The sequence below is a fragment of the Setaria italica genome, chromosome V (assembly GCF_000263155.2).
Source record: "Setaria italica strain Yugu1 chromosome V, Setaria_italica_v2.0, whole genome shotgun sequence".
NCBI lineage: Eukaryota > Viridiplantae > Streptophyta > Magnoliopsida > Poales > Poaceae > Setaria > Setaria italica.
The window spans coordinates 34,860,383-35,001,673 of record NC_028454.1 but is presented as its reverse complement, the minus strand read 5'-3'; the positions used below and the strand labels follow the sequence as shown (position 1 = coordinate 35,001,673).

At 45.7% G+C, this 141,291-nt stretch overlaps 11 protein-coding genes, 5 long non-coding RNA genes and 1 pseudogene across 20 annotated transcripts; 5 read left to right on the top strand and 12 right to left on the bottom strand.

The window, feature by feature from the left end:
• Nucleotides 1-34,735: 34,735 nt before the first annotated feature.
• On the bottom strand, nt 34,736-35,447 carry LOC111257202. Its single transcript, XR_002677585.1, has 3 exons — nt 35,259-35,447; nt 35,069-35,137; nt 34,736-34,933 (listed from the first exon to the last, which is right to left on the bottom strand). It is a non-coding gene; the product is annotated as an uncharacterized LOC111257202 (long non-coding RNA).
• Nucleotides 35,448-43,418: 7,971 nt separating this feature from the next.
• LOC101752871 (wall-associated receptor kinase 3) lies at nt 43,419-45,883 on the bottom strand. Its single transcript, XM_004969674.2, has 3 exons — nt 45,196-45,883; nt 44,949-45,116; nt 43,419-44,810 (listed from the first exon to the last, which is right to left on the bottom strand). The coding sequence occupies exons 1-3, from the start codon at nt 45,761-45,763 to the stop codon at nt 43,732-43,734; spliced, it is 1,815 nt and encodes a 604-aa protein (XP_004969731.2). The 5' UTR covers nt 45,764-45,883; the 3' UTR covers nt 43,419-43,731.
• Nucleotides 45,884-51,537: 5,654 nt separating this feature from the next.
• On the bottom strand, nt 51,538-56,574 carry LOC101786744. 2 transcript variants are annotated; one of them, XM_022827146.1, is made up of 10 exons: nt 56,427-56,574; nt 56,268-56,307; nt 56,146-56,189; nt 54,205-56,033; nt 53,794-53,895; nt 53,481-53,709; nt 53,236-53,379; nt 52,440-52,583; nt 52,166-52,289; nt 51,538-52,017 (listed from the first exon to the last, which is right to left on the bottom strand). In XM_022827146.1, exons 4-9 carry the CDS (start codon nt 54,360-54,362, stop codon nt 52,179-52,181), a joined length of 888 nt encoding a protein of 295 aa, XP_022682881.1. In that variant the 5' UTR covers nt 54,363-56,033; nt 56,146-56,189; nt 56,268-56,307; nt 56,427-56,574; the 3' UTR covers nt 51,538-52,017; nt 52,166-52,178. The 2 variants fall into 2 exon arrangements, with proteins under 2 accessions (XP_022682881.1, XP_004969730.1); XM_004969673.3 differs by having other exon boundaries at nt 56,268-56,548.
• Nucleotides 56,575-58,619: 2,045 nt separating this feature from the next.
• On the bottom strand, nt 58,620-62,681 carry LOC101786071 (nucleosome assembly protein 1;2-like). Its single transcript, XM_004969671.2, has 10 exons — nt 62,293-62,681; nt 62,135-62,178; nt 61,931-62,026; nt 60,598-60,690; nt 60,245-60,323; nt 60,062-60,123; nt 59,734-59,918; nt 59,375-59,549; nt 59,240-59,283; nt 58,620-59,103 (listed from the first exon to the last, which is right to left on the bottom strand). Exons 1-10 carry the CDS (start codon nt 62,342-62,344, stop codon nt 58,953-58,955), a joined length of 981 nt encoding a protein of 326 aa, XP_004969728.1. The 5' UTR covers nt 62,345-62,681; the 3' UTR covers nt 58,620-58,952.
• Nucleotides 62,682-66,298: 3,617 nt separating this feature from the next.
• On the bottom strand, nt 66,299-69,270 carry LOC101785669 (protein REVERSION-TO-ETHYLENE SENSITIVITY1). Its single transcript, XM_004969670.4, has 3 exons — nt 69,087-69,270; nt 67,670-68,037; nt 66,299-66,793 (listed from the first exon to the last, which is right to left on the bottom strand). The coding sequence occupies exons 2-3, from the start codon at nt 67,973-67,975 to the stop codon at nt 66,374-66,376; spliced, it is 726 nt and encodes a 241-aa protein (XP_004969727.1). The 5' UTR covers nt 67,976-68,037; nt 69,087-69,270; the 3' UTR covers nt 66,299-66,373.
• A 487-nt stretch (nt 69,271-69,757) lies between these two features.
• On the bottom strand, nt 69,758-74,465 carry LOC101785267 (annotated as a pseudogene).
• A 6,437-nt stretch (nt 74,466-80,902) lies between these two features.
• On the bottom strand, nt 80,903-87,943 carry LOC101783792 (glycine dehydrogenase (decarboxylating), mitochondrial-like). Its single transcript, XM_004969665.4, is given in 16 exon segments — nt 80,903-81,432; nt 81,517-81,634; nt 81,913-82,011; nt 82,108-82,233; nt 82,314-82,391; nt 82,488-82,676; nt 83,659-83,811; nt 84,266-84,379; nt 84,832-85,017; nt 85,101-85,226; nt 85,318-85,513; nt 85,594-85,694; nt 85,786-85,863; nt 85,955-86,200; nt 86,373-86,887; nt 86,890-87,943. Coding segments are annotated over 16 exon segments (3,099 nt in total). The 5' UTR covers nt 87,569-87,943; the 3' UTR covers nt 80,903-81,337.
• Nucleotides 87,944-91,900: 3,957 nt separating this feature from the next.
• Nucleotides 91,901-93,281, top strand: LOC105914491. 3 transcript variants are annotated; one of them, XR_001393216.2, is made up of 3 exons: nt 91,901-92,043; nt 92,159-92,999; nt 93,141-93,281. It is a non-coding gene; the product is annotated as an uncharacterized LOC105914491 (long non-coding RNA). The 3 variants fall into 3 exon arrangements; XR_002677698.1 differs by lacking the exon at nt 93,141-93,281 and having other exon boundaries at nt 92,159-92,216; nt 92,351-92,942; XR_002677699.1 differs by lacking the exon at nt 93,141-93,281 and having other exon boundaries at nt 92,120-92,216; nt 92,351-92,942.
• Nucleotides 92,899-95,595, bottom strand: LOC101784204 (probable leucine-rich repeat receptor-like protein kinase At1g68400). Its single transcript, XM_004969666.2, has 2 exons — nt 93,846-95,595; nt 92,899-93,758 (listed from the first exon to the last, which is right to left on the bottom strand). Exons 1-2 carry the CDS (start codon nt 95,200-95,202, stop codon nt 93,124-93,126), a joined length of 1,992 nt encoding a protein of 663 aa, XP_004969723.1. The 5' UTR covers nt 95,203-95,595; the 3' UTR covers nt 92,899-93,123.
• Nucleotides 93,552-98,453, top strand: LOC111257276. Its single transcript, XR_002677700.1, has 2 exons — nt 93,552-93,790; nt 98,244-98,453. It is a non-coding gene; the product is annotated as an uncharacterized LOC111257276 (long non-coding RNA).
• LOC111257277 lies at nt 93,975-95,718 on the top strand. Its single transcript, XR_002677701.1, has 2 exons — nt 93,975-94,107; nt 95,593-95,718. It is a non-coding gene; the product is annotated as an uncharacterized LOC111257277 (long non-coding RNA).
• On the bottom strand, nt 96,408-100,886 carry LOC101784602 (probable mitochondrial-processing peptidase subunit beta, mitochondrial). Its single transcript, XM_004969667.3, has 9 exons — nt 100,194-100,886; nt 99,332-99,496; nt 99,099-99,236; nt 98,838-98,989; nt 98,617-98,725; nt 98,268-98,366; nt 97,021-97,086; nt 96,832-96,939; nt 96,408-96,718 (listed from the first exon to the last, which is right to left on the bottom strand). The coding sequence occupies exons 1-9, from the start codon at nt 100,761-100,763 to the stop codon at nt 96,593-96,595; spliced, it is 1,533 nt and encodes a 510-aa protein (XP_004969724.1). The 5' UTR covers nt 100,764-100,886; the 3' UTR covers nt 96,408-96,592.
• Nucleotides 100,887-103,435: 2,549 nt separating this feature from the next.
• On the top strand, nt 103,436-105,220 carry LOC101783392 (phospholipase A1-II 5). The gene has a single exon (XM_004969664.3). The coding sequence runs from the start codon at nt 103,650-103,652 to the stop codon at nt 105,027-105,029; it is 1,380 nt and encodes a 459-aa protein (XP_004969721.1). The 5' UTR covers nt 103,436-103,649; the 3' UTR covers nt 105,030-105,220.
• A 4,240-nt stretch (nt 105,221-109,460) lies between these two features.
• Nucleotides 109,461-111,284, top strand: LOC101782987 (probable polyamine oxidase 5). The gene has a single exon (XM_004969663.3). It carries the CDS (start codon nt 109,572-109,574, stop codon nt 111,108-111,110), a length of 1,539 nt encoding a protein of 512 aa, XP_004969720.1. The 5' UTR covers nt 109,461-109,571; the 3' UTR covers nt 111,111-111,284.
• Nucleotides 111,285-122,007: 10,723 nt separating this feature from the next.
• Nucleotides 122,008-123,447, bottom strand: LOC101782049. The gene has a single exon (XM_004972077.2). It carries the CDS (start codon nt 122,969-122,971, stop codon nt 122,249-122,251), a length of 723 nt encoding a protein of 240 aa, XP_004972134.1. The 5' UTR covers nt 122,972-123,447; the 3' UTR covers nt 122,008-122,248.
• A 1,333-nt stretch (nt 123,448-124,780) lies between these two features.
• On the bottom strand, nt 124,781-127,272 carry LOC101782715. Of its 2 annotated transcripts, none has more exons than XR_215271.3 (5): nt 127,158-127,272; nt 126,646-126,896; nt 125,717-126,136; nt 124,989-125,039; nt 124,781-124,908 (listed from the first exon to the last, which is right to left on the bottom strand). It is a non-coding gene; the product is annotated as an uncharacterized LOC101782715 (long non-coding RNA). The 2 variants fall into 2 exon arrangements; XR_002677908.1 differs by having other exon boundaries at nt 127,001-127,266.
• A 4,296-nt stretch (nt 127,273-131,568) lies between these two features.
• LOC101782310 (WD-40 repeat-containing protein MSI4) lies at nt 131,569-139,584 on the bottom strand. Its single transcript, XM_004969662.4, has 15 exons — nt 139,318-139,584; nt 138,546-138,609; nt 138,279-138,365; nt 137,411-137,473; nt 137,143-137,208; nt 136,949-137,023; nt 136,790-136,865; nt 135,875-136,073; nt 134,716-134,797; nt 133,675-133,748; nt 133,460-133,571; nt 133,286-133,360; nt 133,071-133,132; nt 132,109-132,208; nt 131,569-131,956 (listed from the first exon to the last, which is right to left on the bottom strand). Exons 1-15 carry the CDS (start codon nt 139,440-139,442, stop codon nt 131,855-131,857), a joined length of 1,362 nt encoding a protein of 453 aa, XP_004969719.1. The 5' UTR covers nt 139,443-139,584; the 3' UTR covers nt 131,569-131,854.
• Nucleotides 139,585-141,291: the final 1,707 nt, after the last annotated feature.

Sequence of the window (141,291 nt, the reverse complement as noted above, 5' to 3'; positions counted from 1 at the left end):
TAGGTCGTTTTGGCTTTTCTAGATGTATAGATACTATACATCTAGACATAAGGTATATCTATGCATCTAGATATAAGGTATATCTAAGTGCATAACGAAGTCTATGAATCTAAAAAAGTCAAAATAACCTATAATTTGGGACGGAGTAAGTATATGCCAGTTTAGTTCTTAGAATTTAGATCGAGTAATCCCTGCACGGTTTGTACTAGGTACTCCTCCGAATTGAAATTATAGAGAATTGTCCATCAAGATAGATCTGGATGGCTAGAAGAAGGTGATAATGATACAAATGTTTGGTTGGCTCAAATGTAACATAATCTGATTACTGAAGGTAACGAATCCCGTTACAGATGTTTGGTTGCAGTGGTTTGTAATTAATTGACACTGTAATCGAATCCCTTACCTATACAATACCTATACAAGCTTGTTACCCCTCCTTCTCCACTGTAATCAGATACAACACCCACACCGTAATCTGATTACATTACCAGAGTGCCACCAAACAAAGAGGGTAATCACACATTCTGCCGCCAAATACACTGTAATCTGATTCCCTTTGCATTTACGTTACCTTAGTACGAACCAAACACTATCCAATACTTCCAGCTGGTAGCAAATGGAAAACATAGAGATACTAGAATTTTTCAGCTAGAGCATGGGGATCAGATCATTAAGGGAGATTACAACTAAAATCATACATAACACAATACTATCAAGGACTTTTTGTGCCATCTTATTAGTAATAAGTTTAGTATGATTGAAGAACAGCGAGATGGTATTCCCCCAAGTATTCGGTGCTGTTAATGAAATGATAATTTTTCTTTAACAATAAAGTGAGATGGAACACAGCGAAGCACTTTCCATCAGAGTTTTATCAGGTTTTCTAGGAAACTATCAAAGAGGACCTTATAGCTTTATTCCATGAGTTTTACAAGGGACTACTACCTCTTTTTAGATTTAATTTTGGAATCATAACTTTGTAACAAAAATAAAAGGACCCAATGCAAATAAAGCAGTTCTATCCCATTTGACTTTTAAATGTGAGTTTTAAGATTTTCACTAAAGTGGGGCTTAATAAGATTACCAAGGTGACTCAAGTGGTAGTTAGACTATCCCAAATGACTTTCATGCTAGGAAGGAATAATTTGAAAGGAGCTGTTTTTCTATGCGAAACGCAGCATGAGATATACATAGGCGGAAAATAAATAGATAGAGTAATTCTAAAGTTAGACTTTGAAAAGACCTCGGACAAAGTTAAACGGTCTTTTTCTTACAACAAACTTTAAGAATAAAAGGTTTTTCACCTAAATGGTGCTCATGGATAGGACAATTTGTCACCAAAGGTATCATTGGGGTTAAAGTAAATGATGATATTAGTCAATTTTTTAGACAAAAAGGGGTAAGACAAGGCGACCACTTTCTAATCTTGTTCAATATTGTAGTAGATATGCTAGCCATTATCATTGAACGAGCTGAGGATGACCAAATAAGAGTGTGTTCCTCCTCTAATAAATGATGGATTGTCTAATTTGTAATATGCAGATGACGCTATAATATTTATGAAACATGATATAAAACAGGCAATGAATATGAAGCTATTATTATGTGCTTTTGAGCAATTGTTTGGTCTAAAAACAAAATACCATAAAAGTGAATTATTTTGCTAGGTGAGGCAAAGGATTATGAAGACCAATACACTTAACTTTTGGTTGTAATGTAGGGAGTTACCCTTTCCGATATTTAGGAATCCTGATGAACTTTAGAAAGCTTCATAATAAACATTGGAAAGTTTTAGTTGGAAAAGGTAAACACTTGTCGTACAGAGGGAGGTTGGTTTTAATTAATTCAATTTGAGTAGCTGTTTATATTTTTGCTATCGTTTCTTGAGATCCCGAAGAGAGTTCTTAAGAAATTGGATTACTACGGATCTAGATTCTTTTGGCAAGGAGATGGACACAAAAAGAAGTACAGACTTGCCAAATGGACCATACTTTGCATACCAAGAAAGAGCAAGGTAGTTTGGGAATCCATGATCTTGCTCTACGAAATAAATGTTTACTGAGAAAGTGTCTCTGTAAAAATATTAATGAAGATGGGATATGTCAAAGATTTTTTTTGCGAAACACAGACCCAAACACTCCCATATACGCATGCGCACTCAACACTATGAATACATGCAAGCAACCCTACATCTATGAGCGCTTCCGAGAGACTAAACCATCATATCCTCGTGATTGATGAAGTCATCACTGGCGCCTCCCTGTAGACGACAGGTTACCTACCACTGAAAGAATAGTTCAGTTAAATCCTTGAAATAATAATATGAGCACCCATACTGAGTTGAGCACTCAAAACCTTAGTAATAGAACTATTGCTCAAGTAAAAAAGAAACCTAGTGATTCTCAATTCTGGAAATGTCTGATGGGAGTTTAGGAGCAATTCCTAGAGTTTGGTATTTCAAGTTGACGAACGGATCCCAAATAAGATTTTGGGAGGACAAATAGCTAGGACATAGCACTTTAAAAGAGCACTTTCCTATTTTATATAATAACATTGCCCATAGGAAATAAGCTATAGTGGCCGAGGTTATCTCTTGTGACCCTCCTTAATTACATTGATTTAGAAGATCTTTGGTATGTGACAAATTGGCGGCATGGGACATTTTGTCAACCAGAGTCCGTTCCATTTTGTTAAATGATGAAAATGATTTTTTTTGTATGGTCTCTTCATGATAATATATATGGAACCTTTTCTGTTAACTCCATGTACAGAGCTGCAATGAATTTTATTCATATGACTGATAATCGCTTCTTGTGGAAATAAAAACTTCCACTAAAGATCAAGTTTTTTACTAGGTTTATGTGCCAAGGTGTTATACTCACCAAAGATAACTTAGTTAATAGAAATTGGCTTGGAGATAAAACATGTCATTTTGTAGCTCTAGCAAAACTATACAACACCTTTTGTTCGAGTGCAATTATGCTAAGTTAAATTTATATGGCGTGTATAGTACAAATTTATGTTGGGTTACATTCTCCAACAAGTGTCCAAAATATGTTTGGGACTTTGTTACATAGATACAATATTACTCTTAAGAAATCAATTTTGGTTGCAGCTATTATCATGTGTTGGGCTTTATGGCAAAGTCGTAAACTCGTAATGATGTGTTTTTTGGATAAAACACCATTGCATTCTGCAATGCAGGTTATATACATGGGAACCTAGTATTGACCATTACTAAATTTTTTAGCCTTTTACAAATTTTCCAACAAATCCAATTTAATTTCTTTATATTCTTTAACTAGGAATACTAAAACTATTTTCCAAATTCAAATTTAAACGTTGCATAAAATATATCATGTTTGCTGCCATTGTGTGTTCCTAAAACCTTAGTTCTGCAAATCTCAAATCCATTCGAATTTAAAATCTATTTAAATTGAGTAAACCAAGATCCTTTCAAAAATCCCATTTAAACAAATATATATATGAAGGTCCTAAACTTCAGCTTTGCTTTCGTTGTTCAGGTATAGTCTCTCGGAGTGTTCTAAGTAGCGAATGTGACTTATAAGGGATCATATCGTCTCCTTACGTGTGGAATAACTTGTTGTAAAGGTGAGATTCTACGAAGGGGTCCTACTAGGACTCAACTTGGGTGGACAAGTTCGACCATGTAGATAACCAAGTATTCTATTCTTAGTTGACCACACGTTTGTGGATTAGAAAATCACACACTAGTCTAGGGCTGGTGGCACTAGCTAGGAAGTATCATGCATATTAATTAGATGCTACAAGATCATATAGCTTTTTTTAATATTTGGCCAAATATCTAATATGCTAGGTCAACTTTCATAGGTAAGCGCCACAACAATTAATTATTTAGAGAGCTCGAAATGGGAAAGAACAACATATGCCTTACATTGATGGATGAAGGAATTACTGCTCATTGGGGGCGTTAACGTTGTCTCTTCGCATCAATTTAATAACATTTCTAAGACATGGCAATCTTGATACGATATCATGATACAACACATTTGAGAGTGGCCTAGGTTAAACAAAGAAGAAGCATTTACCCACAATAATTGAAAATATTTTTTACCCAAACAATTTCCCCCTATACCTATCACGTTGAACCCACTGCGCAGGTCAAAGGGGTGTGACAGGAAGGGGGGAGACAGAAAAAATGACCAAAGGACCGTGCGCCATATCTATTAGTATAAAGGAGTTTACAAGCAGGCGATCCGAGCGGGCTGCCGATCAGGGTAGATCTTAAAAAAATTACACTCCAGTTACAAGTTGCGCCAAAAATTTTGCACCAGCCAACATCCATATTAATATATGAAATACATACTCCATCTTAAACAGCACGATATAGAACTATAAATTGCATTTACAAGTGTTGATAGACAAGTAAACAAATACTAGTCACACAATCCTCATCAGAAAATCGAGGTACAGGTGTACCGCGCAACGCGTACAGAGCAGCTATAAGTTATAACACATTGATTTCGATCTCACGAGTGTCTCCTAGCATAAGTTCATGCCAAATTGATAACGTACCGGAACGAGACATCATAGGGAGAAAAGGACAATTGGGGTAGTAATGCAACTTCATGTCTACGTCTACCTTAGCTGTTCCAGTATGCCACTCCCTCGTTAGACGTTTGCGCAGATCATCGGACAAGTACACTTTCTGACCCCATGTCACCACCGTGAAGTTGGCCGCCGACCTCCTGCGCAAGCAAAAGCCCGGGACACGCCCCCATGCAAGGGCGACACCCGAGTAGGAAATCACCACCTCCCCCTGGTTGTGGCACCATGCTTCAAAAAATCGACGGTTCTCCACGTGCACCGTGAGATCAAAAGCAGGAGAAACCGTATGACCAAGCGTAGCGTTGTTCAGCCCCTCGAAGGCCGCGAGATCGATGGTGTATTCGGGCACGTAGACACGTAGTGGATGCTGGGTATAAAAGACACGAGGACCACCACTGGCAGCATTGCAGCTATCATCAGGGTGTACAAGAGCACCGTGTGTGATTTGTAAAGAAACCTTGTCAAGGGGTCGCCTGAGAAGCGCATAGGTTCCGGAGCGTCGTTGTCGACGGCTGTTCTGTCCATCATCTGCCTAGCTACTAATTAGTTTCTCTGGATATTTAGCCTTGGCCAACAAGAAGAGAACAAAGAGGTCGTGAGAGAGAACTATGGAGAACCTTTTAAACTTCGGATAAAAAGTATGTCGTGCAGGCCTTATATTCTTGTGGCGCAATATATAGTGCCAATCCTGCTTGGTGTCCAGCTTCTGTTCGCACCAGACAACGGAAGAAGATTGATTCAGGAACGAGATCGAATCGTGATCCGGATCACTTAGTTAAACGCCAAGTTAAATAACAAATCAAAGCATCTCAAATAAACGTGCACAGACATATATTATAGGCGCATAATCGAAAACAAAGCTTGGCTTTGTCATCTAATCTGTTCCGGCGGCAGAGAGGTAGTCGCCATCAACCTTCAGTATGAACCCTGAACTTCTTCCCGTCCTCCGCGACGACGGCGTCCGCGAGAAGTCGAGGAAGGCCGTTCGAAATGAAATACGGGCAATACTGTACGTGATGCTCGATTTGGCTTTGTCGCCGGTTGTGTACTACCTCTCTGCTTTGACATCACCCAACATCCAAGAAGGACTGCATGCGACGTGAAAAGAATCGTGCTTGTAGTCGAAGAGGAGTGGGTGGATTAGACAGATTTAAAAATCTCAGCTTCTGCTACTTACATCAAAATATAAACTAGATCATGCTATCTAGATGTTTATCTATGGTTGATCTAGTGAAACTTCCTACCTACAAAGAATTTTACAACCTAGAGCCAATCCTAACAAGAAACTATCCTAGAAAGTAAAGGCACTCAAGTTGCAAATATGAAATACGGAAATGTAAATGAGCGTATTAGAAAGGATGCAAACTCGGCACGACGATTTATTCCGTGGTATCGGTAGAAAAATGCCACCCCTATTCTGTTGGAGCTCCACCAAGAATATGCTCCCGGGCACCAAGTCTCTCCCGGTCAAGATTTTGGGCTCGCCACTAAGACTCTCGCCAAGCCGGATGAGATATTTGCCATAAAGGCAAGTCTCACCACTCCATCTCTTCCTATCACCTTGACGCCATCTCCACTATGGAGCTTCTCCACTAAGGAAGGGGTCTCCTTGTCCCCCGCACACGGTCGTCGTCGCCACTCCACTACACCAAGTCGGAGAGTTGAAGACTTGCCGGTGAGCCACTAAAGCTCCAAGGTGCCAGCACACCAAGTTTACAATAGTGGTTCACTCCTTAGACCAATTACAAGGTAGCAACACCTTGCGCTCACTCACTCTAAGGCTTATCCTAGCACCAATCACTCTTTTTAAGCTTGATTTAGGCTCACCAATCAATTTTGATTTCTTCGCAAGAAAAAGAATTGATTTAGGTGTACTTCTTCATCAAGCACATTGAGTAACATTCTGCAATGACTTATTTGGGTCCCGTTTGGTACGGCTTCTCAAAGTGCTTCTCCACCGGCTTTTGGTGAAGCCCTACAAAAGGGTCAATTTCAAAACGGCTTCACCACCAAAGCCGGGGAGAAGCCGCAAAACGGCTTACACTAGAGAGGAGAAGCCGAAAAAAGTGGCTTCACCAGCTTCTCCTGTCTCTCCAAACATTAAGTGATCATAAAATTACATATATTACCATTGAGAAGCCGTTTTACCAAACGTTTTGCAAAACGGCTTCAACTTCACTAAAAAAGCCACTCCATCGAAGAAACCGAAGCCGAAGCCATTTTACGAGAAGCCAAAGCTCTACCAAACGGGGCCTTGGAGTTGTAATCCCTCGAGCTGCCGCCGGATCCCGTGAGACCTCTAACAGCAAATTTTGCATGTCGACCCGCAAGCGCAGATAATCTCTATACGTTGCCGCGCCATCGTTTGGCTCACCTATTTTAGTTTAATTTGCAGTATAGTTGAATTTGTCCGTGATTAATAAGTTTCAAAAGAGAAGATCGTTAATCCGTCACCTTAAACATGTTCCATTACAATCACAATTTCCATTTGATTAATGTACCACCTTGGATGACTACCACAGGTAATCAGGATAGTAAAAAGGACAAGCAAGAGGTTTTTTAGCCTTCAACTCTATGGTATAACTGTAGCATTTGAATGTACAACACAACACACTCAACATCACACACACGCCAACTCACACCCCTAAGAAATTAGTTGTTTTTCCATAATTTTTGGAAAGTATTTTGGTACCACAAAAATTCAAATATGCTTCAAAAGTAGTCTGATTTGGTGAATTTTAATTTGAAATGGCAAAGGTACATGTGTGATTTTAAGCAAAATGGACTTATCTTCATTTGTTCTACTATAAAAAAAGTTTAATGAATTTTGAAGGTGATTTAATGATTGTTTTGTTCGACTTACGTGACAAAAGTGATGAAAATTTCAAATAAGGAATAAAAGATAGAACTCGGTGTCATATAAGGGATGGAAAATTTTCAGTGGTAAGAAAGGAATTTAATCATCTTCTAGTGTCAAACAAGGAATTTTTGCAATGCTAAATGCATATTGAAATGTGTTACATAGCCTAAGTCAAATTTTATGTCTTATATTGAATATAATTTGTGTCACGTGGAAAGAAATATGATGTAATAACCAAACCTATAGCAAGATAACGCGTCACGACGTTGTCTTTTCAAAATATATACTTTTTACTATACATCTAGAATTTTAGATATAGATCATGTCTCGAGCTTCTTGGTTGAGAGGAGGGTACTGGTGGCCAACTTCACAGTAGTGCCTCCAATGATTTGCGTTTGCGCCGTCTTATATCGGAGTGGAATATGGGCACATACAGGCGAGTTGCACTACTATCCTAGTTTTATGTCCGTTCCCATTCCCACTTCCCATTAAAGGCCATTCCGGCCGCTACATCATCAAATTCAGAAGAACTTTTGTTAGGAAATACAAGTGGATGGGTCCAAATCAATCTATTCGTCAAGGGGTCGCCGTCCGAAAGGAAGCTCGCCGGGTCCGAAGATGTTCCCTCCATGCCTTTCCTTGCTTAGCTTCTCGGGTCATTGGGCAGGTATTGTGGAAGGCCTCATGTCTTTTGGCATAATTTATCTTCTATCATATTATACCTGGCGCCAGGATAATCCCGATCGGTCTGGGTGTCTGCAATCCTCATCCTCCGCACGATGTGCTTATTTCATCAGGACTCGCTGCACGCGGCAATCCTACTACAGTTTTACGGTGCGTAATCTGTACGGAGTCTCCCATGGCAGGTTCAGAATACATGAGTCCCAAACGGAATAATATACTAATTCAGGTATGTTCCGGTGAGGTCGTTGTTATCAAGGAGGCAAGGAGAACATATAGCTATAGGTTCACGTCGACGCACGTATCCTCCGCTGCGGCACAGAGGTCGCCGCCATCAAGAACTCACTTTCACTATGAAGATGTCCCGTAGTGAAATACGGGCAATACTATACGTGCTGCTCGCTCTGGCTTTGTCACCGCTTGTATGCTACCTCTTCGTCCTGGACCTGCCTCCCAAGTTCTCCGTGCAGCTCACCGGCATCCAAGGGCTGGATACGGCGGCTCCGGCGTCGCCCCTCTCCACCGTCTTCAACATAACCCTGCACGCCAGCAACAAGCGCGGCAGGACCGCGTGCTACCGGCACGGCGAGGCGGTGGTGCGTTACTCCGTGTTCACCCTGGCGTGGGGCCGGACACGGACCTTCTGCGTCGGCGCCAAGGATACCCGGGACGTGCCGGTCGTGGCATGGGCGGACGGCGTCGGGTTGCCCAAGCCGATCCGCGACCGGATGGCGGAAGAGCGGCGTGCGGGCACCGTGGAACTCGAGGTCAATGTCAAGCTGTTCGCGGAAGACGATGCCTCCGGCGCTGAACCAACGTGGATGTGGTGCAAGGTGGTGACGGGCAGAGCCGCAGAGCCCTCGGACGCGACGCCGTGCTCAGTGTTCAGGTCCAGGATTTGGGCAGCGGACTTTGCTCCGAACTGGATGCTATTATGATTCGGGCGGCGACTTTGCTCCGAACTGGATGCTAGTATGATTCGGGCGGCGATGTAGTAGTTACTTGTGAATTGTGATATAGATGGCCACGCAGGATCGTTAGTTATTGTCAATAAACACTAATGTATGACAAAAATTTTGTTTAGATCAGAGATCCAGTTTAATTTGCAGTTGGATATATATGCCATTTGTTTCATTTTAGGGACCGGTTCCATGATGAGCTCTTTTACGCTCACCAATCAATTTTGATGTTCCATGCTGCCGCCGGCTCCGTGAAGACCTCTAACAGCAAATTTTGCATGTCATTGCATTGGTAGTGACTAGTGAGTAGTGACCAAGGCGGCAAGGCCATCTTCATGGGCGCCGACAAAAATATCAAAATATAAGTCTTTCTAATCATCAATAGCTTTTTTTTTCTAAAAAGCTCATGTTCCAAGTAATCTTGAAAATGAAGTGGTCTACAAATAGTTTAGCTTGCCCACGCAAAATTTCAAGTTTTTTGCATAAATAAATTCAACTCGCATGAATCAGGAAACTTTCACATGTTTCAAATATGACTTCATGTTGAGTTTGTCAACAAGCGTAATTCTTTTGCCTAGATTCCGTACAGTGAAACCAGTTCATCCAAGTTCTAGCATCCAATGCGAACTGAGTGTTAGCTCAATTGATCGCTCAGCCGATAAGGTTTCTTGTGGTGGAACCTGCTTATCACGGTTCGAATCTTTGACTCGATGCTGGTGCTCACATTTTCTAGATTTATTTCAGAATTTAACCGACGTTGTGTTTTCAGTGGTAGGTGACGTGCCCCTTGATAGCGAGGTGCCAGTAGTGACTTCGTCATTCTCAAGGATCTGTCGGCTCAGTCTCTTGAAGATGCTCATATTGGTAGGGTTGAGTGTGTAGGTTCGTAGGGACGAGCGTACATGCATGTTGTGAGCATCTGCGTCTATACTGTATTTCGAAAAAAATTCTACCGTCCAACTTTCAAATGTCGTGTTTTGAAGAATTAATGTGCTTATTATAAGCATCATATTTTTTATGTAAAATTTGTTTAGATCACGACAAAAGAACGAGAAAAAGAGGGAGTAAACTATTGGAGCAAGATATGAATCATGCTTTGGAGCAATTCCAAGAGTCTCTCAAAACATTCTTCCTCAATACTATGTATTGGAGGCTCTACTAAATTTTTTTTCCCAAAATCATATCATCCAATGTAGATCTCCAGTAATAAACTCCTCAATACTTCAAAACTTGCCATGTCAGCACGGTTGGCCAGCAATCCCACGGGTGGTTGCTCGCCACGGGCACCCGGCTCGGTGGCCAGCTCGCGGCGGCAGCGTGAGCGAGCAGCTCGGTGGCGAACGAGCAGCACTCCGCGGGCAGCCGGCTTTGTGCGGTGGCTGGTGCAAGTGAGCAGCTCGACGCCCGGCCAACGGCGCTGCGCGGGCAGGCAGCTCCCCACGGTCCCATGGAGGATGCTGCCGCCGCCGCAGACTCTTGGCCGATCTGGCCGGTCGAATGACGGATCGATGCCTCGGATTCCTCGACATCCTTCGCCGCCACGCCCTCGTTGTCGTCGCGCCTCCTCCGCAGCCGTGGATGACTCTGCCTCCTCCCCTGCAGGCAAAGGTGGCACCCACGGCACGACAGCCAGGGCGAGGCCGTCGGAGCCCTGTTCCTGGGCGGCGCCGGCGAGCAGCTCCCGCACCGTCCTGCTGTTGGCCTCGCGGAGCATGGCGCGGACCCATTCCGCGGCGCCGCGCAGGGCGAGGCGCGGCGCGTCCCTCGCGCGCGGCGTCGGACCTGCCGCCGCCGTGTATATAGCACCAGCGCGCCCTCCTCCTCGCCCCCGCCGCTGACCTGCGCGAGCTCTCGTCGTCGCACATGGGCACGTCATCCTGCCCGTTCGCCGCCACCCCTGCCTGCCGGTGGAGAGCTGGGGCGCTGATACTCTCCCGCTATTGGGGGTGGAGACGTTTTTTTTCATTTTTCCCTCTAATTAAGCTATTATTAGGGGTAATTTAGATCTTTTGGAGTTGCTCTTAGAGAGTTGGAGTCCGACAAGACTCGCAGCTTCTGCTTTGAAATGTCTGTTTTTTTTAAGTTCTATTCCAACTCAGGAAGTTAATCATATATCGACTTCCGTTTGCTACACTAGATCTTTCAAACTGGAAAGGGCGAGAGGAAGAGGTGCACGATTTTGCATGTAACAATGGACATCGATGAATCGACATCGGTGTACAACCGCAAGCGGGCTCGTGAATATCTCCTCGTGTCGATCCTGCGCGATTTCTGCGCTATCGTTTTCGGCATCCTGCTGCCCATGTACTTCTTGCTGTACGACATGCCTCCCGAGTTCTCCGTTCAGCTGCCGGCTATTTCCCTGGGAGAAAGGCTTGCTCATAACCAAAGCTGTGCTCGGTATGTTTACCATGCCGTCTATAATGGTGCTGATGATGGTTTCCGCCTATGGCTCCAATAACGCAAGAGACGCGACCGAGTTCTCCATGCACCTCGCCAGCTACGAGGGGCTAAATGCTACGCTCGGCCACACGGTTTCGCCCGTGTTCAGTCTCATGGTCCGTGTCGAGAACCCTCGTGTCGTCCTGCAACCGTGGTGCTACAGCGGCGGGGAGGTAACCGCGTGTCCTACTCCGACGTTGCCCTTGAGGGGGCTAAACGCCACGATTGGCAACACAATTTCTCCCGTGTTCAATCTCAAGGTGCACACCGATAATCCTAGCATATTGCAACCATGGTAATACTATGGCAGCGAGGTGGCTATCTCCTACTCGAGTATTACCCTGCATGGGGCCATGTGTTGCACTTCTCCATAAGGGGGTGCTGATTTGTGCCGATGTCTTGCCCTGGACTGGCACATTGGCATGGGTTAAATAATGGTAGACATGAAGCTGTTTTGTGATGATATAAAGGCATGTCATCTACCACATGCCATTGTTCCATAAGTTCCAACTGCAATTGCGGACTGAATCTATCCAATCTTTATATTTTTTTTCTCAAATAATGAATGAAACCCGGCCCCTTGCTGAAGCCCTTGATGATAAGCTTCCTTGGATCTGGGAACTTTCTCTATCAAGTTATTGGAATGTTTGATCAATTTCCCTGACCGCTACTTATGGTGGAGACAGCAAGCACGTAGTTAATCATGGATATGACATCGAGATGGTATTTTGAACACCATCAATGCAGTAGATCCACAAAATGGAACAGAACTACAAATTACAATACATTTCTTTCAGGGCAGCATATATGTATGGCATTTTTTCTATTTTTGGTAACATATCCTTGGTCTAGAGAATGGTAAATTCAAATTAGGGAGTTAATTTTTTATTAAGGAAATAATATCCGACCTTAACACTCACATGTGAGTGATTACAGCCAATGGAACTACAAGCAGGTCTAGGACCACCACAAGCCATCAGGCTACACTAACTTAATTCATAAACTTTCAAAGCAACAAAATTAGGCACTGATCCTATTCTTGGAGCTCCACCCAAACTTGTTGAAGATTTCCTTGACTGTTATCTCCAACCTTCGATAACCCTCCTTCAGTGCAGATTGCGCTTCCTCTTTAGACAACAGTGGCCAACATCTTGTCCAGTATGTCCCCTGAAGATTACCTGCATGAGAGAGTTAGGTATAGATCTTTGAAATGCCACTTCATTTCTACTTAGCCAAATAACCCAACAGAGAGCCACAACTTCGACAAGAATTTGATTTCTAATCTTAACTGAAAAGCTCTTGAGCCAAGGACAAAAAAAATCCTCAACACTAGAAGGTGGCTGAATACCAAAAGTTATATATGTTGGAGGTATGCCCTAGAGGCAATCATAGAGATGATGATATTCCATTTGTATCCATGATTTGTGTTCATTGAATATCCATTAAAGGCTACTTGAATTGATTTGCAATTATGTGAATTGTATGTGAAACTCTTTACTTGTATGGTTATTCTAAAGTTGTCCCTAGTCGGAGTTCATGTGAGGACACACATGAATAATAGACTAGCACATGTATTAGTTGATGACTATGTTTCACAAGTCATGGACATGGAGATGTTGAACTAATAATGTGGACACATGTGGAGACATGTGCTAGGACTGACCCAACACGAGAAGTAGTTCTCTCTTTAAACAACATATACGCTTTGTCCTTAGACCTGAGATTGTCGCATGTATTCTAGATGTGGATCGACCTACTTAGGGGCTATCAAACGCTACGCCGTAATAGGGTAGTTATAAAGGTAGCTTTCGGGTTTGTCAAGAAGCATGCTATGAGACATGGTCAATCAAGATGGGATTTGCCCCTCTCTGATTGAGAGTGATATCTCTGGGCCCCTCGAGTGATCGGATCCGAAAATGCATGGCCATGCTACGTACGGTTAAGAGTTAACCTACAAAGGGATTCCGAATCACAGGATCGAGAAAGAGCGGTCGGCTTGAAGCTAGACCAAATATCGTGAGGCAAAGGGAATAGCATGTATATTATGTTGTGATGGTTCGTCTGATATGATCTTCGTGTGCGTATAGGAGTTGGCACGTCTTGCTAGAGGCCGCTACCGACTATTGGGCCGAGTAGGAGTACTCGGGCCATGACTATACGTATCCGAACCCATAGGGTCACACACTTAAGGGGCTGGAAGCCCAATTCGGATCTGATCCGAGTTGGATTAGGTTTAGGAGTACTAATGGGCCTCGGATCCAGAGGCCCATCAGGAACCTCTATAAATAGAGGGGTGGGGGCGCCCTAGGGTTTACACCTTTTGGCGAAACACACCTGCCGCGCCTCCCACGCCCTCGCCTGTTGCAACTCGCGGATCTAGCAATCCGGCTTGCGACGCTTCCTCCCTGCACGTGTGGATACCTTGGAGGTGTTGCGCCTGCAGCACTTGGACGAGCCGCCGACGAGCCACGACGAGCCGACGACGAGCCGCGGTACCGGAGGCGATCTTGCTGTGCACGTGGACGAGCTGCTGGACGTGATCGACTACGTACGACTACGTTGATCGACTACGTACGACTACGTGATCGTCTTCACTGCATCGACGCATATCTACATCTTCCGCACCAGTAGTGCGTCGAGTGGTAATCCCGTGATCCTTATACGGCAGTTCTTCCTGGTTATACGCGGTAGAAATTTTGATTTGCGCTAGTGTAGCCTACCTCGTATCCCTACAATATATACTGCATTCCAAACAGACCTAGCCACACAACATTCAAAGAATAAATGTTGAATCGTCTCTTCCGAACTACAAAAGTAGCATTTGGTATACCCTTGCCATTTTCTTTTAGCCAAGTTATATTTAGTTAAAATAACTCCTTTTGAAGTACCAAAGAAATATTTTTATCTTAAGCGGGATTTTTAACTTCGAGGAAGCATATTTTGAAGATATACCACCATTTATCATTAAATCAGCATACATAGAATTAACTGTAAAGCCTCTACTTTTATGCAAATTCCAAACGAAAGTATCCTCTTGTCGCTCAAATGAACAGGTACTACCCTCGCCACCAAATTGAGCCATTGAATCATCTTATCACCCCTCAGAGCTCGTCTATGATATGTTCAAAGGGGCTATGCTTAGCACCTTAGCTACTATGACATTTTTCTTTCTAACCAAATTGTACAAAGAAGGATATGTATCCATCAATGGCTCATTCCCAACCCAACAATCCTCCCAAAGCCTAGTCTGTTTCCCATTATTTACTTCAAATTTTGCTTTTGCAAGGAACTGTTCATTAACATCCATAAGGCCTGCCCAGAACTGAGAGTCTCCAGGCTTCCTTACCACTTGTGTTAAGGTTTTGTTGCTCAGGTTTTTTTTACTTTATAAAATTCTGCCATATACCATCTTCATTGAGAAGTCTAAAAAGCTACTTGCTTAGCAAGCATTGATTCTGTACTTCTAAATTTAAGACCCCCATACCACCCAAACACTTTGGTAAACAAAGAATGCTCCATTTAGCAAGCCTGTACTTTTTTTTTGTGTTCATCAGATTGCCAAAATAACCTGGATCTAATAGTCCAACTTCTTTAGAATTCCTTTAGGAATCTAAAAAAAGACATCATAAACGTTGGCAAGCACTGAATTTATTAGCAGTAGTTTTCCCCCAACTGATAGAACCTTACCCTTCCAACTACTCAACTTTTTTTGAAACCTCTCTTCAATCCTACCCCAATCCCTATTCGAGATTCTATGATAGTTCATAGGGACCCCTAAATAAATAAAAGGAAAAGATCCCTTCCTGCACCCAAAGAGTGCCACATAATCCCTTGCTAACTCTTTTGCCTCTCCAAAGCAAAACAATTCACTTTTATGAAAATTAATCCTAAGGCCAGAAAGCTTCTCAAAAGCACACAATACTAACTTTAGGTTTCTTGCTTGTTCTAAATCATTTTCAAAGAAAATGATTGTATCATCTGCATATTGAAGAATTGAGAGTCCACCCTCAACCAAGTGGGGTACTAGACCCATAAATTGTCCATTCTCTTTTGCTCTTGATATGAGAACCGCTAGCATGTCAGCTACCACATTAAAAAGAATGGGTGACAATGGATCACCTTGCCTCAACCCTTTACTGGTGTGGAAAAAGCTGCCCATATCATTGTTAACCTTGACCCCCACGCTACCCCCGCTCACAATACTCTGGATCCAGCTACACCATTGAGGGGAAAAGCCCTTCATTCTTAACGCTTGTTGTAAGAACGACCAATTAACTTTATCATAAGCATTCTTAAAGTTCAAAGTCTAGCTAGAGAATAAGGCCACTTTATTTTTTCTTATGCAACTCATGAATCGTTTCATGAAGAATGATCACCCCCTCCATAATGTATCTATCTAGCATAAATGCCGTTTGTGAAGGTTTGATAACTTTACTTGCTACCATGGCAAGCCTGTTAGCCACAACTTACAAAAATTTTAAAGCTAACATTCAGCATGCGTATTGACCTATATTGTTGGATCATCTTGACCTCATCTTGTTTCGGTATCAAAGTTACAGTTCCAAAGTTTAAACTAAAAAGTGGAAGGTTGCCTTTATGGAAGTCATTAAACACGGCCATAAAGTCATCTTTTAAAACTCCAAAAAACTTGATAAACTCAGCCGGGAAACCATCCGGTCCTGGAACTTTGTTACGCTTCATTTTGAAAAATGGCTTCCCTAACCTTTTTTTCAGTAAAAAGTTCAGCCAAAATAATCTTTTCTATATCCAAAACCTGAGGAATTTAATTCGTCAAAGCCTCATTCAAGGAGAAATTATTTCTCTTTGAGGGACCGAAAAGGCCCTTGTAGTACTTTGTGATGTATTTCTTAAGTCTCTCTTCCCCTTCAATTATCCCATCAATCTTGTTCAAATCTAAAAATTCTAGTTTTTCGCCTTTTACCATTCGCCACCAGCTAGAAATATTTTGTGTTATTATCTCCCTTTAAAAGGTCAATAGCATTGGCTCGTTGAAACCATTTAATTTCCTCTTCTCTTAGGAAGTGAGCCAACCTATCTTTTATGCTTTGTTTTAAATCAATTTCCTGCTGACTTAGCAATTGTGTTTCAACCTTTTTATCCAATTCATCTGCTTTCCTCAAAAGCTCTTATTTTTCTTTTTCATATGCACCTTTCATATTCTTACCCCAACCCCTCAAAAATTAACGCAGCTTTCTAATGTTATTCTTCCACTTTTGCATTGGTGTGGACCTTTTCTTTTCTTTGTTCCAAATCTTTGACACTAAGTCAAAAAAATCATCTCTTAACAACCAGCCAAGTTCGAATTTAAACATTGGTTGTTTTTTCATATTTGCCCCCTCACCCATGCTTAGCAACAAAGGGGTGTGATCAGAAATCTCCCTACCCAAAGCATGAACTGTGGCTAAAGGGAAGCTATATTCCCACTCCGTATTGACTAGCACTCTGTCTAATCTCTCATATGTTGGAATATCCAACGAGTTAGCCCATGTGTATTTACGTCCTGACATCTCAATTTCCTTTAAATTAAGAGCATCTATAATTGCATTAAAAAGAAAGGGCCATCAATCATCATATCTATCATTATTCTTCTTCCTAGGATTTCTGATGATATTAAAATCTCCTCCACTTAACAGAGGCAGATTTTCTTTACTACAAGCATGAACTAATTCTGTGAGGAAAACCTGTTTGTATTCAGGTTGTGCAGCCCTATAAACCACAACTAAAACCTATTGAAAACCATTACTTCTATTTCTTAATCGGAATTTCACATAAAATCCCCTTCATCAATGCTTTCTATGTCCAAAACATACCAAGCAAGATACCCCCTGACCTCCCATGAGGTTCAGTCCAATGCCAAAGAAAATTTCTGTCATCACAAAAAATATTAAGTGTTGTTTGTGAGAAATCCCTTTTCCCTGTTTCTAGAAGAGCTATGAAATCTAAGTTCTGCTCTCTAGTAGTATCAGCAATAAAACTTGATTTAGCCAAGTCACTAAGACCTGTGCTATTCCAAAAAATTCCTTTCATTTGGAACCTCTTTTATTATATTTTGCTAAGCTCACTTTACAAGTCTTTTTCATGAATGACTTAGCACTCGACTTGTTCCTTTGAGAGATAGCCCTAGAATCATGACTTAGGTGATAGTTGTCCTCATCGAAAACCTCCTCTAACAAATCCCCACTCAATTGTTTTACTGACTCCTTTTCATAAACCTCTATACTCTCATCTTCACTTTCACTTTCACAAGAACAAACATCATTATTATCACAGCCTATTGTGTTGGAAAATCTAGTGCTTTCAACCTGAAAAGGTTGATATACAGATTTAACCATCTCATCATTATTAGATCCAAAATTAACTCCCAAACTTTTTATGTTTAAAACAACATTATTGATAGGTAACGAACATAAATAATTCGACAAAGGATTACCTTCCGCGCACATCAAATTCTTTTTTGCTGCCCTCCTCCCCGCACAGGACAGCATGTGCTCATCCGTAGAATGCACCAACCTCAGGCTAGACCTCACAAGAGAGATTAGAGCCTCCCGCACTGCCGCAGCCGCCTGAACCACTTCATCAAAAGCCGATGCAATGTCCTTTTAGAACCATCGGAGTCACCCCACCCATTTGCTCATCCTGAATGTGCTCCTCAGGCTCTAGAATAGGAAGAGATGATACAGCCCCACCCTGCTTAACCCTTTTTTTTCCCTGCCAGACTAACCTCATCTCCTCCTTCATTTTAAGAGAAGGGTACCTCATCATTTTCAGCCATCACCTTGTCCACCAGAAAGTCTAGATTTTTGTCAACAGATGTATCCATAATTTTTTCCACCTCTTCCTTTATTAGGAAGATCACGAATTCCAACTCTGTCATATTTTGCACCCTCTCTTTTAGGAGTCTAGATTTGCCATATTATTCCTACCTTGTTTTCCATTTGCACTCCCACTTTTTCCTTCACTTGTTTTGTCATTACCTTACTGCCTTTTTGGAGAAGGATCATCATTTAAATGTCTCTCCTCCTCTCCTTCACCCTCCTCCTCTCGTTTTTCATCCCCATTCCAATCCACTACCATTTCTTCCCCATTCTCATCCACATCTAATTTCTCCACTTAAAAGTCTAACTCAAAATAGTGATCGTCAATCACAACATCAAGATGCGGGGGTATGAGCAAAGGATTAAGCATGGCTACAAAAACACACCCAAACTCGCTCCTTTTTGTTGTCTCCATGTTCACAATTTGTGTGGAGCCAAGCATAGACCCAACAGCTCATAAATTCAAAAATTCACGCAGCTCCTTTCTAATTCCAAAAAACCCTCACCCAAACCTTTGGCAACAGATACCCCTCCTTCTTCTCATGCCACACCTCAAATTGCAGCCTAATTCCTAGCGGGACAGCTGCATCCTTGACGTCTGCCCCAGCAAATGTAATTGCTCTGTGCAACTCAAATTTTGATGGAAATGTAGTTATGAAACCCACATCCTCATGATCTATTAACTCCTACCTCCACTTCCCTGGGAAAATCCTCCGAAGTTGCACATCCACTTGTTCATTGGTGAGATCTCCCCCTACCACTCTAATTAGCACCATTTTTGAATCCTTCTTGGTCTTAGTCAGAGGAGGATACGAGATACGGTAAAACCCCAAACTGCACCGCATATCCCACAGCATGTGCCACCGGTCTAGGATGTTTGAAAATTGGGCATCATAAATCACACAATATAGCTCATCCATACACCTTGCTGCCACATGACCCTTCCTCGCACATCTTGAACATTTGATAGCTAACTTCACCTCCTCCCCATCCTCATCGCCTCCTCCCATGGCCTCCTCCATTACTGCATCCCCATCTTCATAGCACCCAGTACCACTCAATATCTTCTTTTGGTCAGTATCTTCTCCATGAAACTTGTCTTCACTTGAACCTCTAGCCTCTGTCTCTAGCTCCATCTTCATGTTTCCTTTGCCAGCCACTCAATTGGCCATGAAAACCACCACAAGCACCTTGTCCATAGGAACTTGTATTGACACCTTCGTCGTACAGCGGGTAGCCACGGCCTCGGCCAACGCCTAGGGAAGGATCCGTGGTTAGCCTCCCCCCAAACCTTTACCACCAGAGTGATCCATTCCTCTTTACACCTTCTCCTCAAAAGAACTGAAGTTGTGGCCACGACCACCAGCATGCCTACCACAAGCACCTGCCGCCACAGCCCGAACCGTGAGGAAACCTCGACCACTGCGGCTACCATGTGTAGGGATGGGCACAAAACTCGAAACCCGAAGTCCGAATCCGAAAAACCTGAGCCTAAACCCGTATTACTCGAAACCCGATGCTCGAAGTTTTATCTCGGGTTGGACATTAGGAAACCCAAATTAAACTAGGGCAGTTCGGGTTCTAGTGCCCGTACCCGAACAACCCGTTTTACCTAAACTAACAAAAAGGCCCACCTGCAGTAGCAGCCTATTACAAATAATTGTACATTCAGTCCAGCCCAACTAACTCAAAAAAATTTTAACCCTAACCCTATCTCCCAACTCCTGTCTTCCTCGCGCCGCCGCTCCCATCCTCCTCGCGCCGCTACCCCCATCTTGCCTAGTCTTCATCGGCTTGCCCACCTTGGCACCCACCTTCGCAGCCTTGGTCGGCTTTTTCGGTGGCCTTCCCCGCCGCTGCGGCGGCATTCTTGGCCGGCTTGGTTGCCGACGCGTCCTCCCTGTCATCGCTCGCGGAGGACGATGCCAGCAGTGCCTTGCAGCCACCAGAGGAGGCCTTGGGCTTCCCCGCCTCCCGGCTCGGTAGTGACTTGATATCAGGCAGATCGGGAGTACCCAAACCCGAACCCAAATTTTCAGGCACCCGACATGTTGGGTTCTAATTATTTTGGGGACATCTTGGGTTGCAGTTTTTAGAACCCGAAAAACCCGATCCGAACTTTTCGGGTTACCCGAATGCCCACCCCTAATCATGTGGCCTACCAGCCCCCTGCCATCCATTCCCATGCTACATCTCTCTCTCAGGTCTCCCCTCAGCCGCTATCGCCGACGACATCACCTTCTCGCAATACAGCACGTGCTCTGGTTGGGCAGTGGATGGGCGGCAAGAAATGAAACCATTCGACCTTCCGCCGGCGCCTTCGAACTCGTGATGGCCCCCAACCTTGACCGAAATGAGAGAACCGGCACATGATATCGGCCCATGAAGCTGAACCGTTCCCTGTTTTTGAATTTTGGGACTTGGATCCGCTACGAGCCCCGCCGGCACCTCCGGCAAGGACCTGCCAGCTTCTGTGAGCTCCGCCCCACCGGCAACCATGAAGTCCGAACCTCCTAATCGGCCGATTCCTTATTGGCAAAAGGTAACCGATCGGGAACCCGGCATGTCCGATCCGAACCCCAAGGGTTAAGCGAGGCAGAAGTCATCAGCCGGTCCCGTACTGTAGTGCCATTCGGCCGATTCCCAACTGTACTTTTCCAATTTCCTCTTTTCTCGGAGCTGATTCCACTGGTGACGAAATCTGGCGTCAACAACTACCTATACTATACTCATGTATACTACCCATACCACATATGATGTTTTCAGTAGTATGCAATTAATCTTCACTATCGGATGTTTTTATACTAATCCTTTTCGAACACTAGTATATCCTAGTATTGTGTACAGAGCTCTCCTTTTAACCATTATTGTCAGAGAGTAACACTTGATTTAACATCTTAAGATAAATGGTGACGTTCAATCTGGAATTAGGAATTGCACCATTGGTTTGCTGATTGTTCGGTCAGTTGCGATTGTTCCTGGTCAATTGCACCATTATTGTTGGTTTGCGATGTATAGGCACGACGGACGAATCAGCAAAGGAAAATGTGACTTTGTGTCCAAAGGAATTGGATTTATCAGTAACCGGTAGCCATACAGCAAAATCAATGCAACATTATTTGACATGTGAACAAATTAAAGTTGTTTTTTTTGAGAATCCAGGAGGGGTTGAGAACCCCTACTGATTAATTATATATATAGGTAAAAAAAGGTTCGAAACCAAGGAATACAATTAAGAAACAAAAGAGCAGGAGAAAAAAGACTGAAGACGAAAAAGAAGGAAAGAAGATACAAGCGGAAAGAAGAAAAAATTAAAGAGAGTGAATCCAATCTTCGAGCCGAGAACGATGTCTTGAATTGATCCGGAGCAAGAGATCCTTGAGTTCAGAGATAAATTTGCGCTTACAATCCAAGATGGGAGGATCAATATTGTTGAACATCCAGTTGTTTCTTGTTGTCCAGATGCTCCACTCCATCAGAATTATAATCTCCATCGAAAATTTGTGGAACAACAGCAATCGAAATTTTTCGAAATTACTAACCCAGCTGCACTACCTGGCATACAAATCCTTCGAGAACCAATTCTGCAAACCCAACACCGTGCACGGGGTCACGTTCGGCGGCTGCGTCGTTCCATCCATCCTCAGCCCGCACCATATCCACATCGGCCTGTCCGACCCGTCATCGCGGCGGAACAGCTTCACCTCGACGTCGAGCTGCGTAGCGCCGACACGCCGCTCCAGGGCCATGCGGTCCAGCACGTGCTCCGGCAGACCCACGCCGTCGGCCGACACCAGGAACCGTATCTCCCGGGCGCCCTTGCCGGGAACGCAGAACCCCGGGACTCGACCCGCCGCGATAGTAAAGCCGTCGTAAATCACCAGAGCCTCGCTGTTGTGGTAACATCTCCCCGTGGCGCGTCGGTTGCCGGCGTGCAGGGTGACGTTGAAGGCGGTGGAGATGGACGCGCCACCGGGATCGGGCATGGCGAGGCCTCTGATAGCCGCGAGCTGGACGGAGAATTCGGGAGGCATGTCGTAGAGGAAGTAGATGGGCAGCAGTATGACGAAAACGATAAAAGAGAGATCACCCAAGCAGTCGATGAGGAGCGCGTCGTGCCGACGCTTGCTTGTATGCAGTGCTCGCGGTTTCTGCTTGTTGCCGGCGGCTTCTTGTTGAGGCCGGGGCTCCATGGTTGAGGCTGGGTGTCTCTTCCTCTTGATACTTTGCCGGTGCACTAGTTTGGGATTGGACAGGTCGGTGGTACTACCATACATATTGTGGACCGTGAGAGACTGCATAGTACAGATTATTACGCACCGTGTGCGACAAGGACTTTTACTAGCTATTTGATCTGCTGTATTATTCTACATATATCGGGTACCGTACACGTGAGAGACTCTGGATTAGGCTAAAAAGACACCCAGGTCTTGACGGTATATACTCCCCGCGGTTCCAACTTCCAACGCAACTTGTCCTTGTTGGCCAACGCCAAAAACCCAGCGACCCTATCTAAGCTAGTCGCAGAGCCATGGAGAAAGCAGCCGTCGTCGATGACGACGCCCCGTACCCGATTTGCTTCGTCCGGGACGACCAGTTTATTGTCAAAGCACGTTTGGTGTTGTACTGCACGCTGACGATACCTGCAATAATGCTCCCCACGTGTTTTCTACCCAGCATCGACTACGTGCCCCCGTACACAGTGGGTCTCGCGGCCGTCGAGGGGCTCATCAACAACGCCGCACCTGGCCGCCGCACTACGGTTTCTCCTGCTTTTAATCTCACTCTGCACGTCGAGAACCGCCGGATTTTTCAAGCCTGGTGCCACAACCACGGGGAGGTGAAGGTTTCCTACTCCGGCATCACCCTTGCGTGGGGGCGAGTCCCGGGCTTGTGCGCTCAGAGGAGGTCAGCGGCCAACCTCGCGGTGGTGACATGGGGCAAGGGGGTTTACTTGTCGGATGAACTGAACGGACGTCTTTCATCTGAGTGGCATGCAGGAACAGCTAAGGTATTCGTCGAGATGAAGTTGCACTACTACCCGAATTATGTTTTTCCAATTATGTCTCGTCCGGGTACGTTTTCAATTTCACAGGAGCTTAAGCTAGGAGACACTAATGAGCTCCAAGTAACCAACGTGTTATAGTTGCTCTGCTTGCGTGTTCTTTTGCTGTGGCATGCTTGAATAGTGTATACTATTTTATCATTGTAGTTTCTACTTTCTATACTATATATGCTAAGCCCTCCTCTGTTCAGTAAAGACTGCTATATATAGATACTTGCGTTTTCTAACAACACTTGTTTTTTGAGAGATTGTACGGTGCTTGGAAATTTTAAGAGCCGTCCATATAGTTTTTTATTAAAAATAAGAAAAACCAACAACCAGATAACCACGAATAGAGCACACAAACATAAAAAATAATCATAAGCAATGTCTAGTTTCTCCAACCATTGTTAACGAAAATGTCCAATACTTGTGTCGTACCTGTCTATCCAAAAGGACTATTGACTGGTTAAATTTGAGTATTACATGCACATATCACAAAAGAAATCTTGCAATTTGACACGTGTATGAAGGTGCAGTACATGTCATCTTCCTCTTGGTTGTTGATTGCGCACGTGGCATATCCGAAACAATACTAGGCATGATGCAAGTAAACTTTCATATATAGCTTCAGTGAAATTCTTATCCAAGTACCGGGAGGAACTGTGTGCATCAAGCATAATAGTTCTTTTGATCCAAAGGGGAAGCAGTTGGTCAGTAATATAATGAAACTGAAGAAGCAAGGTAAGAAAACCGAGCCAGCATCTAAATGGAAGCTGCCAACTACTAATTGGATCAAAATAAATGTGGACGGCGTCTTTGATGAAAGGACTGGTAAAGCAGGGGTTGAGATAGTTATTCTACAGTGAACATGGTGCAGTAGAACTCACGGCTTGGGAGTACTTTGTGCATGGAAATGATGCAGGTGGTCTTGGAGACTGGCTGTAAGTCTGGCAATGCTCCAAAACAAAAAGACCTTAAGTCTCGTTTACACTTCGTTATAAACGAAGCTCAGATATGGGGAGGTAGATTACCGACATGGAAGATGGAACATACAAAGAGAGAGCAAAATAGGGCAGCGCATGAACTTGCTTAACTGGCAAAGCGAACAAAGCATTCGGCAGTGTGGCATTTGCGTTACCCCCATATGTATTGAGCAAATTGTTGCTCAAGATGGAAACACTTTTTATTCGCTAGTAAAGACAATTCTCTACTTATGGGCTTCGGCTTAGTTGTGGTCCCCTCTTGCCCATGCACATTATCAAAGTAACGTCACCGGTTTGCGTATTATTATTCTCATTCTCATGATGTCATGTGATTACATTTATGGTTTATGTACATTAATCAACTGTAAAAAAAAATAGCATGCACCTACGACGGAGTATGCCAAAAGCAGGAGCCGTCGTGGGGGGAAAAGCCGGATGTACGGCATTGCTGGATGGGATAATATTAACCTTATGAAAGAGTCAAGACTTATCTTATTTTTGCTTTGATCGGTAAGATAACGATTAGGGCTATACCATTTTATCCAAACGGCCTCCAAAGGAAGGAGGGCTATGTTAAATAAGGAACGTAATGGAGCAACCACAAAAATTTGGATACAGCGTAAGGACACATATATTTGTCAGTGCAACTTAGCATGAACTCCCAGGCTTTGGAGGCAAGAAACTTTTTGGCCCAGTCGAAGTGCTGAGGGGACAGAAGCATAGCTATGAAGAAAGCGGCCTAATCTGTTGGTACGTGGATCACTTGATCACGGCAACCTACAGGTGAGAAATTCTGGGCCTAGAGTCTGTAAACATTAGGGTTTTGTGGAGTAACAGGAACCCTTTTGGTGTTGCTGTCTAATGGGAGGAAAATCTCTGGCAAGGAGGCTGACTGTCTGACTCTGTGAAACAGGCTGCAATTTCAGGATGAACTTGTTGCTTTGGGGTGAGGACCATGTTAACATTAAGATTAACCAAAACAGCATTGCTAGATGGGATAATATTAACCTTATGAAAGAGACAAGACTCGTCTTATTTTTGCTTTGATCGGTAAGATAACAGTTAGGGAAGGAGGGCTATGTGTTAAATAAGGAACGTAATGGAGCAACCACAAAAATTTGGATATGGCATAAGGACACATATATAATAGAATATGAGCCGTTGCCTCACCGGTAAAACTTAATTATCTCCATTACATGTACTTGGAAAAAAGAAATTCAAGCGTGATAGTATATATAGCCATTAATTAGAAAAATGGCTGATACAAATCTGAAGGAAATTAAATGCAATAGCGTCTAGTGGCACACGGCCGGCTACCCATCCAAATCGATGCTCCAAGAATACGACTCCCAGCCGGGCCAGCCCAGTTGCACGCAAACATCCAGCTGTGCTGCGCCCCACCTCCGCTCCGCTGACATGAGCCGAAACAGATCCTCCGGTACGCCCACGGACTCGTTACTGGTCGCGATCACGGTGAAGTTCAGCGCCGCCTTGGCACCCACGCGGAAGCTGGGCGTGCGACCATGCGCTACAGGGACGCCCGCGTAAGAGACCGTGACGCTGCCGCCCTCGCGGTACTGATCGAAGATGTGCCCGTTGTCGACACGCACGAGCAGGTCGAACGCCGGAGAGACGGCTCCTGGAGCCATAGCTGGCTCCAGACCCTTGACGCCCACTAACTGGACGGCGCTCGAGATCGGATGGTCTTGGTTAATAATGCCGTTGATGGTTTCGGAAGCCCTTGCGAGTGCCAGAACAACGACGAGACCGTAGAAGGCCACCACCGAGTAGATGAAAGGGCCGAGGAGCGCCATAGCTATCCCATAGCAGAGAGAGGCGGGTTCGGATCCGTCATCGCGTCGAGGAACACCAGCCGCGTCATCATCCTTGAGCTCCATGGCAGGCGGTACGTACCTAGCTAGCTTGTGGATTGAATTTCGGATGTGATAACGATGGAGGGCAGACCCACAGACCCTGGCCCAATAAATGTGTTGTTGCCATGGCTGAAAGAGGTTCAAGTCGGTCACGTTTAATAGTAATTTAGATTTAGATGGTTTCCCTGTTTGCAAAACCTGCTCCACCTGAATTAATCTCTCCATCTCGATCTTGTTCCACTAATAAACTAAAGATTTGGACTCTATAATTAGAAGATTCCTCTACCAGGCGTGCAAGTATATGGTATCACGTTATGGCGGTGGTGGTATGCATGGCTACAGGGCTGTTATTGTACATGGGCCCGATGCATGATTGTGCTGCCATCAATTGGAAGGTAACTTTCCCGGTCGGTTACGTATATATTCCTGCTGTGAAAACGCGGATCAAATAATGGTCACTGAATTCTCGCGATTTTATTTATGAACAAGAAGAAGAATGCTGCTACGAACGTTAGCTCCGATGGCAACGGCTCGCTGCGAGCAGGAGGTACGGAGCTACAAATATTCAAACAATACTGTTCATCGCATTAGGCCATGAATATCGATTGATTGGATATTAATTAGGGCTAGATGATACTAGTAACTTATAATCGGTAATATTTTCATCTTTATAGCTTTGCAGCAGCTTTCAAGTTTCTATTACTATTTTTTTAATTTTCAATTTTTGAGAAATTGTTGGATGAGAGTACGTAATATTGATATATATCATCCTTAACGTTAGAAGAAATTTGTGAGATAATAATACTAATATGTATGATATGAATATGCTTTTATGCATCGATGCTTATTGATGACAATTTATGTATAGATCGTTATTATTGGTTAAGGTTTTTATTTCTTGGTTAAGGTTTTTATTTCACCCCGGGCTTCAGGACCGGCGTCACGTTCTTCTTTCTCGAGACCTCCTCTTTCTTTTCGAGGCCTTCCTCTATTTTTTCACTGCGGTGGTGGGTCTCCTCCCACCTCGAGCTTCAGGACCGGCGTCACGTTCTTCTTCCTCGAGGCCTCCTCTATCTTTTTGAGGCATTCCTCTATCTTTTCACTGCGGTGGTGGGTTGTTGTCTCTCCTCCCACCTCCTGGTCGATTCAGCTTTCAGCTCCCATGACATTGACACGTTGCACACCACACCCCAACTCCTCCGTGTCTGTACCATCCAAGCTCATGTGCGGATAGTAGGCAAGACCGAATTCGACAAACCAAATTTAGGCCCTCAGCTAAAAATTAGCTCCTGATGATCCAAACGGTAGGACTAAAGGTGGACTAAAAATTAACCAAACCCCCAACTAAAAATTATCCCTGATGATCCCAAACCCAACTAATGAGGGCTATTTTTAGACATAAATGGCAAAAGACTGAAAATACCCTCCCACTAAAATCCTAACATTTTTCTATCACACCCCATAAGGATAGAATGGATCTTACTCAATAAATAGGCTAAAAATTAGCTGCAGCTCCAACAAGACAAGACTAATTTTAGCCAACTAAAATTTAAACATCTAAACTTTAATCGGTACTTAAGCTTTAGTTTTAGTCCATCCAAACAGACCTTTAAATAATCGAGATCAAATTACCTAAAACCAAAAAAAATTATTCCTAATTCGGTCCTAGCAAGCAACTAACCTAGATATATAAGGACGGTTAACCGAATACCCTAACAAACCAAACTAAACATTGAAGCCCAATTATAATTCCAGCCCGTCCCAATAGCACCCCCCTCTAACACACCACCACTGCCACCCTCTCAGTCCACTCCCCCTACCCGTCAGCCGCCAGCTCAAGTCTTGCGCAAGGGCAGCACAGCTAGCACCGGGCAATCCTTCCCCAACTCCTCTCCTCCACTTTGATGGGCGACGACGACGTGTTGAGTCAAGCCTCCAACACTACATCCCCAATTTGACTGTTGTTGGTTGCTGTAATCCTCTAATATTAGTTGTTGGCCCATATGCCTCAATTCTGATTGGTGCGACTTCATCCCCTACCCTAAGAATTAAGGACTAGGCAGCCAACCGCTCCTTCAGCGGGGGGCCTGGCTGCCTGTGCACGTGCACCTCCTTCCTCCAATCCTCCCTCGGCTACAACAACAGCTTGACGTTGGGTGGGAGCGGCAATGCAGCGCCACCCCCCCTCAAAAAAAAAATCTGGTGAGGGGAACACGCAGTCCATGATGAGAATTCTCCGATCGACGAAGATGGACTTTTTCTTTTTTTTGTGTTTCGTATGTTTTTTGTTGTGATTTGCGTGAATTTTGGATGGGTTTCCTTCAATCTGTAAATATAATCGATTATCGAAAACCGAATCCGAAATGCTCGGTCTTGATTATGTTTGGGAACTGGTCTTCGTTTCTTGATAACGGAATTTTCGAATTAACCGGAGAACTGACTGATTGGTCTCGGTTAACCGAATGTTGGTGCCCACCTGCACCACGCCTGCCTGCTACTCGGGCTCGCGCTTCGCACACAGCGGTCGCGTGGCTGCTCCATCGTTCAGGCGCTCAGTGGCAGAAGAGGGAGACGTCACTGGCGGCGTGACTGCGTGAGCGGCCTCCACGGCGGTATTGCGGTGCCTAGCCACACCCACACGCACGCACCTTCTCGGTCAGACCACCGTTCACGCGACCACGTACGCTTCGGCAACCTCTCCACTCCAGCGCTGGGGGTGACACAGTTGGAGACTTGGAGCAGGTGGCATTGGCGTGTTGCTTTGTCAAGTAATAAGTGGCTGCAGTCTGCAGACGAGCGAGGTAAATCGATCGTAAGCAGACTAAAGAATTCCATTGCGACTCGTACTCACTGCAAGTGAATTTGGAGGCGCTGCTTCATCGGTAGTCGCCGTTTTTCTAATGATTGGTTCCAGTTTTGCAATCAGCATTTGTATCGATCAACGTGACTGAACGGATTGGCATAGCACGCAAGCGGTGTCAATTTCGGGCGCTGGCCGGCGAGAATGTCGGATGAACACGAGCCGCAGCCCCCCAGGCGCCTCACCTCTGTCCTCTGGGGCTCCATCGGGCGATGCCTCGACCAGCCTCTTGAACAGATTATGTCCGACGGTGATGACAAGCTCTCCCAAACGATGTATTACAACCAGACATTGATTGATTGACCCTAGGCTGACGAAACCGTGCATGAGCCTGGCTGCCTGTGCCACTGTGGCAGGCAACCCTCCCAGCAGGATCGGAAGCAAACAAGCCCCTGGGTGCCCGGGGAGGGATCGATTAACTCAATCCAGGGGAGTATTAGATCACCCGTGCTGCCAAACAAAGCCCTTAAAGCACGTTGCACCAGGGACTAGGGAGAGGTGCTACGATTTTGAGTTGACAACTACGAGCTACCTGTGTGCAACTTGACATATTTTGAATGTTTGTCCTGCAGTTCTCTTAGCGCAGTTTTTTTTTCCTACTAGTATTAATGCAAAAGACAAAAAAGATAGACAAGCACCCTACTTAAGAATCGTCTTGATTATCAGAATACCGATGCACATATCTTAGATACAACCAGGTAGATTCACTTAGGGCGTGATTGGTAGCCGGGATGGTGGCGTCCAGAGGACCATCCGGCATGATCTCGTGCACTTGGACGTGATTGGTTGCTCTCCCCGCATCATATGGCTGCACCCTCTCGTTCACTCCACCCCTCCCATCCCGCATCCCTCCGTCCGCCCAAAAATGACCTTCCCTCGCGAGCCGGGATGGCACGGTGCAGGTGAGCGCGCAGGGCCCATGTGACATACACCAAAAACTCTTATCCATACATGCAACCAAACACGATTCCGTCTCATACTGGACCAACAATAAAGACAACCAAACAAAGCTCGGTGCATGATTTCAGCCTGCCTCCCGTGAGCCTGAACCGGTCCTCCATACCGGCTCCCCATGCCTGGAGCAACCAATCACGCCCTTAGATGTACAGGAATTCAACCCCTGTAAATCTCCCTAGTCCCTAGATGTAAATTCCAGTCAGGGCATTCTCGCATAAACCACAACAAAACCAATACCTCCCGGTATGGACCAAAAGAAAAGGGTACACTCTACTCATCATATCTCTCCGGCCCTGTGGCCTCTTCCGCTCCTTCCACCTTTCTCAACCAAGCAGCAAACTTAGGGACGATCCACTGGTATACCTCCACTCCACGCAGAAAACCAAGAATGTAGGAGGTACTCTTGAGGATAATAACACAACAGTAAACATATGACTTTCAAATCATAACATAGTTTGCTCTTTTTTGGTTCATCAACTGACCTTGTATTGCAGCGCTACACAAATGTTTGGGTGGTAAAGCCAAATGAACGCAGTAGCTGTTCCAAACACAGAATAGAGGCACAGCTCTAAATTGAATTCGCTGTAGTCCTGCATAAAGAAATTTGGCATTGAAAATTACCGTGACAACAAATTTTGTTTTTTGTAAGTTTTTTTAACTAATTTCTATCCTTAAAATCATTCACCAAAGTTGCCATTTTTCCTAATAAGTTGTTTGATGAATTTATGCATTTCTCTGCATTATTCCGGTACAGAATGGTAGCAAGTTCACTTAACTTGCTGTCTCTATCAAAAGAATAAGAGCAAATTTCGCAAAACACCATGTATTGGGCCATATGTAGCACAAAAACACCAGTTTTTGTTTCTTGTTTCACATAACACCACACACAAGACGCCAGTTTTTTCAACCTTCCTAGAGTGACAATCATGCAGGATTTTCTGTTACATATGGCTCTAGACTTGGTGTTTTGTAAACTTTTCTCAAAAAATAATGTTCTTAGATTTTTCTAACAAGCCAAAGATGGTAAATATTTACCATAGATGTCATCTTGAAGCACTGAGAGAGAAATCCAAACCCAAGGCCCACCCATCCAGTGGCAGCAACATTGGATCTTAATATACTAGCAAATGCAGATAAACATAGGCCCCCATAAATCATATTTCTGGTTCTGCATCCCTGAAAATAAAAACCATGTTACCAATTACGCGTAACAGGTTCTACATTTTCCTCAAACATACAAGAGTTTTAGCGGTATTACCGACACATGGGTAGGAACTTTCGACGTAGCCACCAGAACAAGTAGAACATGAATCCATATTCCAGCAAATGATGAAAGCCACATTGGGCATGTTGAGTAACCTGATTCACACGTGGAGAAATAAAAGGCCCAGAAGATACATTGTGCAAGGCCAAGGATTAGCGACCAACAAAAGAAGGTATTTCTCACACCCAAGTGCTGTGGGCTCAATTTCCATATACGCCTTCTGCCAAGCCAAAATTATAAGTGCATTATAATGGTTAGCACATGTGATCCATTAAAGAAGGATGGGGAAAATTATATGAAAGACAGTGATAGCATTAGCTTACATTGCTGGAACAGAAAACAACAGAATGGAACATACGCTTGATATCCAGGGGACCCAATGGTCAGCAGGTGACGTAGGCTTGCTACACACAACAGTAACATTCCCACTGCAAAGATTTCAGCTTATAACAGCATGCTTGCAAAAAAAGAACACATTGCCTTATACTAACTTTCTAGAGTTCAAAGTACTCTTGTTTGGCCCTCCCTCCTATCCACAAAATCTCAATCGAACACACTAACCCAATAACAAGGGGCCTTAACAAAAACTGAAACCAGATCATATGTTGTGTTGCATCCATTCAACATATTTAAGTTCCTGGCACCAAAACATTATTGACTATTGAGTTTGAACATCCCTCACTGGCGTGAATGGGGCAACATCAAAGCAATCTTTTCTTCTATCGAGCAAGATATAGCGGTTATGAGCAGTTTAATGCAGCACGGTACTAAAACATTAAATTGCACACAAACAGCAAGATAACGCAACTGAGATGTGAGTAACTAACCAGGTACAATTTGGGATCAGGTTTGAGATATGTGAGGAGGTAGGCGCAGTGGCTGAGGATGAGTAGCCAGATGCGGTGGCTGCAACTGACCTGACTGGTTCACCAGCCAATCCAAAGTGGAAAACTACCATCACCATGATGATCATCCACAGGGTCCTTACAGCCATCCTTGCTACAAAAATTACACAAAATTGGTGATGTACAGGATAATGGATTCATCCAGACAAATAATAGTATCACTTGTCAAGAGTCAATGAGAAATATGAAAAATCAATTATATATCAAGTCATGTTATATATATATATATATATATATATATATATATATATATATATATATATAAAGGGGGCAAACAACACATCAATGAGAGATTAGAATCAAGATGCAATCAAAATAGGCTGGTCACTGCTGAAAACTCATTTACTCAGCACTCACACACTAGTAGTGGCCTCAAGTATATGTTGTCTGATCTCCATTAGGACCATAATCCTTCTGATTAATCCAACCTGGCAGGGCAGCAGCTTGGCATTTGCTCGCCCACTGATACTCAACTCTCAATATGATAAAAAAAATTACTTACCTTTGCCAAGTATCATCCAAGGACTTTTTTCCCAACTGCAAGTGAGACGCACATACGCCCTCATGCACATAGACCACAAGGCACAAGCGGCAAGCGCAGAATTGATAAGGTTGAACTCCAATTTGGCAAGTTTGTTGATGATATGAGAAAACGATGATACAATGTAATCAATTCCGAAAGGACTCATTAGGCTTGTTGAAACAAATAAACATGCTAGTATTATTAGATGTATTTCCTTCTTAAGCTAGTGTTGGCCAACAGTGCTCAACAGTGCCATAAGTTGAGAAATAGTAGTATAGATATGTTATAGGCAATTGTTTGCTCACATTTATTGAGGATGACATAATCAAGACTTCCATGGCCACGATGAAGTTTGTGGGTGAAGAATTTAGAGTACTATTATATCCATTTATGTAAGACAATATTTTACAAGTCCGAAATATTTACAATGTAATTTTTAAAAAATAGACTAACTTTTGAAATGTACAGTATTATAAGCCCTTTTTCATATATTTATTTTATATTGAATTTGTGTCCTTATGAAAATTTGGAGTGCATACCCATTGTAAAATTTTTGGCTCGACCAGTGGCATGCCAATATATACCGTCTATGAGACTAGAGAACAAGGTGGTAGTCATAAAAAGATGAGGAGCAAGGGTGGGCTTGGGAAAATTTGAAAGATGGAAAAAGCTAGTGCGGGCGATGAGCACTGCCAATATCATCATCGGCCTACGCACGTTCTGCATGTCAGCCAAAGAGATCTGCCTCAACTACATCCTAACTGCCCACGCTCTAGTTTGTCCTACCACGGCACGCCCCAAACTCTCTATCTCCCGCTCCCATTTTGGGGTATTCTGTATTCTGGTCCCAAACTTGCCCCATAATTCATGTGCATCGAAAAGTTTCAAATCCAAAGTTAAAATGTACATGGAGTAAGAAAAAGAAGTAAAATCAGTATGGATTTCTATAATGAGCAACCCATTACTCTTTTGATCCACAACAAGTTACTATTTTTACACTGATTTCACTTTTCATTACAACGTATGCATTCCACGTTTGAGTTTGAAACTTCACTAAGAGTAAGAGATAGATGCACATGGTGAAAAAAAAATTCAGGTGAAAATTTTCAAGTATCTTTTAAAATGCATCTGCACGGAACATGGGGCGTGCGACCGGATGGAGGCATCAGATATGGTCTCATGAAGTAAAACCTCAAGCAACTTCTTTTGAAGGATATTGGATAGTCAGGACCCAAGAACAATAGCATAGTCAATAGTGGCAAGATTAGCATTTGACTAACATTACGACCATGTATTTCTTAGTACCAGAGACGTTAAGGTCTAGGATCGCATTGACAATGCCATATCATACTACGTCAATCGTTTTGTGCTAAGGGCTAGAAGTCGCACGATTATGCCACTCCTGTAATTTAACACCGCAAGACAGAGTGTACGACTGAAAATAATTTATATTGCCCCGTCACTGCAGCAAAGACAAGGAAGAAGCCATCTAGTGAAGCTGAGAACCATACAACCACATCACTGCAACGCATAACGATCATGATCGGAGGGCTAGAACGCATCGAGTGAACCGCATGGAATTCGGTTGCTGGTGTAAATAGACAAAGCGTTCAGATTATGCTGACCAACTGTGTGGTTATGACTCTATAAATCAAGCATTTTATCATATTTTAGGATATGTCTCACTTGAATTGTTGCATCACCGCATCTTGAATAAAAAAATATCTATGTTGGACTCCACGAGACAGAGAATTGGGGGTGTTTGGTTCATCGAGCTAAAGTTTAGTCCGTATCACATCGAATATTCGGAGGCTAATTAGAATTGCAACGACGAGATGAATCTATTAAGCCTAATTAGTCTATGATTTGACAGCTTAATAGATTGATCTCGCTGTTTAGCCTCCGGCTGTGTAATATGTTTTTGTAAATAGTCTACGTTTAATACTGCTAATACTGCTAGTATCTAAATATTCGATGTGACTTTCGATGTGACATGTACTAAAAATACTAAAAATAAGTCGAAGAAACCAAATGGCCTCTTAGAAGATTTTGTGCCGATTTTTCGACTGGCAAATTTGTGCCATGTTTTGGCAGAACTGGGCCCACTTGTGCCGCATTTTGGCGGAACTGTACTTGTGCCGTAAGCGCGATTCTGCCAGGATGATATATAAAAAATGTTAATTAAATTGTAGTGGAAGAAAAGGCTATATTTTTTTCTGGATCTGTGTCTTTCCGACGTAACAAATCTCAGAAAAAAAATCAATCATAATTCCACATAAAAGCTTACCAGGCCTCGGAGGGATGTCTTCCGCCTTTGAGCCGTCGGAGGGGGCGCAATTGACGGAGGATGGAATTACTACACGAAGAAATAATATAAATTAGATGATTGCTTTTTTCTGGAAATAGAAAACGAAGATTGAACTTCAAATAAGCAGTGAATATATTCCATCCTCGGGAGCTATAGGAGGGGAGCGGACCGGGTGGAGGGAGGAAGGACTTCTGGGGCGGATCGGCGGGGACCGGGGAGGGTGCGCGGCGGGTCGAACGGGAGATTGGGTGGAGGGCGTCGAACGGGAGGAGAACGCGTCGGTCGGAAAGTGAGGAGAAAGAAAGAGAGAAGAACTCGGTGGTGGGACGGTCGGAAAGGAGAAGGGAAAAGGGAGCGGAGGCTGTGGCGGCGCGTCCGGACTAGTGGGAAGGTTAGGGTTTATGGAGAGGGTTCGGTGGTCGGTGAAAGCACGGAGGGAGCGTGGGCCGTGAGGGAATACATGGATGCGGCCCAAACAAAGTATCTCCCTTGTCCGAGATTTTTTTCAATTTAGTAAAAAAAAAAAACTGTTGCGTCCGGGGGAGTTCGAAGTTATGCCTGGAGTTACTATTTCCATGTCTAGCAGGACGCGTGGTGCTTGCATGCAATTTTTTTCTTTAACTTCTCATACGCTACCAACTTGTGAACAATGTCTCTGCTGCACGCCTCGGACTCCTAAAGCTTGTGTAGTCACTTCCTAGCAATGGATGTTGCTCCTTCACAGCGTCACACAAATGAAAAGGTACTGTCGGACCGTCTTCCGGAACCTCGTTAATGATATCATTCCGTACATAGAAATAAGCGTTTTATAGAAATAAGCATCGGAAATAGTATAATTCCGTATATGGAGTATAAAAATTTTATTAATAATCACAATGTCATCCGAGTCTTTAAACTCTCAAAATTCATTTCCAAGTCCCGAAACTTGTCCCAAGGTGTCACCTGGGTTCATAAACTTTCAAAGTGTATATTTAGGCCATCAAACTTATCCTCAGATTTCATCCAGGTCTCTAAACTCTCAAAATACATTTTCAATTCTTAAAACTTATCACATGTTAGTGATGGCAATGCTTTCTTCTCGCTTATTACTTTCACAACTACCTTATACAGTGATCGTGCATGTGTTACTTGATGCTTGATTGGGAGATTTTGAATCAGACCCGTTCGTGAGATTTTTGTGGCCTGGAGCGAAAACTAAAAAGGGGTCCTATAATAATATGTGTTGTGTTACCTTTTCACCTCTGGCGTTCGTCTCGTCGGCGTCAGAGGCGAGTCTCTGGAGTCTCAAGTCTCGAGATCGGATTGGGCAGGCATGAATAAAGTGGACGACGAGTCGAGGAGATAGGAGACAGGAGATGAGGAGTCAGCCGTCGGCGTTTCAGCAGAGTTGCGGAGAGAGTTGCGGGATTTCTGCTGCTCGTGCTCGTCCTATGAGCCTGGCCCAACTGAACTACGTAAGCAGCCATAGCTTACTGTAGGCCTGCAGCACTACCTGTACCCTATACATGCATACACGGGGATGGGTTCCTCCGTTTCGTGGGTCAAGATCGACTGCAGTTTGAGAATTTAAGGACTCGAATGACACCCTGAGATAAGTTTGAGGGACATATGTTTTGGAAGTTTAGAGGCATGGATGGTATTCTGAGACTAGCGTATGAAATTTGAAATGCATTTTGAGAGTTTAAAGACTTTAATAACACCTCATGACAAGTTCCGAGCACGTATATTTTACTCTTATTAATAATACAAATATAGTTGCGTATGAAGTCACACTTCCAGTTTTACATTCATGGTTAAAAAAAACAGCCTTTTATTCTAGCTAAACCAGTACTATTCCCAACCGGCAGGCATCATGGCAAGCAACTCATTACTAGAAAACTTCACATTCGTCCACCCTTAGTATCGGACGGATTTGAATCTGGTACTAATGCTAATTAATGACTTTAGTACCGAATCATAACACCACCCAATGCTATACCCGGTACTGAAAGACCTCCGAGGATCTTTTTAGTACCAGGTGGTGTTATGAGTTATGATCCGGTACTAAAAGCTTCTTCATGGATTAATTCAAAAGTAAAGCACGTGATTTTCTCGCATAATATGCGCGTGCACGATTCCTGAGATTCGAACCCACGATCTCAAGTCTCGCGCGACCCTTGCTAACCATCTCACCTACATACATAGCATATGTGATGGAGTTAGATATGCTTTTCTTTTTAAGTAACTCGTGGAGGAGCATAACACCACCCTGTACTAAAAAGTAACATTTTAGTACCCGGTGGTGTTACTACCCAGTACTAAAAGGCTTTTGAGGAGTTCAAATTTGGACCCGCATTTATACCGGATCAAAAAATCACCGGTGCTAATAGATGAGACAAAAGATCATTGTTTAGTTTGTGTTCTGATTAGTTGTGTTCGATTGGTTCTGGCAGGGTGCAAGAGAGTTGTCCACATATAGCACGGTGGTCATGGATAGTCGACGGCGAGCGGTGGCTCTGGAAGAGGGCAAGAGGTGGTAAGCATTGGGGAGCGCTCTTGCAAATCCAGCTCGATTTGAATCAAATGGGCAAGGCACACGAGCAGCATCCCGAGCTGGTCTACCTCGTGTTGTGGTCGTTATTTGAGCTGGCTAGGAATGGCTGAGGCCTCGTTCGGCTGGCTGCTTTGCAGCTGGCTGCTGCTGCTCGGCTCTCTGCCGCAGCAGCTGCAGCACGCAGCAGCTCTCTGCCGCAGCAGCCAGAAACCGAACGCAGCAGCCAAGCGAACGAGCTGTCAATGGTGGCGGAGCAGACCGGCCGTGCAAGGAGAGGAGAGCTCAAGTTTGGGCCGGAGGAAGTGAGAGAGGGAGGAGGTGCCGTGGTGGTGCCGTCGTGCATGACATTTTCTAATTGGCCATGTTGTAGGCCTGACCATTTTAGGCCCAGCCTGATCTAGCCCTGGGTCTGGACCGAACCTGTTGGATTTTGGCACGTTCAAACTATGTTGTAAGGCCGGGCTTGGCCAATGAAAACCAAGTTTGAAAAACCAAAATCAGTCCGATCCGAGTCCGTCCGGATAATTTATTTCTTATTTGAAAAAGTCTATTTACTCCCCTCATCAATCTACTTTGTCCACTTAACACCCTCAATAAAAGTTAAGATCATTTTACTCCCCGTTCATTTGTTTCAATCTACCTCATAGATAGACTTCTCTTTTTTTCTTCGCGTACTGTAAGTTGTATTTTAATTTCAGATTTTGTTAGTTGACTTACCCTACGCTAGAAAAGTATATTATAAATTTTTCATGATTACTTTTATACAGTTTTGTATATCTAAGATTAATTTTATATTAAATGTTCCTATGAGAACAACCATGAAAAATTCTTAGTGTAATTCTTTAATGCAAGGCATTATGTTCTTTATCTTCTCACAAAGTTGAACTTCAAATTCAACTTATACATGGAGAAACAAAAAGGAAAAAACTCATTAGAGGTAGATTGTACCAACTGAAATAGTTTGGGAGAGTCAATCAAGCTAGCCTAAATTTTGCTTAGGAGGTTAAGTGGATAAAGTCAATAGGTGAGGGGAGCGAAATGAACTTTTTTTTTCTTATTTAATTTATTACTTTTCTACTAAAAAGGATGGGAAGCCCGAGCATATTTAGACTTGAGCATTTATCGGGCGGGTAAAAAAAGCCCGCATCATTTGGTTGAATTTTTTATTTTTATAATGTTTTGTTACTTCACTGTTAAATTTGCTGTGTTGCAATATTTTATAATGTTTCCAGCCAAAAGTATCACAAATTTATAAATTATTTTTCATTTTTATAAATTTTTCATCATAAATTTCTTGCAGAATTAGATTTAATAGTAGCCGATAAGATAGCCATATAGCAAAATCAGTGCAACATTTGAAATGTGAACAAATTAAGTGTTGTATCATGAGGAACAGCAATAATCGAAACTCTATTAGGCATACAAATTCATCGAGAACCAATTCTGCAAACCCAACACAGTGCACGGGGTCACGTTCGGCGGCTGCGTCGTCCCATCCATCCTCAGCCCGCACCATATCCACATCGGCCTGTCCGACCCGTCGTCGCGGCGGAACAGCTTCACCTCGACGTCGAGCTGCGTGGCGCCGACACGCCGCTCCAGGGCCATGCGGTCCAGCACGTCCTCGGGCAGACCCGCGCCGTCGCCCGCCGACGCCACGAACCGTATCACCCCGGCGCCATTGCCGGGCATGCAGAACCCCGGCCGGGACTCGACCCCTCGCGACGGTGAAGCTGGCATAGCTCACCAGGGCTTCGCCATTGTGGTATAGCATCTCCCCGTGGCGCGTCGGTTGCTAGCGTGCAGGGTGACGTTGAAGGCCGGCGAGATGGACGAGCTGCCGGGAGCCGGCGCGTCGAGGCCCTTGATAGCCGGCAGGGATCGTCTCTCGGCTTGCCTGACGGACCTTGAGCGTTTTCGTGTCGTTAGTTCCTCGAAACAAAGCTTCTTCATCTATGTCCGCCATGCTTATTTTTGCAACAAGGAAGTTTTGTTGGTCGCCGTCGATGTTAGCAGAGCCTGGTTGCTGCCCTTTTTGCCTATTTATTTCGAGGGCTTATTTTGAGAGCTTAGCAGTACATTGTCCTAGAGCTCCACGACAACCATCGACGCGTTCCGATCGCTTCGCCGACCATTTTTGATTTGGACACAGATACTCTTCTCTTCGTATCCATATCGACCGATGAATCATGGTCATGACGACCGGCCTATTTATTCGCCATCGTCCATTGATCTGCGAACAATACAATTACGTACTCCCAATGGCGTCCACGCACAACAAAGACGACGGCTGTGGCTGGTGCTCGTGGGTAATAGGGACGATCCTCTTCAACGGCTTCTTCATTTTGTTGACGATGCTACCTTCGATGGAATCCATCGCGAACCCTGACGAAAAGCCAACAACGTGCTCCGTCGAGCTCGCCGGCTTCGAGGGGCTCCAGCCCGCGCTGTCTCCCAGGGTGACCTCGCCAGCCTTCGACCTCATCCTGCGCGTCAACAACGGCCACACCTTCTGCCTCAGACACGGCGGCGGCGACGTCGTCGTCTCCTACGCGGGCGTTCCCCTCGCGCACGGGCGCGCGCCGAGCTTCGAGCTGGGCGACAAGGAAGTGCTCGCGTTGCCGGTGAAGGCGACCAGCGCGGGGGTGGGCATACCCGGTGATCTGTCCCGCCTCATGGCCGATGAGAGGAGGTGGGGCGTGGCGCAGATCCAGGTTGAATTCGGTTTGGCCTGGGAATCTTTCGTCTGCGACGTCGAGTTGGATGGGCACCCGCGCGTGTCCGAGTGCTATAAGCCTACCTCTGTAAACTAGTTTATCAGATGATAATTAACAATGTACTACATGCAGCTCATCAGTCTGATCGCTTACAACTACATGATTCTTTGATGAGCTCTAAACCGATTGACAAAAGAACACTATTTTTTTCGTTGTCACTATGTAGTTATGATTGTCTCCATGAACGGCGAATTTTTTATTGTTGTGCTGTGCAGTTTGTTAGAATTTTTCGCTATTCTAATTCAGATATACATCAAATTTTCATTACGCTCCTCCATGGTCTAAGCCACCCTTGCGAAGTCTTCCTGTCAGCACGGAGACGCGGACATTGTGGCCTGCGCAAGGAAAGGAATGAACGCTAGATGCTAGGGTTGATCATGCTTTCAGTGACGATACAGGGGTCTGTTTGGATCCCTTCATTTTGAAAGAATTGAAATCTACGTATCTTGAAATTTGGCATTCTATAACTTTTTAAAGTTTAGATATAAGCTTAGAGGGTAGGAGATGGAAATTGATTCTATAGATCCTCATGCTATGTTTCTAATATGCAATTTATAGCATGCTCTTCGACTCTGCAGCACATAAGTATCTCTCCCATATGGCCAACAATAATATATAAATATATTTCACATACAATTATATTAGCTTAATTAATTTGTGTCTAAATTATGATTATTAGAATGGAATTCAATTCCAAGGATCCAAACGGGGCTACAGTGCGCTCCAGTACTATCAATTTGGGCATTGGCCATAGTTGCTACAAGCAAGATCTTTTGTCAAACATCCATTGTTTGCAAGTTGTCCAGTTATTAGTCACGATTATCGGTGGCCATAGTTGCTACAAGCAAGATCTTTTGTCAAACATCCATTGTTTGCAAGTTGTCCAGTTATTAGTCACGATTATCGGTGAATCGATGCCCTGCAAACTAGCATCGACTTGTTGCCGATCAGTAGTTCTAATTGATTACTTGGTGGCTAGAAATTCAACTCGATTTGTTATCTTTAAAAATTCACGAACCATTTGGTTGTTGCTTTCAGGTGTTACGTGATGATAGATTAGTTTTCATCACTATAATTGCAGTTCCAGAATGATCAGGACATGGTTTAAGTTTCAGCTAACAGTTTTGATGCGAAGTGGAGATCAGATTCGGTGTCCAGAGTATGAACAAGGAAGGAAATCTCCAAGACCATGGGTGAGACCAACTCAATCAAAGCGAGGAAATACGTACGGGTTCAGATGTTGAATACATGTAGGTGAGTGTGTTTGTTCTTACTACTGCAAGACGCAACATAGCCAACTACAAATTAATTCATCTTAATAAAAGATAAGGATAGTATGCAGCGACAGCTAGCAGTGTAACTTACACTGAGAATACGTAATAAAAGCTAAAATTTTGAAACTAAAACTCGGCATGCATCGATGTACAACACTTTATGCATCGAAGTCAAACATATTCTGCAAAGCAAACACGGTGCACATGGCCACCTCCGGCGGCTGCGCCGCTCCGCCCACCCTCGCCCTGCACCACATCCGACTCGGCCTGCCCGAGGCGGCGACGCCGCCCCCCTGGAATAGCCTGACCTGGACCTCGAGCTCCAGGGCGCCGACCTTGTCCGCTGCGGCCATGCGGTCACGCAGGTGCTCGGGCAAACGCACGCCGTCTATCCCGGCGAGCAGGAACGGCACCTCCCGGTTCCCCTTCCCCGCCACACAGAAGCCAGGCACGGCGCCGGACGCGATCGTGAAGCCGGCGTACGTCACCACCCCCTCGCCGTGGCCGTAGCATCGCTCCGTGGCGCGCCGGTTGCTGGCGTGCAGCACGGCGTGGAAGGCGGTGGTCGAGGCCGGGTCTGACACGTTGAGACCCCCGCCAGCGGTGGGCTCGAGCTTGACGGAGAACTGGGGCGGCAGGTCGTAGAAAACGCAGTACCAAGGGAAGGTGATTATGAAAATAGCCAATGCGACTTCGAACATGTCGCTGATGAAGAGCTCGGGGCAGTTGAACGCCGGCTTTTGGCCGGCGGAGCGAGCTCGAGGCATCGTAGCGGGCCGGCGGGGCACAGAATTCTTCAACCGTTCGTTGCCACGATTTTTAGTTTTTGCGAGTACCGATGGCACGATCGAGACCAATCTTAAATTTCGTTATGGCTTGCACGGCGTAATCCGGGTAGAAAACATATCTTGATCGGACAGGGCGCTGAGATGAATATATCTGTCGTCTTCGTGTTTATGTCGAGCCCAGGTTCTCTTTGGGCTGTGACTCTCGGTCGGGCAATTTTCCAGGCAATTTTTTTAATTAAAGAAAATAATATCCGGCCTCAACCATTCTCAAGTGAATGTATATAGCCAACTGAATTACAACTCCAGACCGAAACAAACTAGAAGCACGCAGGCTGACAGGGCAACATAGAAGTCCCAAACATAGCTTCAGAAAAAAAAAAAACTAGAACAGACTAAGAGCTCTAAGTCTGAAGCCTGCTTCTGAAGTTCCATCCATACTTGCTGAAAATCGCCATGACCGTGACTTCCAACAAATGGCAACTCTCTTTCAGGCCAGCTTTCTCTTCCTCTTTTAGATAGCAGTAACCAGCACCCCATCCAGTAAATCCCTCTGAAAATTACCTGCAAGAAAGAGTTAGGAATGGTTTTGTTGAACACTACCTCATTTCTACTCAACCACAAGGACCAGCACAGAGCAGCCACCCCCACTAGAATTTGATTTCTAAGCTTTACAGCAAAACTTCTCAGCCAAGAACCCAACATATGAGAGGCATTGGTTGGAGGTTGAATACCAAAAGAAATGAAAACAGCATTTCAAATACACCTTGCCATATGACATTCAAAAAACAAATGTTGTGTGGTCTCATTAGAGCTAGAGAAACAACATTTTGTGCATCCTTTCCGATTTCGTTTAGTAAGATTGTCTTTTGTAAGTACGACCCCTTTTCATAAATACCATAAAAAAATTTGATCTTCGGGGTAACTTTTAACTTCCAGGAAACACATTTTGCAGGTGTTCCTTCCTGTCTCACGAAGTCTGAATACATAGATTTTACTGTGAACAGCTTATTTTTACATAATTGCCAAACAAAAATATCTTTTTGTTCCTTTAGATTATAGGTTGCTACTTTTCCCACCAGCTCCACCCATAGGTCTAAATTATTCCCTCTCAGTGACCTTCTAAAAGCCACGTTCAGAGGGATGGTGCACCCTAGCTACTGTATCATTTTTCCTTCTCACTATGTTGTAATTGAGATGCAAGAAGCCGTGATGAATAATTAGCGTTCGTATGGTATAACGGAAACATGACTGATTAATCTAACGAAATCAATTAGTTTTCCGCACTGCCTCTGCTGCACGACGCGCGGTTTCTGAGTCGATGGAGTTTGTCGGCGACCTCCTTCATTGTCGGCCTCTCCTCGCCGACCATGCTCAGGCACTGCATGACTAGCTCTGCAGCCTCGTCCAGCACCTCCACGCCGACCTCCTCCCTAACCTGTGGGTCCATGATCTCCCGGTGCCGTCCCGCCTGCGCCGCGGTGATGAAGACGAAGGCGAGGCCCCCTTCCTCCTCCTCGTCCTCGTCCTCCACCGGGACGAACGCCTTCCTCCCGGTGAGCAGCTCCAGCACAACCACCGCCAAGCTGTACACGTCGCTCTTGCTCGTGAGCTGGCTCGTCAGGAGGTACTCTGGGTCGAGGTACCCAAGCGTCCCCTGGACCAGCGTGGCCACCGCCGCCTCGCCGGTCGGCGCCAGCCGCGACGCGCCGAAGTCGGACACCTTGGCCGCGAGGTTGCCGTCGAGGAGGATGTTGGCGGACTTGACGTCGCGGTGGAGGATCGGCGGCGACGCCGACGAGTGCATGTACGCGAGCGCGTCGGCAGACTCGGCCGCGACTCTGAGGCGCGCGCCCGGTGGCAGCTTGCTCTCGCCGCCGTCGCCATGGATGTGGCTGTGGAGGCTGCCGTTGGGGACGTACTCGTAGACCAGCATGGGCACCTCGACCTCGAGGCAGCAGCCGAGCAGCTTCACCACGTTGCGGTGGTTGATCTGGGAGAGGATCAGCATCTCCCTGGCGAACTCCTTCACCTGCTTCGCGTCGACCACCCTCGACTTCTTGACGGCCACTTCGCAGCCGTCGGCGAGGACGCCCTTGTAGACGACGCCGTGGCCGCCGCTGCCGAGGACCCGCGTCTCGGCGAAGCCGTCGGTGGCCCTGCCGATCTCCTCCTCGGAGAAGATCTTGAACGCGACGCCGGCGCCGGCCAGCGAGCCCAGCTGCTGCTGCAGGAGGAGGCCGCCGTTCTGCTCGAAAAATCGCCGCTTTGCTTGGAGTAGCCGCCTCTTCTGAAGCCACAAGTGCGCCGAGAAGCAGGCCAGCAGCAGAAGGAACACTCCGGCGCTTGCACCTGAAACCAACATGGATGCCAACAAGAACCAACACCACGCATCAAAACCTCATTCCTGCCATTATACTTTCCTTCACCAACCCGTTAACAACCAAATGAATTTGTTGTCTGAATTAATTCATTCATTCAATGAAGTACCTATGGCGGCCTTGAGTGCTGAACTGAATTTGTTGTCTGGGCGGCAGCCACCCTGGATAGTGGCGTTTCCACTGGATCCACTGGGACATGTGCAGATGAAGCTGCCCGGGATGTTAACGCAGAGGCCGTAGCACGGGAACTCGTCCCTGTGCTGGCACTCATCCACATCTGTGGTTCGATATCCATGATTCATCAGAGATGAGACCGAGCCAGAGGCCAGACTTTTTGAGGGAGCAGAGGAGCACACCTGCGCAGCCGTTGATCACGTAGGGGTTGCCCTGGTACCCGTTGGTGCAGTTGCAGACGTAGCCGGGACCATTGCTGGACTCGAGGCAGACGCTCCGCGCGCTCCGGCACGCGTACGTGCCAGGGTCTCGCCGTGCGGCGGCGCAGCTCGGGGCGTCCCGGATGGCCCAGTCCAGGACGACGGGCACGGCGAAGTCGCCGGTGCGGTTGAAGTGTGATCCGGCGAACCAGAACCACCACGCGTCCACCATGAACGCGTACGAGCAGGCGGTGGAGTTGGCCAGGAACGTCGCCTCCTGGTCCCGGCCGCGGTTGCCACGGCGTCGCCTGCCGAAGCTCCCGAGGTAAGGGCGGTACGAGTCGAGGCCGAGCGGGATGTTGCTCTGGCAGCAGCCGTCGTCGCCCCGGCATGACCCTGGCAGCGCTCGCTCGGAGGGGCGGCAGACGGACATGCACCCGGTGACGTAGTACCCGTCGCCGTCGTTGAAGTAGGCGAGGCCGGGGCAGCCGATGGACACGAACTTGCTCTTCATCGACGAGAAGAGGAACGCGCTGCCGTTGAGCGCCATGGGTTGCTCCCTCAGGCTGACGACACGCCCGTCGGGGTCGCCGGGGCGGTCGTAGCACGCGCGGCTCGCGTTCAGGAGCACGGTGGCCTCGGCCGTGGGGAGCGAGATGGCGGCCACCTCGTGGCCGTACCCGGCCACGGTGAGGCGCGGCGGGCGTCGGGCGTCGTCGCAGCGGAGCCGGAAGCCCCCAGCGGCCGAGCCGCGGTGGCACCCCACGCCGATGCCGAACGGGTAAGGGATGGTCACGTTGCCGCACTGCCGCCGGCATCCCGGCGGCTGCTGCGACGCTGCACGAGGCGCCACTGAGACCGCTAGGCATAACAGCAGCCTCAACACCGCGTACACCTCCATTTTTGCAGTGCAGTGTGCTCCACCTCTTTCTTCTCTGTTCTGGATTTTCAACACGGATTGATTTGCAACTAGAGAGGTCAAGAGACGCAAACTCATGAGATAATCAAAGTATCAAACCCAGTGTCGACACGCACATCGTCAAGTCTTTTTCTTCGGTACAGCGCCGGCAACAACACGGCGGTATCTAGATTCTAGGCCAGGCCAAAATATGTTGCACCAACCTACGTACCACGTCATTACCTCCACGATTGACTTGACCTTGCCTTGAATAAAAGTCAGTGTTCACAGCAAGGCCGGCCGTCGAATCAAATCATTATTGGTTCCAGAAGCTTACCACCACCCTCTGTTTTCACCAACAACGGATTATACACAACAGTACTCCCGTCACCCGATAACAATGCCAAGGGATTCACAATTTTACACCTCAATAGCCAGGATAATTCTAAACAAATCACCGTACAACATTTTACACCATGGAGAAGTACATGAAAACAAGGTGGTGCTTGAGCGGTGGTGGGTGTATCCCTTTGGTCATTGTTACATTCTATTGCCTGTCTTGGTTTATAGCTCCTTAATATGATAGACTGATCACACACCTGTTCCTTTCAAAAAATCATTCATAACATTTGGCACATGATGCCCCGACATTCTTGTATTGGCTAAACGACATCGGTTTTGGCTGCTGGGCAATCATAATGAGTGGATATTTGCCAGAGGACACTCCTCATAGTATTTGCTAGTGGCATTTACATTTTATATTTTTATTTATTACTTCTCACTCTTCTAAAATATCTTTAAATTTATTCACACACCGAGCAGAGGGAGAAGGAGCAAGTTCTCAACAACATCATAGCACTGAGCATCCAAGTGGAGTTCAACAGAATCGTCCTTGCTTCAGGAGCTCGGTGTGTGGAACGGCAGCCAGTAGAGGGTACTAATACGTACTAGCGCTTGGTATATGACGGTGGTGTGCACCGGCGAGGCCCTTGTACATCATAACTTCAGAAAAGCCTGTGACAGTGTCAACGACCTTGTATACGCTGTCCTTACAACGCCCACAGATCGATGTGAATCATCTGCATAGCTAGACTTGGAGGCGGTGGAACGAGGTTGTGACATTCGGCTGCGTCACTTACATGCATCTCATAAAGGAGAACGCGGGCGTGTGAGAAGCCCTCGGCAACACTGCTATTTTAGCTATAATTGCCGAAACTGACTATGATTTTTTTCTGAAGAAAACTAACTGTAAATATTGCTGTATATTTGCAACCAAAATCAACGTGCGAAAAGAACAATCAGATGATATACGTACGTGTTGGATATAGATCATACGAGTTGGCATCAAATTGAAAACATATGGACTCAATATTTAACAGCGCCAACTTTAAAACGTACATTGATCTTCAAACCTAACTAAAGAACTACGTCCTCAGAAATACTGCATCCAATCAGGTCCAATATCTGATGCCCAATTCTGCAACGCGAACACGGTGCACGGGGTCACCCCCGACGGCTTTGCTCCACCCGCCTTCACCTTGCACGACATCCACGCCGGCCTGGCCGAGCCGTCGTCGCCCCTGAACAGCCTCACGTCGACCTCGAGATCCACCGCGCCCGCGCGCCAGTCCGCCGCCATGCGCTCGCGGAGCGCTGGGGGCAAGCCGACGCCGTCGGCCCACGCCACGAGCGGCACGTCCCGCGCCTCCTTGGCGCCCAGGCAGAAGGCCCTCGTCCGGCCCCACGCGACGGTGTAGCCCGAGTACCGCACCGCCGCCTCGCCGTTGCGGTAGCACCTGTCCGTCGGCCGCCGGTTGGCGGCGTGCAAGGTGATGTTGAAGGCGGTGGAGATGGGTATGGGCGCGTCGTGCGCCGGCGGCGGCGCGTCGAGGCCCGTGGCGCCCACGACCTGGACGGAGAATTTGGGGGGCAGGAAGCGGAGGAGCAAGACCCAAAACGGTGTGCTGAACCAAAAGAGGATGAGGATCATCTTCACTGCACTGGCTAGGTCCTCCTTGACAGAATATTGGCGTCGAAGGTTCATGGCGGACGGCATAGTAGCTTTCGAGCGCAATGCAAAAGGGTAATCTAGTTTTGATGATGCTTATTATCACGAGCAATAGCTTGCAGGCCGCGACTATGATAAGGGATAGGATTACGAGTCCACGACCGACTTGGACTCGAAGCATCAGATCTGGTTAAACTCAAACACGACGCCAGGCAATCTCAACATGTTATGTCGACGGCGCAAATAGAGGTAATAAAGGCAATCACGATCGATCTGTTGTTGGCCACCTCCCTCCCTAGTAAAAACAAGCATGGCAGACATAGACGAAGACGATTTCTTTGGAGGAGGCACAGACGATGAAGATGCTGGTCGAAGACCGACAGACATAGACCCATGGGAGAAACGCAAGGCCATAGCCCTAATGGTGCTTGGTTCAGCTTGCCTTTTGTCCATGTTGGCGTTCTTTATGGTTCCCGTCCATGTCTATGAAGCCAGAGAAGCTTCCGAGTTCTCCATGGAGCTTACCGGCTTTGAAGGGCTAAACGCAACGATTGGCAACACGGTTTCTCCCGTGTTCAGTCTCAAGGTACGCATCAGTAATCCCCGTGTATTGCAATCGTGGTGCTACAATGGCGGCGAGGTGGTTATCTCCTACTCCGGTGTTGCCATGGCATGGGGCCATGTGCCACGTTTCTGCATACACAAGGGGGCGCCGACAGAGTTTACGGTGCTGCCATTGGGGAGGGCGGTTGGCTTGTCTGATGATTTGCGCCGACGCCTCGCTTTGGACACGCACATGGGCACGGGTCAAATATTGGTGGAGATGAAGCTGTTTTGTGATGATAAAGGCCTGCCGTCAAAGAGGTTCCACGGGCCATTGTTGTATAAGTTCCAACTTATGCTTAGAGGTGGCGAGGACATACTTAATTAGTTCGTGGTCTTTCAAAAAGAAATAGTTTGATGGTCTTTTGTGCCCGGTTAGGCGTACGGCAACACATGTAACATCGAGACCATATGGACGATATATAATCTATTTATGGTATTATTTCCAATTTTTGGTAGCATGTCGTCCATCCAAACAGTAATAAATTCAGCGTTGACGCACGCACGGCCATCTGATCGAGCTGCTCGTGATAAGATGTGGCTAAAAAAGTCCCGCCGAAACATTGCCTCCATGTTGCGGAAACATCATCGAGAGTTCTCCTTCCACCGCTAGCTCGGAGCGGGCTCCGCCTCCGATTTGCTTCTCCTCCGATTCAAATTGGGGCACCAACATAGCATGGAGCATGCAGCATATCCTTTACAACTCGAACTAGATTGCAACACCTATCAGTTTCTAAGGAAAAAAAATCATGAAACATAACGATTTGCTAGGTGCAAACAAGGTGGAATACGTTGTGCAACATATAGATTTCAAATTAATAGATGAAACAGTATGTATTCACTATTGCAACAGTCTGACAAAAACAGATGAAACCTTCCTAATTAGCTATTGCAACATTTAGAAATCAAGAAAAAACAACCTTTACATAAATCGCAACAGCTAAAATAAGTAGTTGAAGAGAGACGGGAGAGAGAGGGATTGGTGGGTCCCACATATAAGGATCCATTGCACAGTCAGCATGCCAAGTCAGCTTATGGGTGTGATGTGGCTGATTTTGGACCTAGATGACCCACTTAGGGACCTTAAAATGCAATTTCATAGTATGGGGACCTGGATGAGAATCACCCGATAGTTTAGGGACCAGCCATAAAATTTACTCTAAATTCAACTTTAGGGAGCTGTTATTAGGGAGCTGTTATGTGACATCATTTTTTGTTGTGGCCTGAAGTGGTAGTTCTCTATCTAATCGTGAATTCTACTTACTTTGCAAATGTTGGACATAACGTTGGTATATACGTCAATGTGCCAGTGTACATTTAGTATATAATATTGTAAAGTCATGTACCTTCGGCTCCAGGATCCAGGGTGGTGGGTCGCCAATGCGAGCTCCATGCGGAACTCCTAGTGGTGGCGTAAACGCACACGCCACGCGGGTCCTCTCATCGGGAGCTCCTATACGAAGAATGGAAGCTGGATAAGGTTCATGGCTTTTGCCCAATTATTAGACCCATCTCCTCCTCATCTTTCTACGCCGATTTGTTCTTCTCCGACATATCCCACCCTCACCTCGGCTGGAGGCTAGCACGCTGCCACACCATCCGATCACCATCCACTACCACTCCATCGACCCACTCTTCCTACTCGAGCACTTCTCCTTGCCCTTACCATCGATCATCGCACACCTGTTATACAACGCCTGTTGTACAGCGCTCCCACGTCACCTCGCCTCCGCCGTTGGCAGAACCATCGCCACTGCTGAACCGGACCATCTCCTCTTAGGCGGTGGCCATTAGAATCCCCAAAATCCAAAACTCTAACCTAACCTTTGGTGGCGCCACCACCACCACCCTCGACCACCTACTGCCAGTCCGCTCCCTGCCCAGTTCCCACCCCTCCGCTGAGCTCCCTACCCCCAGCCAGAGATCGTGTGGCTGACAATGCCTACACAAATCTCCAACATCGGAAGTCAGGTAGCTTCCAGGTTTTAAAAAGCCATATAGGATTTCTACCTCTCATTGCACTCTGCCGCTCACCATCCACTACCACTCCATCGACCCGCCCTTCCTACTTGAGCCTATCCTTCCTACTCGAGCCTAGAGGATAGGAGCTGATGGCTTGCTTCTTGGTTTCATGGAGAAGAACGAAGAGAGAGAGGAGAGCTGGTGGTGTTTCCTTTGGTAGAGAAGGAACATAGAGAGGAGATGGCGTGCTGGAGATCCATGGCTGGCTGAGCTGCTCGAGGAAGAAGAAAATAACAAAGGTGTTGTTGCTTGTTCGGTGAGAAAAGGATAGAGGAAAGGAAAGTGGAGCCACACATGAGTCTCACATGTCGGGTCGGTGCTATAGTATAAGTCACGCAAACAATTTAATTCAAGTTACGAAGATTTAGGACATATAGTATAATTTGCGAGTTTGGGATTACGTTTGCGTGTTTTGTGATTTTGGGAACAGGGACGATACAATTTAAGAGCCCGCAGTGGATTTTATACATACTTAAAAAAAGAAAGAAAAAGTTTTGGCAAGGATACCGAAGACTGACTGCAGAGGCTCAGCGCAGTCAACAGCTACGTCAAAAAGTGACACGATCATCGTCCGCGACCTCAAGCGGGAGCTCCGCTGCAGCGGCATCGTCGCCACATTCATCGTCAGGGCTGGCATGGCCACCAAGGCCAACACCAACTTCCACCACGCCGCTTTTTTGTCATGCTTTATAACCAAAATAAGCTGAAACTGAAGTCAAACGGAGTAATTTTTTGCAGCTTTTTTTTGCCACGCTTCTCCACACCACCTACATTTGTACTAAAACGTAGAATCTGATTCAAACCCTTTCAATATTTATACAGCTTATCTGAGAAACAGGACCTTAGTCGTCGTCGAATTGCATCAGGGCCTTAGTCGTCGTCGAATTGCATCGTGTGTAGGATGGATTTCAGATGTCAACTTCTATATGCCATGTTAAGACGTCGTGCTCGTTTTTGTATCGATAAAGCAGACTACTATAATTTTTTGGCTTTGTGTGCATGATTCATGCCGTGATGTGCAAAAGTTGCTATCCAGCTGTGTGTATAATTCTTGCTACTTGATTTGCAGAAAGTTCACGGGTATTCTGAACAGACATTGCCCTTTTCTGCTGGTCCAAAGTAAAGCCAGGGGGTGGGGGTCTTCCTGAACTTCGAGAGCAAAGTTCATACAGATGTAAGGCACGCCACAATGATTAATGAATACAGAGAGTACTTGACATTGGTAATTGTAAATAACTTGCCATTTCTCCCTCATTGGGCATGAGATTTTTACCTGTTAACAAAATAAAATGAAATAACATGCTTGGTTAAATATCCATTACTATGCATGATTAAATTATCAAATAGAATATAAAACCATAAAAATCTAATGTAAATATTTGTGCAATTATCCTAATATTGAGAAAAATGAATGACTGTACCATGAATATGATGCTAAACATGATTGATCTCCCCTTCTATCTTTGACAATACCCTTGCCATGCCACGGGAACACCATAGATAGACCTCAATGGCACGCACAACTCCAATCACGTAAGAAGTTACCTGCAGTTAATATTAATGGGGCAAAATGTTACATCGGTAATGATGGTGTGGATGGTACATAATTACCTTTTTTCTTTTTCTTTATAAATCATAAACTTTCCTGATTTGAATAGTTTAGATTATGTGCCTCGTAAACTTTACCATTCTTACCTTGTATTCCATCGAGATGCACAACTGAGGGTGCCTAAGCCACAAAAATCCAGTTATGGATCCCACCACAGATATGAATGCATTAACCACCCAGATTGGTATGGATACATCAAAAAGCCAGAAGGTGAACTTGTCCCGATAGTTCTGCATTTAGAAAAAACATGCTTGTTTAGAGAATTTGTTCAACACTATATGGATGGCATGAAGAAATAAAATACTGATAGCATAGTGAAAATAACATACTAATGAAAACTTAAATCATGTCATTCTTTTGAGTATCTTTAAGGCATTGAATTCAAAATCCATATGCAACAATAGAAAAGGCCATCTCAAAAATCGTATAAACGGGATGGTGGTGGCATAGCCACCTCTGAAAGTTATCACAAAAGATATAGATTACACCAGTTGATGAATACACCTCAATCTAGTATACATAATTCGTTTGACCAATCTTGGTAACATTCTACACACTGATGATAAAACTTAATTATAATGTTCTTTCTACAACTACAGACCAGACACATAAATGGACTTTCACACACACACCTCGGACATGTCCATACTGGGTACATCCCCGCATATATTGGATTCCTAAGCCTACATGTGCATACTGTGGGAAGAGATCCACCACCAGAACATTGACCAACTGACCTAGGCCCTGATAATGATGTTTCATTTCATATTTCTAGAAAACTAAATTACAAAGGGAGATCATAGTATGAGGACTATTTACTAAAAATAGCTTATATTATAAATTAATAATCTGAAGATAAAACTAAACAAGGTTAATACGTACAGTAGCTCCGAACCGGAAGCAATGCGAAAGGGCTGTCAATGAGAAGCCCAACCATCCAATCCGTTTCACTTTAAACACCCACAGAAGAGTAGCACCGATTAAGGATGATCCTAGTACAAAAATCAGTGCATATGGCCTCTTATCCTAAACAAGAAATTCATATGTGAAAGAAATACATTAGTCAAAAATAAAGAACACATGAAGATAAAAATTACTGTTTAGATACCAAGTAGCAGAGCTATTACCCGCACACCCAAAGTCAGATATGTAGCAATACATAAAAGGATGAAATGGACAATTGCCCCCAATATTGACACCATATATATTGGAAACACCGCTGCTTGATATAATGAAGAGCAATCACTGAAGTAATATACCCATACGATGTAGCCACTAAAGCCACAGCAAAGATACCACCAAAATTGTGTATCCGACTTAGTACGGCTGTTACGCTCTAACCTCAATACTCGTATCCTGAAAACACATTTCGATACATTTAGAAGAGGCTAGTGTTCATTGTTATATATGATAATGGATTGAGTACTGGAATCAACTTACATAGGCACAACGAAGAAGAAGAAAGTTACGGCTGAGTTGAAACCAACAACAGCCTTAGCACCATTAGATTCAGCAGGTTCACAGGAAACAGTGTGGCTGTCACTGCAACAAATTAAAAATTATATCAAGTGAAGAATGAATCGAGGAGTAATTACTTGTATATGAAAATGACAAGTGAGGAACTAGATAGAACAGGGATTCATAGTGGCTATGCTACCCTCAGGAGGGCAGCAAACACATTGTCATATACTCATATTCTTTTGTGGATCATTAAAATTGCTAGTCTTTCTAGAGGTGGAGTTCATATTGTAGTATTCTTATCCTTTGTGACCAGTTAATACATCAGCCTAAAACACATCATATTTGAACCAAGTTGTCATGTTTGAACTTGTCAAAGTTTTAGGGACCTACCAGCTGTCATTCCTGTGGGGCTCTGGCAGGGGAGCACTCCTGTTCAAGTGGGGAGCTGGGGTAGCCGTCTCAAGCCACATGTCACCAGGGCAACTAACACACCGCACCTTGACAGCTAGTAGAACAACCAACAAGAACATAACCCTCCAAAGATCCATGTGTTACTGAAAGGTGATTAAAAAGACAGGATACAGTTAAATCTATAACATGGATATGAGGAGGTGCTATTAAAAATTCAGGGATTTTACATACCGTTCAAAGTTGCACATGACAGTATGACATATCAGGTATTGACAGACAACTAAAGTAAACTATCACATACAATGCATTATGAGTTCATTGTACTAGCATATTCTTGTTCTCAATAAATATTGTTCAGCTTGACCAATTATCCAAATGCACACCAGTTATGAGCAAAACATAAAAACTACTCCCTCTTTACTTCAATATAGGTCCATTACCATCGATGCTTTGGTTTCATTAGAGAACCAAAAAGCCAATTGTTGTAGTACGTGCACTCCACCCCTCTACTTTACTGCTGCAAATGCGCAAGGGAGCCTCTACAATGACTATTTATTAGATACCATATTTTCTTGGACTTATATTGTGTGATGTGTGACGAAGGTGCAACTCATGTGAAAACAGCTCTAGACTTAGAAATATTGCATATTCCACAAAGACCTGCATAAAGTTTTTGGAAATATTTTTCATAAATAAATCAAGGTTAGGATCTACATGCATACAGAACTTCAAGGTAAGGGTGCGTTTGGCAGAGCTCCCAGAACTGATTCGGTGAAGTGATTCTCTAAGATGAACTAAGAGGCTGGGAGCTGAAAAAAGTAGCTTCTCCTGATTCTGTGAAGTGATTCTCCATCCTGATTTTAAGAGTTTATGCTAGAGAATCAAAGAGAATCACTTTCAGCCACTGAATCACTTCTCTCAGAGAATCAGCTCCCATAGAGAATTAGAATCAGATGGAGCTCTACCAAACGGACCCTAAATCGGACCCATTTGCAGAATACAAAGTTGGTAAATTCAACTCCAATAGGTTACATGTATGGCATCTTTTATATCACAAACAAAACTGAGGTGGCAATTGAAAGTTTGCATGTATGTGCAGCAAAATTTTAGCTGTAGGTAAAACATGGTAAAATCTTCTAAAGACTAGCTAGTACCTAGGGTTTCCCAGAAATTTGAAAATTCCAATACCAGCACAGCTATAATTTGAGAATTTTCTAAAAGATTCCATGTAGAAGGTTAAAACATTGATCCCATAACAATGCACCATGCTTGTCTTGTGGTTGGTTTGAAACCTTAGTACTATGCACACACTCTGAAGTCTGAACGAGCAACCCACAGCAAGTTAGATCAATCAAACCGGAAACCAAGGGCTTGGCAGGTCCAATTTCTGGTTCTTATAACTAAGGCTCACACATTCCAGATGTTTGTCCAATCAAAGGCACCTATAAGTTTGTGGGCTTACGGTCGGTGTTCAATGTAGACTTAGCTGTGTAATATTCATAATATTCCGCTCATGTAGCTGCTGGCAAAGCATACTTCTCAGTTGCAGACATAGTAACACAGCTTAAAATTGCATGCCCTAATACTATTTTTCTTACCAATAAGGAGCACCATAACTTCACTTTGGAACACATGATTATTTTCTTTTTTTTCCAGGATAAAATGTTAAATTAAATTCCAGTACACATGTTACAACATCCTAAATCTTGTAAATTTTATACGGAATACTAAAACTGGCGCTCCAAGCCCAAGGCATGAGTGATCCATTTTGCCAAAGTTTCGCTGCAGATGGGCCAGCAATCCCGATTCTGTCACAGATAATACCATGTTAAAAAAAAGTGAACTAAAAAAATAGTAAACGTGCCCGAAATATCTCTCTTCCTCTTATTCTCTAACCCCCCCAAAAAAAACCAAGCGTACCTGTATCTTGCAGGGGCGAAGCGGAGGCGTCACACGAGGCGTAGCTGCAAAGGAAGGACGAAATAAATTATCATAGTCACAGGAGAGTAGCAGATTAGCTACGACGTGAGGGGAGAGCGCACCAGCGAAGAGGCGGCGGAGGAGGGGGCGCGGAGGAGAAAGCTGCAAAGCGAAAAACCAGTCAATTCTCTGGGCGAGAAGCAGATCGGCGAAGATCGAGGCGCCGGAACAGGGAGTGGGAGCACACGATCGAAGAGGCGGAGGAGGAGACGGGAGCGTACTGAGGTGAAGTAGGGAGGGCGAGGGCGCGGGGCCGGTAGATCGCCAGATCGGGAGGGGAGGGGGCGAGGGGCGGCGCGCGGCGTTCGCTTGGTGCCTTTGGTGGGGAGGGAGGCGAAGCGAGTCAGGATGACGGGAGGGAATGATCGCTTCGAGGCATACGCCGCATGGGCCGGCGTTGGGGTCGGAAGAGAAGGCTGGAATGGGCTGTCGCTTATGTTGCCAGGGTCAATTGGACCGAAAAAAAATGGGCCGGTACCATTATAGTATTTAAGAATATGTTATTATAATTTACCTATTCTTAAGCATGTCATTACAATTCTTCTTTATATATGAAACATATCATTTTTTTATGCCGTTGTCCCACGCACATATATAGCTACAATAAATACATATGGACCCAAATACCCATGCCTCCTTGACTTAACACCCGATGGGCTCATCTGACCGGTGGGCCCACTTGAGGGCAAGGCCCAGCTGTCGGTGAGGTTTTGCCAATTTACCGGTTCAAACACCTCACCACTTTACCATGCCAAAGTTTGGCTTCCAAGAGCTGAACGGAGGAATAGCTGATGAGGATGAAGGTCCGTGCCCTGGATTAATCATTCTTGACGTCGAGAATTAGGGTCTTTTTAGGAGGACTTCAGCTTCCGCTTTTTCGGTGGCCGAAGCTGAAGCCGTACCAAAGGGTTCAGTGAAAAACAGTTTCAGCAGGGGAGCTTCTAGAATTCAGGTGGCCGAAGCTGTTCGGTGGATAGGGAGCCAAAAATATTGGCACCCCTCGGCTTCTCGCGTCGTTGGACACCCTTGTCTCCCGGTGGCGCCCGCGGGGTGGAAGTGGTCGGCGGCGGGTGCAAACGAGGCCCGAGGGCGATGGCACGGGCTGGTGACGCGTATTGGGGTGTGGGCAGCCCACGGCCGGCAGCGCGCGCTCTGGGATCGACGGTTGGCGCTCGAGCAGAGGAGGCGCTGGAGGCGGGGACGGGAACGGACAAGGAGGAAGAAAGAGAACGCGCAAGGAAAAAGAGGAAGGAAGGAGAAATAGGAAGAAGTAAAAGAAATAGGAAGAAAAGAGGGGGAAAGAAAAAAAATAAGGGTACTACGAACATTCCATATTTTATCTATTTTAAACAATTAGAAAAAATTATTTTATCAAATGTTTTTCCAAACGGAGAAGCTGAACCCAAAAGATTTATTTTACTGGAGAAGTCATAGTCGAAGTCATTTCCGCCACCGCTAAAGTTCTGCTAAACGATAACTCTTAAACCAAAATCTTGGTTTTCGGCACCTAACCACGAATCAACCGCCTAAAAAGATCTGATGATACACGGATCCGGCCGAGCCGTCGTCCCGTCACCCATCCGAAAGGCCAAAACTCCACCCCCTGAATGGCCAGTTGTTGGGATGCTCTTGGACTGGGGAGGTGGCTGCTTCGTCTGGGCGGCGCATGCAGACTGCAGCGATCCTAGCAGCTGGAACAAGCGGGATGCCGGGGAAGACCACGACCCGGCAGGCGGCGGGCAGGGATGACCGGAGCGGTTTGGACTCGATACAACTGACAATCATACCTTGCAGATTGTAACAAACTGCTAGCTGCAATTCGCAATCTGCAAGCTTAAATAAACAAGGCTTAATTACAGCATTAGACTGAGCAAGAGTGGACAGCTGACAATAAGCTCATCATATATGTAACAAGATAAATTCATTTCACGATACTCATGACATGTGAACGACTTTTTCGTTTCATGATGCACCATTATCCTCTCTCTCTCTCTCCAGCTTACAAGGCCATGTACATTGACTCCTTTGACCATACTAGTCATTTATGTTGTCATATATTTTTAAATGGTTTGTCATGTATTCATGTATTTGTGCTCCAGTCAAACATATGAAAAAGGCCGTGACAATCTTCTTAATACACCATTATTTTCACAACCAATGATCTGGCCCTATTCAACCAAACAAAGCCTCAGTTGAGCCATGTAGCCAAAAGGGGGTAGTGGCATAGAATCAAAAATATAACTGTACATGGCATCGCGCCTTGGGAAAGCAGACTCATTAGGATTCTTTTTTCTTTGGAGCTGCAGAGACGCAGTATGGCATGGTTGCTATGAATGGCACAGATGATAAAATAGTTAGGTTTGGCGCAAGACAACTGATAGTACGATATCACAGCTTGTGCAAATAGAGTAATAGATTGAGCAAGAGCAGGACAGCTAATAGTATACATCACACCATGTGTAAACTTTAAACATAAACAGTACAGACAAAGCAAGCCATGCTACTCCTATTATCTGCAAAACTTTCCTCTCCATGGACCAAAATTTCAATTAACATACCTCTGTAAAAGAAAAACATTTTTCGACTCGCAAACGGAAATTTCCAGTGCTTCACTGCTGCGTGCACTCAGCAGGCCGCTTACCCTGCTGCAACTCCCTCACTCAAAGTAGAAAATAGAAAAGCAACAAGTGTAAGTACAAAATAGATCTCGCTTGGTATTACAATGAGACCTCCATACGTCACAATCGTCATTCGTTGTCTTCCTCTTCCTCATCATCTTCATCATCGTCACTGTTATTTTCATCATCCTCTAGAATGGTGTCGTCATAGTCTTCATCTTGAGCCTCTCCGGTGAACCATGAAACAGCATGTGGAATAATCTTGTCCCTGATAGTAGATCTGCAGTAGAACAAAGCTTGTTCAGAAGCAAAAATAAATAAATAAAGCATGCAGTTCCACAAGTAATTCAAATAGAAGCTCGATATGCTGACAGACACAATGGCATAGCTTATATAGTAGTGAAAAAGTGCATTACCCAATGTCGTAGTCTTGCTCCATTTGGTCCTGCAATTGCTCAGCCTAATGATAGAAGCAACAGACATAAAAGTCATAAATCGGCACAACTTTCAAACAAAGGCATATCCAAAATAATTAACCTAGTTCAACTTACGGTATCCTCATCGATGAAATCGTCATCAGGCACTTGAGGAGGGTTGAAGAAATTAAAGAAGCTCTCGCAGTCTTCAGTCTTTATGATAGGTTCAGTGTGCTTTGAACCCTTCTTTGGCTTCTTTTGTAGTACCTTCTGTGTCAAACACTTTCCAGGATACCATTCAATTTCAGTCCTGAAAAACAGGCAGTTTGCCAAAATAAGATGCTGATCAAATCTTATGTGACCCTTTTTTGGATCTGGGACTTGGGCATCCCCCTTATCTAATAAAGTTTTTTAATCAAATACGCACGAGATCTGCGTATCATTGCCTTATATAATAAAGTGGAGTTCTTTTGCAGATATCAGTGATCACGTACCCAATCGCCTTCTCAAGAATGGGCTCGTCTTCATCAATCATGTGATAAGTTTTTGTCAACACAGAATTTTTGAAAAAAGGATTAGTATCAAATGAAAACTCAATCTTGAAACCCTTTGGATCATCAATTCTGCACCATTTGATGTTCTTAAGGTACTTTAGAGCTTCCTCATCCCTCATTTGGATCTAAAACCAAGAAACAAAGGAATTATTAGCAGCACAAACCAGTGACAATATAGAGGCCAATGCACTTTATGTACATACAGTATATTAACATAAAACATTGGCAGCTCAGCAAAGGAGAGATTCACAAGCTAATATCATCTTACTTCCTCAGCCAGTATTTCATTGTTCTTCATTGCATTAAGCCAGAAATCTGGAACACCCTTGTCTGGAGGAAATGTAAAGGCATTAGTCTTAAGAACATCAAACTTTTGCCTTCATTTTAGCCTTGCCACACACCCAACCCCATAAAGAAAAAAATTCTAAGGAAAAAATCTGTTTGAATTCACCTTTCTGTTCAGCTATGGTCTCATCTCCACTCTTTGTGATGCCATCTACCTCAACCACACCGGTCACAATTTCATAACGCTGCAATTTCCATGTGCATCAAAGTCACCAACCAGCACAGATATTATATTTAGGAGAATTCATACTGAACATAAGCAACATTGCTGACGATTTATGCAACATTATGTGAATATGATGGTTGAACTACTGCATGAGTAGCAGCAGCACTTCCTTGAGATAGGGTTCAGGAAGTTTCATAAGTTGACTTTGTCAGGTAAAATGGAGGTGACAAATTCATGGATTATTATACAATTAATAATTTACCAAAGAATATGATAAATACAGATGAGCTCACCTTTGAGTAGAGTGGTTCATAAAGTTTCTGGTATTTAGCTTCTAGTGCAGCTCTTTCCTCAATGAACTTTGCTTCCATTTCATGATGTTTGCTCTGAAACAATGCCGAAACAGACAGAAATAGACCAAGGCAAAAGTGAGAATTTTGTTTTCGAAAAGATCACAGCATATTTATCTTTTAGAAAATATCACAGCATATTTCTTTCTAGAAAAATCATATATTGATTCTTAGGAGCTATTAGTTATTCAGAGTGAGAAATAGATCCGATGAACTCAGAAGCTTAGTGAATAGGAACATCAACTTCACAATCACCACAGTCCATGGATGTGAATCAATTAATTGGGTTCAGTGATTTTCTCGACTTCCAGATACACCTATGTTACTCAAAAAAAATATCCTCTAATGGATTTATTACGGTTTAACTCACACCAAGGCATTTAGCAAGTCAGGGGAGTCAAGTGTAAAATATGACCAATATGTTCTTTTTACAGATAATGAATTAGAAGTGCGATATAATGTGATCTAGCATCTTTACAAAGGGCATGTCAATGAACAATCTCTAGCCAAATGGGCATTTCAAAGAGGACCTGGCTGGCATACCTGGCGCATTTTATTACGCCATTTTATAGGCTTAAAGTACATTCAGAATAAATGCAATAGCCAAAGATAGTACAAACAATAAACTAAATGCTCAAAACGTGGTGGGTTTGAACTTTGAACAAAGGAGTATAGAAATATTTCTCTCAAGGAAATCCAAAAAAACACAAAGGTGATATCACAAGAACATAAGCCCAATGCAACAGGACAACATTTGGAATAAAGGTGGCAGTCAAAATATCACTAATAATCAACAAAATACACCCAAAACATGGCAGGATGTGATAGAGATAAGACAGGTACCACATAAGCACAATACAAAAACACACCAATAATAATTCAAAAATGAGTAGTAAATACTAGAAACATACATGTAGCTGCTAATATGTTGTATTTTACCATCTTATAATGTACAGCCATTAAAACCCATTTCTGCCATTCAAGTCGTGTGAATTCAAAAGAAACTGATGAATTAGGCATTCAATTACCCTACGTCCCTACACAAGGGCTACATACGAAACTATTGATACAGGACGGATACTGAGTTGAGGATTTTTTTTTTATCCGTAGCGGCATGTTAGTTTAAACTACACATCACAAGGATCGGACATGCAGAGTTGCAGACACTGCCTGACATTCAAAACACGCTGATCACAACATCTCCGATTAATAAGATGTGGCTACTGGCTCCAACGCACAAAACAGAGTATGGCATCAGAGATTCGCTTTGAATTACCTGAATTTCTCTGAGCACATCGACGCGCTTCCTGATCTTAGGAGCGATGCTCTCGAGCACATCCGTGTGCTTCGCGGCCAACGCCTCCAGCTTGTTCTGCACAAGCGCCAGTAGAATCAGACAAAAGCCCACAGCGAATCGGCACCACGCAGAGAGGGGAAAAAAAAGCGACAGCGGAAAAGAGGCAGAGAGAAGTCAGGATACCTTCAGCGACATCACGAGGGCGGCCTTCTGCTCCGGCGTGAGCTCTGCATTGGAAAAAAAAAACGAAAACGCCGTCGCAAACGTTAAGACGGAACCGCAATCGCAAGAGGAGATGAGCAGCAGCAGTAACGAAGCGGAGCAGGGCGTCGAGAGCTCACCGGTGTTGGCGTCGATGGCGGCGAGGTCGAGCACGTCGCCCCTGTCGGTCATGGTTGCGACTGCGAGAAGCCGAGGGCTTACGCGGGGGACGAGGAGGAGCGGCGGAGCAGAGCGGGGCGGGAGGCGCGTGTCGGAGAAGGGAAATGGCAAAGGGCTGGGAGGAGAAGGGCAACGGTGGGCGCGGATTTTATAGGGTAGGATGGCGGCGCGCCCGCGCTCGCGCTCGTGTGGACTCGGGATTCGAGAGTCCAGGGCTCCAGGCTCTCGCCGTGCTTTTCCCCGTTTTCTTCTCTTTCTTGCCTTTTCCTCGGAGGACGCGGGCCGGGTCTCCCCAGAGTTTTTGCGACGGATTGTTTGCGAAAAGGCCGGGAGAGTACCGCCGGCACCCGGCGCCTGGTTTCCTCGCCTGCTCCGGTGCCGCGCAATAGGTGGAAGCAATTCTTCTTGCCCCCGCTTCATTCGCGTTAATTCAGTACTTCCCCCAAACTTCCAACTTTGACACTATAAAAAAGAAGATTTCCCATCACATCAAATTTGCGGTACATGTATGGAGTATTAAATGTAGATGAAATCAAAAACTAATTGCACAGTTTTGCTGTACTTTGCGAGACGAATCTTTTGAGCCTAATTAGTCAATATTTAGACAAAATTCACAGATACAAACGAAACGCTACAGTGTGCTACAGCGCTAAAATAGTAATTTTGTATCTCCAAAGTTAAGCAACTAAACAAGGCCTCGTTGGATTGGACAAACCACTCTGAAAGTGGAAAGTTTGTCGTCTCGCTGGTTCTCAGAATGGACAGCAACGGAGGGGGTTCAGGTTTAGACGCTTGATGGCTAGAGATCTTCTCACTGAAAAAGGGCCAACACTCGAGCACTTGCGCTGCAGGGTCTGGGGTCTCTAGCTAGTTGGGATTGCGGCCTGTCGACGGTCCTGAACTGTGATCCGTTGCTGTCGTTAGCCTATGAGAAAAATATCGGTCCAGCTTCCGACAGCTGGAAAACTTGGGCAGGATCTGGATCAGGGATCCATCCGACGATATGATCAAGACCACTTCACACTACTTTCGGCTGTTCTCTGCTCCTCAACAATCTAGCCAGCTGGTCAGAGCATGAAGATTCGGCTGTTGCCTCGCACATTCGGCGAGACGGCGATCGCGTCCCCGCCTTAGGATAGGAGGCATCTCGTGTCCTGTAAGTGTTCATTAGATTTGCTTCGTGCGAAGGGCCCGGTACGTACAATTCACCGTGACGATCGCCAAAACGGCCGGCAACAAAGTGAAGCCTAGCTTCCGGAACTTTTGACACTACTTCAAGAATTCAGAGACTTGAATGGATGATTTATGGCGAGATGCAGCAGCGCGTGAACTGGGGATGAGCTGCACAGTACAGCAAAGACAGCTGAAACCAAACTGCAGGGCACCCGCCACCACAGCAGAATTCCAGAATGTCTGAGCCTCTGAGGATAAACAGGGGTCAGCAATGCTGTGGCTAAAAAAAAGGAAAGGAATCGGCTGGGCTACTGAATTCGTTTCCGTCTTGGACCACCATCCAAGTCATATCAGGAGTAGACGCGCTCAGCAAATGAGATAGAGGGGTCGTTTGGTTCCTTTGCTTGTAAGTGTCACATCAATGTTTAGATACTAATTAGGAGTATTAAACGTAGGCTATTTACAAAACTCATTACATAAGTGGAGGCTAAACAGCGAGACGAACCTATTAAGCCTAATTAATCCATCATTAGCAAATGTTTACTGTAGCAACACATTGTCAAATCATGGACTAATTAGGCTTAATAGATTCGTCTTGCAAATTAGCCTCCATCTGTGCAATTAGTTTTATAATTAGTTTATGTTTAATACTCCTAATTAGTATCTAAACATTCGATGTGACGGGTACTTAAAAATAAGCAAACTAACCAAACCAGGCCAGAGCAGCCGCAACGTTGTCTCAATACAACATGTCAATCAACCGCTGAACCGCGTCGCTAGGGCCGTTAGCAGTTCGCAGAACTCCCGAACAACGACGTACTCCCTCCGTCCCAAAATAAACACACATCCCACTTCTCGAGAAGTCAAATTTTTAAATTTAATGTATAATAATTACTATTAGATTGAGCATTGAATATACTTTCCTAATAAATTTATCTAAAGATACAAATGTTGATACTATTTTTTATATTCAAACTTAAAAACGTTTGACTTCTCGAGAAGCGAGATGTGCATTTATTTTAGGACGGAGGGAATACCACGAGTCCACGACACCCGGTTGTCTCTTTCGCCGTGTAGCCCCATTTGGTTCTTTAGGAGCTCCTAAAATTCCTGTCACATTGAATATTTAAATACTAATTAGGAGTATTAAACATAAACTAATTATAAAACTAATTGCACAGATGGAGGCTAATTTGCAAGACGAATCTATTAAGCCTAATTAGTCCATGATTTGACAATGTGGTGCTACAGTAAACATGTGCTAATGATGGATTAATTAGGATTAATAGATTCGTCTCGGGAATTAGCCTCCATCTGTGTAATTAGTTTCATAATTAGCTCATATTTAGTCCTTCTAATTAGCCTCTTAATATTTGATGTGACATGAATTTTAATCCGAACTAAAAATACAATCACCCCTTTCTAATAGATCCAGTTGCAAAAATAAGCATGGCGGACATAGACGACGACGACTTCTTTGCTCGAAAAACGACCGGTAGCAGTCAGGCCACGGGACCCCTGGGAGAAAGGCATGCTCGCAGCCCGAATAACGCTAGCTTCGGCCACCTTGCTATCCGTCGTAGCTAGCACTCATTATGGTTTACGCCCTCGCGACCCATGCCAGAGAAGCGACGGAGTTCTCCATGGAGGTCTCAGACTTCGTGGGACTAAACGCCACAAGACTTGGCGTTGGCGACCCGGTTCCCCCCTCATTCACTCTCAAGGTGCGCGTCGAGAACCGCGGTGTCTTGCAACCGTGGTGCTGCAATGGCAGTGAGGTGGTAGTCTCCTACTCGGGTGTTGTCCTCGCGTGGGGCCACGTGCCACGCTTCTGCGTGCAGAGGAGGGCGCCGGCGGAGTTTAGAGTGCTGTCATGGGGGATGGAGATTGGCTTGTCAGAGGATTTGCGCCGACATCTTGCTTCGGATTTCCACATGGGCACAGCTCTATCTCGCCAAGTGGCCATGAAACTATAGGAAGAGGAGTCCAGACAATTCAGCACGGGAACCTTGCTCTCTTTGGATCTATCTCGCCAAGTGGCCACAACTCTTGTAATCCATTATTTGAACTGACATCTTCATCATCAAAATCAGCTTCAAGCTCCATTGAGGAAATCACTTTTGGTGACATTAAGGTAACAAAATGCGGCGAGTTTCTGATCCAAATAACCACGTAGAAAACCATATGGACTGCGCCGAATGTGCAGGCTGCAGCCCTAGGAACAGTGAACACTACTCCATTTGTGAAGTTTCTGAATCCGACGCGCTATGCAGCTACTCCTATTTCTCTAGCTACGTACCGAACATGTTGTTTCTTTACTTTCACCTTAAGGCTTCCCTTTTTTTCTCGTAGTTTGGCAGAGTACAATTTATTGTTGTCAGAAGACCGTTATTTTTTCTGGATGGGGAGCTCTGTGGCCTTGAAGTTTCGAGCTTAAGAGCTCACAACTTCGATTGTATTTCAGATGCTAAAATATGTGCTCCTTAGAATGGAATGATGAAGCTGAGCTATGCATGTGGTTTTATCTTACATAAGAGATCAGTTCACCTGTCAGGACTGTATTTACAAGGATTAAAGTTGTGGCAACTTAAACCACTAGGCCAACCAGGACAAGAATATTAGCATGCCATGAACCAAATTATCTCAAGACCATTTCAACAAGGCAATATTGAATTGAGGAACTTGCATGGCTTCCTGAACCAGAGAGGCTGAGGATATCATAATCTAAGACAACCTCAAACGCTGTGTACAGGAGCTTTCTTCTGAAAATTTTCAAACGGATGATCATGATCCTGATAGTGAGTAATTTGAGTAGTTCATTTCGAGAATTCTTTGCGGAGCTCAGTCAAAAAGTTTTATATAAATCAATTAACACACCAAGCCCTTAGTGCAGTATACTGTAAAAACAAACCATCCAATCAGAAGAGCAGAGAATGCTGCCATCCCTACTAGGAAAGACCAGCCAGCCATTAAAATACCGATGCATGTCACAGTTAAGAAAGGTAAGAATGACCGAACAACAGACATTTTGTCCACCCATTGGCCATGAAACCAAACAAGGGTCGCCACATTCAAAACATTCCACTCCACAGAGCCATTGTAGGCAAGATGGTTCAGGCAGTTTGCCACGAATGAATGGCAATTGCAGGTGAACAGATTGTAATACTTGTGTTGAAAGCGCCTCATGCCCGATTGCAGAGCATCATCCCATGATATCGCAGCTCCAACTTCTGAGTGATTGTATGAACGCTCACATACATGAGCCGCAAGATTAGCAGGAAAGCAGCACTGGCCATGAACGAAACAATAAGTTTGTCATGAAGCATTCACAAACTTAAACATTTCAAATGAAAATATATGTAATGTGACAACATAAGTAGGTTTTGGAAAAAAAAAAACTTAAAACCAAACAAGATTATGAAACAATTTATGAAACTTCAGCATTAGAGTTTTAAAAGTGTCTTCCCTTATAAAATAGGAAATCTAAATGTTCCCAAGAAGAATTATCTATCAAATACAGTATGACTTTATTACAGAAACAGTTACTAAAGAAAACAGTAGCTGAAATTGATCAGGACTTCCCAAACCACTCAGCTTTGGCTGTCCTAGTCCTCTACACGTGACGTGCTCTGTCTGTGATAGCTAGCTACTGCCTAGAGTAATCACAGGCCCAGTTTCCAGATCATATATTTGATTTAAATGTTCTTTTTTTAACAGGATTCTACTTCTGTTTTTTATAAATAAATATTATTATTAAATGAAATATTAAATAAATATTATTATTAAATGAAATATTCATTTGTGGACTCAACTTCACAAGTACCATTTATAAAATACTCTATTGTCTAAAAGATTAGGAATCATATTGGAAAATATTAGTTGTTTACATACCATGCATTCAAAATTAAATAAGAAAAGGAAACATGTGTTGATTCCATGCAGTCCAAAAATACATTTGCGAATCACTAACATTTGAACTACCTGACAAAATAAAATACTATAATTGTGGTATATTGACAAGCGAGCATGCTACTCAGAAGTCGGGATGATAGGACTAATAGGCTTTCTTCACTTGGAAAGTAAATCAGGATTTGTATTAGTTCCTTGGATCCTAAACCGAATTGCATAGTACAAAAAAATGAAAAAATTTGGAATGATCCAAACCTTCTTTCTGTCAAGCTGGAGGTATCTGGCAACTGAACCATAAGCAAAATTATCCATGCTCACCAAATTTGAACCGGCAAAATCCAATACAGCCCCATCCTCCTGACAGATTCCAACATGCCCTATGTAAGGAGCAAGCCATGAAACTACAGGAAGAGGAGTCCAGACAATGCAGCATGGGAACCTTGCTCTCTTTGGATCTATCTCGCCAAGTGGCCACAACTCTTGTAATCCATTATTTGAACAGACACCTTCATCATCAAAATCAGCTTCAAGCTCCATTGAGGAAAGTACTTTTGGTGACATTAACGTTCCTTGTACTTAAAGATAACAAAATGTGACTAGCTTCAATCCCACAGTATATCAACCTTCACTCAAAAGAAAGGAGCAAGTTATACTCTCATACTTCACGATGAAAAAGATTGGTGGGGAATTAAATGTGCACCTAGTTTAGTCACTACCTTTACAATTTCATATGGCAATATCACAATGAAATATATGAATATGTTCATAGAGGCATGAGCAATGGATCCTCAACCAAATGAACTTCTTTATATCGACAACAAATTCTCCTAAAATCAAGTTGCTGCTGAATTTTCCTAGTACATCATCTTTTAACACACACCACTCCCACAGAAAAAAAAAATAGCATGTCCCCTTGACTACTTTGTGGTTTGTGCACAGTTGGACCAGGTTCTAATTTGCTATACCTGACAAAGTGAAGAGGATAGAAAAGCTATTATAACAGCCTGTATCGGTACCATATGGTTCAAAACTTATGCAGACGAAGGGCACTAGTTCGACATTGCCAAATGTGGCTTTAATGTTTTATTTATCTAACATATTAGGGGACATCACGAATCCAAATACATTGCAGACGATGGAATCAAATTGGTAAAGAATGGCTAGGGTTACATGTTTAAAATACAAGCACATTTGCACGTCCAGGAGCTCCTGCTGCTCTCCCCGATCCAAAACAAGAGTACACCATCGCGTCCTCTGCCAGTTCGATGAAATGCCGAAATGAAATGCAGGGCAGTACAAGAATTCGATTTCTATGTAATTGCGTGTCGCCGTGTCCTAATTGCTCAGTACTACTACAGCTAATTCAGTAGGTCCTACTCCATTTTCAGGCGTGTGACCGGAAGCTGTCTCCCACCGCTGTCTCGTCCCAGGCTCACTAATCGGATTTGGTAGGAAACCAAACAAACAGTAAACAGAAGTGAATCGCAAGACAGCCGATTGCGCATCGATAACCACTCTTAACGATCTCCCATCTCAGCGGACCCAAAAGCATAGAAGCTCCCAAACTCGACCCCGAATCCGTTCCAGGCACCCTGACATAAGACCACGCCGTAGGCACGCACGACCGAACCAACCGAAGCGCAAGCGGAGCAGAGGAAGGCAGGGAACTCACCGGAGAAGCTGGATCGGTGCCCTCCGCGATCCGGCAGGCGGAGAGCGGAGGGGGCGTCGAGTCGATCGGCTCGCCGTACGGGGAGAAGACGACGACTCGAGGGCGTGCTCTGTTTGTGCCGCTGCCTTCCCTGCGGGGAGTGGCCGAGTGGGGGAGGCGCGGTTATAGAGGATGGAGACAGGGGGGAGGAGGGAAAGGTGCATGCACCTGCACTGCACCGGATGGGCAGCACCCGCAAATTGTAGCCGCAAACGCAGGTGGCCGGCGCTTGCTTCGCCGGCCGGCTTCCGTGGACGGTTGCGTACTCCGTACTTGCCACATTTGCTTTTTCAAAAAAAAAACTTTCAAAGAAATTCACTTTTTAAAATAAATAAAACCGCGTTTGCTTCTCCCGGAAGCCGGGGCGAAGTCGGGCCACTGACAGGCCTGTCCGGGGTGTCAGAGGCAACCGCGGCCGGTGCCCTACGGCCCTTGCCATTTGCCGTGGGGTTGAGCCGAAGAGGAGCATCTGCCGCTCTATGCGTTCTCGAGGCCGTGGAACAGTGGAGACGGACGGAAACTGAACGCAAATGGCAAAAGAAGATGTCGATGTGGATGGTTCAGGCAGAATGAGATGGAAAACGCAAATGGCATCCTCTAAAAAAACGCAAATGGCAAGAGATGATGACAAATGCTTAAACGATTCTCTCTCGGTTGTTGGAGCATCAAAGCTTTCAGCCCATCGTATGAATAAGATGGTCCTGAAGATCATATTGGAACATTCTAGAAACAATAAATTGAAGATACCATATTGGAACTACTACTACTACTACTTGCCTTAATAAAATACACTGCAACAGTTGAACAAGGGGCTGCCGAGTTGATTGAGATAAAGGAATAACCTTATGTACCCTAATGTAATAAAATGGAATGCCTCAAGAAAGCAGTCGCTGTCAGATTTTTCACAAATCACAACAGTGCCGAATGCCGATAGCGATAGAATGAAATTGGTGCTTTGGATAGTCCCCGTCACGTCGAATATTTGGATACTAATTAGGAGTATTAAATCTAGACTAATTATAAAATTAATTACACAACCTCTAGACTAAATCGCGAGATGAATCTATTAAGCCTAATTAGTTCATGATTTGACAATGTGGTGCTACAGTAACCATTCGCTAATGATGGATTAATTAGGCTCAATAGATTCGTCTCGTGATTTAACCTATGGGTTCTGCTATTAGTTTTGTAATTAGCTCATATTTAGTCCTCCTAATTAGCATCTAAATATCCGATGTGACAGGGCTAAAGTTTAGCTCCCATCTCCCAGACACTTACGCATGCCCCTAAATCAAACCGCAAACACAGAGGTTGACTCTTCCAGCAGCAGCTTGCTTGCGCATCATCCACTCGACTGGGAGACGGGGGCCAGGTCAGCAGGAGCAGCAGGTTCCGGTGCTATCTAATATCCACCAATTTTTTCAGAGCTCCCATTTCTTTCTTCGTCGACTGTCCATCTCCGTCTTTTGCTCTGAATTTAGCAGCCATAATAATAATACTGTACAACCAACTGTGTATCACCCTAGTCTTCAACTTGCGTATTGAAAACGAAGCTGGGGAATGCCGCTGTGGTGTCCCTGGGAAGGAAAAGGAGGATGAATCAGCAAGTTTGTCATTTACCATTGCGGCGTATTGCTAGCAGACATTCAGAAGCAGATAGCAATTAGCCAGTATGCAGCTCTAGTGAGAAACATATATTTCCTAGCACCATCACTTGTTTTTGACAAAATAGAACAAATCATGAACTAGCAGCTCCTGGCCAGGAAGGAAAGAAAACAAGTTGATGAAATGCATAAGCACAAGTAGCATCCATACTTCAGGTGCGGCAGTGTCATCTTCTTATAACAGAAGGGTGCCGCACCACAAAAGCTTTCCACTCTTCTCTGCTAATCCTGCCGTCCTTATCAGTATCAGCATCCTTGAATGTCTGCAGACGGACAAAGCAGGCATAAATCATCAAAAATTCCTGCTACTTAGTGCAGAAACAGGAGAGGGCTTGAGGGGGAGAGACAGTTACAATGATACCTTGTCTATTATCCCTTCTACAAGATCATCAGACAGCTCCACCTCTGACTCCATCAAAGTAGCAATGACCATCTGTTTCACCTGCGGAAAATAACATATGCATGGGCTTTGGACTTCAGAATAGGGTCATGTCATACAGCATTGATTTCTCCTGACAAGCTCCATTACCAAAAATAAGAACAAGGCAATAAGTTTAACATCATTTCAATGTTGTCCGTACTGTTTCTACTCAAAGACTGATTGTAATCCATTGTATGTCAAGAGCATGCCTAGATTGCTCCTCAAATAAGTAATCCCAAGCCTACTTACTTTGTCGGTACGTATGAAGTACACGAGTTGCCACTTACCAATCTGATATTCTGAGTGCTGGAAAGATTAAACAGAATTATGTGGTCGTTAATGAAAAGGACAACGAAGTAGGAAATTCATGGTTAGGCTAGATCTGACACTATGAGGGTTTCAACAAAATAAACATTTTCTGATGAGGTGTCTACTGAAATCTAGATCATATTGATCCAAAGCCCAGTAAATAACCGATATTCATATACAAAGCTCTCCAAACACGTAAGTGCTGGGACAGCGAGACTGACAGTGGCAATGCAGAAGTCCCAAGCAGTAGAATATCAAATATTCAAATGTTGACAAAGTAATACAAATCGCTGATGAAATTCTATGCTTAGATAAATTTGTTTAGAACTTGTGCACTAGCAAACGCATACATACCTCTTCACACTCAATGAAACCAGTTTGCCTCAAGTCATACAATCTGAATGAAACTGAAGTGCAAAACAGATTTTAGTGGCAGTCTGGAAGACAAAACTTCACATGTCAAGAAGAGCGGATCAAGATCGCCATACTTACAATCAATTTTATCTTCAATAGGAGCATATGGATGAAACACACTAATTGCATGGATAAACTCTTCGAATTCAATAACAGAATTTTTCTTTTCATCAAAAATATCAAAAACCTACAGGGACAACAGAAAGAAAAACTCAATTGTGGATCTCTAAAAAAATTAAAAAACTCAAATTAGTGGAGCTACATGGAAAGCAAGAAAATTTCAGAAATAAAAGTAAGGTTGCTTTAACATGTTATGAAATATATCAGTTATTAAATCATACAGTATTTTTTCTATTTTGCCTTGGGGCTTTGCATTGCCGCACAGCATTGTAACCAAAAAAGGCATCAACCATGATAAGTTTGAATGTGATAGCTCAAAAAACAGCAGTAACTTCACAACTATGCAATGTGCATTCACCCACACAATGCATGAAGCTTAGTTTTTATTTTTTTAAAAAAAGATATAGAACTTGGAAAGCAATTCAAATATGATATCTTGTCAAGTAACAGAACCCCTGTTCCCTAAGAAAATTCATTAATGTAGTATTTTAGAAAGATACAGAAAAAGAACAAGCCATGTGATATTTCAGCAGCCAAAAAGATAAAAAAAACATTTCAATCGAGAGGAGTGGGTGCATAAGTTTTCATCTTGATCATTTTCCTTTTCTTTCTTCCTTTCTCTTTATGTCCGAGAATGGGTAGAGCAAGCTTTGGCACTTACTCTATCTAGGTAAAGATTTTTCCCAGATGGCGTCTTGAACAATGCCAACTGCAGCTACTCGTACAAAAGAAGTAGAATCTTTCACAAATTTATGGCCAACAAACAAACAATACTATGGATTGGTACATTATCCACTATAAAATCTTCACCTGGCAGAGACTATCCTGCTTTTAGCATACCATCACTGAAAGTATTGTAGAGTGGATAAATAAAAGACTTTGCCAGTCAAGGCATCTTTAACTAATGTTCAACTACTTTCAATGCCCAACCCCATTTTAGTGCATGATACCTTTTGTCAAGGATTGATAACTTACCCTTGTTCAACTTTCTTCTCTTAAAAGATGTTAGGGTCAATTACTCAATTTACCTTTCTGCTCTCCGTAAAGTAACTAAAAGTATCTTCCAAAATGTTTAATGGCACCAAAAGTACCATCCAGGAAAGTGTGAGAACACCACTGGACACTGGAGTGCAAACTGAGGAAACTAGTCCTAATTGACTCAGGGAGCTTCTTGCATGGTAAAAAGCATTGGAAACACATATTTTGCCAACTTCAAGATTTGCTACTGCCCAGCAAAGTTCTAGAGTTGCCATCGATTAGAATCTGGGAGGCGCCGGCACAACTAATACTAAAAGGAATAATCTAACATCAAATTGAGGGTCCCATTTTCCACGTTATGGATTCGTTAAACTGGATCAATACTTTTTGGAGGGCACAAATTTCACTGGAATATGCAGAAATTTCACAGCAGACAGTTCAATTGTGGATTGTCAGTCTGTCACTGGAATCATAAAAAAGCCTCACCGCACAAACGGGGTCCAAAAGTTAAACAAAAAGCGCACATATGGCAAACCGTGCCATAAAAGAAAGGAAAGGATAAACATTTGCAAAAAAAGAACCTTATGGATCAGGCCGTCGTCGATGATGGAGCAGCTGATCTTCTTGTACAGCTCGTACAGCGCCTCCACCTCGTTCACCTAGACTCCCAGCAAACACACCCAGAAAAACATCTCAGGTCACGACAGCAGGCGGAAGAGAACACAGAAACCGGACAGGCAGCCGTATACTTACAGCAGTGGGACTCGTCGGCGAGCTCGGCGAGCTCACGGAAGGTGAGGCGTCTGCCGGCACGGATCCTCCCCGCGCGCGCGTCGACCGCGGACAGCAGCCTGGGTGGGCTCTTCTGGAAGCATCTCGATGCCCCGAGCAGGACCGCGTCCACCACGGCGAGCACGGGGAGCAGCACCACGCACGCGAGCTCCCCCAGCGTCAGAGAGCTCTTCGACGCCTGCAAAGCAAACAACCGGATCAGACCGAAGTGAGAAATGGCCAGACCGGATCGGAGTTGGCGGAGTAGAGCGTACGAGATCGTTGGAGGAGCGGAAGGAGTCCATGTGCCCCGGAGCCAGCGGCGAACCATCGACCGGTGGGGGGGCACCTCGGCGTCCTCCTCGGCTCGTCACCGTTTTGCGGTGCGGGGGGAGTGGGGTGGGGCCGGGGGTGGCCGGACGGGATCGTCACGTCACTCTACGGCGGCGGCCGCCGCGGCGGAGCGCGGTGGGAATTGGCGGCTGGCGGAATTGGCAGACCAGCTGTTCTGGCTCAGATTCTGCCACCTCGGTCGGTCACATTTCCTCTGATCCAATCATTCACCGGTCCGCCGGTGCACGGCGGCCTCGGGCTCGGTGAGCAATGATTAGGAATAGTTTAGGGGATACCATCCACTAAACTTTAGCAGGACATATCCGATGTGGGATGCTAATTAAAAGAATTAAACGTGAGCTAATTACAAAACTAATTATATAAATAGAGTCTATCGCGAGACGAATCTATTAAGGCTAATTAATCCATCATTAGCAAATGGTTACTGTAGCACCATATTGTAAAATCATGGACTAATTAGGTTTAATAGATTCGTCTCGCGAATTAAACTCCATATGTGCAATTAGTTTTGTACTTAGACTATGTTTAATACTCCTAATTAGTATCCAAACATCCCATGTGACAGGTGCTAAAGTTTAGCGGGGTGTATCCAAACACCCCCTTAATATCATTAGCGCTGGCGTGCATTCAAGTTTGTCTTTAGGGCAGTTCCAATAGAGTATTTATGGTGATTTCTATGTCTATTAATTACCTTGACAGCTCAGCTTTTTGCTTATGTGGCAAAATAATTAATGATGAGTGAGAGCACAAAACAGAGAAATGATTTCCTCCTCACGGAACCGAGTCGACGCAAGGACCGAGACACCACGAAACCACCCAAACCCCGTTGAGGAGACTCGAGTAGTTTCGAGCGGCATCCATCTAGATCCAGTGCGCCGCTGCCACCACGCAGATGGCGGGAGCGAGCAAGGCCACAATTCCTCTCCCGCACGTCGCCCTCTCCTGCGCTCGCTCACTAGAATCAATAGAGGTGCGCCCCTAATTCCAAGACCTAGCCTCCTCTGCCCCCAATCCATCCCAAATATCTGAGAAAAATGAATCACCGGGCGACAAATTTTAGGAGAGGCACTAGTGCTCCCTTCGCCCTTGCTGTTGGATCCAATTCAGTTGCTGGTGCTCCTGCCGCCCTTGCTGCTGGATCTTCGTCGGTCGCTATTGCTCACGCCACCCTGGCTGCAGCATCATCTCCACCACCTGCAAGTGTTCAACTCGCCGGTTATCCTGCGTGGTGGACAAGCTCATCTCCTATGACCTCTCCCACTGAAGGGTATGTTTATTTCACTCCTACACAAGTCCTTCAGGCAGTGCATCTAGTATGGTTTAGCAAAGAGTTGTTAATTTTATTCTAGTAATTTTCTGAAAATTACTGATATTATTTGCACTAGTATGTCTTTTTCTGATAAATAATCAGTATGGTTTAGCAAAGAGCTGTCATATTTTTTTTAATACTTCCACACGGTTGTAGCACATTAGTTCCACTGAACATATCTCTTTTCTTTTTTCAGAATTTACCCACCAGGTGGGTTTACCAATATGCAGTTAGATCAATCTCCTAACCATCTCAGTGAAAATTTCCATTTTGTTGGAACTAAAAAAGAAAAAGTGCAACTTCTCCAATTGCTCCAAGTTCTGAACAAACCCCGACAGGTAGAAGCAATGCAAAAAATAAAGAAACAATCGATGTTGATGCAGATACTAATGAAAACCCCCAAGATCCTAGGACCGACAAGCAATTGAACTAGACGACAGATGAAGACATTAGATTGGTAAGCCACCTTTCTTACTTTGTAAACTTTGAGCCTAGAGTATATGAAAAATTATGTTTGGTTGTAAACTTTGAGATGTTATTTTTTTAAATGTAGGCCATTGCTTGGTTGCATAACTCAAAGGACCCGGTTGATGGAACTGACAGAAAGGCAGATCAATATTGGGCGGATCTTACTAAAGAGTACAACCACACCACAAAGAGTTGCCGCAAGAGAAATCGGAACCAGATGAAAATCCGTTGGGATCGTGTTAAGAAACCAGTGAGTGAGTATCATGGTTGCTGGATACAAACCAATAGAGTGTATAGAAGTGGGTTTAGTGATGACCAATTGACAGATCTTGCAGATAAGATGTATGCCTCTACACATAATGATAAATATTTCATGCTGAAGCATATATGGAAGGTTGTTCGAGATGAAAGGAAGTGGTATGCATATGTTAAAAAAATGGAAAAGGAAAAGGAGAAGGGTGCAACTACTAAGCCAGCTGAAGTGGTGAATTTGGATGATAATCCTAATATTCGTCCTATGGGTCATAAGAAGGTAAGGATGAGCGCTATGGGAAAAAGAAGGCATCTGATGCTTATTCAGCTATTACTGAGAAGCTAGACAAGTTTATTGAAGTAAGCACAATGGCTAGAAAGAACCGTGAGAAGGTGTCAGAGGTGCAACAAAATTTGGCAAATAGCAAGCTTGAAGCGACCAAACTTGCACATAAGGAGCACAAGAACAAGTGAAGTGTAAAATGCTAGACAGTTATAAAGAGCTACTGTTAGCACCCACAAGCAATTTGAGTGCACATGCTTTGGCTGAGAGGGAGAAAGCAATGGAGAGCATGAGGATGGTCTTATTTGCTACAAATAATTAAGGTATTTGCTAAACTGCATGCTGTTTTTTTGTAGAGTTATGACTTTTATTTGTTGTCAGTATTTATTTTCTATGAAAATGAAAACTGCATGTGAACATTGCAACTTTATTTGCTTGGAAAATAGTCAAACTTCTTTATTTGCTTGGAAAATAGTCAAACTTGTGTGAACACCGCCTGCTGGTGTGAACTGATTTTTGGTGTGAACACTGCATCTCTGCTGTGCTCATGGGGGGCTGCCTATTTGTTTCCTGTGCGACTATAGTATTTAATTGTTGTACACACATATATATGCACCAGCAGTCTGCCCTCTGTGTGCATATGTAGTTCTCCTCTCTATCTACCCATAATGTCTCACTAGCCACCGCATGATGCTGATCCTAATGATGAGGATGGCAGCATAGACCTAGAAGATTTGTACACAGTCGATGCTTTTTGTAGCCGAGCAAGATTTATTAGAAGACCTACAAGATCAAGTGGTTGCAAAATTGAGGGATAAAATTGAAGTGCTAGAAGAAGGGAGGAGACGTAACAGTGGTCCAAGGAGATATTTGGCAAGGTCTCGTGAAGAAGCCAATCAGCGGCTTATGGATGCCTATTTCACGTAGAATTATGTCTACAATTCTACAACCTTTCGTAGAAGGTTTAGGATGAGGAGACCTCTGTTTCTGCGCATTGTCGATGCCCTCGGTGAGTGGTCTCCATTTTTTACCTTAAGATTCGATGCTGTTAATCGCTCTAAGCTACCCCTAATCCAAAAGTGCACTGCTGCTATAAGGCAGTTAGCAAATGGGAGCCCTGCAGACCAGCTTGATGAGTATATTAAGATTGGTGGAAGTATTGCAATTGAGTGTTTGAAGTTATTTGTGAAGGGAGTGATTGACAAATTTGGAGCGGAGTATTTGAGGCGACCAATAGTACAAGATGTTGAACGCTAAATGAAGATCGGTGAGCATCGTGGGTTCCCTGGTATGCTAGGGAGTATTGATTGTATGCATTGGTATTGGAAAAAATACCCTTATGCATGGAAGGGCATGTATACCCGCGGTGATCATGGTGTACCTACGATCATTCTAGAGGCAGTTGCTTCACACGATCATTGGATATGGCATGCTTTTTTTGGTGTTGCTGGATCTAATAATGATATCAACGTGCTTAACAAATCACATTTGATTTTCGACCAGCTGAGAGGAGAAGCTCCTAAGGTGCAGTACTCTATCAATGGAAGACAATATGATATCGGCTATTACCTAGCTAATCGCATATATCCAGAATGGCCTGTTTTCCTGAAGTCTATACGTGAACCACAATCAGACAAACATAAACTTTTTGCACAACAGCAAGAAGGAGCAAGGAAGGATGTTGAATGCGCTTTTGGTATTTTGCAATCTCGCTTTTGTGTTTTGCATCGACCACGTCTCTACGAGCAAGGGGATCTTGAGAATATCATGCTTGCTTGTATAATCCTCCACAACATGGTAATTGAAGATGAGAAGGATATAGAGCAGGTTCCACTTGATTTGAATGAGGAAGCCAACACATATATTGTTCAAGAAGCTACAATCTCTCATGGAAAAAACTCAAAGATGGAAGACGTGCTTAACAGAAATATCGCCTTACATGATTGCGAAGCGTACAAACAACTTCAACCTGATTTGATTGATCATATTTGGCAAAAGTTTAAGAATTCAAATAGGCAAAATAATTAGGTACATATCTTTGTGTGCAAATATTGCTAAGTCATCCTGGTAGCTCATGCTAGTTCATCTTTGTGTGCAAATATTACTAAATAATGATTTTTTAAAATTCATCTGTTTACTGTTTTGCCCTTGCAGATGATGATTTCTGGAATGCTGTGTGACCTGATGGCTACTGGAGTTCGTGTGCATCCTACCTGACATCAACTACATGCATGAGAGATGATGGATGATGCCACCTTATTATTTTACTATGCATATCATGGACTTTAGTTCTTTTATTATCAACTATATGTGCTACCTATTAGTATCAGTTCTTTTGTTATCAACTATATGTGCTACCTTATTATCTTTTTTCCTGGATTTCTATTATTAATATATGATTCTGGAAACATGTTTACTGCTGGGCGTTACAAAGTTTGCTGGACTGCAAAAATATTATCTTTGTTTGCTAGCATCATGCGTAGGTCACACGAAGTCAGGCTACATGGGTGATAGCCGCAGTAGATCTACTCTCTCTTTGTGTTGCATTTAATTTATTCTTTGTATGGACACTGCTGTAGAAACCATAAGTTGGAAGAAATAATTTTTATTGGATATTAATTATTCTCTTTCTCTCTTGAAAACTGCCTCTAGAAACCATCCATCGGGACCGCCCTTAGGGGGTGTTTGGATACGAGGTACTAAACTTTAGGAGGGTCACATCGGATGTTCGAACACTAATTAGGAGGATTAAACATGAGCTAATTATAAAACTAACTGCAGAACCCCTGTACTAATCCGCGAGACGAATCTATTAAGGCTAATTAATCCATCATTAGCAACTGGTTACTGTAGCACCACATTGTCAAATCATGGACTAATTAGACTTAATAGATTCGTCTCGCAAATTAGACTCCATCTGTATAATTAGTTTTATAATTAGACTATATTTAATACTTCTAATTAGTATCAAACATCCGATGTGACAGGTACTAAAGTTTAGGAGGTGTTACCCAAACACCCCCTTAATTACCCATCCATCTCACCGGAAGGAGGACTTTTCGTCGAGGAGGTTGCCTTGCCCTTGAGTTAGGGGGTGTTTGGATCTTTAGTCGGGACTAAAATTTATGTCACATCGGATATTCGGATGCTAATTAGGAGGATTGAACATGAGCTAATTATAAAACTAATTACACGGATGGAGGCTAATTCACGAGATGAATCTATTAAACCTAATTAATCCATCATTAGCACATATTTACTGTAGCATCACATTATCAAATCATGGAGTAATTAGACTTAATAGATTCGTCTCGCAAATTAGCCTCCACCTGTACAATTAGTTTTGCAATTAGTCTATGTTTAATACTCCTAATTAGTATCTAAACATTCGATGTGACAGAAATTTTAGGAGCTCCTAAAGAAACAAACACCCCCTTAGTAGTTCAGTTAAGGAATGTTAAATTGGTCAATGAATTTTTAACCTAACCCAGGATTAAGTTAACGCACAAGAACGGTAAAAATGAGTTAACCTACTGTAGCGAGGGGTGACGGTGTTCCGTCAATGTGCTGTCGGCCTAGCTATCGTCCATTCTTTCCTTTTTATCGTCCTTTTCGTTTCTTTGTTTCAGGGGTAGGTCGCTGCTCTCAGCTTGCAAAAAAAGCTGACGTGTCATCGGTACTACCACCAGTTTACGTGGTGTCGTGTCGGTCTCACTTTTTTTTCTCTTAAAAGAAAAACGTGCGGGGCATGTTCTAAAAAAAATAAATCAAACCTCTTGCGTTGGTATCAAGCTAAAACATCTGATTTATTTAGCCAGACAACATTCGAGAATATCTAGATTAGTTTATGAGCGTCAGGTCAGCTAGCTTAATGATCTTAACGCAGAACCAAACAGTGTAGAAGGAAGCGGTTAGATAGTTCAGATTATATATGTTGCAAAATTGCCCAAAAGCGATTCAGAAGCCCATGTCCAGGACATACTCGAGGACCACCATTTGCTTGAGTATTGCTTCCAACGGTCGCGGTGGTGCCTCATTGGCACAAGATAGAAGCACCAACACAGCAATAATTGAAAATCCTGGCCCCTGATTTCCTATTATTGTTGCTGGTTTGAGTAAGGCAGGCACCAGGCATCAACAAACAGAGCTGGAGCCTGGAGGGGAGATAAGCTGACGACAAAGATAAATCGACATTAAATTTGGTTTGGCCGCTTGGTGCCATTATTGGTTCAGTGGAGCGCGAAAACTGTAGAAAGACATGTTCAAATATCGCCACAACTCCATGGAAGTCCTCTATTTTTGGTCGCCAAAACAACGTCTTTATTGTTACGGATGATTAGAGAACAGCATATTCCTTCCCCACTGTTTTGATACGGATCGGACATGTATCAATCAGATATTCTTTGGTGTTGACTCCAGAGAAAAGAGCAGCGATTCTAGTCGAGAAAAACTAATTTGTTTCTAAAAAGGGAATGGAGGAGCAATGAAGTACAGAATTACAAGATAGCAGCTGTGCGCTTCAAAAAAAAAAAAGATGGCAGCTGTGGGTAGGAGGGGATCAGGAGCTGCCATGAGCTAGTATATACATCGCAGAAAGGACAAAGAGGAGAGGGGATGCTTCCCTCCTATAGGAAGCATTACAAGCTGTTGGGCCAGTCTCGGTGGGGGCGTTTCATGATAGAACGCTACATCAGCAAAATTGCTGACTTAGCAAGGTAATTAATAGAGGGAGTTTCATCAGATGAGAAGTGAGTTTTATCCCCATGACACTTATCTGGCACAGTTATCTAGTTCTCAGTCTAGGTAACTGTGCAATGAAACTATGCACTGAGACTAACCTAACACGCTTCGGTTGTGATTCGGACAAGATTACGCAGTGGCCGCTGCTGCTTCCTCCGCCACCTGCCCCGCCTGCTGCAGCGTGCAGATGAGGTTGCGGTCCCCGTACACGTTGTCCACACGACCTGAGCATAGCAACGATTAGCTTTCTCTTACAGTAATGATGAAGCCAAGAAGAAAAGGCTTGGAGACGGTGGATTTGCTCATACCGGTTGTTGGCCAGAACTTGGCACCCCGGAGCCATGCCGCAGGGAACGCGGCGTACTCCCTGGAGTACGGCTTAGTCCATGAGTCACTCATCAGGAGTTGGGGTGGGTGAGGAGCGCCCTGCACGAACAAAGCAAATGCACTCGTGAACCTCTGTAAGTATGAAGAGGTGTGATGTGTGAAAAAACCATCTATGTGTGGACGTCTTAGCATATGCTAAAAGGCAGATATTCTTTACAGTTATAGCTTTTTTTTCCTTTTAAAGTTATTCACACCCAATAGGCGAGGAATAGGATTCAAACGGACCTAGCAACTACTTACTATGTGGACAAAGATATTGCTTGATATGGTGAATAACTGCTACCTAAGAGATACCATCTGACACTAATGATATTTACCTTCAGGACATTGTTGAGCGCATCTGCTTTGCCATTTTCTATCTCTGCAATCTCTTCTCTGATGGAGATAAGAGCATCACAGAACCTGTCTAGCTCGGCCTGCAGCCAAGACAAAAAGGATGTGACATTAAGCTAATGTGAAATCAACTAGATGATATAACGGGAAGCAAGAGATTACAAGCAATATGTGCTGACCTTGCTCTCACTTTCAGTGGGTTCAATCATAAGTGTGCCAGGAACAGGCCATGACATGGTTGGTGCATGAAATCCATAGTCCATCAAGCGCTTTGCCACGTCCTCTGGCTCTATACCAGCAGTCGTCTGACAAAGTTCCGGGAGCCAATTAGAGATTGAATGCATCAACACAAGTTTCAATTTGCTAATAAGATTCGGATAAGTACCTTAAACCCTCTTAAATCGATGATGAATTCATGGGCAACAGTTCCATTGACTCCACGGAACAGAACTGGGTAGTGCTTCTGCACACAAATTATTGCAAAGTAGATTTTAGAAAACTAATTTTTAACAAATATAACAAATGTAACTAAGGTATGATGTCATGAATAAAAAAGTACCTCTAGACGTTTTGCCATGTAGTTTGCATTCAAGATCGCAATCTTTGAAGCATCAGTGAGTCCCTGTGAGCCCATCATGGCTATGTATGTGTAGGAAATTGGGAGAATCAAAGCAGATCCCCATGGAGCAGCAGAAATGGTACCAAGAGGGTCCGTTTTCTCCGGGAGGGGAAAGCCACCAGTGGGAATCTAATAATAACCAGATTAATCAGATGATGTTGTTGTATTTGCTTTTGAATGAAATGATGGAAGCATACAAAAATTATGAAAGATTTTTCTGGTTTTAGTGCTCTGCATTTGTAGAACAGTTTGGGTAGTTAAGACATCATTACTAAATACTACAGTAGCATCACTCACGGTACTTTCAACATGAAACAAAATGCTGCCAACACTTTCTTGCTTCACTAGTTTAGGACAAAACATGAAAATAAGGTGTCGATTATAAGACCCATGAGCCAATGTGGCAAACACAATTGGACAGAGAACAAATACGTCAGCAGGAGAGCAAAATATTTCTTAGGTTGCAGAACAACGATAGGATAACAAGGATTCTAGTTTTCAAAGAACAATGTAGGATTAGACGTAACATAGAGAAATACATATGGAAATCTCTCTTAACCTTCCGTCTGAAACATACTAGGAAGCTACTATTGAAAGTTAAACATGATTATAAATAACATATTTTTTGTTGTATGAACATAAAATGGAACTTTTCAAGCTCATAAAATGATAGAATGCCAGGTGGTGATGCACTGACACAGTCAACAATGTTACAGTTTTCTAGCACTCAAGTTAAGTGTTGAACATTGGGCAGTACTAACTAGGGGCATTTGTGTTCTTACGTCTTACCCTTACTTTGATGTGGAATTGTGATTTTGCCCTTATTTTCTCAACTTTGTGATTTTGCCCTCAACTATTCACAAGTCAATGCAATTTTGCCCCTAGTCAACGATCAAAACAGGGGTAAATACGCAAAAATCAAGGGTAAAATTGCATTAACTTGTGAATCATTGAGGGCAAAATCACAAAGTTTAAAAAACGAGGGTAAAACACAATTGCACTTCAAAGTAGGGGCAAGATCACCAAAAGTCCTACTAAATATATGCCTCAGATTCGAATATCAATTATCATAGACTGACAAATGACAGGATAAAGAATTCAGGGCACCTACCACCGGGTGAGATGGTAGAAATGGTGCTAAGTGCTCCTTAACACCAATAGGACCCATGCCAGGACCACCTCCACCATGTGGGATGCAGAATGTCTTGTGAAGGTTAAGATGGCAAACATCAGCTCCAATAAAACCAGGGCTTGTTAACCCAACCTGTAAAAAATACAACTTCCGTAAGCTCAAGGGAATTTCCAGTGAACTGATCATTTTGGCTCTGGCCATCCAATAAGAGGGGGCATTTAAGTTCTGAACTAGGTTCAGGTGAACCTGGAGAAAATAGTATAATCCAAAATTTGATCCCAAATATTACCAACAGAACCACAGAATTACCACTTAATGAGAAATTAACAGGCGAAACGTGATTGCTGTCTTACTAAGTACTGAACTCAGATGATTTGTCTCATAAGTTCACTACTATTTTATTTTTTTCAAAAAACAAAGAAGAATGAAATTTGTCGACATGCTGGAAGGCCATCTACAGACTCTGGGTACAAATATAAATATGTCCCATATTCATTTTAGAATAATAAACTCTTGAAAGGAGTGCTTGCATGATGAACAAAGTACAGAATATGGCATAACAATCTGCAAAAAAAATAATAATAACCTGAGCATTCATGTTAGCTCCGTCCATGTAGACCTGCCCACCATTATCATGAATGATCCTGCATATCTCATCAATGCCTTCTTCATAGACTCCGTGAGTTGAAGGGTAGGTAACCTGAAAAATAAGTTAATAATGTAACACTCTGTTATTCTCGGCATACAGCAAAAGGATTTCAAAAGGTTTCTTTTGAAAACAATCAGCTTCATCCTAACTGAAGTTTAACATTTCCATGGTTTCATAGTATTCACTCCAATCCGTCACTCGTTTATATATCAATATAAACAAAGTGCACGTCACCTCTTTCTATTCCTCCTATTGCATATGTATGTATGACTAGTACCATAAGAGGGAAGTATGATGAAGCAGATGCGATTGCCATGGTCATCTAATTTGCATCATAATACAAACGAAGCAAGAAGGCTACACAGTGATAAACCTTCAGTATAGCATCAGAACAACATAAAAGGTCAGCTTAGCAGAGCTGAAAGAGTAAATGTCCGATGTGGTGGCATTATTATTTAAATTTTCAAGATAATACAAATCCTCATAGGGCATAGCAAGAGTACCATCAGAGCAGCCAAGTTGTCCTTGTTTGCTTCTGCAGCTTTCCTCAATTCCTCGATGTTTATGTTTCCTTTGGAATCAGTTCCAACAGCAACAATCTTCATTCCAACCATAGCAGCACTTGCAGGATTTGTGCCGTGTGCGGAAACAGGAATGATGCAGACATCGCGGTGGTGGTCTCCTCTTGACTGCATTTTTTCAGCATAGTTTGTAAACAAAGATTACTGGAAAAGCAATACCAAAAAGCTAGGACAGATATATCATGACTTACGTTGTGGTAAGCACGGATAACCATCAATCCAGCATACTCTCCTGAAGCACCAGCATTTGGTTGCAAAGAGAAAGAATCAAATCCTGTGATCTTGCATAACAGATCCCCCAAGTCGTCAAACATTTCCTAGGACACAAAAGGTATGTCAGATGTTTAGAGGATCATGATGCAAATAGTCTGCCATTAGAAATTACAAAAACTGAATCATGGTCCTTACATGATAGCCTGCAGCCTGATCAGTAGGGGCAAATGGGTGCAGGTTCGCAAAGTTGGGATATGTAACAGGCATCATCTCAACAGTAGCATTTAGTTTCATCGTGCAAGAACCGAGAGGGATCATACTGTGGCACAGTGAGAGATCCTTGGATTGCAACTTATGCAGGTAGCGGAGAAGCTCGTGCTCTGTGTGGTACCTGCAAGCCCACAGCATGACAAATTAGAAACGTTCTGATAAATTAGTGGAGCAAACGTGAAAGCATTTACAGCCGCGTACGTGTTGAAGATGGGGTGCGTTAGGTAGGGGCTCTCGCGAGCAAGGCTGCTAGGAATTGAGCTTGAGACCTCTGGTGCGAGGGATTCAGCTGTAAAGCTCACCTGAAAGTGTTTGCAATGGCACATCGTTTAATATTTGGATCTAATTTCACATCAGGCACACGCATTTTGCAATAATTGAATGGCTACTTACTGATTTGCCATTGTTGAAAACCTTGAACAGCTTGTCAACATCCTCCAAGGTGGTGGTCTCATCAAATGCTACAGTTATCTATAACATCACAAATAGAAATTAATGCTTAACTCTCTAAATCATCGCACAGTAAGTTGCAATTCAATAGTGACATCATGATAAAGCGCACCGTGTTCGCATCGACAACCCGAAGGTTCATCTCGTTTTTGACAGCCTCCTTGGCAATTGCACGTGCATTAGGACACGTGACCTTGACCGTATCGAAGAACGGCAGATCCTGCACCGTCACTGTCTCAAGCTTCTTCAGTCCATGGGCGAAGGTACCAGCCAGGCCATGAACCCTGTCAGCGATTGCTTTCAGCCCAGCAGGACCATGGTAGACTGCGTACATGGCAGCCATGTTGGCGAGCAAGGCCTGTGAACCACAAGTGTCCTTGTCACTACTTATCTATCACAAACACTACTCGGTCACTATTTCAAGGTGGCACCCAATCTGTCAACATAAAAAAAATCAAGGTCTACAGCGACGCATCTCGTACCATCCTATCAGGCAATTTGGTGAACGGGTGGATGGAGTGCGTGAGTACCTGGGCAGTGCAGATGTTGCTGGTGGCCTTGTCCCGGCGGATGTGCTGCTCCCGGGTCTGCATCGCCATGCGGAGAGCGGGCTTCCCGGTGGAATCGACGCTAACCCCGATGATACGGCCGGGCATCAGGCGCTTGTACTCCTGTGACGTGGCGAGGAACGCGGCGTGCGGGCCTCCGTAACCCATGGGCACGCCGAACCGTTGCGCAGAGCCGACGGCGATGTCGGCACCAATCTCGCCGGGCGGGCGCAGCGTGGTGAGCGCGAGCAGGTCGGTGGCCATGACCACCTTGACGCCGTGGGCGTGCGCGTCCTTGACGAACTCGGCGTAGTCGAGCACCTCACCCTCCGTGCCGGGGTACTGCACGAGCACGCCGCACACGTCGCCGCTGCTGTAGTCGAAGTCCTTGGCGTCCGCGACGATGACTTTGATGTCGAACCCGGCGGCGCGCGTCTCGCAGACGTCGATGGTCTGCGGGTGGCAGTTGGAGGCGATGAGGAATGTCTTCTTCTTGCCCTCAGGATGCCGTTGCACATGGCCATGGCCTCGGCCGCGGCGGTGGCCTCGTCGAGCAGGGAGGCGTTGGACATGGGCAGGCCGGTGAGGTCCGCGATCATGGTCTGGTAGTTGAGCAGCGACTCGAGGCGGCCCTGCGCGATCTCGGCCTGGTACGGCGTGTACTGCGTGTACCAGGCGGGGTTCTCCATGAGGTTGCGCAGTATCACCGCCGGGACGTGGGTGTTGTAGTAGCCCATCCCGATGAATGACTTGTAGGCCTTGTTCATGGACGCGAGGCGCTGCATGTGGTCGATCATCTGGGACTCGGTGAACCCCTCGTCGAACTTGCCGGCGAAGTGCATCGTCGGCGCGCGGATGGCGGCCGGGACGGTGGCGTCGATGAGCGCGTCGACGGTGTCGAAGCCGCAGGTGGAGGCCATGGCGGCCTGCTCGGCGGGCGTGGCGGAGTTGTGCCTCCGCGGGAAGGTATCGCTCGGCTGCAGCGCGGACACCGACACGGGCCGGCCCTGCGCGTACTGGTGCGCGCCCCGCGCCCGCGGGCGCCGCTTCCCCGCCGCCGCCGGCGCGGGCGCTAGGGTGGAGATGCCGCGGGACGGGGCCGGGGACGTGGTGGACCCTGCCGCCGCCAGCAGGCGGCGCAGCAGCGCGCGGTTGGCGAGGCGGCGCGCGCGCTCCATCTTGTTGGGTGTTGGGTGTGGGTGTGGGTGTGGTGGGGACGCGCGCCGAGAGGGAGGCGGGCGCGGAGGAATGGAAATGGCGAGTCCCCGGGGTGGGTGGGAGGCCTCGGCTCCCGCTCCTGCCGAGAAGAGCGGCTGTGCTGCTGGGTTCGCGAGTGATGTGGTTGTCCGGTAATATGTATCGGCGCATCCGGGAAAAGAAACGTAAGGCGATTTTCCCCTCCCCTCCGGTGGCGATGAGCTTTGCCTGCGCAACGTTGTTGTGGAGTGAGTTGGAGAGCACGCACGCCCACGGGGACCGGCGGTGACGTAGGCGCTGACACTGTGATCGGCAACGGGAGGCGGGTGGCGCCGCAGATGGCGTTTGGATGGACGAGGAGCCCGAGCGGGGAGGCCCAGCCAAAGAAATCGGCGAGCAGGGGCAGCACGGCGGAGTGGGAACGGGCATGGGGGAGGTATCACGGGGGTTGGGGATGGCGATGGGGCGCGCGAGCCGAGCGAGAGGGAGCGCTGCGGGCACGACGCCGGCGTGTGAGGATCGCCGTATCGCTTTTCCCGGCGCGTCCCCTCCGCCGCAGAAAATTTTCCGCGCGGGCCACGCCGATCGCCCGAGAGCCCAGGCGTATTTTTTTGCGGCGCCCGTTGTCCCGTTGCTGCTGGCGCGGCAGCGCACGGGTAGGGGTCGCCCGGTGGTGTGCGGCGGAAGCCGGCGTGCTTGGCGACCGCGACGCGAGGGGATCTGCGAGGCCAGGCCAAAGCCAGACCCGGACTCTAGCCTGGGCGCAAGCGCAAGTGCGCAACACGCCAACACGTGGGGTTGCGACGGGCGCGCTCGCGCACGGGAAATCGCGGGGGCTGACCGTGCCACTGACGGATTGGGTGCCGTTGGGTTGGGGGATGGTGCGTCAGTGTCGCTAGCGACGAGCAGGGGGGGTTTGGTGGACGGGTGCATCGGGGTGGGGCATGGATTTTTGTTGGGATCCGGATCACCTACCGCCAAAGAATCTCTGGGAACCCGTGGGGTTGGAGGAGTGGACGGATGTTCCTGTTCCACCAACCGCACTAGTGACCTACTGATCTGCTCGTCTTGAGAAAAGCCTTTGGTCTTTGGCTCTTTGCCGAATCTGATTGGCCGGATCTGCGAACGAAGCCGGTTTGGTTTGCCTATAGTTTAGTCATTTTAGTCCCTACAATGTCAAATAATTTCTAAAGTTTAGCCATTTAGTTCCCAAGGGATTGCTTATAGGACTAAAAGGTACATGAACAGAGTGTACTCCTCATTAAATGTCTCGTGCCTCCCGCCAACCCCCTCCCGCCTGACCCGCTACCGTCGTCCCTGCGGCCCCTCCCTACGCCTCCGCCACCGTCCTCCCTCCTGCTCGACCCTTGCCGCCCTCCCGCCCATCACCCCCGTCACCGGCCTCCCTCCCGCCCAGCCCCCGCCTGTCGCCGCCGGCATCCCTGCCACCGGCCTCCCTCCGATTTGATGCCGGCAACCTTGATTCATCGCTGGGTTCAGAAGGTTCGGGAGGGGTGGGGATCCAAGAGGTGGCGGAGCTCCTAGCTTGGGTGCCACAGCGTGGAGCTCGCAGAGCCGCGACTCGGCGAGGTGGGAGCGGCGGTGGGGGAGCCTGCTCGCGGCGGGGGTGGTGGAGGATCCCAAGCACGGGTGTCGGCGGGGAAGGGCATGGGCGGGCACTGGCAGGGAGGTGGCGGTCCAGGTGTTGGCACGTGCGTCGGGAGGAAAAAGGGTACCAGGGCAAGGGTAGAAGGATCTTTGTTCAACAGCTTTAATGACCTTAATCACTAGAACCAAACAGAGAGGGACTAAACTTTAGTCCTGACTAAAGGGGAGTTTAGTCCCTAAAAATAAGCAAGAGCAAACCAAACAGGCCTAATCAGCTGCACAAAGTCTTATCTTTGTAACGAATGTGGCCACCCATACTCATATTTTCTGCTTTCCATTGTTGAATGTATATGCGGCCAGTGTTTACAGTTTGTGCTTTCCAATTGAATATGTCATCAATCGAGTTAACAATACTACTAATATGATAATAAACCATTAAATGTTCCCTAAGTCTTTTACGAGGCAAGCTGTTTACACCTCAAAGTGAAAAATAGCTAATATGATAATAAACCATTAAATGTTCCCTAAGTCTTTTACGAGGCAAGCTGTTTACACCTCAAAGTGAAAAATAGCAAAAAAAAATGCATGAAGATCCATGTAATCTCCTGTATTCAATATATCAAAGTTGATTTTGTAATTCTATCATTTTCTACCGGATCTTGGCATACAAAATCATATCATTATTGTTAAGTTTACGTGTATCATCGATTTTTTTGACCGAAGTCAACAGGGGAAGTCCCTACCTATTTTTTTATTTCAAACCCGTTTAATTCGCTCCCACAAAAAGTCGAATCTGAACCTACTGGGCGCTACTCAGAAAACAAAAATTAGATCAACCTAGGAAGAGCTAAGCGATTTTTTATTAAAAAGAAGAATCGGCACCCAAATTCGAGCAAGATGGGACTCTAATCTGGGTTGTTAGAGTGCACGACCACACCTCCCAACCTAACCAGTTAAGCTAGACTCACTTCTTACTGGGTGCTACTCAGGTGCTCTAACCATTAGGCTAGAGGCCTTTCACATCATCGATTTATATTAGTATATTAAAATGCTCTCTTATGTACTAGAATGAAATTAGGTATAAGTCTAGCATACCAATCATTGGCTACATAATATATGTTGAGACGTCATGTCAAGTCGAATGCATAAAGACCGAAGTAGAAAGAACAAGCGGGCACACTCAAACGACACCTAATAAGGGTTCCGTTCCTGTCACATCGAATATTTAGATACTAATTAGAAGTATTAAACATAGACTAATTACAAAACTAATTACTGGATGCTAATTCGCGAGACGAATTTATTAAGTCTAATTAGTCCATGATTTGACAATGTGATGCTACAATAAATATATCCTAATTATGAATTAATTAGGCTTAATAGATTCGTCTCACGAATTAGCCTCCATCTGTGTAATTAATTTTATAATTAGCTTATGTTTAGTCCTCCTAATTAGCATCCGAAGATTTAATGTGACAAAAACTAAATTTTAGCTCAAGAAACTAAATTTGATGTTCTCTACAAATCCAACATAGTAGACGTGTGGTTGAAAAATTACCAGATGCTGCATCCAGCCACATTTTTTCTGAAGACGTGTACCCAGGTCGTGATGTGTGGACGAATCACGCTCCTTTGTTTATGGAAGAAGCCAACAAACGATTGGTCAGTGCCTCAGTGGAGTATGCAGTGGACCAGTAGTGTCACTAAAGCTCGTGTGTCTGGATCAAACAAACAACTTTGGATAGTGGCGTACCCCCAGTTGTACCACGAAGTGAGCGACCATCACAAAAATTAAATAAAGTGCTATGAAGAAAAGGAAAGCTCGTAGCCTCGCACTAACCAAGTGGAGTGATATCATTATCAATAAAGACGAAAGAAAAAAAAATATAAAAGACTGTACGTGATCTGTGATCTTGGAAATCAAGAGAAAAAATAATTGAAAAGAACATGTATCGTAATCAAACTTCGTGGGAAGATTTTTCGTTGAGAGCTGCAAAGACTTTTCCCCTCTCAGCTCAGTCGTGAACTTATGAAATATGTTCGGAATATGTTAGCATGGTTTACAAAAACCAGTATCTTTTATACCATCAAAATCTTACAAAACAAAATGCATGGTTCTTAGACTTTACAATTCTAACATAGATGAAAACAAAATGTGGTTAACATACTTGTGTAGTAAAGCCGCGCGCCTCAGTGGTTCTCTTTTAAATTCAGATGCAGCGGTTAGTTAGGACTTAAGAGCATAAAAGTGCATATTGTAGTTCTAGGATTGACGACAGCAAGATAAAATAGGAAAGATTCTTGTAACAAAATAGTATATTCCACAGCGATAGAATCCCATATCACATCACATCAAGCAAAAAAAAATAGCTACTAACTCTGACTTTGAAGGAGTTGAATATTACTCCCTCCGTTCCAAATTGTAGGTCGTTTTAGATTTTTTAGGTTCATAGATGTTTGTATGCATCTAAATATAGTGTATATCTAAATGCATACTTTGTATGCACCTAAATATAGCGTATATCTCATCTATGAATCTAGAAAAATCAAAACGACCTACAGTTTGAAACGAAGGGAGCACCAAACAGCGTCCATCCGCTCCCTTCTGAGTTCCGACTTTAGTATTAACAACTTTCATCATGATTTTGACGTGGTTACGTACATCTATATATAGCACTCCACGGTTCATTGGTGCATTCAACCCAGCAACTAATCCATAAGCTTGGTCAGACCGCTAGACATAGCCACATAGGCCAAAATTTAATTTTGGCCATACCTAGCAAGGCAACAAGCAGTGTGGATTCAATTCGTACCCGTACCAGGTCGCTACAGCGAACGCCTTGCCCGTGTAAGTGTAACATTGCCGACTCTTTTCAACAGCTTGGTGATGCATAGATAATTTTCGTGTACTCTCCTCGCTACAGTCACAAACTTACGTATCATGCCGTCAAGGTGGTGTTCAGGCTAAAAACTGTTACCAAAAATGCCCCTTTGCACGGCGGCTCCACCGGATGCCGGCAGGTACGTGCACGTTTTTCAGTTTGACACTGGAACGCGATTGGCGCGCCGTGATGCTGTATAACTGTATTGTTGTTGGTGTTTTTTTTTAATGCATATTGTTGTTGGTGTTGAGGAGCATTCTTTCTTCTCTGTAGTCCCGGCCTACTAGTGCGCCTTGGCCCCCTCTGAGGGAAAAAAAAAAAAGCCGAAGGTAGGCTGGCATCCCACTGGGCCGGATGCATGCGCTGAGAAACGTTTTGTCTGTGTTGTTAGAGTTTGCACGGCCTGGCCCGCGTACGCTGCTTCGAAGAAGTGGAAATCGAGGACGTGCTCGGCAGGCACTACGGGCTGCGGCCTCCACACGCTGGGTCAGGAAAGCAACCCAGTGCTGCCGCAGGCCAAGCGCACGGCTGAGGTCTGAGGCTGTGATGCTGCTCCGCTCATGCCAAGTTGCCAACCACCAAGATTCCACGTTCTACCCAATCATCTGATGAAACCAAATCGGCGCAGAAGCATCGAATGGAATCGCTTGCGACGGTGCCGAAAGTTCAATTCTGGTCTTCCTTGATCAACGATGTCTTGAGGGTACGTAACTTTCTGGTTTGTCGACCTGCTCAATCTGCCTCGGTTTCTTGCTGGGTGCTATGCTGCATTTGTAAACGTATACAGTTCCAAGGAAACGAAAGGCAAGTGGCCCCGACAGTGCCATGTCAACGTAGCAGACTTCATCAGCTAATGGGAGGTCTAAAATCTTAAATTCGACAGTAGCAGTACACCACCTGTTTGGTGCAAACTGCCTTTCAGGTTGTTCGTCGCTACTCTGATTTTACAATGTTCCTTTTTTTTCCCCTCGCGTCATCCTTGTCGAGTTCGAGGGCAACGATGCTACTGCTACGCTACTACACCAACACCACAGGCGACTGATGAGTCAGGAGCTTGACGCAGGGGTGGACCTTGTGGTGTCCTCGGACACGCAGGGAGACGACTCGTACGAGTGCCCCGCCTGCGACGGGGACGCCGAGTACTTGTTGCTCCGCTTGCTCCCCCTGTCCCTGATGTCCTCGATCATCTTGGCCACCACCGCCATCCTCGGCCGCTCCCTGGGCTCCTCCGCGACGCAGAGCAGCGCCACCTGCAGGAGCGCCACCATCTCGTCCTCGGCGCCCTTGCCCCGCAGCAGCTCCACGTCGAACACCTCCGACGTCCACTCCTCCCGCACCACCGCCCGAGCCCACCGCGGCAGGTCCTGGGCGCCGCCGCCGTCCTCGGGCGACGGCTGCCGCCGCCCCGTCAGGATCTCCAGCAGGATGACGCCGAAGCCGTGCACGTCCTGCTTCTGCTGGAGCTCCCCCGCCGGCGCCGGAGCCAGCAGCTGGAGGAGCGCGAAGTCGGAGACGCGGGCGTTGCCGCTGCCGTCGACGAGGATGTTCGAGGAGGTGAGGTGCCGATGGGAGAGGTTGCCGCCGGACACGCCGTGGAGGTAGGCCAGCCCGTGCGCCGCGTCCTGCGCCAGCTTCAGCCGGGTCTGCCAGTCCAGAGGAACTCTTGCGGGTCCTCGGTTCTCTGTACAAAAAGAGACCAAATTTTGTGCACAGGTGACACGCCCGAATTTCATTTACAAATAATGTGACTCAAAATTTAGCTGCTCACCGTGCAGGAGGCTGTGGAGGCTGCCGTTGGGGATGTAATCGAAGACGAGGAGCAGCTCCTCGGCGGACGCGTAGAACGCGCGCAGGCCGACGATGTTGGCGTGCCGCCACGTGCCCATCTCCCTCGCCAGCTCCCTCCGCCGCCTCTCGTCCTCGCGGGACGCGCCCTCCCTCCTCCTCATCCTCTTCACCACCACCACCTCGCCCTGGGCCTCGTCGACGCCGTCGTCGCTCGCGTCGTTGCTTCCTCTCATGACCACGCGGTACGTCGTCGCCGTGGCGCCTTTCCCGAGCATCTCAGCGGCGCCCTGCATGAGCGTGGCCACGTCGAACTCCACGCAGCACCCGTCGAAGCGCACCGTCTCCTCCCGTGCCACCACCGAGTTGGCGGACGCCGAGACGGCGCGTCGCGGCCTTCTCGTAGTCGGTTTCCTGTTCTTCAGCAGAAGCACGGCGCACAGTGCCGCCGCGACCAGCGACGCGACCGCCGCGCCCACCGCTGACATGATCATCACGACCATCCACCGGTCATGGCTCTTCCCCCTCGCCGCCCTCGATCCATCGTCCGACGCCTCGCCGCTGCCGTTGCTGTACACGATCTGCTGTGGTCCACTGCATCGTTGCGCCAGCGGCGCGCCACAGAGGCCGGGATTGCCCGCGAACGACGACGAAGGGAAGGCAGCGGCGAGGCGGCCGGGGATCCGCCCCTCGAGGTGGTTGCCGGAGACGTTGAGCTCGGCGAGCATGGCCATTTCTTCCAGCGAGACTGGCACGGGGCCGACGAACGAATTGTGCGCGAGGTTCAGCGTCAGGAGAGCACGGAGGCGGCCGCCGATCTCCGGCGGGATCGTTCCCGCGAGCCGGTTGCCCGAGAGATCGAGGCGGCGCAGGTGGCGAAGACGCAGGACGGAGTCGGGGAACCGACCCGAGAAGCCGTTACCGGAGAGGTAGAGGAGCTTGAGGTGCGGCGCCAGGCGGGAGAAGTCGACGCCGTGGAGCGCGCCCGTGAAGGTGTTGTTCTTGAGGCTGAGGGACGAGAGCACGGGGAGGTCCGCGAGCAGCTCCAGCGCCGCGGCGTGCCCGCCGAGCTGCAGGCCCTCGAGGACGACGCGGCGAACGCGGAGCGTGGAGGAGGATGGCGACGGCATCGGCGACGGCCGCTGGCACGTGACGCCGCGCCACTTGCCGGCGCAGGGGTCGGAGGACTCCGCCCAGGAGGCGAGCGCCGCGGCGCGGTCCGAGCACACCGACTTGAACGCGAGCAGCGCGGCGGCGTCGGGGCTCGGGGCAGGGGTGGAGCCGGAGTCGCAGCCCGCGGCGAGCGCCAACATCAAGAGGAGCACGCGCGACGCCGCCATTGCAAATTTGTTGCAATGCTTGAGCCGGAGAGCAAGAGGGCAGTGCAAGAATCGCGGGCGCGTGGAGCGGGGGAGCGGCTCGGCCTCGGCGGACGGCGCGTAGGCGTATGTAGCAGTAAGGGCAGCAGCGGGAGGGGGAGTTGATGGTGCACCGGCCAGGTGCGTGAGGGATTAATGGGCGTGCGCGGGAGGAGCGCGCGGGGCGTGGCGCCTCCGCGGGAACGCGTGCGGCCGGCGTGAGCCCATTTGCACACCGTCGGAGGACCCCAAACCCAAGGGAAATTCTGGCAGCGCCGGGCTGGTGCACTCTGCATTTGCATGAACTGTCATGGTGATTTGCGTTCAGGATTCACCACTTGTCGCTGAGTTGCTCACTGATGCATATTTCAGGTTCCTGCATATCTGAGCCTGAGCATCAGTCAGTCACTCAGTCTGGCCGAAAACAACAGAATAAAGCCGTAGCGCTGCGTCTCTGACCTGTGGATTCAATGGAAAAGGAAAACGGGTGTTTGTTCTCATGCGGCCTTTTTCCTCCGGCCGTGTCTCCATTTCCATCCCTCTCGGCCTCCGGTGAACTGCTGGGTGCTGGTTGTGTCGTTCCACACTGGCTGCACTGCCCTTTGGCTGGCTCCCTGGGCCTGCCTCATCTGTGACTCACCGCAACAGCCATCAAATGCCAATACTGCATAGTGCACACAGAATTGCAGACGCTGTGTTCTGTTTTAGAGAGATCCATACAGATACAGCGTAGGATCGCAATTGCAAATAGAATGCTAATTGGAATCTACAGGAGTCAAAACGTCCGCATTACTTATTAGGACATTGTGCTCAGGTCTCGTTAGGTGACTAGGTGATTTTCTACTCTTCGCCAAACTCTGATGCAATGGCATGATACTCGTCTGTCTCCATAAAAAATCAATTTATGCTGAAGGTTGTGTGATGCAGACTCCAAATTCCTGACCTCACACCAATAGGTAAGACAAGTAACTGAAGTAGACTCCCTAAGCCTAAAAAACCGTCGACGAGGTTTGCACAGCAAAGAAATATAAGTGAAATAGAGAGGGAAAACGGTAAAAATACGAACTTCAGGCATTTTCTGTAAAGAGTAGGTTCATTGTCACTCTCTTGCCAGTATTATCATTTCAAGATGCTTCATCCCAGACACGATTCACAAATAAATCGTGGACCCAGCGAATTCATCGGTAGAGAGCACAACAAAAAAGAAAGTTATTTCCACATTTAGCATCAACGAAGTGTAGTACAAGCACAAAAAAGAAGAGAATATCTAACAAATAACTGAAATGCCTGATGCTATCTATCAATCGGTAATTTCTTGGAATGACCTAGCTAGTGGTACAACAACACTATCACAGTTCACAGAACCGCAGCTTCAATTATTTTGTGCGTTCCCAAAGAATATTCTTCGAGTAAATTCATCATCAGAACATGTCTCTGAGCGAAACCAACTAAGCTCTGGCAAATTCGAGATTGGTCCCACAGCAGCCAGAGCAATATCCTGGAAATTGCCGAAACAGTCATTTCATTTCACGAAGCCTCAGATAGCTCAAATACTTAAAAAAAATACTGTATTACTCTATAGTAGCATGGCCACTAACTTTGGAGATTTACCTTATCAATTATGTGCTCCTTGGCGGTTTCCATTATTGTAGCACAGTCAACAGCATCTATGCGTGCAAAAAGTTCTAGGAATGGCATTACTCGCCCATAAGTTAGCATCTGCATGAGCAGTTGACGACAATGCTTATTAATCAGGACCCAGAGAAATAGCTTCTATGGTGATTGCTTAATATAGAATACCTGGCGACCATTATTCTCAGAAACTGCTGTGGATCCATCAACATGAAGTAATAGAGATGATTTCAGCTGTCATAAGACATAATGTTAGTTCTCAAATATTTATCAGGTTCCACTAATGAAAACCAGCTCTACCAAGTTGCAGGTTGATGTATGCATGAGGTAAAAAATGGTTTACACTTCACTAAAATTTAGGGGAGCATATATGTGAACATGTCACGAGGATACACCATACTTAATGCAACAATTAACCCAATATCATAGGGATCATTATGCAAAAACTGCCAGTGTAATTTAATGGAAGGGAACGTTCTCTTTTTGAACATGTAGCATTTTTTCCTAGAAGAGAACATACCCACTGTCATGATTCACGAAGACCACATAGGTCAGTAACACATCAAAAAAGGAGAACATGTGCTTACTAGATCTTGTATAACTGGATCACCATACATGAGGAACCATGACGTCCCCATATCAGATACGGGAATATGGTATCAGGGAGTATTGGTTATCTAGACAGTACTCAGCAATGCAGCAGGATATGGCAGGCCCAGCAAGCAGAACACACAGCCACACAGGTTATCGCTCCCATCCTCACCCCTCACCTGTGACGCTGCACTGTGCTGCCACCTGCTGGCACTACCTAGCAGGTGCGCTGCCATCTGGAGCCCATGCCACCACCAGGAACTTGCACCGCTGCTGGGTGACAGCAAAACCTGAAACTGCCTTGAGCCCATGCAGGCTCCTAATAGCCCACATTTAGAGGAGCTCACACAGCATCCCTGGCCCCTGGAGACTGGTGGTGATTGCTGAACACATGATTGGGGGCTGATTTTAATGTGATTGGGGGCTTATTTTTTACACAATTTAGGTCCGATCAACTGAATTTTGATGCAATCTAGGGATGAATACCTTCCTCTAGTAGAGTTCAGATGAGACAAATGAAAAGGGCATATTGAATAGTTTTTGTTCAGATATTTACACTCGTGATTTAATCTATAGTTATTCGTATATCTCTGAAATATAAATGTATATACTTATTGGTATTTAGTTTCACCATACCAGTGTATCATTAGGAGCCCATGCAGGCTCCTAATAGCCCACATTCTGAAAATCACCTCTTTTCTCTACTAGCTATTGACCAAAGTGCCACCCATGCACTTTTGCCTTCAACAAACATCAATTACTAAAGCAAGATATTAACAGCTAAAATGTACACAATGTAGGAAGCTGAGGACAGAACCATCTACCTGATTACGGGCACGAGCAACCTCCTCTTCTGACACATGGAATGCAAGTCTTCTAAGCTCCGCCATTATTAACCGTGACAAGTCATGCAGGGTATCAGGCTGTAATACAATTTTGCAAATTGTAAGAGAACATTGTAACAAGCAATATTTCCATCCAATCCATATTATTTGTTCAGTTGTTGTATAGCTGAATGATCACTACTAACTTCGAAGCAACTCTGTGTAGTGCAAATACAAGTGATTGTCTATGAGTAGTTTATAGATCCATCTGATGTAAGATAAAAGGAGAAGATAGGAGATTGTATGCTTGAATCAGAACAAACCAAGACGGCTGAATAATTAACATTACCGGAGCAATAGCATAAACGCCAAATATTCCTATGTCCCGATAATTAGTGTTGAACGCCATCAGGCTCTCAGCTAAGTTACCGTTGCTGATACCACGAGCTAAAGAAGACCTTGCAGTTTCAATAAGTAACATCAGATTGAAGCAACAAATTTGGAACTCATACACTAAAGAAAGCAAATTGCTGACAATCAAAATGTACACTATCAAAGGAGATTTCATACCCTGAGCAGTTCCCAACCCCAACACTCCTGTTCCAGGATCCCAATATGCTTTGGATCACCATAAGGGGAATGGATTTAGGGTCAGTCCATGAACTACCCTTGAAAGCAATTGCAACATGTGCTAGAGGCATCTCCTCATTTTCCACACGAACCTACAAAAGCTAAAAATCAGTTGAGTGAAAAAACTAAATCAAAGATCATTTGAAATGGCCTAGCAAATTGTTAAAATACGATTCTGTGTGAAGTGAACTGAAGCCAGACCTCTGACCCGGTAAAAATAGCTGGGATTGCTTCGACAAGCTGATCAGCAGTAGTAGGATCAGTGGAGAATTCTGTAAATAAATCTTTCACTCGATCAACAACCTCATCATGACTGACACTTCCTGCGGCAGATACAACCTAAACCAGCCAGCAGAATAAAAAATTTACAAGTTAATTAATTTTCTCAAGATAACCAATTTCTACAAACTTTCAGATTTGTGAGATAGAAATACCATTCTAGGACAGGTATAATGAGTTGAGATATACTGCTCCAAATCTTTCTTTGAGATTGATCTAATGTTTTCTTCTGGACCTAATATTGTGTCCCCTAATGGATGGCCTTGGAATGCTGCTGCATGCAAGTGATCAAATATCACCTCTTCCATCATACCTTGTACCTGTTTATCCATAAACAAGCATCAGGCATCCACATTTGGCAATAAATGTTCTACCTTTGTAGCAAGAGCAATCAACCACAACAAGCATCCTTCACCATTATAATCATGGAAAGGCTGATGCTACAAGGGAAACCAGCAATGAGACATATTTAAAAATTTTGGTTTTCATACATACTGCCATAACACAAATATTATCTGGATATCGCCCAGAACAGCACCTATACCATTAGTGCTAAAGCTCATCATTGCGTTACACCACTAAAAGTGTTCTACCTTACAGGCAAAACTAACAGTCAGAACATTATAGATCTACACAGCCCACAGGCGGCACCTTCCACATGTATAGTATAAATCCATGTTCAGAGTAAGGGAACCTAAAGCCATCAGATGCAGCTTGAAGTGGTACAGCAGATACCAATTGCAAGGCCAAATTAGTATCGATCAGTACCCAAATTTTATACAGCACCATCCCTGCCCAATGTGCAGTAAAAGAATGTGGCCTCCACTTTTAGTTCAAAAACCAATCAAGCATCTCAAGTTTTCACCTTTACTCTTACGACAATGGTCAAATGTCCAATTAGCAATTGGGACGAGAATATCGCTAAGCATCACTAGAGCTTGCCCCTTTTGGTAAAGGGAGGAATCGAGGTGTAGGGCAAGAAAGGCACAGCACAGCAAATAGGTGGAACAAGCTCACCTCCTCCATCTCACGGAGGATGACGCCGCGCTCGCGCTGGATGGCCTTCTCCGGGAAGCGCGGGTGCTGCAGGATATCGCTGAGGACGTCGAGCGCGACCGGCACGTGGCGCGCCTGCACGTCGGCGAAGAAGGTGGTCTGTTCGCGGGAGGTGTACGCGTTGAGGCGAGCACCCATGTCCTCGATCTCCACCTCGAGCGCCTGCGCGTTGGGCCGGCGACCAGTGCCCTTGAAGGCCATGTGCTCGAGGAAGTGCGCGGTGCCGTTGGTCCCCGGGAGCTCGAAGCGGCTCCCCGCGTCGACCCAGACGCCGACGGAGGCCATCCGGGTGGCGGCTGGGAACGCCTGCGTGACGACGCGGAGGCCCGAGGGGAGCGTGGATACGCGCACGTCCGGGAAGCGGAGGTAGGGGGAGTGGTCGGGGGTGCGGGGCACCGGCGATGAGTGGCGGAGGAAGCGGCTGGTGGAGGGGGACGGGGAGGCGGCGGCGGCGGGGCCGGAGTGGAGGAGGCGGTGGAGGTAGGGGATGAGCCGGCGCCTCGAGCGGGCGGCGGAGGCGAGCGCGGACATGTTGTGTTCGACGGAATTCGCCGCGTCGCCGCGCCGCCGGACGGGAGGAGGGAGAGGAAGAGGGGTCTCGGTTTTTTCCCTCTCCCGTTTATTCTTGCGGCGGGGGAAGGGCTACGCTGACTGCCTGACTTCTCTTGCTGAGAAATATCGGAGGTTTCCATTCCGAGTCGGGTACGAGTGCAACAGGGCAACGGGGAACCTGGAATAGAGTTTAGCTGCGATTTTGACCAATCTTATCAACTTCTCGGTACTCCCCCCTAAAATTGTAGATTATTTTAATTTTTTATCTATAGATTTTACTATACACTTAGATACAATATATATCTAAATGTATAATAATATCTATTAATTTAAAAAATAAAAAGACTCATAATTTAGAACAGAGAAAGTAGAACTTAAAATTTTTTAAAGTTTCATTCAATTTCGAACAAATCCTTGTAATACAAATTCATTGCTCTAGGGCTCTAGCATTGTAGCATTGCTTACTTTTCTATCAAGAGAAGTTAGTCTTTTATCCTAAGGATAAAGCCAAAGCAGAGGACCCAATTACCAGAAGAAGGAACAAAGAAAAAAACGTTTTGAGGGGAAAAAGATTGGTAGAACGAACAAGACACGATGTTAGCCTTTTGTAGAAGCTACGTTCGTGTCTTATTTTTTTTGGAAAGGTACGTTCCAGTGTCTCGTTTTAGTGAGTAGATATTGCATCGCTGATCCTCTTAGTAAATAATAGATTATTGTCTCGTATATTTATTATATTACTAGTACGAGACGAGATATTTTTTCAATTCCCAAATTATTTTTTATAAGTATTTAAACATTTTTACTGTCCAACTTGGATGTTTCTTTTTACTTGTGGATCGAAATTTGACCTAGTCCTATAGAGGAGAAGAAATCAAAAGGAAGAAATATAATAGGCCCACTTAGAGAAGTGCGTGTAATTGCCGCGCCGGCCCGCAGCATTCAAAATCAGTCCGTGGTTGTCCCGCAGCTTAGCCCATGCCTGCCTGGAGCTCTCTCCTCCAGGATGGATCCATTTATCTTTGGGCTCGCACCGGAACACGGATTACTGGGCTTCTTGTAGGCCCACATCCTAACGGTGGTGTCTCCAGCTCTCTTCTCTGTGCCGTGCGTGGAACCTGGACTGGAACGGATGAGTCCCGTCCTTCGGCAAATCGGCACTGCTTCCATATCAAACACGAGCACACGTCTTCCAGTCTTTGTCATGTTGCTCACAGGCTCGCAGATGACAGCTCCTGAACAATGATGCAGTATTTACTTTGGTTTTCCACGTGTGCACCTTATAGGTAGCTGTATGTCAGATTGACAGCTGCTGTTCTAAAGTATCTGTTCCACAATAATCATCTTGCCACAGGCGGTGGCCGATCTGCGAATTAACCAAATTTTCGATTAGACACTGATATTTTTAGTGCGACACTATGTTCAGGTCTCACTGTTTTCTGCAAGATAGCAACTGTACGATTATTGTGCTTGTGTGGATCCTACTATCGGACTCCCAATTTCAATGATTTCTTCCTGTCGTGCGGCAGTCATTTTCGAAGGCACATCACCTACCCGGGCTACCCGGGCAGTGGGTCTTTTCAGACTGACTCAAGCTTATCCGATTAGTTTTTGCACCATCTTTTTCTTTTTATATATATATGTCTCAACAAAAAATAAGAACTGGATGTATATTAGTTTCAATTCTTTGTTTGGTTCGTGGAGGGGACTAGGAGGGGAGTTTAAGGGGAATTCATACCCTCTACTTGGTGTGTGGGTTTTGTCATGAGAAAGTACTATATCTTAAATCATCTAAAACTTATAAAAGTATAATCCAATTGTCATCCATTCCCTTGAGAAGACCAAACAAATAAGAGGATTCTAAGATCTTATTTATAAACTCACTTTCCCTCACCCCAATTACTCCCAACCAAACGCCCACTGACACTATTAGATGATTGATCTGCAGAACGAATAGTAGTTAATTGTGTCTGTTTGCACAGAGGTTTCGTATTATAATAACTTGAAATGTAAACTCAAGACCGGAAAATAGATGAAATATATCCTTAAGTAAAACCTAGCTCTAAGAAAAGTATCCCAGAAAAAAAAAACTTTAGTTGTATTGTTCCGGTAATTAAAATCCTTCTGCTGACTGTTGTGAACTGTGACTCGCCAACCATCCCCTGTCGGAAGGACGGCAGAAAAACAAGATTCCGTCCGAGTCTCACTCATCTCATCACTCGCTCTCTTCCTCCATCCACCCATCTAATTGTCCAGTTGTCCAGACGCAGGCTGAATCTGAACAATCTTCAATGACGCTTAGCCAGACCAGGACCTCCACTGGAAATCCAGGTCATCCCGTCGCTGCCCGCTGGAAGTGTCCTATCCCCTGATACAGAAATGGTCACGAACATGCCATTCAGATCTAACAGGAAACCGAACATGAATTTTCTGTCCGTTGGGGCTTGGGGAGGATCTACTGGAAACAGGGGATGCAGAGATGCATGGAGCTGCCCAGCTCTCCCACAGTTTTACCAGACAAAGAAAAACGTGCACATTTTACTTGATGGGTCGTCTCGTCTAATCTTGTTCTGCAACTACACGTCATTGTATTCAGGACACATACCAAGAACTCAAGAAGAGTTAAAAGCAAACTGCTGCCCGGGCCGTCGGCGTTCCAAGTGCAGCAACCAGTCAGCTACCCCAAGTCCCCAACCCCATCCCATCTGTTCTTCGTGCCACACATCCAACTACCAGTAGTCCACGCATCTTCTGCTCCCCTCCTCTCAGGCTCTCACTGACCAGTGACCACTCCCACACTCACACTACCTAATCCAGTAATCCTCTCCTCATCGCACCACGCGCGCGCCGCGCACACTGGCTGCACACATGGACGCGAGCCAGGGCGTCCTCCTGTCCAGCGCCCTGGTCGGCGCGGCAAAGGGCTCGGCGTCGTGGCCGGAGCTGCTCGGTTCCAAGCACTGGGACGGCCTCCTCGACCCGCTGGACCTCACGCTCCGGCGCCTCATCCTGCTCTGTGGCGACCTCTGCCAGGTGACCTACGACTCCTTCAACTCCGACTCCCACTCCAAGTACTGCGGCAGCTGCCGCTACTCCCGGTCCACGCTCTTCGCCCGCACGCTGTTCCCGGCCGCCGCCGACGTGACCCCCGCGGCCTACCTCTACGGGACCTCCCAGGCGTCGTTCCCGGGCGGCGTCATGGTGTTCTCGCTCTCCCGCGAGGCCTGGAGCAAGGAGTCCAACTGGATCGGCTACGTCTCCGTGTCCACCGACGCCGCCGCCGCCGCCACGGGCCAGCGCGTCATCTACGTCGCGTTGCGCGGCACCATCCGGACCCTCGAGTGGGTGGACGTCCTCAAACCCGACCTCGTCTTCCCCGATGCCATCCTGCCGGAGGGCCACCCGGGCGCCCACGCGCGCGTCATGAAGGGGTGGTACCTCATCTACACCTCCAGCGACGAGCGGTCACCCTTCAACAAGCACAGCGCGCGGGACCAGCTGGTCGCCGCGGTGCGCGGGCTGGCGGCCAGGTACAAGGGCGAGAGCCTCAGCGTCGTGTGCACGGGCCACAGCCTCGGCGCGTCGCTCGCCACGCTCGCCGCGTTCGACATCGCGGCGAACGGCGTGTGCGGCGCCGACGTCCCCGTCACGGCCATCGTGTTCGGGAGCCCCCAGATCGGGAACCCGGAGTTCAAGGAGCGGTTCGACGAGCTGCCCAACCTCCGCGCGCTGCACGTCAGGAACAAGCCCGACCTGATCCCGCTGTACCCGAGCGGCCTGCTGGGCTACGCCAACGTCGGCGACGTCCTGCCCGTGGACTCGAAGAAGTCGCCGTACCTGAAGGAGAACACTACCAACGTCGGGGATTACCACAACCTGCAGGCCATCCTGCACACGGTGGCGGGGTGGAACGGGAAGGACGGCGAGTTCAAGCTGCAGGTGCACCGCAGCGTGGCGCTGGTCAACAAGTCGTGCGCGTTCCTCAAGGACGACAACCTCGTGCCGGAGTCGTGGTGGGTGGAGCGGAACAAGGGGATGGTCATCGGGGAGACCGGGCTGTGGCAGCTCGAGCCGCCTGCCGAGGAGAACCTGCCAGTCCCGCCTGTCTTGAACGGGAAGGTCATCGATGACGACGACGTCGTTGCCGCTACTACCACGGCTAGTAAAGAGACCAAGATGCCGGTGGAGGGTGATAAGAAGAAGGCACCCGGAGCTAATCTTTTCACAGCATGCTTTAGAGGAGGTTAATAATTGGTTTGTTCATAATTGATATGGTTGAATGTTTGAACGATGTTTTGCTATTACTGTATGTATTGTCTTGTGAAATGTGTTTTCGAAGTGCACGGATGAATGATGCTGCTTGTGTAATGTGAATATGTGATAGTGCTTAAGCCTCTGAGAACTGAGATATATATAATGCTAGTGCTCTGTATTCTGTACTCGTTGAGCAGTTTGCGATGAAATAATGCCGATGACCTCAGCCATTTCCTGATGCAGTACCCTCGTATCGTCTCCACACAGTTTTTTTTTTAAAAAAAAAGACGGCAGAATTTCACGGACTAGCGGATTTCAGAATACTTCTCGTACTTCTATCCGGTTTTCTCTTGTGATTTTGAATCTCGGAAAAGATAGGCCCCTTGTAAACTCCATTTTTGAGGAGAGAGGGGCAGGTAATCTAACGTCTTCTCTTTCAGAGGAAGCGTCATGTGAGATGCGACTGATGATGAAGCGGTGGCGATTCACATCACAACTTCGGGGGCTAGCTATTGGAAGATAGATAAGCAACATAGCTTTAAAACTCGTTAGATCCATTTAGAAGTTTAAGTCAACATTTTAACAAACTAGATTTAACATTTTTTAACTGCTGAATCAACCTCTAAAATTGATAGATTCAACTTTTTTTAAAAATATAGATCAACATTTTGTAAGACACATGCAACATTCAACATTTTTAACTATCTACTTCAATATTTTGTCAAACTGAATTCAACATTATTTTGAAGAAAAATCAACATTTTTTCCTGCTTCTTTTTCAACCTCCAATCACGGGTGCGCACGAAGCGGCCGCCGACGCGCGAGGGCCGGGGGCGCGCCCGCACGGGGCGGTGCAACGGCACCAGCGGCCAGCTAACACGTCCACGGGCGGCGTGGCTGGCCTAGCACGAGGCGGAGGCCGAGCCTGCGGGTTCCAATGCTGCGGGGCAGATGGCGCGGGGTGCCGGAGCGCGCGGCAAGGCCAGCGGGGTGGCCGGCAAGCACGAGCGTGCGCGCGAGCGCAAGTGGCGGCGGCGGCTGGCAAGCACGTCAACGGAGCTAGGGTTGAGGGAGATGTGATGTATCCAATATGGAGATTGAAGGTACGAATCTTAAACAATGGAAGTTGGGTAGTAAAAAAACTTTTTGGAAGACGCATAGGTTTCCGCAGAGGAGGAAGAGGAATAAGAGTCCCGTGGGTCGTGGCCCATAGGAAAAACTATATATCGCATATGATTCTGCACCTGTAACCAGAAGAGCATCAGGCAGGTTGTGTGGACGGAATCAACTAGCCCAATAAAGATAACCAATCATGTGCAAGCGAGCCCTTTTGTCTATGAGCACCTGCGTGTGCATGCATGATTTGTTATGTTTTACGTTTTTACGGTACTGCTCTGGATGGAACTTACCTGAGCATATTGTCCATGCTAATGATGTAAATAATGTGAAATCTGAGCATACTTGTCCCATGGTAATGATGTTTTTATGTGAAATCTGAGTACACTTGTCTCATGCTAATGATGTTTTTATGTTAAATCTGAGCACACTTATCCATGCTAATGATATTTTATGTTAAATCTGAGAATACTTATCCATACTAATGATATTTTTTTTGTTAAATCTGAGTATACTTGTCCATGTTGTTACCTATCAGTTATGTTCATTCCTGTCCAACCACTTAGGATCTATTGCTTGTTTTATTTTTTAGATGGCTTTGGAAGATCAGAGATGCATGCTTGTTGTTCATGCCACTGCTATCATTGCTAGTATGTATGCATTCCTATTTAGTAGGCTTAGACTGCGGCAATGCTCATGCCCTCAAATAACTTATGCCCCAATGAATGCAATGGATGAGGAAAGGCAAAAGAACTTGGATAAAATTTATAACTGCAATGATGTTGAGTGTGTAAACATGCTTCGCATGAGGAGAGCCCCTTTTTTCCACCTATGCAATGTGCTTAGGGAAAGAAATTTACTTAGAGACAGCATACATAGCAGCATAGAACAACAACTTGCAATGTTTCTTCACGTTGTTGGGCATAACCAGCGGTTTAGAGTTATACACCAATCTTGGAGGAGGTCAGTTGAGACAGTGAGTAGATATTTCAAGGAAGTGTTATATGCTATTGGGGAACTTAGGCATGAACTTATTAAGGCTCCTTCAACTGAGACACCACTTAAGATTAGAAACAGCTTAAGATGGTATCCATATTTTACGGTAATTGCTAAGTCATTGTGGTAACACTAACTGTTGCATACTTGGGTGAATGTCATGTAACCAAATATTATTAGGTTCAATGTAGGATTGTGTTGGGGCAATAGATGGAACTCATATCTATGCTAGAGTGCCAACCAAGATGCAAGTAGCATTTAGGCGCAGGAAACACTATACAACTCAAAATGTGCTAGCTGCAGTGGACTTTGATTTGAAATTCACATATGTCTTGGCTGGTTAGGAGGGGTCAGCACATGACGCTACCATTCTTGCTGATGCACTTGAGCGGGATGATAGTTTAAGTGTCCCACAAGGTAATTAATTTAACATGGGTAGATAAATAAAGTCACAAACTGCATAACTATAGGACTAATGCACTTGTATACTTGTCCATTGCCAATGATGCTATGTTCTCCATTTTACCCTGTTGTTCCTGTTTGTATTTTCACTACTACCTATTCATGTGGTACCTTGTTGTTCATGTGGTAGTCCTATTCTGAGCATATGCCCATTACCAATGATGATATGTGGACTTCTTTCAATTGTTAATTGCTCATTTGTTTTCATTTTACCTACTGCCTACTTATCATTTTTATTATTAATTTCCTTATATTTTCTCCTCCTAGGAGGAGTGCCATGATCAAGAGGTCAGCTGCAGGGTAGCATTCCATGGAAAATGTTAAAGAAAAAGAGGACTCTCCTGCAGCTGAACTCAAGAGGAAGAAGGGTGGTTTATATTTTAAAGATGTAATCATATTATTAGATGCTGCAATAATATTAGTTCAGGCATTAATTATTGTGTTTATGCTTTGGAAATGTACGTAACATTGGTTGTTTCCTGGTGTTGGCCTCATGGACAAGCTGGTGGTAACCTCACCATTTCCATGCAAGAGGATGTTGTATCTGTTTCAATTCAGGCAACCAATCAAACTCATTTTGCCTCTGCTATTTAAAATCTATGTACATGCATGCAACCAATCAATATCTCCCTAGGGCCTGGTTGGAGGGATTGAAGCAACCAATCATGGTGATGTTGCACGAGCTAAACCTGGCTCCGGCCAGCCTGATTCCCTGGTGCGAGCCCGGCTTGCAAGGGAAGACAACCAATCACGCCCTTAGACCAACTTGTACATAAGCATTTTGGCATACTAGCATCAGATTGTAGCAAGGTAAGCATACAGTTTGAAGCTGCTCAATTTAAGAAAGCCGAACAGATATGAATTATGAGGTGGCATCCGGCATCCATCCAAGATTAAGCTTGTAAGCTTCTCAAACGACAATGCCGTCCGTCCCTTGATGCCAGGGAAAACGCTTGTCTGATGTATGCAAACACCACAAGAGTTTCAGGAGTGAATGCGGCATGGATTCGTTATTCCCTTTTTGTTTTCTCTTTCCTTCCCTTTCGACAGAACTGGCATCAGATTCGCTCATATCGACATACCGAATTTCGTTACTAAAAGCAACGAAATTACAATAAGCTTCCACCCCAAATACTTACGTTTCCACTCCAAGTCATTTGAAAAGAAACACTGATGGAAACTTAGGGTGAAAAGAACATAGGATAACAGCACCCAAGGGCTGATCCTAGAGTCCCTGAGTCTCCTGACTGAAAAACCACACCAACCTAGCTACCAGCAAAAGCAACGCTAGTGTTTAGCACCTGGAACATAAAGCTACTTCACGTCTTCACCACAAAACGGACACCAACAGCTAAGAGCTAACGGACTTAGACATAAAGACTTTCAATTCAACCCAACATATGTAATTGACGGTAGTTTGTTTCTACATTTTCTTCTCTCCTCTTCATCAGATCCTGAGATTGCGGTCACTGTTTCACTGAGTTGAGGTAGTACCATCTCACCATTATCCTCTCGCGTCACCTCTTGAGAGGATGAGAGCTTAGCGGCCGTGCCCTTCAAAGCTTCAGCTGCATCTCGTGAAAGATGGACTACGGAAAAGAGACGAACAAATCTCCCTAACATGATTCATCGATTCATTCGTTTATTAAGGACCTGATGAAATAGCTTATCTATTTTTTTTCCTGTTGTTCCACTGCTAACTCCATCGTGTCAGATGATGTTGCACTTGTCCTACCCCGACAGCGAAGCTTGGCACCAGCGACACGCTCTCGCAGTGATACATACCACAAACGTGTTGTTCGTGTGCTCCCCGTGTCGTATCGTGCTCGCGCTGCCCGGCGCGCGGCTCCTCGTTATAACGCCTCGTGTGGCCTCCGCCCGTCTTGGGAGGAAGGCTTGAGACACCCACACACTCCTGTTGCATTGTGAGGCAGCTAGCGTGTGGTGCGCGCGCGACCGAGGATGGTGACCCGGAAGCCGAGGGTCGTCATAGTGGGCGCGGGCGTGGCCGGGCTCACGGCGGCGCGCCGGCTTGGCGCCGCGGGGGGCGGGGACCGGTTCGAGGTGGCGGTCGTGGAGGCCGGCGCCCGCGCGGGCGGCCGGGTGCTCACGTCCGAGTTCGCCGGCCACCGCATCGAGATGGGCGCCACGTGGGTGCAGGGAGTCGACGGGAGCCCCGTGTACGCGCTCGCGCGCGACGCCGGCGCGCTCGGCAGTCGCAGCGGGAATAAGGACGAGGACGGGGATGCCGCCGGGTCCCTCCCGTACGAGCGCATGGACGGGTTCCCCGACCGCGTGCTCACGGTCGCCGAGGGCGGCGAGGTCGTCGACGCGGACCGGGTGGCGCGGCCGGTCGAGGAGCTTTACAGGGGCATGATGGAGGCCGCGCGCGCCGGGGAGGCCCGCGGTGGAGGGGGCGTCGAGGAGTACCTACGCCGCGGCCTCCGCGCGTACCAGGCGGCGCGCCCGGCGGCAGCAGCAGCAGCAGCTGGCGGCGAAAATAAGGAGCTGGAGGAGGTCGAGGAGGCGCTGCTCGCCATGCACATCAACCGGGAGCGGACGGACACCTCCGCCGACGACCTCGGAGACCTCGACCTCGCCGCCGAGGGCGAGTACCGGGACTTCCCCGGCGAGCACGTCACCATCCCCGGCGGGTACTCCCGCGTCGTCGACCACCTCGTCGCCGCGCTCCCGCCGGGCACCGTCCGCCTCGGCCTCCGCCTCCGCCGTCTCGACTGGCGCGGGTCTCCCGTGCGCCTACACTTTGCCGACGGCGCGCCGGAGATCACCGCCGACCACGTCATCCTCACGGTCTCGCTGGGCGTCCTCAAGGCCAGCCTCGGCGGCAAGGACGCCTCCGCCGCGGGCGCCATCGCCTTCGACCCGCCGCTCCCGCAGTTCAAGCGCGAGGCCGTCGCACGCCTCGGCTTCGGCGCCGTGAACAAGCTGTTCATGGAGGTGGAGCCTGCCGAGGCGCCGGGCCCGGAAGGCGGCGGCGGCCAGCCGCCGGAGTTCCCGTTCCTGCACATGGCGTTCCGGGGGCACGTGGCCAAGATCCCCTGGTGGATGCGCGGCACCGAGTCGATCTGCCCCGTCCACGCGGGCTCCCGCGTAGTGCTGGCGTGGTTCGCCGGGCGGGAGGCCGCGCACCTGGAGTCGCTCCCCGACGACGAGGTCATCCGCGGGCTCCAAGCCACGCTGGACTCCTTCCTCCCGGGCCCACCTCAGTGGCGGGTGAAGCGGATCAAGAGGAGCGGGTGGGCCACGGACCCGCTGTTTGTGGGGTCCTACAGCTACGTGGCCGTCGGGTCCAACGGCGAGGACCTCGACCGAATGGCCGAGCCGCTGCCTCGCGGGTCGAGGGGCGACGACGGCCGTGCGTCGCCGCCGCGCGTCCTGTTCGCCGGCGAGGCAACGCACCGGACGCACTACTCGACGACGCACGCCGCGTACATGAGCGGCGTAAGGGAGGCTGAGCGGCTGCTGCAGCGCTACCGCTAGGCGTTAGCGCTGCACCGACGAGTCGAGGACGCGTTCCAGCGGATTTGCCTCTGTTTTCTACGGTTGTTTTGCTTGAACTCTTACGAGCTCTTTAGTTTCGGCACTCTGCTCATGCTGTGATTTACGTGGTAGTCTCCCTACGTCCCAATTTCTATCCATTTTGACTTTTCTGCACTTAAATATATATTTATGTTGATGCATAGAAAAGATAAAATAAATAGTAATTTGAGACGTAAGGAATATCTGTTTCGTATACGCTGCAGAGGAATAGTGATCTAATTTAAGTTTGAGGATGATTGGTTTTCAGTACGGTCCGTGAAACCACGATGGCATAGTATCAGAGACGGGCTATATATGGCCGCTATTGCGTTTTCAGATACTTGACGCTACAACATTACAATTGTCCCCCTCGTGTAGCTAACAACGTTTTTTTGCACAGGTTAGCTGCAAATTGTTTTAATGTTGCTAATCCAGTTTTCTTATCAGCGCACCGAGGTCGTTTCATTCCGATGACAGTAGGTCAAAGACCAAACCTTAATCCTAATTGTGAAGCGATGAATCTGGAGAAATGTACTCCGGAGCCTTTGAGCCCTAGACGTGTATTAGAGTATTTTACGATATTTCCTTATTTTGATATGTTATGTATAATTAATTTTTATTGTTAAATAAAGTACTAAGTGAAATGACTTTCACTATAACCTTTTATAATGCTTGGAGGAAATCATTGGTCAATGGCTCAACCCGTTATTTAAAACTTTGCGCAATCTTTAGATATACATTACACAATTGATTAGTCGGAGTGCCTATAAAGCTCGAAAGGCTATCAACATTAGGCTAGTAATATTAATAAGGATATTATGCTATATTCCAGCATATGAACCGATGAAAACATGCTTTTGATTGTGTGCCCAAGGTTGGATGAGTGTGCATGCTCTCGGGCAAGATTTCCTTCTTTATCATTGGATCATGGAGGGATGCATCAGAATCGACCTTTCATCCACTGCATTAGTGCCGGTTGTAACTGTGTCGGTACTAATATGAGTATTAGTACCGAGCCTAATGGCTAGTTCCCCAGGAACCCCTCGTGACCCCTTTAGTACCGGTTGGGGGCTCCAACCGGTACTAATGTGCCACCGGGCCTTTAGTACTGGGTGGAGGCTCCACCCGGTACTAATATGCAACCTTTAGTACCGGGTGAAGCCTCCATCCGGTACTAACTTTCCTCCTATAAATTCGCCTTCTTCTTCCTCCTGCTCGAGCCACTAACCACAGCTCGAGCTTCATCCTATTCATGGCGCCATAGGGGAGGTGCTGCCGGATTTAAGACCATTTCGTGGGGATTTCACTCATTCAAGTATTTTAAAGGTTAGAAACTTCTTGATACATGGTTAGTATACTAAGTTTTATGTTTTAGAACTAGAGTAATTTGTGATTTTTTAGAATAAGGTACAATGGAGAAAATTTTCATTTATATGCATCTGTTATTTTGAGCTCATATTTGTGATTTTTAGAATAAACTGCAATTTTTTGGATGCTATGTTTCGTACTAGTCAAAGAAATTGATATGAGGTTAGAGGAAGAATTTCATAGTTTAGTACTTTTTAAATATGAGCTAAATAAATTATGGCAAAATGAGCGAGATAAATTATGGTACATAGAGATAATAAGATGAAATAGAGGTACATAATTAGTCATTTTTAGAATAAGTTACAATGGAGAAATTTTTCATTTATATGTTATATTTGAGCTAAGTAAATTGTGGGAAAAATATATAATTTGTTCATAGTTTAGTCATTTGCAAATATGAGCTAAATAAGTTGTGGTACATAGAGATGGCTACTGCTGCTGGAGGTAGTGGTAATGGTGGGGGTGATCGTCGTTCTTCTTACGGCAAGGGGAAAATCATAGTTGGCAAACAAAGTACACACTTCACGGCGTGCTGGGTTACCAGCAATCTCCAATATATCTCATTGTTTCTGTGTTAAACTTCTCCATTAACCAGATCAGTAGAGTGTTGAGGTAGTTTGGCTTAAAAGAAAGCAAGTCCCCAAAACCCATAAGGCTTCGTTTGGATGTTGATATTGGGAGCCTTGGCATTGAATTGGATCAAATACCAAATCAGACTAGTATTGGTATTGAGTTATAATACCAAAGTCATTGTTTGGATGTAGATAGAATTACTAGATGGAATTTTATGAGATAGACAAATCCAATTCACGTTTGAATGTATATATCCTGGAATTGAGAATTGATTGCTCCTCTTCACATCTTCTCTCCACGATGCCCAGGCCTCGTCGAAGATGGCTGCGGGCTGTAGCTTGGGAGCCACTGCGATGAGCCGTTGCTCGCTCGAGGCGGAGCGCGTCACCCAGGCATCGCCGGATCCCGCTGGAGAAGAAGATGGAGCGGCGCAACTCGCCGGCGAAGGGAGCAGGGAGGGGCTGCGCCGCTCGCATCCGGGGTAGAGCTCACCCGCCCTCATCTTGCCTCGCCGGAGAAGAAGACGGGGATCCCGCTTTGGAGAAGAAGACGGGCTGCATCCAGGGCAGAGCTCCCGGATCCACAACATCGAAGAAGGCCAGGCGAGAGGTGACGCGGCTTGTCCACGGAGGGAGGCAGGGGAGGAGCCGCGCGGCTTGCCGGCGGAGGGGCGCGGGGCTCATCGCAGAGGGAGGTAGGGGAGAGACAGCGTGGCTCCTCGCTCTCCCCGCGGCCTTCGCCTCCTCCCGCTCCGACGCGTCGGTAGGGTCATGTGCCTCCGCGAGTTTGAGGGGGGTGCCGGGGTGGAAGATGGAGGAGGGCCGGCGGGGGGTGGAAGATGGAGGAGGGAGCTAGAGGCGGCCGGCGGAGGGAGTTGGAGGGCCGACGTGCCTCGCGCGAAGGGGCCCGGCGCAGAGGGAGACGGAGGGGCGTCGCGCAGAGAGACGCGGGGGAATGGATTCCAGCGAATACTAAAGGGATGCGCTCGGTATCAAGGGTAGGAGGTTGAGTGCGTCGTGAATTCTGGTTGGTATTGGAGTCGATTTCCAATTCCGAATTCCAGGACAGCCAAACAGCTGGCATTCGGGAGTTTCAATGCCAATTCCCAATTTTGAGGCTGAATGCATACATCCAAACGAAACCTAAGATCAATCTTTCCCTTCTGCTAAGGACTAAGAGCATCAACAAATTTTCTAAAGCTCTTTGGGGAACAACGCATAGTTGGAGAGCCTTTTCTCACTCTTGCTGCATCCACCTCGTTGGGCTGGTCATATGAAAAAAAAACAGATGTATTAATGAAAAAAACATAGTAATCATAACTAATACATTGAGCTCTCAGTTGCAAAAAAAGGATAGAAAAGCATCTACTGGCTACTGCTAAACATATTATATACCAGATTGAAAAATATCACACAATGCGTCAATTACTACAGGATAGCACATGCAAGTTCGAAAAATGGTAAGTGTCTCATGTAAGTTAAAAAAAAATACTAGCAAACAGTGGCAATGTCCAGAATTAAATACAAAAAAGTAGCAGACCAAAATAAAAACGCAGTGCAAAATATATATGTTTTGAATTGAAATAAATTACCTGTACAGAATCTGCAGCAGCCGATTGCTGTCTAGAAAGACTGGGGCAAGGATCTGCAGCAGCTAGACGACGCCTTCTATATGGTATAGTCTCCATAAAATCATCATCTTCGTGATGACTGGGCAACCTCAGATCCCTCCCCTAAGGCATCTTCCTCTTCTTCGGAACCGGATTACTAGTATTGGTGGGTGCAGCATTGCGCATAGCTTGTAACCCAGGAGATGTTCGCGGGACATCTGAACCTGCATTTGAATCACCTCTCGCAGCATGCACAATGCCGGAGCTAGGAATTATGCATGGGGCCGACCAAATATACTCGTCAAAATATCATATGCATAGGCACTAAATTTAGAACAAGCAACTTTTTTTGGTTATATAGTGCTCCTAATGTATATATTGCTTACAAATCGTTAATAAGTGTATTTGTTTTGCAGCTGCTAATTCATGCTTTAGCTTAACATCCACTCTAGCTAAGTAGGGGTTAATTTTTTTTTCTCTGGCATTGGGGTGGGGTATGGCCCCTGCCAACCCCCCATTGGCTCCGCCACAGAGCATGCACAGTAGCACGAGCCCTGATTCGTAATCTTCCAGCCGAGTTTCAAGTTGATCCTGAATGGAATGTTGTTCTTTTCTTATCTGGTAGAACACCTTCGGTCCTCATGCTAAAAAAAAGGGATAAAAGTATGTTGCTTAACCACAACTGCACATGTTCTTGCTATATAGCAAAATTGAGAATGTACCTGCTAATAAGTAATTGAGGACACACTGAGGTACTAACAAGTTGCATTAGAAAACATGTTTCACTTCAAGTTGAAAAATGTACTCGGAACAGAACTGGCTACTCGTGACACTCATCGGTTACTAGAAGCATCACTAGCCTATTATACATACTAAAGTGGCTCGCTTCGGAGCTCTCTCGTGAATCGTGGTCCCACGTGGGATCTATGTACTGTTCATGTGGGACCCACAATAGACCCATGTACTATTATGTATATTACGTTCACATGTGGTATGTGGTAGCTCTACTACCTTTTGCATTGATTTTACTTCATAAACTCGCAAATTATGATTGAATTATTCCTTCATTGCTAATTTTATCTTTTGCCCCTACAAAACCAATAATCAACGTAAACCAATCCGTCAACTATATCTACTAACACCCAAAAGTTAGTGAATTCCTAAGTAAAAAAGTTATCTTTACATGTACCAAAATGTCTGAAGCATTCTCGGATTCTGAGCTACTATGCCGATTTAATGTAGCTTTGGATTTGATTCAATACATCGTTATGATGTTGTTTTGAGCATAGTAGAAGATAATATTTTTTCACGCCAATCTGACTGGTTATAATTATTTCCCTGTATAATGGCAACCCAACAGTAACTCATTTTTTAGAAATGGGAATCTCAATTACTACCTAGCAGGTAGGCAAATTACACAAATCTTAAGTTACTAATTCCTACGAGTACCCAAGTTTGCGGTGAGTGGGGAAAAATCCAAGCAAAATTAAAGCCGTATATAAGCATTTATAAATTTGACTTGCATGATTTCCAAGAGACCAAGAATAATTGGATATGGACATGTCAAAAAAATATTCTCAGCTGCAGTTGATATTACTCAATACACTAATCAGTTGCTAACATTTCGCTCACAGTTACAACTATTCCCTTGCAAAAACAGGAACTCACTTCCAAAATAAAAGGAGGAGAGTCCTCAGTTTCAACCTAAAATTTGGACCAAAATATTACAAAACTAGGTGACTCGTTCACAGACAACAATGAGCATGCACAACAAACATTGTAATGATTGAAAAAAAATACAATCAAAACAGAGACAGCTATGAGCATTTGTATTTTTGCCTAGCGAGATTTCCATGAATAATAAGCAGAGAATATCACTAATAACCCCCGTATCAACTGGGGGATTTGGTCCAAACACACACAGCCCTAAAAAAGTAATGCATGACAAGCACCACGGGAAAGAAAACATCGGAAAAGTAAATGGTCACCGGCAGCCTGAACATCCAACTCGTGAGAGATCGGCAAACAACAGCTCCTCATCTCCCGCCCGCTCCCCCTCCACCGGCACAGCTTGTTTTGATGGGAGCCTCCTCCTCGTCGGCAGCTTGGCCCAACCACCACACTGATGCACCTAACCCTAACGAGGATACTGAGCGAGGGTGTGGAGATAGATTCCTCGGTGGATTGAAGTGGGCGGAAAAGCAATGGAGGTCTGCGGGCGCGCGCGATAACTTCCGCCGGTGAGGCACGGTGGATTGCAGCGAAATGGGCGGAGGTAGTGTCGGGGATGGGATGGGTCGGTGTGTTTCAAAATGGAATGGGGAACACGTGAGCTTTGAGCGGTGCGTGGTCAAGGGGTATTATGGTATGCCCACGTATCATCAGGTCGGTTTGCTGGTGATCTTGACAAAACTCGCCACATATTTATTTTTATGTAGAGACACACTTGTTTACTTTTACGTACTAATTGATTTGAAAGCTATTATTTGTCCATATATTATAAAAATATTACTATGCCTAACTATCATTTTATATAAGTTCTAAGTCCATATCTTGTTCGCTCTTATTGATGGAGATTTCAGCACTGCACTCGCCACTCAGGGAGCGGCTGCACTTCCAATCGGCGTCGTTCTCACACGCCGGAACGATAATATTGTTGGCGTTTTCTCACTAACAGTGTACCGTAGCTCCTCCTGCTTAGTTGCCTGCATGCTTCCACACGTGTCGCTCCTCACTAAGCACGACCGCGACACGACATGTATTGCTCGCCAATCAGAATGTATCTTCCTCCGTACTTGCTGTCTGCCAACATGTCACTTGATGACGTATCGAGCTGCATCTGGTCAATGTATGGCTCGATCAGAGAGATTTTACTTCACATCGACGTCGATCGGTGACGTTGCTGGCCTTGGCTCGCATCTTCTTCGAATAACAATATTAGGTCTGAATGTTTATTTTTAATACCTATCACATCAAATATTTAAATATTAATTGGAAGTATTAAATATAAATTATTTGGTTTTACAAAACCAACGTCAAGTGTGCCGTCGCAACAGAACCTGCGTCACCAGACGATGCGCGACACACGATGCGTTGACGGCCGACGGGCGAGAGGGGTCCCGTGCTAATCAGGCTTTCCTTGTCTGAATCCGGACAGGATCAAGCTACCATGATGCTGATGCCCAGAAAGCTTCCATGGCAAGAAGCAGCAGCTTCCATGGCAAGGGTAGTTGCACGGGGAGCTTGCCAATTCGCCATTGTCACGGCCGCAAAGAACATGGTATTAAAATAAAATGAAAAACTTCGATGAATGATAGCGGCGATTTGATTGCGATTGGAGCAGCTAGCTTTTGGGATGCTGGTTCCAAAGGATCCACGACACTGACGACAGGCACACGCTTTTCTGGATTGGACAATCGATGAGAGCCGCAACTTTAGCTTTGGACCATATTCTACAGCAGGGCTAGCTGCTTGATCTGCGATCTGGGTAGCTACCATCAATTGACGAGTGAAAAGAGGATCCTGGTCCAATCTGTTATTTGAGGTGTTTGGTTTAGGACTAAAATCTAATTCGTGTCATATTGAATATTCGGATGCTAATTATGAGGACTAAATATGAGCTAATTATAAAATTAATTACACAAATGGAGGTTAATTCACGAGATGAATCTATTAAGCCTAATTAATCAATCATTAGCAAATGGTTACTGTAGCATCCTATTGTCAAATCATGGACTAATTAGACTTTATAGATTCGTTTCACAAAAATTAGTCTCCATCTATGCAATTGATTTTGTAATTAATTTATGTTTAATACTCCTAATTAATATCTAAATATTCGATGTGACAGGAATTTTAGGACCCGCTAAAGAACCAAACACCGCCGAACCGTCTCTTTGCCATGATTCAGATCTGGGTTGCTATCTTAGTGACAAAAATCCTGAAATTCCGGGTGGAAGACGCAGAGAAAATGACAGGAGAAAAATTGATATGTTTGTTTATGAGGAAGAAGTGAAGGAAACATTTGACGTTACAGAGTGCTGGACTATTATTGCTTTGCACCAGTGCAAATTTCTGAGTCACAGTTATTGGGAGAGGTTCTAATAAATATTTCCAACTAGTTAATAGAGATATCCCAATATCACTTTCATCGTTATTAAGAGAGTTGCTTTTGCAATCTTCCAATAATCTCAATCACAATCCAACTACCATATAGGGAGAGTCACAACTCCTTCTTTATTTAGGGAGAGTTGGGGCGAATTATTGGATCGGTAATGCTAGGACTCGGCCGTCCAGAGCTACCAGAAATATCGGACGTAGACGTGGACGCGTGGCACGTTTTCATCCACAAACCTTGCGCTCTCTGCCATATCTATTTTTTCTCTAATACTACTGCTTGCTTCCACGCTTGCTAATATCTCCATCTTTCTTCATTCCCGGATACATCTGCTACTCTCTTCTCGCTTGCTACCGCCGCTTGTAGCTGCAACTCCTCCTGCCCGCATCTCCTAGAACTGGGGGTGTGCTTCTAGACGAGAGCTGGGGGCCGTGCTTCTAGATGTCTACAGGGGTGGAGATGGAGGTGGAGGTCCCTCTCCCCCAGCTCCTCCTCCCTTTCCCCCGGTTGAGGTGGGTGGCAAACGCAGACCGAGCAGCACGGCGCAACACAATGAGTGAGAGGGCGGTGCGCGGAGAGCTCATCCGTTGTGACATGACGAGAAGATGGTGAACGGCGAGCTCGCGAGCTCGTTTCCCTCCTCTAGATGTGCAACACATAGGGAGTGCTCTGGTCGGAAGTGGAGTCAGATCTGTTGGTGTTGATTGGAGTAATAGGATGGCAACGACGGCATGACCTGGTGCGTGGAATATGTTGTTGCGATATGTTATTTCTAGGTGTTACACTATATCATTTTGTATGTTGCATTAGGTGATTCTGAATGTTTCAAACTTTTTTCCTTTGATGTTGCAATATGAGGATTTTTTTTGTTGCGCTCTTTATTGATGTTGCATAAGATGCTCTCCATGTTTCAATGGTCACTATATCATTTTGTATGTTGCAATAGGTGATTCTGGATGTTTCAAACTTTTTTCTTTGATGTTGCAATATGAGAATTTTTTTGTTGCGCTCTTTCTTGATGTTGCATAAGATGCTCTCCAATGTTTCAATAGTCACTATATCATTTTGTATATTGCAATAGGTGATTCTGGATGTTTCAAATTTTTTTCTTTGATGTTGCAGTATGAGGATTTTTTTGTTGCGCTCTTTCTTGATGTTGCATAAGATGCTCTCCAATGTTTTAATGGTCAATTTTGCAAAGGTGTGATCCTTTTGAAGAGATTCAGATCAGATGTTATTCGAGATTTTCTATTCAAGATGTTGCAACTTGTGATTTTTATTGTTGAAACGTGTCTGTTTTGAATGTTGCAAGAAGCCATCTGAGATGTTTCATGCACGTAAAGGTGTTGCAAATTTATCTTCTGATGAATGTTGCGTGAAATATGATGAAATGCCGCGCAGGGGATTTTTTATCCTATAAAGAGATGAATGGCATGCTTGAGTTTCAAAACTATTTTTAGTGCATGTGTTTCATGATGCAAGTGTTGATTTTTGATGTTTCCATAGTTATTTTTCAATGTTGCGACGGAGCGTCCGATAAAAAAAAATTATCAGACGTCCAGGCGCTAGCAGGTCCGTTATTGGATTGTCCAATAATTATTAGGAAAAGAGAAAGGTAAAGAGAGACTGCTGGAGCACTATTTTCTTATCAACTCTCTCAATATGGTAGTTGGATTAGGAAAAGGGAGACCGCTGTATATGCTCTAAAATGAAAGTCAGAACTTTTTTTTCCCCGAGGGAAAGCCTACTTGACTGAAAGTATATGGCAATATAAAAAAAACTCGCTTTCGGAGTAGTGAATACAGAATGTAGATGCATGTATCCGTATCTAAAAAAAAATCGACGAACAAATTAAGGTCACAGCTGTGATTCTTGCCGCTGCATTGCAGCTGCGGCTGCAGCTCCATCAACACCGGTTCCTGTAGTTTTAGCAAGCTAGCTGTTGCAGCTGCAGCTGCAACAATCTCAGCTGAACCTAGACAAAGTACTTGCACGAATGTGATAAGGACCCGTTTGGTTACTTTAACTTATTTTTAGCACCCGTCATATCAAATATTTAGAAAACCCATTATATAAGTGGAGGCTAAACGGCAAGACGAATCTATTAAGCCTAATTAGTCCATGATTTGACAATATGTTGCTACAGTAAACATTTGCTAATGATTAATTAGGATTAATAAATTCGTCTCGCCGTTTAGAGTTCTCCTAATTAGTCTTTGAATCTTCGACGTGACACGAACTAAAAATAAGCAAGTTGAATCACAATTCACACGCATGCAGGCAGCCAGGTAGCACAGCACCGCGCAGGCGCAGGACGGCAGGAGTGTCGGCCGGTGGCTGCCTGGCTGGTACACTTTCTCTTTTTTAATGATTTACTATTTCGTTGAAAATTTGTGAACTGTTTAAAAAAACTAATCAACATTTTAAACTACTACATTCAATGTTTATCAAAACTAATTAGTCATGATTTGATAATGTGATGCTACAGTTAATATGTGCTAATCATGAATTAATTAGGCATAATAGATTTTTCAACCTCCGTGCAATTAATTTTGTAATTAATCTATATTTAATATTTTTAATATCTAAATGTTTAATGTGACAGGGATTAAAATTTAGTACGCGGAACCAAATACCCCTAGATCTATAGGATATCCCAGAAAAGAAAGGGAACGAGGCCTAGTGTCCAATCCCATCCTTTATGGCCTCATTCCCTTCACTCGTCATGGGCCGTTCTCCATAAATCCTGTGATGCTTTGATTTCTGGAAACGTGAAAAGGTGTTCGTTCGTTCACCGAAATTTTTGGCCGCAAACAGCCATCTCCGTTTGCGTCCGTTTACGCTTTACGGTCACAAACCATATGGTGGCTTAGGAATCTCTTTATTTGCAGCAAAGAGAAGAAGCCGAGCCTTCACACCGTTTTTCCTTGCAGAAGCATCTCTCTTTTTTTTAGATAATGTGCAGAAGCATCTCTGAAATCCATAATCCGAGGTTATCAAGAAGAGAACAATCTGCTTTATTTTCGCTTCGGATATCATGGTCCGAACAGTGCGATATTGGAGCATTTTTTTTCCCGCGGTCTCTCCACATTCTACGATGTTGGATTAGATCGAAACACAGAGTCCGACGACAAAGTAGTTCAACTGCACAGCCCGATCAGATGATGTTGGACGCAGCAGAGACATGAGACTACGACGAGAACATCGGCTGTGGCTCGCTTCAATTCTGAGAACACCACACCAACACATCTGCCGGTCGTGACCAGACAGCTTCGAGCTTACAATACAGCTGTAGATTGCAGCTTGCCAAGAAAAAAATCGGCCGTACATTCCACTCGTACACTGTGTTAAATTACACCACGCACACTCTCCATAGCAAACACTAGCAAGCCACTGGCCGCCGCCGCGCCGCGCGAGCTGCGAGCCTGCGACCTACAAGCCGCGGTTGAGCATCTCCTTGTAGTTGAGCAGAGAGTTGAGCCGCTGCAGCTGCAGCTGCTGCCGGAACTTGTTGATGAAGTCGTCGGCCCGCGCGTCCACGCTCACCGCCGCGGCAGCCTCCTCCTCCTCTCTCACCACCAGCTGCGCTCGCGTCGCCGGGGCCCTCGGCGCGCGGCGCACCTGCGCCTGCGCCGGGGCGCGCTCCAGCTTCATCACCTCCGCGCTCGGCTTCGTCCTCGCCGCCCTGCTGACCACCGCCTCCTCCTCCTTCTTGTTAGTGGCCTTGCGCACCGGCGGCGGCCTCGCGGCCGTCTCGGACCGGCTCCGTGCGTACTGGGCCTGCGCCTCCCGCGCGCCGCCGCTGCCCTCGTGGCCGCTGGTGCCGTCGTCTGCCCCGGCGGAGAGGTGGTGGTTGTACTCGGGCGGGAAGTCGCCGGAGCGGAAGCGATAGAGTCCGAGGGAGCGCAGGCGCTCCATGACCGACGACGTGCGCACGAGCGGCGGAGGAGCGTGCTGGTGCTGATCGCCGCCGTAGTGCTGCTGGTAGCGATCGTCGAGGTGGTGGTGGTGGTGGTGGCGGCGGCGGGAGCGGGAGGTGAGCGCGATGGTGCCGATGACCATGTTGAGCAGGAGGAAGAGCGTCGCCGGGGAGAAGTAGCCGCGGACCAGCGACCACGGGTTAGCCGGCGCCGCGAACGCGTCCGCGCCGTCCATCGATGAACCGGCCTGCCTGGAAGGTTCTCTGCGCGCAAGACGGGGGAGGAGGTGGGCAGGTGTGGGCCGGATATGCTGGTTGCCCTTGCTGCTCGGTGTTGGCAACGGCAGCGGCGCGGGCCTCTTTATACGAGGACTCTTGCGCGGAGGGGCACGCGGCGCACGGATCGGAAGCGGGGGACGGCGGGTGCTTTGGAGAGAAACGAATGCTTGCCGGGAGGGGGAAACCGTGTGTGCGCGCGAGATGGAGTGCCGCCGGCCTCTGCTCGTGCGCCGGCCGGTAGCCGACCATCCACCGTGCCCGTGCCAGGTTGGGGATCCCAAAACCCATGAGCCTGATGGAATCAATGCGAGCACGGGGTCGCTGCGCGTCGGCGGCTGCGTTCCATCATGAGAAGATACTGACGATGTCTAGTCCCGACTACCAGAAGTTTCCAATATTTTAGTGGACTGTTGCTGTCGATCGAGCTTTCTTGATTGAAGATCAGATCCGAATTCTCGAGCAACCATTCCCTTCTTTTCACGGCAGCGCCTGATCGATGCATGGACTCGACTCGTGTTCTTAACTAAACAAACAGAAGAATGGTTCTAGGACTGAACAGAGCAATGAGGACATGGGACGCCTTTTCGCTTCACTGTTTTGGCGCGGCAAGTTACCACTTACCAGTGACCAGATGTACCTTCAAGGATCAAGTGAGCAAACCGTGGCATCGTCAGGCTAGTACGCAAACCACGCGGACTAGCCGTCCAGCTAGTGCTATCAGACACTTGTGTGCCACCGTGCCATGATACGTCACGTGCTACCACCTGTTCCAGTGTTCTTGCCTCTCATCACAACCAGAGACGGTCAACCTGACTGCTTAAACCTATCCAGAAGGCCAGAACTTTTAATTCAAGCATAAAGAAAACGTTGTTAACAGGTGACAAGTCCCGGCAAGATACGTGCTCCCATGATCCCATCAGCATGTGCACATGTCCATCCTCTAACGATGGACACTTGGACAAGACGTTCATCTTTTTTCTTCTTTTTATTTTTTACTAGCACAATACTCGTGCGTCGCCACGGACCACGGTTAGAATTAAATAAATAATATTATTTACCTTAAAAATCTCAAATTTGGTTCCAACTCCAATAATTTATTATCCTAAATTTTACACTTGTATATATTTTATTTAATCTTTTCTACTAGCTTGAAAAGCATAAAGGTCTTTACCTTGTGATTGCGTCGAACCCGCATAGGGTACTCTGCGTATTGATGCGTCTTTAATTTCATTTAGAAGTTCTTCATTGTGTCGTACATTATACCAGCCACTTCTCTCTCTCTCAACAGTGGCTTGGCCGACGAGGACGCACGTGGGCATCCACGCCCTCTACGGCGAGCTCGGCGGCACCCTCCATTGCCTTACCGTCACTCCACTTAGTCATCAAAATTTGTGCTACAGCTAATACTAAATGTATACAATATACATTTAGGCCCCGTTTGGGTCCAAGGAATTGGAATCTATTTAATGGAGTAGGCTAATTTATGTTGGAATGTGGCATTCCACAACTTTCCAAAGTTTAGATATAAGCCTATCTTAAATTCATGGGGTGGGAGATGGAAATTGATTCTATAGATTATGGTTATTAGAATGGAATTCAATTCTTATAGCACGCTCTTAGACTCGCTTCTCTATGGTAGAAGTGCAGCATACAAGTATCTCTCCCATATCACCAACTATAATATACAACTATATTCCACATACAATTATATTAGCTTAATTAATTTGTGTCTAAATTATGATTATTAGGATGGAATTCAATTCCAATGATCCAAACGGGGCCTTAGTATATTTCTAGAAAACCGCAAGGTTAAGGTTCTTGTGGAAGTTACTCTAAGGATAAGTGGGACATGCCATAAATTTGGAACATCACGGATGTTCAGTATGTTCTCGACCTACAGGAATGAAGACAGAATGTGAGTCAGAAAATAACGTGGATAAATGTCAACTTTTCAGACTTAATCATGAAACATACCAGAACATGGCAAAATTGTGAAAGCTTCTCCATAACAGATCCTATTAGTGGCTGAAAGAGCAGATAAATATAGCTCAGATTGGAAAGGAACACTTAAATCTAATTGGACAATAGAAGAAAATGATTAGAGCACAAAAGACATAAACACAAAAGGTATAGGTACTAAGCCAAGGCAGATTAGAATGAGCTAATGGCTGCTTGAAAAAATCATTATAAGGAAAATAAAATACAAATTGTACAGCAAATGTGCCATGACAAGTATCCAATGCACAGGAAAAGTATCAGAAATCTCTACAATGACTTAAATATGGCATTTTAAAGCATCTACTATTAGCTATTCATACTTTTTTATGCTTTTACACTCTATACCTGCGCTGACCGGCATGCTAGAAGATCAATAATAGACATTGCTCAAAGTTACTTCCTTTCATTTGTGTGCCTTTTGTCCTTTTATTTACTTGTGATAAGATTGTGCAAGAACTTGGGTGTGTGTTTATCGCAGAGGCCAGATATATTTCCATTTTTTTTAAAAAGCAGCTTTTATGTAAAAAAAATACAAAATCCTTGCCCCACTATTTGTCGAGATCTATACCGTCGGACAATGCACTTAAAGATGTAGCCTTTTCCATAAGCTGCACCATATTAATCGTAGATGTCCATATTATCTAACAACTTAATAAAGGTTTTTCTGTTAGCCTTTCACTTCTTATCATCTCAAAACTGCGTACCTTTTCTCCAATGGCATCTTGAATGAGGAATGTGTCTCCTGCCATCCTTTCAACCACTTTTCCAGTGCTCATATCCATGTCAAAGAATGCAATATCTTGTCTCAGAATCGCATTGAGGTACAAGACTCTGATTCGTGCTGCTTGTCTTTCTCCGGTTATTGTCCAACAAGATACCTCTAGTACAAATATCAAATTATAAATTGAAGGGTTCTTTCTATATTCATTCCTTAAAAAGAAACTCTCGAAAACTGTACTTTGTATAAGTACTCTTTCTCTATTAGTTGACAAATTCTCAAATTGGAAGATAAAGATAACTTCTGTCCAGAAATGGATATGATATATTAATTTTGAATAGGAAATCCACTTAAATGTTGAAGCAAGCCCTGCTGCGCTGCCAAGATAGACAAAGTTCATGATCACCTGGAAATAAGAAACGGGACATAGATCAAAGAGAGAGAATAGAACAGGAATGAGAAGGGGAAAAAAAGACAGACCCATCTGAGTTGTTACGAAAAATTACTAAACATATTTCTCTAGGATTCTGATCGTGTGGCATTATAGCCTGTAGGGGTGAAATTCCTATCAAAGCATACTTGTTTTCCGAGGACTCTATCAAAGCATACTTGAATCCATGATTGCTCAACAGAACAGCGTTGCAGTCTACATGCACATCAACAATATTCAGTTCACGTTATCACTTAGTAAAGCAAGTAACATGTGGAATGAGCGAAAATCTTGAGTACTCATTTTAGTACAGCAAGTATCATGTGGAATGAGCGAAAATCTTGAGTACTCATTTTACGCATGCAAGTTGCACCCTTTTTAAAAAGAAAAAGAAAATCATCATCGCGCGGAAGATCGCAAAATTGGCAAACAAAAGACGAACAGACTTCCTAGAGATCAGATTGCGGGTGTTGATTTGGGAATACCAGATTTCATCAATAGACGGATCAAATCGTCTTGCTACACATGGAAGCGGCGGCGGCGGCATATTCGCAGGCTCCTCGTTGCCTTCACTGCTGCAACGAGCCACCGGCAACCGTTCGAATTCTTGTTATCGGAATACTCCGCCGACTGGGAGTCGGGCGAGGGCAGCACCTCCACGCAGTGGGCCCAGTCCTTCTCCTCGTTCCCGCCCATGCCCATCTGCCCATCCTCTCGGAACACCTGCGAGCACAAACTGAGGAAAGAGACAAATCAGCGGCGGCCGCATCGCGGAGTCCCCCGAGAGGGAAGAGAGAGAGCGCGTGCGCGCGCTTGCGCGCGTTGGGAGAGCACGCGCACCAGGCGAGGACCGTGGTGGCGCAGCGGCGCCAGCGGGCGGTGGCGTCGGTGGCCGGAGAATGGCGAGGGGGCCGGTGGCGCTCGGACTCCCCCGAGAGGCGAGAGAGAGAGAGAGAGAGAGAGAGAGAGAGAGAGAGAGTCGGGAGATCGGGCGCACCAGGTGAGGGCGTGGTGGCGCGGGGCGGCGGCGCCAACGAGCGGCGACGCCCCGAGAGTCGAGAGAGAGACATGGACGGTAGATGGCAGAGACACGGGCAGGCATAGGGTTTTTTTTGCAAAAATGACCGGCCCTAATCGATGGGCTGCGGGTTGATTAAAAAAACCTGAGGTCCCGTTTGGATCATTGGAATTGAATTCCATCCTAATAATTATAATTTAGACACAAATTAATTAAGCTCATATAATTGTACGTGGAATATAGTTATATATTATAGTTGGTGATATGGGAGAGATACTTATATGCTGCACTTCTACTATAAAGAAGCGAGTCTAAGAGCGTGATATAAGAATTGAATTCCATTCTAATAACCATAATCTATAGAATCAATTTCCATTTCCCACCCCATGAATTTAAGATAGGCTTATATCTAAACTTTGGAAAGTTGTGGAATGCCACATTCCAACATAAATTAGCCTACTCCATTAAATAGATTCCAATTCCTTCATCCCAAACGGGGCCTGAGGGTATTTTTTGCAAAATAACCACGACGGTTGATGGTTGAAAGGAACATCTCTCTTTATTAGGTATAAATATAGATATAGATTTTGGGCAGGAAGGTGGTGTTCATCACTGCACAATTCTATCTGAATCCAGCGACTGGATCCCGTTCGATGAGCCTGTCTGAATTGCTGAATCAATAGAAGCATGGGGTTGCAGCACGTTGCATGCATCAGCGATTGTGCTTTCTCCTGAGAAAAATAGTTCCATAATTTTTTCTAAGATGTGCACGGTATGTTTTCCATTAGGAAGAGAATTACAACGTTCGATGAGCCTATCTGAATTGCTGAATCAATAGAAGCATCGGGTTGCAGCACGTTGCATGCATCAGCGATTGTGCTTTCTCCTGAGAAAAATAGTTCCATAATTTTCTCTAAGATGTGCACGGCATGTTTTCCATTAAGAAGAGAATTACAACGATGCAACTTCAGGAGAACCTCAAAGAGTTACAAAACCACCACTGATAACAAGCAATACAGGCAATACAACAAAGAAGAAAACCACGGCACCAACCCCACACCAAACACGATCTAAGATGAACAATACCTTCAAGAGAGAAAGACACCAAGAACACACGCACATCACCGACTGCCTAACAACCCGAGCTCACGGTGGTAGAGCGAGAGGTCATGCAAGACGATGCCTACAGGAAGGAAGCGACGCGGACGCCGCCATCGTCCGTCTGTCCCCGGGAGAGCAGACCAAGTTTTCACCTGGCAAAAACTAATGGATTTGGAGGCCACCACGACGCCCCCGGCAAAGTGATCTACATCAAAGGACACAACCATTGTCGGCTTCGACGAATGCCCGGCCCGACTTTAGCCAAAGGTCCCCAAAACTAACTCCACACAGTAGACCACCAAGTCCTGAAAGATAGCCAATGCGATGGGATGGCAGCGAGCAATCTACAACAAAGACGGTGAGGAACAACCGTAGGCAAAGAGGGACTGCCAACACGACGACCGAAAAACGACCATGGAGCGACCAAGCAATCGAAGTGACCGAAGGTGGAGCAGGCGGGCCTACTAGAGGAGCTCATGCCGGCGAGAAAAAGCGACCTTGGGGAGGATAGAGCACGACCTGAAAAGGTGACCTTGGAGAGGATAGAGCATGATCTGGGTGTGGTGGGGTGCGTGGTGGGGGAGAGGGGAGGAGGAGCGCGACCAAGGGAGGAGAAGGTGAGGGGTGCGTGGTGGCGGCCACCCGTTAGGGTTCACGGCGAGCATCCGACGATGCGGGTAGAGGGGCCCGGAGTTGCTCTCGACGAGAGACCGGCGAGGATGGCCTCAACGGGGACCACCGATGAGCACGGCGACCGGAGTACGACCAGAAGGAGCCGCCGGGGCAGGAGGATCAGAGGCGGCTGCACCATTGCCAGGCCAGTGACAGACCGGCTGCGTCGAGCTAGGCCGCGCCAAAGCCGAACGAAAGTCTGCACCCTGGCGAAGCATGCCCCACCGTCGGCCGCTCGGAGGGAGAGGGAGGCGCCCGTCGCCAACCAGAGCCCCTGCCGGCCATCAGCCTGGGCAGCGGCAGGGGGAAGGGGGAGCGGCGGGCGAGCCCAACTGGCGACGCGGCGAGGACACCCATTGCCCTCCGTGCTGCTGGCAACCGGAGTAGAGGGGCCGCCACCGCACCGGAGTAGGAGGGCCCGGGCCGCACCGGAGTAGGAGCTGGCGCCGCCGGCGAAGGAGAGCGCCGCAAGAGCGACGGGCGCGCACGGGCAAGGCAGCCGCCGGCGACACCGCGGCGGCCTGTCGTTGCGGCGGCATCGGCACGCCGGGAGGCCGCCGCGAGCCGTCGTCGACCAGGAGCCCGCCGATCCGGCGAAGGGCAGGCAGTCGCTTGCCGGGGAGCCCGACCTGCGCCGCCGCTCCCGTAGGGTCCGCACGCCGGGGAGCCCGCCTCCGCGCCGCCGACTGCCGGGCAGCCCGACCCGCGCCGCCGCCGTCGCGGGCGGCCGCACGCCGGGAGGCTGCCGCGAGCCACCCTCGCCCAGGGGCACACATATCCGCGCCATGGAAGGCCGGATCCGACGTGCGACGGCCGGGAATGAGCCTCGCCGGCGATGGAGGGGCAGCCGCCCGCCATGACGAACCACGACCTTGGAGCGAAGGGAGAGAGGAAGGGAAGGGAGGAAGAGAGGAGGGAGGAGGGCGACGAGACCGGCTTCGGCTTCGGCAGCGGCGGCGGCGGCCACCGGAGCTAGGGTTTAGGGGTTGGTGGCGCCGGGGCTGTCGCCCCCCGAGTCGCCCAGGGAATAGTTCCATAATTACAGGTCGTATCCATTAGTACTCCCTCCATCCCAAATTACAAGTCATTCCAAAAATATTGGAGAGTCAAAGTATATCAAATTTGATCAAATTTATATGATAATATAATAACAGTTATGATGTCAACTAAGTATTTTTAGATTCTTCATCAATTATATTTTCATAGTATACCTATTTGATGTCATAAATCTTTATAATTTTCTTTATAATTTTGATTAAACTTGATATACTTTGACTCTCCCATATTCTTGGAATGACTTATAATTTGGAATGGAGGGAGTAGCATTTTAGTGGGGTGATGTGAGTTGATCGAAATGCCCGTGTTATACACCAACAGAAAGATGAATCCTCCCCAGAATTGAACGAGTATATGTGTGCAAGTAACTGTAGCATCATTGCTTGGTTTTGCTGGCGTGCCAGCGTGTGCCCAGATTCCATATGCTCTTCACTCGTTCTTGCTTCTGTTCTACTTCAGACCCAGAGCAGGTGAACCCGACCCAGCCCTTGTTTACTTCCCTCCAAAATTCCAACTTTGACACTATGCAAAAAGAAGATTTCCCATCACATCAAACTTACGGTAAATGCATGGAGTACTAAATGTAGATGAAATCAAAAACTAATTGCACAGTTTTGTTGTACTTTGCGAGACGAATCTTTTGAGTCTAATTAGTCAATGTTTGGACAATAATTCACAAATACAAACGAAATGCTACAGTTGCGCATTTATGGCAAAATGCCAATTTTACCACTCTCAAATTGGGAACTAAACAAGGCCCCAGCCAATTAGCGGCAGTAAAGTTTTCTGAAGAGTCCCGGCAACACTTGATCTACTACAGCGTGTGCGCATGTCGATCTCTTAAAAAAAATGTGGCAAGGTCCGTCCAAACGCTAAGGTTTTTCTAACGACGACCGGCCACGCTCGAAATAAACAGGATGGTGACCCTGGAATGATGCACATAAACGCCACACCCATCTTCTAAGTAGTGGTTTGGGACTTCGGAGAGGATTTTCCTTTTCAGGGGCGCAGCTCCGTAAGCCTGCGCGCATGCACGTGCTCTAAAGAGCCTGCGCAGCTGCGCTCATTGAATCCCTGCAACAACGCGACAAGCTACGTGAACAAGAACAACATAACATGGAGTCAAGCAATCAAAACAAACCCGTTGTAATACCCAGGTGTTCCTTGTGTTGGACTGTCCGTTTTACACACCAAGGACAACAACACGAACTGAGCTGTAGGTTTCTCAACCCACCACAGCGAGCGAGCCCTTGACTTAGCTCGCTTACTAGCATGTGACACCACCTGGTTAGGGGCAGGCAACTTAATCATCAACAGTGAAACACCTGACGCTATTCAGTCACTGGCAGGCAACATAACCATCTGCAGCAAAACACCAATAGTGACACAAGCAAATTCCACAAGGCCTATTAGGTTTCTAACCTATATCACCAACTATTCCACCATCTTAGGAGTCTAGACAGTGGCCTCCACGTTACCACAATGACGCTATACAGCACTCGTTCCACGTGGGAGTTAAGGCTGTAAGCATATTTTAGACATGAAGCATTACACACTCCAGTACTCCACAATCTCACTAGGTCCAATAGCACAATCCAGAATAATTGTCAAAAATATCCAGCAATATCCGAATAGTCAGCCTACAGACTACGGAGATATCCAGCTCTGCTTGTCTGCGGACATACTCAGTTTAATCACACAACAAGCTTAACACAAGCTCAGAAGTCACAGGTCTAGAGCATCACAGTACAATACCAATGTCAACTGGAGCCACAGTTACTGGCTAGGAAACTAGAACACCTACACGGAGCTTTCAACGGATTGGATTCCACAGATAATCACATGACTCAGTTCCTCGGAGTGCAGCTGGCCAAGTGAGACTTGAAATTCTCCAACTCTGTGAGAACTTCCTCCTCTGGGCGGTAGATCAAGTCACTCATGCGCCATATCTGAACAAATAAAATAGTAAGAACAGAACCCATATTGAATAAAGGACAAGGGAGACAAATAGGTCTAGTAGCTCCAATTATCTGTGAAAATACAGCTCGCTTTTGTCTTGTCAATTCACAGTCATTTGCAAAATCACAAGAAAGAGCAGTACCTGTAGTGTTCCACCTCCACCAGTGCTCTCACCATCATCTGACACACTGACGATCGTCCAAGGATCCGATGAATTCCAGTGGAAGTCTACAATCTTATCCCTGCCAAGATATGTGCAATATGAAATGCACGATATATAATGGACCATTTAAGAAAAAAGAAAAGCCGTGTTTTTTAGCATTTTGAATCACACGTATTAAAAGGATTAGTTTCATATAGAGAGGAATGCTTGTGGTTAGGGAAAGAGTTTACTTAATACCCTCATCCTCGGGCTAGAAAACATGGATCTATTTCTGCTTGACTTAGTACGAATCCTATCGTTTATGGCTTTCACGGGGTGCCAAAACAGATTACTACTCAATTCTACCTGGAGGACAGACATAGAAGCCAGAACCAAACCACTATGCCAAGAGCTTTTGGGGAAGCAGAAATGGTTTCAAGCTGAGCCCGAAAGCAAGATCCAACAGAGGCCAACCTCAAGACAAGAGTCTTCCAGGGGCCCTGCATGTACTCCTGGAAGGTGCAAAGACAGGAAGAGCATACGGTGGTAACCCAAAAGCAAAGTCCAAGACGACAGATGACTTTGTGGTAGGGTACTTCCAAGTAACGAAAGACAAAAGATGAAAGCTAGCCCAGAAGATGGGGAGGACTAAGGAGACCCTCTCTACACTTCTATCATGACAGATGGGCCCAGCCATGGCAAATAATCTGTAATGCCCTTGCACTAGAAGGCATAGAATATCCTAGAATATGCTTGCAACTGAACAAAAGGGGACTGGATATGAGCTTTAAGTACGCCACCCCTCCATCATGTAAGAGCAGAGAAAACATTTGGGGCATATTGCTCCTCAAATGGAATAGTGATTGATTGATGCACTAATTCTGTCCCAAACCCTGGATGTCCCCTTTTCGGGCTTCGGTTGTCCCTCTTTGTTCAGGGGACTTCCCCCAACAGCATCTTACCTGTGACCAGCATGTTGAAAGAAAAGCCCAGCTGGTACGTTAGAGTTTTTCTTCTTCCCAACCTGTCATCACAAAAGAAATATTCAGGCAAGAAAAGTACATGAAAAGATAATAAAGCAACTGAATACAAATCACCCTTCAGGCCTTTAGAAATCACTGTGCAGGATTCTGTCAGAAGAAACAAGATAGTTAAGTATATGTATATTAGTGGTTACCTTCTCATGATCCCACACATTTAAGAAACCATCTTCGGCAGAACTTCCGAAAACAGATGCCCTGTCAGGTGACCACTGGAATCCAAAAGGTTTTTAAGCATTCAAAAACATCATAGGAAATAAACCATATCTGCATAAAGCGAAAATAGTAACAAGCATATTATCTTGACATGCCTGGACACAAAGAACAGCAGCTTTATGACCCTCAAATTTGTGAATCGGAGAACCAGCTCCTCCAGAACCCAGATTGCGACGATCCCACATACGGACAGAGTTATCAGCAGAACTGAAATATCAATTGAAATTCTCACTACTCAAATGCGTAAAGAATTGATGAATATGGATGCATCTTCCACATAATGAGGAAGTAAGCCTTAATGCCATCATACCCAGTTAAGATATAGTTAACATCAAGCGGATTCCAATCAACACAATGAACATCCCCACTGTGAGCTTTCTCAACCTGGAAATCAAGAATAAAGAAGTTTTAACATCTTATTGAAATTTCATCACTCCATGTTTTGAGAAAGAAAATTACGAGATATGATATATTAAAAAACACCAAGTCACCCTATTTGGAACAAGATTAAGAAAAAGGCAGCTGGCAAAATCCTGTTCAATAAACTCGTTAAATCAAGAATGTGTGCATAGCGCGGCGGTTGACTTGTGACATCATGACCCAATTCGAATTAGGCCCATGTGTGTGTGCATGCGCACACGCGTGTGAGGCCAAGGAGGGTTTAGTCCCACCTTGCAAGTTGAGGGTAAGTTACACCAGCATATAAGGCTTCTAAAGCCCATGCCACCTGCCACCAACCCGGGTTAACCCTTTTATGTAAAACGAGGATGAAAGTGTAAGCGGCTTAGTGGGAGTGTGTGGTCCACTCAGCATGTGAGTGGATCAGAACCATTTAGACTCTACGGTGTTACAGCGGTAGATCCCCACTCATGAGGCTGTCAACCCTGGTTCTAAAAATAAAGGGCCTCGCTGAGATATACCGCTTTCAGCATGTTCGTGGTGGTCCAGCCTCCGGACCCTTCTCTCGACCTTTAAGAAAATGCCTTAGTGGGTTATCTTCCCCATGGCTAGTTTTTTTTTTTACTCATTAAATTAGACTCACAGATTCAACTTTTCAATGAACTTTTGTGCCTGTGAAGTTATTGAAAAATGAAAATGCACAACTATTCGAGGAAACAGAATCAGAAGCAGGCGTATCATTCAAGTAAGATATGCCAGGTCAATTTGACTAACTAAACCCTTCTATGTGATGCGGCTGACCATACGAAACCGTCTGGTCGCATTAATAAACAACATGCCATCACCTCTTCAAGCTAAGCTATGTTATTACAAAAGAAGGGCATTGCATCCAGGCATTCAAACTTCTGCCAGAAACAAAATTGATCCTATTGAGATAAGAGGAGAGTGTTACCTTAACAGCCGGGCTAGTACCAGTCCGGGCATCCCAGAGAATAAGACAAGCATCATCACCCACACTGCAGAATTCCTGTGCACTTCATCCCCAAAAGGGAGAATAACAGAGACAGGTATTAGTATAAACAAAAAATGAAAATAAGACATAAGTCGACAGAGACAGCTGCCATTAATTCACCATTAATATTAACATTAACAAATAGAGATGTTTAAACATCGTGCATTTGAAAGATTGGAGGGTCAAAATATCCTTATGTTTTGCATCCAACCCCATATCAACTCATGTAAAGCAACAAACTGATGCGGGAAACCAAGTACCAGTACCAGTTGCTGTCACCCTCTGCTGAATTTCACTTTAACATATGATTCAATACTACCTAAATGTTCTACATTTGTGTTGCTTACATTTATGTGTGGAGATGGAAGATGCTCAAGCTACAAAGGTTTATGTGGAGGACAAGACGGATTACATGGTGGACAACATGGACGCTGCCCAAGCTGAGAAGGGCTATATGAAGACAAAGTTTTGCAAGTGCCTCAACTCCCCACACATGTGCAAACCAACCTATAATATTTCAGTACGCATAATGCATGTGATTGGAAAGCTTATCAGGTCTACTCTCAGACATAACAAAACAGATCATTTGGACTGAAGAGTGAAGACTCTGCATAAGCCAAACATTTACGCTAGGCTCCGGGGAATTGCTTCGAGGTGACCATTGAGCTAGCTTATCAAAGCCCCCTTTACACCCGACTAGGAGGGCTGTTCCTAGTATAAATACCCATTGTATATAGGCTATTTTAAGACTGCTGATAATCTAATTCAAACCCCTTTGCTCTGCTATGTGCTGAACAAGTTCAGAGTGATCTCTAGCCCATTTGCTCTTGTGGTCATGGGATTACAAAAGCAGCCACATCAACAACTCCCAATTGGTGCTCCTAAACGATAGCAGGTTGTGTTGGTTGATTCCTTGAGTGTGGCTGTGCAAATCCATGATTCAGGTTGGCGAATGGAGACAGTGGTTAGATTTGAGTTTATTTGTCAAGTTGCACTAGTTATCTTGATCGTGATCCTACATCCTGAAGGTCAGGACTATAGCCTTATCAGATTGTTTTGAAGGCAACCAGAAAAACAGAGATCAGAGAATGCTATTTACCTGGAAGGGCAGAACTGAACATCCTCAACAGTGCTGTCATGTCCATGGAAGATACCCCGAGGATCAACTTTAGGACTCTCCTTTTCATTCGTGGTTTTGCCAGATTGTTTGCTGCCAGATGCTCCAGGAGAAGACGAGGAATCTCCAAGGGCAGATATGTGATCTTGGATGCTCCACAAGACAACAGATTTGTCCTTTCCTATTAAAAAATTGTATTTGAATAAAACATAGGTTAGCACTTATCAAAGCACAATAATCAATAAAAAATTTAATAACTGCTCTTCCCCTAGGGTCTGTTCAGCTTGAAAACAGAATTTTACAGATGGTGTAATTGTGACTAGGTTCCATTCCAATTTCTTTTCCGTGTATCTTAAAGTTGCCACGGGCCACGGCACCTATTTCTGAGCTAAATCAGGACTGAACCTGTCCATACTTGCACACACTAGTTACAATGAATACAGGTGTCCAGGTGACACAATTGTGCAAGCTCTCTAAAAAATGTGACACATGCCTAAGTTCATGTACATTTGTTAAAGACAAATCATTCAATCGTTAGGGGGGCAAGAAACACTTAGAAGCATGAGAGAGAGAGTGTGTGTGTGTCACGGATATTTTCGATCAGAGTTAAAATGATGCTGCTCAGATCTAGACATCAAATGGCTCGAGATGTAAATCCTAGGCGCAAGATTAACTAGAAATTAACTAAATGCAACAGGTAGTGCAATATGGTTACTTTGTTAAGAAGGGTCGCAAAGGACACTTGTCAATGCAACAAGGGAACACTTTCATTCAACAGAAGTTTTTCAAAGCTACAGCATGCGCTTGAGATGTTCAATGAAACTGGATAAATAGTTGCTTTCGAAAAGAGAAGGGTCAATAAGAAACAAGCATACAGTAAGATACAAATATGCTAACCTCCTGACAGTACATATGGTTCCGCTGGACACATGGCAAGCGCGAATTCAGCATTTTCCTGATGTCCTGTTAATATCTGACAAAGAGTTGATGCCAGTAAGCCCTGTGCCAGAAAGAAAAGAGTATATCTAGCACAATGAACTAAACAAATAAGTGTACCAGATCAGGGCGAGATTCAGTTGCTCCTAGGACGGCATGTCTATTTGGTTGGGCTTCAACATCCCAAATAAGTACCTGAATGTTAATGAAAAAAAGGCTGACACCCATAAATCTATCACTGCCTCACTGGAATAGTTATGGAGATATTGATTACATCACAAGAATTACACAGCAGTATAAGGGGCTGGACGTACATCTGGACTGTCGGTGTGTGTGGCTATGATCTTACTGTTCTGTGGAAGCTCCCTGATTCTGTTAACCTGTTTGCATGATAAAGACAGAAATAATGCATCAACCATGCGGTTTTACGAATAAAGAAGAGCATCATGTTGCTACACTTCAGATAGGAAAGCAAGCTGAGCAACAAGGCTGAAAAGCCAATACAAAACGGCCACATTACAGGTGATCATGAGCAACATGTAACAAGGAGACTAAAATACAAAACAACCAAATGGCTCTTACCTCACCAGGATGAACTATAGTCTTATACTTCTTCACAAAAGGTGACCGTGCTTCCTCATTGAACTGCAAAAGGAAATGCAAATGAGGTGAGCACCATTGCAACCCAATAAAAAATAGAACCAGAAACCCCTAGGTCCTGTTGAAAAGGATCAATTTAACACTAAGGACATTTTGGAGACACCAGAATTACACTACTATAGAGTGTACTCTGTCTCATTAAGTTTGTCCATTGCCTCAGGATTATCTGTATCAAAATATTTGTCTGGTCACACCTGGGCAATTTTCCTAGTAAAAAATAACCGCTCCCACATCTGATTCATGTAATGGCAATAGATCCTGCGTCAGGAATGAGAAATGGGCATAGGTGTTGCCTTGTGAGTGAGAAACGGGCAAACTCTTGTTAAAAGATAACTGAACATCCTACTACCCAGCAATGTAACCAGACGGAAGGACTAAAATGGTTAGGCATACTTTGTATCGTTGCTTCCTGACATTGGAATGGTTAGCTCAACAAGCACATAGCTTTTATTGGAGCTAAGAGAGATTGACAGAGTAAAATGGTTAGGAATACTCCGATCAGCAAAAGTCAAGTTTCTGATTATGTTGGTTGTATTGCTTGAGCCCCGTGGACTGTTTATATAGGAGTGCATGGCTTGGAAGGCAAGGAGCCTCTTCTAGAGATAAGGTGGTTATCCCAGGATTACAATCAACCCTAAACTTACCATATTTGGTGTTGCCTAATATAACAAGATGAGATGAAAGTGACATCAAAGGTCAAATAAATACCGCAAGACACACTGCTGAACACTCAGACATTTCTGTTTTCGACAGAACAGAACTGTAATCAATGCAACAAACAATAACTAACCTGTGAGATATGTTCAGCAGCTGCAACCCTTGGTTTGACAACTTCACAATTCGCAATAACCAGAGTATTAGGCACACTCCCATCCGTCTGAAACCATAGCACAACAAGCAACTCCTATAGTTAGCTTCAATAAAGAAAATGAGCTTACTCATTAACCAACAAAAAACCTAAGCATCAGCAGCATTTGCTTCTTCAAACTTAACATTAGTTTCATCTTCATAACATCTTGAAAGAGCTAAAAGAATATATGATTGCAGATGCACTTGCCTGCTCAGATAGGTAAAGGCGCTGACGATTCTTGTAGGTAGCTTTCTCAAATTGCGGGCCCCACCTGTTCCCGAGCAACCGAAGATCAGCATCATAAGTGAGGGATCCAAGCAATGAAGCAACTTAATAAACAGAAAGCAATCAATCTGCAAATATTTATCTTTAGCTTCAAAACATCTGGTGAGATAACAGAATCTGTTATGTTTCACAACTCTGATGCACCTATTGCATATCACCACCATCAAGTTCCAGTAATCATCAAGACAACAGGCGTGCACCAGCCCACTAGTAGCAACCAAACAACCCACCTGTTTGCAGAGGGGAGGTTGGTGTCCTAAGATTTTTCAAGAGTTAATTCAAATTTGAACTGAAATTGGATCCACTTTCCTTCTTGTCCAAACAGGTACTTAAGTCACTGCTGCAGGAATTACATGAACACACAATCTCTTAGCCCCCAACCCAAACAGTAGCATCCCACCAAAACCCACCCGGCTCATAAACCCTAGCATCGCAAAACACTACTAACCCAGCATCCAGGCCCACCATTTCCACCCCGTCCCACGCTATTTCCACCAACATACCAACCACGCGACAGATCTGGAGCCACCGCAAGCACAGCCCCGGACCAAAACCCTAGACACGAACACCGAACGACCAACCCCTCAAAACCCTAATCCGGTAGCAATCTCCACGGAAACGACGGCTGCGGGCATGAAACGGCCGAAACGGCAAGCGGGAAGGAAGAGGGAGCGCGGTGGGCAGAGGAGGTTACCGGCAGGAGAGGGATGGCCAGACGAGGTTGTGGTTGGCGAACCAGTCGTAGAGCACCGGGATGAGCGACTTCCACTGCGCGTAGCGCTCATCCACCGCCGCCCTCGAGCCGCTTCTCTCCTTCATCTCCGACGCCGGTGGTCTCCGCCGGCGGCGACTGCTCGGCGCCTCCCACTCCCACGCTCTCGGCTACTGAGGGAGCGTGCTGGCACCCGAGTCTGGAGACGTTTCTGTCGAGTCACTGCGGTGCGAGCAGAGAGGATCCCATGCTGGGAGCGGAGCGGGGAGCTGAAGACGGACGAGACGCGTGGGCTGGGCCAAGTTGCATTTGGGCCGGGGGGTGTGGGGCCGGTGGCTGCGTTAGGAAGAAGTTGGGCTGGTGCGTGAATCTTATAAGGCCTGTTAAGAAGTTGGTCTTCGTTCTTTTCAACTTCTTTCCCCTCTATGCTGATTTAATAACATCTCTTTTCTTCGACCTCATTTTTTTTTCGAATCACACAGACGTCTACAGTCACATACACATACGCACACTCACCCCTACAAATATATACATAAAACCCTACCTATATGAGCATCTTCGAAAGACTGAGCCGGTAAATCCTCGAGATTGACGAAATCATCACTAACGTCTCGCTGTCGACGAGCATGTCACCTACCACTGAAATAATATCGCCAGTTAAATTTTGAAATAAATCCAAAAAAATATGAGCACTAGTACCGAGTCAAGGACTCGAATCCCGGTAGATAGGTTCAACCACAAGGTAACCTTACCAGCTGATCTGCGCTCAATTCGCTTTGCTCTCATGTTTCAATATTATGTTTCAAAAGCTACGTAATATCTAGTGGAAATTAATTTTTTTTCTTCGTTTTCGAGTTGTTTTTATTGCTTATCTGATTGATTCGAACTAAGAATGGTACAGACGAATTCTGCCGGCCTTACGGGCCTACTAACGCTCAAGGCGGCACTGGTTGTCTGCATCTCGAGCTTGATCGGTGGACTGTAGACAGGAGTTCCCCGCGTGTGTTCGGTAGGGGGTGGTTGTTTTTTAGCACCTCCTAAAATTCTTGTCAATGTTTGAATACTAATTAGGAGTATTAAACATAGACTAATTATAAAACCAATTGTACAGATGGAGACTAATTTGCGAGACGAATCCATTAAGCCTAATTAGTCCATGATTTGACAATATGATGCTACAATAAACATGTGCTAATGATGATTAATTAGGCTTAATAGATTCGTCTCGTGAATTAGCTTCCATCTGTGTAATTAGTTTTATAATTAGCTCATATTTAGTCCTCCTAGTTAACATCCGAATATCCGATGTAACATGACCTTCTAAAATCAAAACAAATACGCGACTACGCAAGTGGCATAACCTGTACAGGTTTCTGTTAGTACTACGGCACGTAGGTATGCATGAAGTCAACAAAATGCAGCTAGGGGCAACTGAAATTTCAGACAACGAGTTGGTTTGGCATGTGTGATGTGTCAACTCTCGATTTTGACGTGGACGTTAATCACCCTGACTACCGTTAATCTTTTTGCACGTTCAGATTGCTTTGCCTAAAATAAGAGTTTGGAATACGTCGATTATCCTCCGTTCAGTCCAGCCGCTTTTCTTCTAAAAATATCATACCCATAAGTCAAGCATCGCATATTAGTCTAGCCTTCTCTTTTTTCTCATCCATATCCACAAGGCCGTCGAAAGATTCAGCAATTCAGCTCTCGCACACCTTCTGCGCAGAGCAGCAGCGCTGCTTGTGCTCGGTACTGTTGCTCCAGGCCGTGCACGCATGGGACCGAGGCTGGCCGACCGGGTGGAGGATGGGAGAGCACAGTAGCCTGATCTGAATCTGACTGACCCGTACATGCCTAGATGGGGGCAGCCCGCGACGCACATGCCCGGCGCCCGGACATGTCGCGCCGGCCTGGGCCTCGTTTAGTTGTCCAAAGTTTGGAGGTGCAAAATTA

Bases quoted from the DNA above. Each gene is read 5' to 3' on its own strand.
- LOC101786744 (XM_022827146.1), bottom strand. From the start codon at position 54,362: ATGGATCTTTGGAGGGTTATGTTCTTGTTGGTTGTTCTACTAGCTGTC. The intron at 52,584-53,235 runs GTACGTATTAAC...TTCTAAATGCAG, and splicing joins GCTTCCGGTTCGGAGCTACT to AACTATCGGGACAAGTTCAC. The intron at 52,290-52,439 runs GTAAGAATGGTA...TATTAACTGCAG, and splicing joins GCATCTCGATGGAATACAAG to GTAACTTCTTACGTGATTGG.
- LOC101784204 (XM_004969666.2), bottom strand. From the start codon at position 95,202: ATGGCGGCGTCGCGCGTGCTCCTCTTGATGTTGGCGCTCGCCGCGGGC. The intron at 93,759-93,845 runs GTGAGCAGCTAA...CTTTTTGTACAG, and splicing joins CCTCCACAGCCTCCTGCACG to AGAACCGAGGACCCGCAAGA.
- LOC101784602 (XM_004969667.3), bottom strand. From the start codon at position 100,763: ATGTCCGCGCTCGCCTCCGCCGCCCGCTCGAGGCGCCGGCTCATCCCC. The intron at 99,237-99,331 runs GTATTTCTATCT...TGGCTGGTTTAG, and splicing joins ATTATACCTGTCCTAGAATG to GTTGTATCTGCCGCAGGAAG. The intron at 98,990-99,098 runs GTCTGGCTTCAG...TAGCTTTTGTAG, and splicing joins CTATTTTTACCGGGTCAGAG to GTTCGTGTGGAAAATGAGGA.
- LOC101785669 (XM_004969670.4), bottom strand. From the start codon at position 67,975: ATGTCACCAAAAGTACTTTCCTCAATGGAGCTTGAAGCTGATTTTGAT. The intron at 66,794-67,669 runs GTTTGGATCATT...GTTCATGGCCAG, and splicing joins TCCAGCTTGACAGAAAGAAG to TGCTGCTTTCCTGCTAATCT.
- LOC101786071 (XM_004969671.2), bottom strand. From the start codon at position 62,344: ATGACCGACAGGGGCGACGTGCTCGACCTCGCCGCCATCGACGCCAAC. The intron at 60,691-61,930 runs GTAATTCAAAGC...GCATTGTTTCAG, and splicing joins ATGTGCTCAGAGAAATTCAG to AGCAAACATCATGAAATGGA. The intron at 59,284-59,374 runs GTAAGTTGAACT...TTCTATCATTAG, and splicing joins ATTTCATCGATGAGGATACC to GCTGAGCAATTGCAGGACCA.
- LOC101782049 (XM_004972077.2), bottom strand. From the start codon at position 122,971: ATGGACGGCGCGGACGCGTTCGCGGCGCCGGCTAACCCGTGGTCGCTG.
- LOC101782987 (XM_004969663.3), top strand. From the start codon at position 109,572: ATGGTGACCCGGAAGCCGAGGGTCGTCATAGTGGGCGCGGGCGTGGCC.
- LOC101782310 (XM_004969662.4), bottom strand. From the start codon at position 139,442: ATGAAGGAGAGAAGCGGCTCGAGGGCGGCGGTGGATGAGCGCTACGCG. The intron at 138,366-138,545 runs GCAAGTGCATCT...CTATGGTTTCAG, and splicing joins GCCTTTACCTATCTGAGCAG to ACGGATGGGAGTGTGCCTAA. The intron at 133,133-133,285 runs GTAACCACTAAT...TTGTGATGACAG, and splicing joins ATGTGTGGGATCATGAGAAG to GTTGGGAAGAAGAAAAACTC.
- LOC101752871 (XM_004969674.2), bottom strand. From the start codon at position 45,763: ATGGCGCTCAACGGCAGCGCGTTCCTCTTCTCGTCGATGAAGAGCAAG. The intron at 45,117-45,195 runs GTGTGCTCCTCT...ATCGAACCACAG, and splicing joins CGTGATCAACGGCTGCGCAG to ATGTGGATGAGTGCCAGCAC. The intron at 44,811-44,948 runs GTACTTCATTGA...TGTTGGTTTCAG, and splicing joins AGCACTCAAGGCCGCCATAG to GTGCAAGCGCCGGAGTGTTC.
- LOC101783392 (XM_004969664.3), top strand. From the start codon at position 103,650: ATGGACGCGAGCCAGGGCGTCCTCCTGTCCAGCGCCCTGGTCGGCGCG.